Genomic DNA, 144,179 nt, shown 5'->3' on the forward strand with positions numbered 1-144,179 from the left:
AATGAGTTTGGGCAGACTGAGGGGAAAAATTCTGCAACTTGCAAGTGACTCCTGCTACACAGAACCTGATGCCTGGAAGTTACTAAAATGCATTTTAATATTTTATCAAAATGTACTGAATGAAGTAAACAATAAGACATAAAAATGTATGGATTTTAACTATATACAAACTGGGTGGGGGAAAGGTTTTTAACTATATTAAAATGGGTGTGTGTGTGCACCAGAGCAAAATTGGCCAAGGGTGCCACAACCCCTTGAGCCGGCACTGCCTCTCTCCACAGACAGGGTTGTCCAAGGCAGTGGAGGGAAGGGAAGGCAGGAAGGCAAGAGGCGCCCGTGCCGGAGAAGGATGGGGATATTTTATATGCCCTTTTGGATATTAATAACACTGAATTTTGATTATATATATTTTTAATGTGATGCATTGTTCATATTACTGTTCATTTTAAATGAACAAATGAAAAATGTTGTTGTTGTTATTTAAATCCCACCATACTACAGCCCTGACAAAAATAGTTAAGCTTGGGAAAGAAGCTTCCTTTGGAACCCCCAGAAAGGGAGGAGAGCTGGTCCTGTGGTAGCCAGCATGAATGGCCCCTTTGCATTTCACAAAACTGAGACTCTTGTATGATTTGGTTCTGCTGCTGTTTACACCTTGTAGCTGTAGTCTCCTGTCCTCTGTTAAGCTGCTGCACTAAATTACACATGTCCTTAAAGTTCTTCTGCAGCAGAGAGATGGGGCCAGGAGCAGGAGAGGAAGGCAGCGAGGGATCCTTTTTAAAATCTTGTCTCCAGGCCCACTCCAACCTTGGTACGCCCCTGTATATAAAATAAATGAATACGACACTAAGTTTGAGATTAATAGCAGCAATAAAGTGAAAAATACACTGAGCTTTTCAGTTCAGGCTGCAATCCTATACACACTTACTTGATTGAAAATCTGATTGAAACCCTAAGTAGGCATGCATAGAATGGATTGCACTATACATCCAAAAACCTTAAACATTACAATATACAGATAGCTAATCATCACTCAATCAGAGTCGATAAAAAGTGTATGCTACTTAAGGTACATATTAATACTAAAACTACTAAAAATAGTAGAAAGTACACCAGAAGTACCCTCTATAATAAAGAGCTTGAGTGTGATCCCGTGCCGCCCCTGTCCGCCGAGAAAGATACGGCCGCCCAGACACAGGCGGCCATGTCGGCCAAATCGGCCCAAACAATTGCTGCCGCCCGCCCTCCCAGCTGCCCGAGTCCTCCTCACCCGCCCCCCCCATGATTAAGGGCCAAATCGGCCCAAACAATTGCCGCCGACCGCCCGACCGCCCTCCCAGCTGCCAGAGTCCTCACCCCGTTAGGCCCGCGTCAGTCGGGCTATCAAAGACCATATTCTGAGAAGGCGAGAGGAGCTCGCAAACAGAGCTCCTCTCTCTGCAAAGCCTGTGCCCGAACTGGCACTGTGCCTGTTGCGTCCTTTGCGTCCATAGCGCCAGTTCGGGCACAGGCTTTGCAGAGAGAGGAGCTCTGTTTGCGAGCTCCTCTCTCCTTCTCAGAATATGGTCTTTGATCGCCCGACTGACGCGGGCCGGGGTTGAGGAGGACTCGGGCAGCTGGGAGGGTGGATGGGCGGTTGGCAGCCGCGGCAGCAATTGTTTGGCCCGAATTGGCCCGTAATCATGTGGGAGGGGGGCGGGTGAGGAGGACTCGGGCAGCTGGGAGGGCGGGCGGGCGGCGGCGGCAATTGTTTGGGCCGATTTGGCCCTTAATCAGGTGGGGGGGGGGCGGAGGAAGAAGGCATAAAGGGAGGAAAAAAAACCCTAGCGCCCATTATTATAACGGGCTGAAACAGACTAGTGAGGGTATAAAAGCCTGAAAATACCCTGAATACCCCTGCTGAATAAAAGCCTGAATACCCCTGCTAACTGGGCAAAGAGGCACCTTTTAATGTGGTGATTCTCTTTTATTTAGCAGGGAGAGAGTAACTGGCCCTATCCCCCCCCCACCCCGCACAGTACTTGCAGTGACTGTTGCTGCTGTCTATCTTATGTTTCTTTTTAGATTGTGAGCCCTTTGGGGGCAGGGATCCATCTTATTTTTGGAAGGGCGGTATAGAAATCGAATGAATGAATAAATGAAAAGTAATAAAAGGCATAAAAAGGGGGGGCATAAAATGGATGTAAATACATGAGAAGACAGAAATACATAAAAGCTTAAGTAATAAAACTGGTGTTCTATAACATTTGCATGGTATATGGTGCATGGTGTTCAACTGATTGATTGATTAAGTGCCGTCAAGTCAGTGTCGCCTCTTAGCAACCACATGATGTTCTATACCATTTTAGTGATAACCTCTGCACATTTAGTACTCTGACATCCAAAGATCATGATTTAAGATAGTATCAATTCCATCCCCCAGCCCAGCATTCTGATCCCCAAACACTTTTCCACTTTTCCCCACTTTTTCATGGAATTGTGGCCTTTTTGGTTCCATCTATGTATATTTGTTTTTAATAGAGAATAGATGTTGAGCCTTTCAAACAGAAAGTATTTTTTTAATCTAAGTTTTAACCATCTTTTGGTTTTCTACCCAATATCTTAGAACTTTTCAAATGTAATATTGAAAAGCTCAGTATTGTCTACACCAGGTCTGCTCAACTTTGGCATTGCAGCTGTTTTTGGACTTCAGCTCCCATTATCCAGCCACAGTGGACAGTAGTGAGGGATGATGGGAGTTGTAGGCCAACATCTTCAGAAGGACCGAAGTTGAGCAGTTCTGATCTACACTGATGGGCAGTAGCTCTCCAAGGTTTTAGGCAGGGCGATGGTGGGGGAGTGTATCTGGGGCCTTCTGCATGCAAGCCTGCAGATGCTCTTCCACTCAACTATGTCCCCATCTTCTAAGGGGAGTATCTTACAATGCTCACATGCAGTCACCCAAGATGGACCTGCGGAGCAAAGGGGACAATCCACGGTCACTACCACAATACCAGCTCTCCTCCTCAGGCCACCTCTCTATTACCTTTCCCCCAATGTGTCCTTAGGGACTATATTGACATTGATGATGTCAATGTCATCAATGTATTGATGACATTGATTATTATGAAATCTACGCAAGCAGTATAGTAGTAGTAGTAGTCTTTGAAATAAAACCATTTTGATCGGGACGTATATAATCAGCAATCAAGCCACTCATCCTCATTGCTAAAATACATGCCACTAATTTTGGATCTTGATTTAAGAGCGAAACTGTTCTATCAGATCCTCCAAAGGATTTGTATCTGTTATATGGATTACAACAATCCTAGCCTCAGACCAGGACTGAGAGAGGCTACCAGTTCTTAATATTCATTAATTAGTTGAACTAATTTTTTAAAAACAGTGGCTGCCCTGGGCCATGCCAGGCCTTGCAGAGGCCATTTGCGCATGCACGACGGCAGACAAAATGGCCCCCGCGCCAACATATGGAGGCCCGAACAGGCCAAAAAACGCAGTAGAACGGGCGGTGGGGGAGAGAGAATCTTTGTTGACACCACCCCTCCCCCGGTGGCCTAGAAGAAACCCCAGAAGGGGCTAAAGGTTTTTTGAAAAAATATTATTTTTTAAAAAACCGCGAACCCCCCCAAACTGTTGGTGGGGTTTGGTCCGAGGTCGGGGGGGAGGGTTCGGTTTGACCCTGGAACCATCAAACCGAACCCCCCTCGAACTGTTCGCACATCCCTAAACTAGATATGGACATAACACTTTCTGAAATTTTTTACAAAAATCTGATGGTAACTCATCCCTACTTGAATTTTTACATGTTTTTAACTGCTAAGCAGATTCAGAAAAACCACTAGAGGAATATAAATGTTCATGGTAAGTAGCAAACTGATTGGAAATATCATCTGACAGACAAAATATTTGATTTCATTCTTGCAATAAATCTTGAGCCATTTCTGTATTTAATCCTCTAGCTAATTGTGATTAATTTGTGGGATTGATGTACGAGGGCTCTTTTATATGTTCCATATGTTGTAGAACTATATATTTGTATATATATTTGTATATCTATTTTTGAAAAGTCAGTGATTTATAAAAATATATAAAAACCTTCATTAGGCTCTGTGCCTATTCACCATAACATGTCATGTGCTCACAAAAGTGATCGATCCTATTGATCTTCTTAAAGGGGTCACACTGTCATTGGGTGCTCAATGCCCTCTTCCTTCAGATATCTCACCATGTCACTTGCTGTGTTCTCCCCTCCATTGTCTGAGTGCAGAATCTGAGGTTTTCTCCTAAACATATTGTTCACCTTTGCAACATTACCACTTTGCAGGTGTTAATTTGCATGTGTTCACAGATATCAGTGTGAGTTGTTTCAAGGGCATGATTTCTCTCTTTTTCCTTGCATTTGCAAAAAGTTGATCCAATTCCCTTTGCTTTCACACCACATATGCATTTGGATTGTACAATGCAGGTGTCTGTTTTTTGGCCTCTGACTAAAGCCTCTTTCTTGATGACCTCATCTTCTGTGCAAAGCTTCGATAACTCTCTCTGTGTGAGCACAGTCTTGCAGCTTTGGCTTTTTCTTTCCCACAGTCTACTTCAAATAGGCCATTCACCCAAAGAGATTGTGAGGCACTCCAAAAGGCTCTCTCCAGACTCGGGGAGTGGGTGATAAAATGGCCAATGTGGTTCAGTGTAAGCAAGTGTAAAGTGATGCATATTGGGGCAAAAAAACCCAGCTTCACATATATGCGGACGGGGTCTGAGCAGTCGGTGTCTGACCAGATCTGGGGTTTTGGTGGACAGCTAATTGAAAGTGTTGACTTAGTGTGCGGCAGCTGTGAAAAAGGCCAATTCCATGCTAGGGATCATTAGGAAGGGGACTGAAAATAAAAATGCTAATATTATAATGCCCTTATACAAATCTATGGTGCATACAGTTCTGATCACTGTATCTTAAGAAGGACATTGTAGAACTGGGAATAAATGCAGAAAAGGGCAACCAAGATGATCAGGGGCCTGGAGCATCTTCTCTATGAGGCATGACTACAGTATCTGAGGCTTTTTAGTTTGGAAAAGAGGCGACTATGGGATGATATGGTAGAGGTTTATCAAATTATGCTATAGAAAGAGTGGAAATTTTATCCCTCTCACACACTAGGGGCCATCCTGTGGAACTGAGGGCCAGGAAAACAAAAGGATGTATTGTACACACATAGCACATAATTAACCTATGGAATTATCTGCCACTGGATGTAGTGATGGCCACCAGCTAGGATGGCTTTAAAAAGGGCTTAGAGAAATTCATGGAGGACATGTCCATCAATGACTACTAGTCTGGTGGCTGGTGGCCACCTCCAGCCTCAAAGGCAGGATGCCTCCAAATATCACTCTCAGGGGAGCAACAGCAAGAGATGGAGCATGCCCTCACCTCTTGCCTGTGGGCTTTTTGGAGGCATCTAGTGGGCCACTGTGTGGAACAGGATGCTGGAGTAGATAGGTCTTGGGCCTGATCCAGCAGGGCTGTTCTTATGGAGTCCATTCATAAGCAATTCCTTTCCAGTTATAACAAAACCATGCTTTCCCTTGAACATTTCACAGTCTTTCTCAGTAGCATACTTGACTGACATTAAACTGGCTTCGAGTATGGGACCATATAAGCGTTTTCAGCTCTTGGTTTAATGGTTTCTCCATTTCTTCCAGTTCCCAGTGCAACTTTGCAGGCCCTCTGCCTTCTGCAAATACTTGTTTTCCCTCTTCTAGACCAGGGGTTCCCAACCAGTGGTACTTCAGATGTTGCTGAACTACAGATCCCATCATCCCCAGCTGCAATTTATTGTGGCTAAGGATGATGGGAGTTGTAGTTCAGCAACATCTGGAGTATGTTGAGACACAATGGAACTCCACCTTTCTCATCCACACCCTGGCGAGGAACTGGGGCTTGGGAGCGTGCCAACAGTCCAATGCAGACAGGAAGCTCATTTCTGAGCTTGTCTTGACACTCAAGTCATTCCTCTTGCAACGAGCAGCTTGTGTGCCGAGGCAGCTGCTCTCCTCCTGGAGAAGATGATGAGTGTGCTCCAGCCCTCCCTGACCACTGGGGAAGCACATGCCCCCCTGGCAGGTCAGTTGAGGACTGGAGTGGTGGCATGGCTCAGCAGCAAATTGGGTCAATTGGCGGAGCATAGTTTGGCCTGCCGATGGGACCCAACTGTGAAGGGCAACACCCAGGTGGAGGGCCCTCCGGGTTCAAGAGGTTAGGCAGGCAGAGAGAGGAGGCTGGGTCTGAACCAGGACTTGTAGTGTGCAGTCCACACCCAGCAGCAGTGTCATCTCCACTTCCTAGTCCAGCAGCAGGGTGTCCCTAGCAATGCCAATGCAGCCGGCACATCAGTGTTAGTTGGGAGTGAAAAGGGACTCCTGTCTAAGGCACTGGCCTTCACTTCATCTTGTGGCAGCATACTCCAAAAACCCATCCCAAACATGATGCACGATGTGAAGAGAGGGTGCACCTCTGTCATTCCCCCCCTTCTTTTCTTCTTTCTAAATGAAAAGGTCCCTGTTGCCTCTACCTTTTCCCTTCCAGGAAGGAGCTACGCCCCTGAGCTCTTTCATGGTCCTTTTCTATACCTTTCCCAGCTCTAACATAAGCTTGGTGAGTTGGGTTGAGCAGAACTGCACACAGTGTTCCAAAGGTCTCTGCACCAATGCATTTTGGCAGCTGTCTCTACATAATTCCTCAGCCAGAAAGAAGATGGTGCAATACCTGGAAACCTAGTGGGCTACCTGTATTGCTGGCCCAGCTGTTCTGCAATCCTTCCATTGGCCCCCTCTCCTCCAAATGTCTGCCTAAGGGTCTCTTTCTCACCTTCTCCCTGCTCTCTTCTAGGCTGCGAAGGGTCTGCCAATGCTGCAGGCAGCTCTTTCAGACCTCCCCCACACGTGACTCCAAGGGGAAGCCCCACAGACGGAGGTTCTTCAAGAGGAGGAACCGTATTGAACAAACTTCAGCTCCTCCTCCAACTCTGGCTTCTCCTCCAACTCCAGAAGGGGGCTTCCAAACATCTTCTGGAGTCACAATTGGTGAGGAGGTGCCCTAGGCTCCTGGGGAATGGTTGGGACTGGGGGTGACTGTTTTGGGAGGGTGGGACAGCTAGTGCTTAGCAAACTGGCAGATTTGTGGGCCTTAATTTAAAATTTGTGGGCCTGAATTTCTTCTTCCTTTCCAGCCTTGAGCACCGTGTGGCAAAAAAAGGAAAGAGCTAAGGTAGGGTATCATTGAGTAGAGGGCCTTCCTCCACATAGCCCAGGTCATTTCTGTGAGAGGCATTTGCCCCATAGGGGATCTGGGAGCACCCACCCTCTGCTCTGATCCTTTCCCCAGTTCTGCAATCTCCCTGAGAAGCAGCAGAATAATCCATGAGGGGGTGGGGTCCCCAGAAAGGGCTTGAGAGCAACCCACAAAGTAAGGGTGTCTGGTCCATTTCCAGGAAGCCACAGAGAAGACCTTCCATCACTAACAGCTCAATGCTTCTAATTTTCAGATCATCCTCTGATGGACATCCGTCCTTAATTCCGTTTCACAGCAAGTGAAAGTCGCAGAGTCCAGGGGCCAGGAGGACACATTACAGTTTAGCAAGCTGAAGATTGTTGAAGCCATTTTGGTGAGTGAGATACAGCAGAGAATGGAAGAGAATGACCAAGCGCAGGCTCAGTCCAAACCTGACTGCCAAGACTGTGTGTTTGGGGCATCATCTTGATTGTTTGTTTGTTTGTTTGTTGTTCTATTTATTATTTCTCTATATAAGCAACTTTGGAAACCTTTGTTGAAAGACAGTGTGAAAATGTTGTTGTTGTTGGAGCTATCCCAATGAAGTCCATGGGTACTGATCAACTCTCTTCTGCTCTTTACCCAGGAGATAATGGAGCAAGTAACCTTGCATCGGGACCCTGGCTCCTTCTTAAGAAAAGCCATGGACACCGTCATGGAGCTGCGGTAGACTCATAGTCATCAGGGATTAAATAGGAGGGGGTTGTGTCAGGAAAGGGCAGTGGCAAACTAGACAAGATCTGTAACTGGAGCTCCCCTTTTTAAAAAAGGTGACAATTAATTCTAAGGGGGTTTGTAACATCTTGTTAAGTCCTCTAGCCTTAACTGCCTCAGGGCTTCCCCAGGCCTGGATTTGTCATTTTTGAAAAAAGAGGAGAAACCATCACAGACCAACCCTTTTTACGCCTGCTTAGTTGCCCGGTTCCTCTTCTCTCCATGAGCTTCCCTTGGCTGAATCACCAGCCCTGCTCACGCTACGAAATCTTATATTCTCCCCCCGCCTTCTGGCAAAATCAAGCCGCCGTTGCCCGAGGAGCTCCGGTCGGCAGTGCTGCACGTGGCGGTGTCCGGGGCCAGCTACCTGGAGCCAGGGACCCAGGTAAATTCTCATTGAGCTTTTTCCTCCTGCGGCACAGACTCCTGCTGCTTCTACTCCTGGGGTCCTTGCAATGGTTTGACTGCCTGCAGAGGTTCTTTCTTACATTTCTGAGATTTAATGTGTAAGCTCTTCTTCCGGGATAATTGTGAGGGGCCTTTCCTACTTCCAAATATCCTTTTTTTTCTCTCTTCTGTTTAATTTTTTATTGATTTTAACAATATCTTAACGTTCACAACACATTAAACAAATATTGACTTCCCGCTCACACCTCCTCGTGAATCACCAACTATAGAATTAACCTTTGCTATAATAATAATTCAAAACATATATCTAAACCTTACAAACTCCATTTTGATCTACCCAACCGGCTAGTATTACTAAATTCCAAACCCCGTTGTAAAATAAATATTAGGAAAGTAGTTCTTTAAGTATAATAAGAATGGTTTCCAATCTTCTTTAAAGCATTCCATATTTCGGTCTCTTATCAGTACTGGAAGTTTTGCCATCTCCGCATATTCCAAAATTTTTATCAGCCAATCTTCTTTTGATGGCAGTTCATTACTCTTCCATTTCTGCGCATATATTATTCTGGCCGCCGTGGTAGCATACATGAAGAATGTTAGGTTGGTTGTAGAAAACACTCCTTGCGTTATTCCCAGCAGGAAGGATTCTGGCTCCTTAGGAAATGTCATTTAAAAATTTTTCTTTAACTCATTATATATCATGTCCCAAAAGGCCTTAGCCTTCCTACAAGTCCACCACATATGAAAAAAAGTTCCTTCAGAGTGTCCACATTTCCAACATTTGTTTGAAACATTTTTATACATTAATGCCAGTTTTTTAGGTGTCAAATACCACCGATACATCATTTTGTAATAATTTTCTTTTAAAACATAACATGCAGTGAACTTTAAATCAGTTTTCCATAATTTTTCCCAGGCTGCCATTTCTATATTATACCCCACATCTTGAGCCCATTTTACCATAGTCATTTTAACCACTTCATCTCTTGTCTCCTCCAAAAGCAAGAGCTTATACATTTTAGAAACTACTTTTTCATCATTTTCACACAGCTCCTTCTCAAATCTCGACATCTGATCCTCAAATCCAACTTGAAGATCCTTCTTATAAACTTCATTTAGCTGATGGTACTGAAACCAATCATTAACCAAATTTTGTACTTCAATTAAACTTTTTAACTTACAGTCCTTTTCTTGAAAACATAACAAATCCCTATAGGTACCCCATTGCGATTGCATATTTACCTCTTTACGTGCTAGAGCTTCAATCGGGGATAACCATAATGGAGTTTTAGGTTCCAACCATTTTTTATATTTTACCCAAACTCTCGTTAAACTCCTTCTTATATAGTGGTTAAGAAAATCTTTATGTACTTTACTTTTGTCATACCACAAATAGGAGTGCCCTACTTCCAAATATCCTGGTTGTTTCTCGGCCCAACTGGAATCAAACACGATACTGCCATAAGCATGAGTGCTTTTTCAGTATTGTATTCTTAAGATGGGTTGTCTCTCATACTCATGCCTGATCTTCTCTTTCCCCCCTAGAATGAGACCTTTCAATCTCTTCAGAGAATGATTAGGGGGTTTCTGGAGGAGGCCCCCTCGGTCCATAACTTGACCAGCATCTTGACAGTAAGTCCAATTTAAAGTGTAATGTGCAACTTAATGTGTAATGTGCCCTATTCGGACATTAGGCAGTACGTGTGTACAGGTGTCTGAACACTTGGACGTGATTTTGTGTGCATGACTGTAGTTGCATTCCTTTTCAAAGTGAACCTGGGTAGAGGCCCCAACATGGCATGGTCCAGATGGGAAGTGTCTAGCAGTGCCTGTCTTCCACAGCCTGTCTGTATAGCTGTCCCTGTGTACACTTCTGCACCTGTGCACTGTCCACTCGTTGTCCGAGTGTTGAACATCACGTGTGAATGGAGCTTCTGTCTTCATCCTTTCAGACATCTGCACCTGGCCTGACAGAAAGAGGCAGCAGACCCCATTCTCTTTGTTGATGTAGACTATTTCTAGGCTGCTTCTCAGTTAGAGGCAAACTGGCTGAGAAGAAGGAGAAAAACATCAATCCAAGAAACAACCCTTCACAAATATTTAAGATCTTTAAAACTTAATTTTGGGGGGTGTTTGTACAGGAATAGATCCCCCTTAGACTTGATTGGGCCGTCAATCAAGGGATATTCCTGTAATGGGGCAAATTCCTTTCGGGCTTAGCTCTCGGGAACATGGCAAGGGATTAGTTAGGCCAGTGCAATGACTCTGAGCTGCTCTTTCAACCCACAGGAGCTCCACATATACGTCAGTGCAAAGGATCCCCAGCTGCAGGCTCTGGGCCAGGAAGCCTGCAGCTGTCTTCTGGAACATGCTGCCAGCCTGCCAGGTTTTGATGTAAGTAACCCTCTGTGGACATGGCTTGGCTCTTCTTCAGAATCCTCTGGGACCCCTGCCAGGTTCAGAAGACCACCTCCTATTGGTCTCTAGTCACACTGGGGCTGCCTGGCAGAAGGGCTGTTTCCACTGGGGCTCACCCAATGTCCCTTGGGACAGCAGCAGAGAGCTGGGTTCCCCCTCTGTCTCTTCTGGCTGCCCAGTGCCCCAAAGAGCCACGCTCCATATTTGGTAATCCTCAGCTTTGCACCCAACTGTATCATCTTTTTGGTACTCATAGACATGGAAAAAGAAGTCCACATATTTAATTAATAAAATGCATCTCTATCTCTGCAGCTGAAAACACTGGAGGATCCTTTCCCGGTAGCATCCAAGAGCAGCATCCAAGGTAACTTGGGCTATTTCCAGGGAAGTGGGGAGGGCGGAACTGTATCCCTGTAGACCCTCCTTCATTTATTCAATATGCACGAGTCCCTCTTTACCTCTTATCAAAGTCAATTCAAATAAGAGAATCAAGTCTTTTCTCTTCTCTTCAGATAACCTTGTGTTGGAAGAGTTTGACAAGGAGGAGGAGTTTGGTAAATGTATGTGCATCAGAAAGGAGAGAGTGGGAATGATTGAATAGCCATTTGAGCCAGAGACTTAATGTTTTGTTTTCTGTTTTGTGAGAGATATGCTGAGTGAGATATGTGAGAGATATGCTGAGTGAGAGATATGCTGTTCAAACCAGAAGCGCCCCCAGTAAATGCTATATGCTATCCTAGACACAAGGCGAGGTTTATCCAACACTTGCTTGGGCTGATGGCATCATCCACTGTGGCACTGCCCCAGGCCTGTCTTCGCCTAAGGACTTTACAGACCTGGTTTCTGCGCACGTTTCGCCCACAAATACACTCTCAACAGTGGCTCCTTGTAGCGCCTCGCGGGGGCAGTCTCCTGATAGACATGCACGTCCAACCTAACTCAAGGGACTCTATTCCACATGCAAACGCCCACCCTTATGATCACCATAGATGCCATCCCCAGTACGGGATGGGGAGCGCATTTCAAAGACCTAGTGGTCGCTGGGACTTGGACAAAGGAAGAACGATGCCATCACATCAGTTATCTCAAGCTCAGGGTGATGTTCTTGGTGCTCAAGGCTTTCTGTCATTGGATAGAAGGATCTGCTGTACTCCTCATAGACAACACTATGGCCAGATTTTACCTGAACAGACAGGGAGGGACAGCATCTCTTTCTCTGCTCAGTCTGGCAATGCGACGCTGGATGTGGTGCCTGGAGTGGAGAATTTGGCCTTTGGCAGTACACATCCAAGGGAATGTCAACACTTTTGTGGATGCCGTGAAACAACCTTTGAGTCGTGAAACATCCTTTCTCACAAATGGTGCCTGGATCCGGGCATGCTGTGCAAGATCTTCCACAAGTGGAGAGCTCTGCGTTTAGATGAATTTGCGTCAGCCCAGAATTCTCAGTGTGTGCAATTCTGCAGCAGGGTGGGAAGGGATCTGGAGTTGGAAGAGGACGCCTTCTTCCTGCATTGGGGCAACCAGCTCCTGTATATGTTTCCTCCATTCCCCTTGATACCAAGAGTCCTACAGAAAATTGTCGAGGTCAAGGCCATATGTATCCTAATTGCACCATGGTGGCCCATGCAACTCTGCTTCACCATTTAATATGCAGATCCATCAAAGGGACTACCTGTCTCATCGCAAAGGATTGCCACTTGGCTCAAGGAGGCTATCTCCTTGGCGTATCAATTGGCTTCAGAACCCCTGCCTGTCTGTTTTAGGGCACCCTCCATGTGGGCAATGGCTACCTCATTGGTTTTCTATAACTTTGTCTCTATGTCTGACATTTATAAGGCCACTACATGGTCACATCCAACTACCTTCATCCGACATTATGCTTTGGACGTTCACTCCAGGTCTCAAGCAATGTTTGATGCCTCTGTTCTCTGTTCTGCTTCCATTGAGAAATAAAGTTTGCTTGTTTGATTTCCTTTGTTACATTATTTCTCTCCTGGGTTTGGGCTGCACCCTCCATCCAGGTACGATAGCTTGCTATTATCCCATGTGTGGTGCACAGAGTCCATGAAGAAGAAAGGCAGGTTGCTCACCTGTAACTGTAGTTCTTCAAGTGGTCTTCTCAAAGACCACACAAGCCACCCATCCTCCCTGCTGCAACGTGTTCTTGTATGTGCTTAGGTTTGGAGCTGCGGAGGTCTCAGGACTGAAGGGAATCAGGCAAGCTGTCAGATAGGGGGAGCTGGTTTCCCCACTCTTTTTTCCTTATAAGGTAAAGCTTTAGAAGTTTCCAGACCGTGGATCTGTGCAGTTTCAAATCCCATGTGTGAATGCACAGAAGACCACTCAAAGAACTACAGTTACAGGTGAGCAACCTGCCTTTCTCCCCTGTCATTTCAGGCAGCGCTTGCTGCCTAAAAGCATCTATTTCTCTTTCTCTCCCTTGCTGGCAGCAAGCACTGCTCCCTTGCTGGCAGCAAGCACTGCCTGAAAAGAACATTGGAGTGCTTGGTCAGGGCCCGGGCATGGGCGGGGGGAGTTTGATAGGGGCTGTTCCGGAGCCCAAGCCACGCCCCCCCTTGCGTACTTCAGCAGTCCTTTCCATTGGTGGCCTGGGTTCTCTGAACCCGTTCGCACGATGGTGGCTCCGCCCCTGGTCGGCCTGTTGGATTAGGAATCCATAGGAGTCTCCAATTAGGAATCCATAGGCTCTGTTGATCCTTCGGCAGTTTTTAATATCATTGATCATGGTATCCTCCTGGAGCGCCTGAAGGGGTTGGGAGTGGGAGGCACTGCTTTGCAGTGGTTTTCTGCTCTTGTAGGTTCCAGATGGTGTCTCTTGGAGATTGTTGCTCTTCAAAACAAAAGCTATTGTATGGGGTTCCGCAGGGCTCCATTCTATCTCCAATGCTCTTTAACATCTACATGAAACTGCAGGGAGAGATCACCGGGGATTTGGTGCAGGGTGTTATCCATATGCGGATGACAACCAAATCTACTTCTCCATGTCAACTTCATTAGGCTAGCTTCCCTAAATGCTTACCTGGAGTCAGTAATGGGCTGGATGAGGGAAAACAAACTGCCAGCATTGTGTGGATGCACTTTGACATCTTTCAAAGTGCCCCAAACCATGCTGCTTGTGTCCACTGCAAGGCGCAAGTCAGCAGTGGGGAGGTCGTCAAGCATCTGGGGACATCCTCGACATGGCGACACATCTTGTGGCATCATGCTGGTGTCCTTTCTGCTACTGACAGTGCTAGCAATCTATTTGTGTGCCTTTGACTAGCTCTGCCAAGGCCTATGCCCCAGTTGCTCTGAAGCAAGGGACATTGCCTGCCAAGCAGTGGGCACAGACATTATCGGGCAAGTTTCCTGGTCATCCAGACCCATGTCTCATCACCCAGAACATTGAGGATTGTGGAGAATGCCAGCTTCTGCCAGCTACTCCAGGTGCTTGCCCCAGATTATCAGATCCCCTCAAGAACCATCTTCAGTCCCCTCCCTGTACCGGGCATGCAGGGAGCTTGTGTCGGGGCTACTGGAGGCAACAGGGCCCAACACCAGTGTGCATTTTACAACTGACTTGGACTAGTGTCAGTGGAATGCATACTGTTTTCCTGTTCCTCACTGCTCACTGGTGGGCACTGGGGACATCTGGTGGTGCTGCTGTGGCCAGCCCCTCCCATACAGTATGGCACAGGTGGGCTGTGCTGCATGTGCAGGCAATGGGCATGACACACAGAGCTGATAAGCTGGCACCCATCATCAGTCAACACACTAAGGAATGGCTAACCGGGCAGTCAAACCTTGGGCGGATCTTCATTGTCACTCACAATCGCTCCAAGGCAGTCTCCCAGCTGCAGTGTGTGTCCATACGCGGTATGGCCCACACTCTGCACTTGGTGGTGTCAGATGCCCATGCCCATGGAGGCCAAGGTGTCCAGGGAACAGGGCAGCAAGCCTAGTGATCCTTCTGCTTCCACGGCTGCGCTTGTGGAGAAGTGCTGCAAGATTGCAACCCATTTCCAATGGAGTGAGAAGGGCAGGCGCATGCTCTGTGAGCAGCAGCGTAAGCTTGACCTCCCTCGACACCTCATCCATGGGGATGTTGAGAACTGGTGGATCGCCACCCTTCTCTTGCTCCAGCACCTGCTAAAGCAACAGGTGACCACCCACAACTTGGCGAAGTATAGTGGTGTGTGTGTGTGAGTGTGACACCTTTCCAACTTGGAGTGGAAGCTCATGTCTGGGCCAGTCTTGGCACTCGAGCCCTTCCTGTTTGCCACAAAGAGTGTACCGAGGCAACGCCACTTAGCCAGGCTCTGCCCACCACACTTCTCCTTGAGAAGGTGATGAGAGAACCCCAGACCTCCCTGACCATTGGGGACGGCAAATCCCTGGCATGTTGGCTGAGGACTGGGTGGGTGGAGAAGCTATGCAACAAACTGAGTGACTCAGGAAACCATACTTTGGCCTGCCTCTTTTGACCCAACTATGAAGGGCAATGCCATCACCCCTGGTTGAGTGGGTTAGTGAAGCAAAGCAGAGGAGGCTCAATAACCAGGGGGAGGGTGCTGGCACACCTACTTCTAATGCATGTTCCACACCCAGCACCAGTATGGGTAGGTCCTCGCCCCCTCCTCTTCCCAGTCCAGCAGCTGCTGGTAGCTCCACACATTTGTTCCATCCAGCAGGGGTGCCTTGGCACAGGAGGAGAGAGGGGGCACCCTGCCCCCAAACCGGAGCCTGCCGAAACAAGGTGGGGTGTACGTCTACGAGCTGATTCATAGTCAGAAAAATTAACCACGTGTTCGGCAACCTCTGGTTTCGTGTTACGTGCGAATGTGGCCAGTGTGTATCATCATCCCTACATGAGTCTGAAATGCTGACCAGCCAGCATAAAGCAATGGGCACTTGACAGGGTTTCACACTTAGGAATGTACTACTGCTCCATTCCAAAGAAGGTTAGTTGCCTTTCAGTCTCATTGAAGTGAAAGGGGCCTTAAAGTCCAGGCTCAATGTTAAGCTCGGAGGAAACTATGTCCACATGAAAAATTCTGGGAAGCTCGAAAGCTTGGGTATACTCTCACCAACAGGAGTTGGTTCAATGGAAGAGATTGCGTCACTGACAATGATTCTTAGGAACATAGGAAACTGACATATACTGTGTCAGACCATAGATCCATCTAGCTCAGTATTGTCTTCACAGACTGGCAGTGGCTTCTCCAAGGTTGCAGGCAGGAATCTCTCTCAGCCCTATCTTGGAGATTCCAGGGAAGGAACTTGGAACCTAGATGCTCTTCCCAGAGCGGCTTCATCCACTAAGGGGAATATCTTACAGTGCTCACACATCAAGTCTCCCATTCATATGTAACCAGGGTGGACCCTGGTTAGATATGGGGACCAGGGCTGGACTGGGGGCACTGAGAGGGCGCCGGAATGTATGTGGGGAGGGCGCCAGGTTTTGAGCAGAATAGGTAATTAAGGGTGAGAGTTGGGGTGCAGGGGCACTACGTGGGTAGGGCACACCGGGAATATGCCCTGTTGACCTATGGGCCAATCAGAGCCTGATGGGGACAAGTCATGCTTGCTATCACAAGACCGGCTCTCCTCTCATTCTTGGAAGACAGCAAAATAATTTGTTTTAAAAATATGGATCTGTTTCTGGCAAACTGAAGTAACAGAGAAAAAAACAGGATTTCTGCTCTGTGCCTTGACTGGTTCCCTGGGAGAAACAACTAAATTCCTCTGTAGAAATAATAAATAAGAAGGTACATTTTGGGGGGAAAACAGCAGTTTAGCACTGAGGGTGACTTGGAACCGATAATTCCGAAAACATCCTATTAAAGGAAGAGGTATCATAATACAAAGAGACCAATCATGCACACAGAAGACCAGGCGACCTGCATTCAGATATTCAGAACCAAAGAAGAAGCAGAGATTCTGTCTGGAGTGAGTGGAGAATGGGGGAGCTTGAGGGGGCCTTGTCGGCCTGGGCCACCTAGGCCAATCTCCTGCATGATGCAGGGAATCCAGAGCTAGAGAATCTCCGGCACAGCTGACTGTCTAGTTTCTGATCAAAGACGCTCCGCAAGGGGGAGCCCCAGCCCAGGGTGAGGGCTCCATACTCAAACAGTGCTTCATGTGTACCGTATTTTACGGACTATAAGACGCTACGGACTATAAGACGCACCTTAATTTTAATCCACTTTTTCAGAGTTTTAACATATTAAACTGTTAAAACATATAAGACGCTCCTGAATTTTGGCGGATATTTTTCGAGGAAAAAAGTGAGTCTTATAGTCCATAAAATACGGTATGTTTGAGAGATGTATGTGATCACAGCAGCTTTCATATCTGTCTGTTTTTGAGCCACAGGTGAATCCTTAGCTTCCCAAGAGGAATGGAATGGTTTAGCACTAACTAAATTTTAAATATAATATGACTACATGCACACTCCTTTGACGCTATTCTGACGATCACTGAAAACCGGGCTAGGGGAGCCCAGCCCGATTTCCAGTGATCGTCTGGACAGTGGACTTGTCTCTTTATGTTTTCTGCTGCTGCTCTCAAGCAATTGCAGCGGGGGGGGGGAGGTGGGAGGTTCGCTGGATGTGGGGAAGTGGGAAGGCAAATGAGTTGGGACAGGGGGGCAGCTAAAGCAACTTAAGTGGACTCTTCTGTTTGCTGCTACTCAAAAGAAGGGGGGTGCCTTTTTGTAGGCCATCTTATTTATTTATATACCGATGCAAACCGCTTTGGGAACTTTTGTTGAAAAGCGGTAGATAAATAATATGTGTCATATTCATGTTGTGGGGAGTTGGAAGGGGTGGGGGTGGGGACAGGCAGCAACACCAGTGGACTGTTTTTTCTATTGTAGAGAGGTGGGAGGAAATGCAAAGCTGTGTTCAGCTGCAGAAACAACTAATTTCCCCCACATAGCTTTGCAGAATTGTGGCCTAAATCTTTAGTAATTTGTATTGTAAAAAACAAAGAGGATTGTGGTGCCTAAAGGGTGCACTATTGATTTATTAAGGCATAATGGAGATACGCACCTCCACAGGCCACTAAGCACTCCTCTCTCTCTCTCTCTCTCTCTCATACACATGCACACACCTGAACCTCTTCTCAAAAAACAACACAAGAGGCCACATCCCATACAAAAATGAAGCCTGGTGGTGCAGGTTATATGAAATTCGGTTGCACAAGTAGCTCTTGCCTGGATACAATTTGCAGAGCAAGAAGTTCCAGATGGCTCATGCAAGCAAGCAAATCCACTTTCTAGGGGCAGGTTTAGTATGCACTTATAAGTACAGTGGTCCCTCGACTTACGAAGTTAATCCGTTCCGAACGTAGGTCGGAATTTTCGTAAGTCGAAAAGCGCACCCACGGAGGTCTGGAAACATTCGTAAGTTGAGGAAACCGCATCTAAAAATTCGTAAGTCAAGGAAGCCGCATCTAAACCGGCAACGACTTCCGGTCATTTTTGTCGTTCGTAAGTCGAAAACTTCGGATGTCGAGTAGTTCGTAAATCGAGGGACCACTGTAATTTTGGGTTGCTAATCAGGTTGCTACCAGCTACTAATCAGGTTGCTACCAGCTACTAACCTAGAGTAGGTGGTGTATGATGAACTTGGCTGTCTGCATTCAGAGCACAGGGCAGGGCATGATTGTGGGACTATTTGGAAGAGAAACAGGATTCAGATTAAGACATCACAATGTTGATAATAGCTAAATTTTACCATTAGCATTTTTGATGAGTGTGTCATTCTTATAACCATTTTAACACTTATACAATTTTAACCTTTTAAAAATTGCAGCACTTGGTATATAGTTATAGCTATTTGCCTGTTATGTGGAATGCAGGTACACTTTAGTACACTTATTTGTGCATTTGAGGGACCTGTTAACTTTTAATTAGATTTGTATTTTTATATTCCATTTCAATATTTTTATTGTGTAATTTTTTCATACACTTATATTTTAAATGTCTGGTAAACTGCCTTGGGATTGTTGTAATGAAAGGCAGTAAAAAAAATGTAATAAATAAATAAAATAAGGAAAACCCTTCAAAGAACTGCTATTGGGAACATGAATTGGAAGTTTTTGGAGAAGTAAACTTTCCTCCTCCCCAAACACACACAGCCACCTTTTGGAGTGCAGAACACAAAGACAAGAGACTGACTTTGGAAGAGACTCCTTCCCCCCTCCAAAATTAAATATAGATATAGCAGCCAGTATGTAGAACACAGTACTGATATTAAGCTAGCTGGTAGTGGGTACCATAGCTTACCTTTTAAAAAGAAGAAGGAGGAGGAGGAGGAGGAGGAGGAAAAAATCTTCTCCCTCTGCTTCCAGGCTGGCTAAGTTGTCCTCCTCCAGGCCAGGCCATCCTTCACAGCAGCGATGTTGACTTGATTCCTGATTCTACTTCCTTACACAGCATGTGGTTAAACTAGGAATTTGCTGCCTCCCGATGTGGTGGTGGTTACTAATCTAGACAGTTTTAAAAAGAGATTAGAGACCAATCCACGATTAGAGGACAGGGTGGTTGCTGGCTATTAACCTGGATAGCTTGCTTACTCTATCTATCTATCTATCTATCTATCTATCTATCTATCTATCTATCTATCTATCTATTCAATTTTAATCTCGCCCTTCCAGAAAGGCTCAGGGTGGTTTACATTAAAACTATATAAGGAATGAATATTTGACTTTCTAGGCAGTGGGGTGGGGGGACCCTGGCACCCTGATTGTTTAAAGCTCCAAAAGTTTTGCTGGGTTTCCACCCCCCCTCTTTTTGCCACATCACAGGAAAGGATTGGGTTGCATAAAGCTCAGGAATGGGCAGAGGTGTAACTATAGGGGGGCAGGGGGGGCACGTGCCCCGGGCGCCATCTTTTCTGCTCACGTGGGGGGCGCCACCATGACCAAATTAAAAAAAAAAATTTAAAATTTTTTTTGTTAATACAAATGTTTCCTGCTCAGTGCAGCAGCGCTGCAGCAGTCAAAGGAGCGCGTTGGTGCCCCCTTCCCCACGAGTGGTCCCTTCCGCGTCGCCTGAGCCCCCCCCCATTGCTTTGCTGGCGCCTGGCGGCCAGTCAGTGGCCTGGCTTGGCGGCGGTGGCAGGCGCTTGTGAGGAAAAACCTAAGCATAATGTAGTATGTTGGGGGGGCGGCAGGGGGGCACGGTGGGGGGGCACCATTTCAGTGCTTGCCCCGGGCGCCATTTTCCCTAGTTACGCCTCTGGGAATGGGGCCAAAGTGCATTTGACAATGCAACTACATTAACTAACATTGTTCACAACAGGCAAACAATTGACCAGTCTATTGGTCACCTTTGGAATTCCTCCTTTATATAGCATAGAACAGTACTAATTTTGTCATTCATGATTCAGAGGAAACTGTGCTTTTTGCAGTTGGATAATCTCTTCTGTTTTTTGCAGAGATTCGCAACCTTAGGCTCAGGCTCAGGCACTTCTTAGAAAATGTCCATCTGATGGAAGTTTGCATGGAGTGTTTTCTATATATATAAATTAAATGAGTGTTTCATTGTCACAGTCTGCTGATCAACTCCCAGCAGTAAGCGGCAGGCGGGGGCAGACCTGCAGCGGTGGCGGAGAGTAGAGACTGGGGGTGCTTGAAGTGCCTGCTTTTGAAGTGGGGGGGGAGCGGCAGCAGTGGTGGCTCCTTGGGGGCAGTGGCTATGCCCTCTGCTACCCAGAAGGAAGAGTGCAAGTCCTTTCAAGTCCACGCCTTTGCATTCCAGGGGGTGTAAGCAACATTACCAAAATTTTCAGTCACAAGAAGTTAGACAGGTTTGCCTGGTCCAAGCAAAAGTTTCCTTTCGGGACAATGCCTCCCACAAGCCCCAGCACACCAGTTAGTCCAGCAAGCCTGGCCAAGAGAAACTCCAACCAATGACTCTCTTCAGGCCCAGTCTGCCGGCCCTATGCGGGTGGTGGTGGGGGGGGCAGGTTGCAGGCATTTGCACAAGTTTGGAGGTTGCCATGCAAGGATGCCTGGGTCTTCCAGACCAGCTCCCAAGGATACTTTTTGGAACTTACCTCCCAACCTCCATACTTATTTCTCCCTTTTTCAAGGTCGCAAAGGAGGAGCAAACACTCCCTGATGCTGAGTGCCATTCGCCACTTGTAACAGATTCATGCTGTCGAACCATGATGGAGGGAAACGGGTTGGGGGTTTATTCAATCCTTTTTCTGGTTCCCAAGAAAAAATGGGGAATGGAGGACCATCCTGGACCTCAAATTTGTGAACAAGTTCCTGAGGAAAAAAGGGTTCTGAATGGAGATCTTCCATTCTATTCTGATGGCCCTTCAAGAGGGGGATTTTCTGACATCGGTGGACGATGGAGGCTTACCTCCATGTGCCAATCCATCCCCAGGATGGGCGGTTCCTTTGCTTTTCCTACTGCAATGTTCATTACCAATATCAAGCACTCCCTTTCGGTCTGTCGACTTCACCACAAGTGTTCATGAAGATCATGGAGGTACTCGTGGCGCATTTGAGGACTGAGGGGATTCAACTTTACCCTTATCTAGATGATCTGTTGATCAGGTCTCAGTTGATCCAGAAGAGCCTAGGAGACATTCAGATCACTCTCTCGGTGCTCAGGTCCTACGGTTTCATTGTCAATATCCAAAAGAGCTTCCTGTAGCCCAGAACCAGGATCCTTCATCTGGGGTTTTTTAAAGACATGATTCAGGGGGTGGTTTCCCTTCCCTCCCAAGTGCCAAGCACTGACTCGCAGGCCCAAGGCCAACATCTTTTCTCTCAGCTAATTGCAGGGATGATTATTTCTACTATTAGGATAGTTCCATGGGGACAGTTCCATGCACGGCAACTCCAGTGGTTCCTCCTGCCATGGCAGGAGCAGGTCATGAAGTGCTCCAGGCTCCAGGTCACCCTGACAAGGCGGGTACTGTTTTCACTGGAGTGGTGGACATCAGCCCCTCTGAAGGGCATCAGGTTTCTCCTGGTCACTCAAATCCAGGTCACAACCGACAACAGCCTTGAGGGATGGGAGGCCCATTGTCATCATCTGCTAGCACAGGGGCTTTGGTCAGAAGCAGAAAAGGCAAGTTCCATAAACTGACTAGAACTACAGGCCATATGGTATGCCCTTCATACATTTTCACCAGTTCTCCAAGGTTATCGCATTCTGGTCAGAACAGACAATGCGACAGCAAAGGCCCATATAAATCGCTGGGGAGCACAAGGTCCAAAGCTCTAATGAGGGAGGTGGACAGGATACTCTTTTGGGCAGAGCTCCATTTGTTATCTCTGGAAGCAGATTATGTCAGAGGAATATTCAATACGATGGCAGACTGGCTATGCTGGTCACAGTTGGGCCAGGCGAAATGGGCTCTGAATGATCAGTCATTCGAAAAGACTGTCCAGAGGTTTGGTTACCCAATGATCAATTTGTTCGCCTCTCCAGTCAACGCCAAGTTGCCTTGGTTCCTGTCAAGGTACCTCTCCCTGGGGGCCGAGGGGACAGACACACTGACAGCACCTTGGCCAAAGGGCCTGGTTTATGCTTTCCCTCCAGTGGCTATACTTCCCCAGACAGTGCAAAAAATCCATCAGAAGGCAGACATACTTCTAGTGGCACCTCATTGGTCGCAGAGGCCTTGGTTTTCAGACCTGGTGGGGTTGTCCCTATGGGTTCCTTCTTCACCAGGGACCATCGTCACCATCTTCTTCACCAGGGACCAGTCTTTCACCTGGAGCCCAAATAGCTCAACCTATTCACTTGGAGGTTGAACAGGAGTCTCTAGTGGCTTGTGGCTACTCAGGGGCAGTCCAGAACACAATCTTGGCCTCCCGCCATCCTTCCAGTATTAAAATATATCAGTCAACATGGAAGGCTTTTACCAAGTGGTGTCGTACACAGGATGCTTTGCCTATGTCTGCTTTGATAAACCATGTTCTGGGATTTCTGCAAACAGGGTTAGATGAAGGACTTTGGCCAAATACCCTTAGGAGGCAGGTCTTTTGCTTTATCCTTGGTCTGGGAGGGGTAAGGGGTGTTTTCTTTATCCAGTCACTCTCATGTCCAGAGGTTTCTGAAAGGGGCAGCAGCTCTTAGACCACCTATGGTGCACAGATTCTTTACGTGAGACCTTAACTTGATGCTACAGACTCTTACCAAACATCCATTCAAGCCTCTAGAGCAGGGCTGCTCAAATTCAATCCTCCTACAGATGTTGGCCTACAGTTACCATAATCTCTGGCTATTGGCCACTGTAGCTGGGGTTTGTGGAAGCTGTAGTCCAAAAACAGCTGGGGGGCCCAAGTTGAGCAGGCCTGCTCTAGGGTCAGTGTCCCTCAAACTCCTATCCTTTAAGGTTTTATTTTTAGTTGCAATAACATCCAAAAGGAGGATATCTGATCTGGGGGCTCTTTCAGTGCGAGAGAAACTATGCTTAGTCTTCCCTGATTATGTAATCCTCCAAATTTATCCTACCTATTTACCAATGGTAAATTCTGCTTTTCATAGGTCCCAAGAGTCGATGTTACCTTTTTTTTGTCCAAGGCCCACATTTCCTAATGAAAAGGAATGGCATACCTGGGTTGAGTATAGGGCCCTAAAGTGTACTAAGACTTTCAGGGTCTTGGAGTCCCTTTTTGTTTCTTTCAGGGATTGTTTGCTGGGTATCCAAATCCACCGTCTCCAAGTGAATCTGCCAATATATACAGCTGGCTTACCTGGCAAAAGTGATGCCTTCTCTAGAAGGTGTCACTGCTCACTCTACCAGGAGTATAGTAGCTTTGGCCACTCTGTCCACCTTGGCACCATTGGTAGATATTTGTTAGGCCACCACCTGGTCATGTTTATCTACTTTCGTTAAACATTATAAAATACAAAACTGGGCCTCTGCCAATGGCTCTTTCAGTAGGAGGGTTCTGCAGCAGGTGGTTCCATCCTAGGGACCAGACTCTCCCAAGGCCCACCCTGTATGTTGCAAGGAGATCTAGTAGGTCCCATCCTATTGGCAGAGACAACCCTCTTCTGAGGGAGAATGAATAGTTGGCACTTACCTGAAATGTCATTTTCCTCAGAAGCATGGGTTGTATCTGCCCTGCCCAGGTTAGTCTGGGTGCTCTTTTTCCGTCCTTTTGTATGTGGCCAGCATTCCTTTCTGGGTGGACTATTCTATCTGGAGTGTGTTGTGCTAGTGATAAGCTTTATTCCGTGGGGTTTTTTCCTCCCCTCATGTTTGATTGGTCTGTTTGTAAATTTCTCTACAGTCCCCGTCCCCCCCACTGGATTACAGAACAAGAGCTGGCTAAATACTGAGGCTGAGGGGATTGCTCCTCCCTCCTGGCTCTGAGAAAAGCTTTTTGATTTGCTCTGTCTGGAGCAGGAGATTGAGACAACCCATTCTATTGGCAGATACAACCCATACTTCTGAGAATGACCTTTCAGGTAAGTGCCAACAATTCATTACCTTTCGCTCCCCACACCCAATAAGCATTTCCCTTGTCACTCCAAAGGATCTCCTCCCAATCCCCCTTAAAAAAAAAGTCCCCATTATTGATTGTGCAAGTCTGGAATGATGCAATACAGTTAGATTTTTGTTTTGGAATGGTGTCTCCCCCCCCACACTTGCAGATTAGCCCAAGGCAGCTGAGAAGTTACACACACAAAATTTAATGTCAACCCACTACCTGCAACTCCATTGGCCCATATGGAGCAGATAAATGCGTTTCAAGGAGAACATGGGCATTGCTGCCTTGAAAACACGTGCAAAGAACAGAAAATATGAATGGCCCCCAGCCTATAACGAAGCATTGAGTCACGCTTTACTCTCGGTTTAAACCATTGCACTATTCCGTCAACTTTGCAATGCTTTACCCTTTGCAAATCCTGTAGTCTAGAAAACACCCAGCAATCTAGCAGCCCCATAGAAAGATACAGCCTGCTGCTTTTTAGGTGTAAGAATTAAGATGTTACCCAAGAAACAACCAATCTACACTGCAGCAACCCTGGAAGCAAAAATATCATATTTTGTCAATGACAATTGACAAATTGATGACAATTGTTTTGGCAGCTTGAGGAAATCAATGCCATGAGGCCATTATGTAAGATAAAAATGCAGAAAAGGTTTTTCGGTTGCTCTTTTGCCAATTGAAATGCTAATATTTCATCTGCTTTTCTCACCCTCAAAATACTTTGCGTGTAGAAGTTATTGATCTGCATTTAAGTGTATCAAGTTAATTCATTAGTGCCAGATTTCCCCAACTATCTTGTAAAAAATAATATTTAAAGTTGTTGATATAAATGGCCCCCTAGTTACTGCTTCGAAAGCAAATGCTATGTTCTACTACATATAATTATTACATTACATAAAGTTGTGCCGTTGAGTCATTGTGAACTCCTGGTGACCACAGAGCCATGTGGTTGTCTTTGGTAGAATACAGGAGGGGTTTACCATTGCCTCTTCCCATGCAGTATGAGATGATGCCTTTCAGCATTTTCCTATATTCGCATGCCCAATATAGGTGTTTCCCAGTCTGGGAAACATACCAGCGGGGATTCAAACCGGCAACCTCTTGCTCCCTAGGCAAGTTACTTCCCCGCTGTGCCCTTAGGTGGTTCTTATTACATTACATACATGGAACCAATTTCCATTCAAGTGCAAATTTCTAGAAGTATCTTCAATATGAAAGAAGTGACCACACTTGATGTTACAAAGTTTTATTTTCTTTATTCAGTTTCTGGCTCTCGTTGTAGAGGCAGGTTTGAAAGCAGAGTGCAGTATTTTATTTTGTTTTTAAAAATAATCTAGTGTAGCTTTTAAAATATTTTAATATCTACTTTTACCTAATGATCCTATGCTGTTGATTTGCAAATCTGAGCAGCTACAATTAAGGTCCCTACATTCCTAAATAAATAATAATTCCTACAGGCTGAAATATCCAATTGTAGTTTCAAAAGCAGCACTTTTCAGCTGAATGAGTGGCAAACCCTACTTTAAGAATGTAAAGATCACTCCAGTCTGCTACTGACAAATTTTTTATTCCAAACTCTTATTTACAACACACAAAGGCAGTTTAACACAAAGTAGATATCAGCTATAGAGGTTACTTGAAATGTTTCAGCATTTTCCCTTTATTCAGGATTATTCCTGGTTTCAGAACCCAATTGGAGAAAAAGAGTGTTAAGAACAACCTAGGGACATTTGTAGTTGAAAACTGGCAGACAGTAGAAGGTTTAAGATCAAGAACCCTTTGTTTCTACCTGTTACATTAGCATTGTGAGGCACAGAAGCTATTCACACAATGTGAGACACCTGGGAGTGGAGGGCTCCCAGCTGCTCCAGAACGTGCTAGCCCTACTTTTTAACCCAGTGCTTAGCTGGGATTAAACAAAGCACAGGTTCGTTTCAGCTTAGCAGGCAATCATGTGCACGATCTTTACTGGGTTGAAAGGCTTCTGTCCAGCCTGCCACCATTTCCAGCAGTGAGCCTATGAGGAAGAAGCAACCACACCGAGCATGGAGGCTGCTCTCATTAGAGCACTCGTGCTGTGTGGCACTCTGGGATAAATTCTCCTGCTCCCAGTTCTCACCAATGCGTGTGTGGGCGCATGGTCAAAACCAGTGTTTGCCTTGTAACCTGTACTTCTGCTATCCATTTTTAAAACAAACAAGTGAAATCTAAAAGGAGTATAAACAAAAATGGCAATAACTGGGCTCGTTTTCAACCTCTGAGGGCTGTTTCAGACTACTGAAATTCCTCTAAGCAGAGAAGGTAATAAAGAATAACACAGGTTGCCTATGGTTACAGGTGCCATCCTAGTAGCAATCTATGTAAGCTCAGTAGCTGAAAAATGCACTTCTGTGCACATATGAATTACTACTGGGAGATGCACTCATCACTGTGTATACACTGCTCAACATTAATTGCTCCACATGGTTGTGTCCATGGGTTGCTCCCAGAGAAGAATCTGAAACACCTGAACCCAATCCGGAATCATTCCACAGAATCGTAACTGGCTCTTGGTGGATTCTATTTTATCCAGTTTGAGACATACCAATAGCTGGAGATGCCTCACTTTTTGTTTTTTTTTAAGTGGAAACTATTAATTTAGCATTTAATGTACAGCCACACAGCTTCACATGCCTACATTGGAAAGATATGGAAATTGTGCCCAAGGCTGACTTTCTGTGTACCATGATGGCTGCTGCTGATAGCTGTACAAAAAGGGCATTGCAGGACTGCAATAACCATGTATTGGGTAGGTCTGAGAAAAGCTAAACACCTGTGATTCCCCACCACCAAAATGACTAACAGTCTGTGAATAAAACACATTAGACTGGGTATTATACACTGTGCTTGTAGACATCCCAGGGACCAGGTGATGAGTTTCATAGGAATTTATACCCTGGTATGTTTGAGTTATTGAATGAGAACTGCTACCAGCTTGACAGAAGTACCAAGAGTAGTAAGGACAGACCATCCCATGACTAAAAGGACCTGGCATCTGAGGAGTTTCTTTGACATGTCCATTTTGACTGAAAGCAGAAAAATGATCAGGATTTCTGATATTTTCACTGGAAGATGGTTCTGAATGCAAGGACTCCAGTTTATTTAGCTCAGTTCTATCACATCCTGAACATAAACTGATGGCTGTGCTACACTGAGACATTAATCTTGAATAATTTCTTGGGACATCTGGTTTAAAGTCATGGTGCTCAATGAGTGTGGTCAGCACAGAACTACTGTCATGTAATTTTGCTGCTGAGCTGGAAAAATCCTCAGGAAATCTCTGTGGTAATTGAGTTTTTGTTGATGATGCAGAAGCATCTTTGCCTCTTTCATCACAGGATGCAAAATACTCCTGGTCATGTTGTTTTGCACTCTGCTGAATAGCTGATGTGTTTGAATTAATAAACTTTGGCTCTGAAGCATTTGGTGAAGACGGAATGCATTCCAAGGGATAAACAGTGTTCAGATCGTCTAAATGTGAAAATGAGATTGGTGACTTTTCTCCCAAATCCTCAGCTTTTTTACACCAGGCATTGTCTGTTGAACTGTTGAACTGCAGGTCTTTTCCATTTGAGCAATTATATTTTGCATTGTTTCTGCAAAACAAAAAAGAAATCAATCTATTACTCCAACTTCAGTAATTGTTAGAATATTGGAGTATCAATGGCCTACAAGTGTTTTGAACTGATATGAAGTATGTGCTTACTGGAAGATACTCAGAAATAAGTTTTGCATTTATAGCTAAAAATGAGCTCAAATCAATTTTAAAAATAATCTTGTGGTATATTATGCAGGGGTTCTCAACTTTTTTTATTTTTTAAAAAGTGCATTCTGCTTAGGTACCCAATTGAGAGTTTTAAAGTGAGTGCACACAAATTAAAATGTTATGGTTATGAGACAGGCTACTCCAGTCACTGGCTTACACCAAGACTAAGTCACTCACAAGCTGTCTTGTTGAAATAAATGGGACAAGTTTACTTGTCCCATTCATTTCAGTGGAAGTACTCAGTGCTAATTTTCTAAAGCTTGCAAGTCAGACTGAGGGGAGGGGTATGCTGAACTTCAGCACATAGCCAGCCAATGAGGAGCAGAGGAGGGTCTTCACCCTTATCCCTCCCCTTCTGCAGCGGACATATTGCTGAGGACATGTCGGCTTCAAGCTAGCAATCCTCAGACTGTGAACAACGTAGCTGCAGCATGGGGAAGTACCCCTTGAGAGCACTTCAAGTAATAGGGTACAACCTAGAGGTACAGGTAGCCCATTGGGAATGCCTGTATTATAGTAATATATATTTCATGGTGCAATGTCTGACCTCCAGCCATCTCAAGTATGCATGTTATGGTCTCTGTACACTACCTGTAAATCAAACAGGTTTTCTGGACCCACCTGAATCTGGATATCAGTCATCATGGTCAAACAGAAGCCTAACTGTATGGGCCCAATCTGTGCCATCTTTAGCCTTCTCTCTCTCTCTCTCTCTCTGTGTGCGCACGCACATACACACACACACATGCGCAAGAATGAGAGAGAGACTGATATAATGTAATGTATAACAATGTCAGGCCTGTTAATGTATAACAATGCAATTCACGCCTGAATATGCAGGAAGCTATGTCACTTCCAATGCCCAAATGTTCAGCAATCTTAATTTCCCATGCTGCACAGCATATATCTGAAAGAGAATAAGTAGTAATCCTATGCTACTATCTATTCTCATGAAAAAATATGAAAGAGGTCATTTCTGAAAAATATTTTGAACTACTGCAGTATTTAATTTTGGCAGCGAGATTGATTTATGCCGGATATTAGAAGGTGCACAAGAACCCTTAAGAGAGAGATTGGCCATATTAATAATAAACCAACAAAACATTATTTGTTAGCCACCGCATAACAAATTGTTTTCTGGGTGGCAATCAGAGATGGAAATGCCCTTATTTTGTCAGGGAGCATATTCCAAAGCCCCGGGGCAGCCACAGTGAAGGCCTGGTCCTGAGTCAGCACCAAACAAGCCAGTGGCAACCGTAACTGGACCTCCCCAGATGATCTTAATGATCACTCTCAAGAGAGTGCCTGTTCCTAGTACAGAGGAAGAGGAGGAGGAGGAGATGACAGAACTTAAATACAGTAAGATGGTGACCAAGGGGAACATTCAAATAATACTAAAAATACAGGAAACTCAAAAAGCACTGGATCAGTTCCAGATTCTACTCCCTCAAATAGAAAAACTTAATGAAACTGAAACTCAAATTAACAAAGTGGAAGATAACGCGTTTCTTGCAACAGAGCTGGGAATAACTATGCAAATAGAAATCCAGAGCCTACAAACAAATAAGCTAGACTTTGCTCTGAAACTTGAAAATCTTCAGGTTGCTTACCTGTAACTGGAGTCCTTCTGGTGGTCATCTGTCCAGTCACATAGATGGGCTTTACGCTGGCATGAAGTAGAGACCAGAAGCTTCCAAGTTTCTTTTCTCTCCATCTTTGTGATGAGGCTCCACCCCGTTTACTAGGTCATGTGCTCTGTATGTTCCTCCTCAGTTCCAATGTCCATTGCTAAACAACTCTGCAGCAGGGAAGGATGGGAGGTTGTGTGACTGGACAGATGACCACCAGCAGAACCCCATTTATAAGTAAGCAACCTGAAGTTCTTCTGAGTGGTCTCTGTTCACCACACAGATGGACACATTGCAAACTCCTTGTTATCCGAGGAGGAAAGCAGAGCCTAAAGACCCAGACAATCAGTTAAGCAGCTCATGCACTTCAGTGGAAGAGAGTGCAGAACTGATCTCTTGAAGGCTGGTTCCCTTCTTGCCCAAATATCAAGGGTGTAATGACTGATAAAGGATGTCGGCAATGCCCAGGTTACAGACAACCTGGCAAATTGTCCCCAAAGATAGGCCACGATCAAACACTGGATATAAAAATAGCCCTAGTGGAGTGGGCCTTGATCATAAGCGGGGGACCCAACCCAGCCACGTGGTACGCTAGTTTGATGGCCTCCACTATCCATGCTGAAATGTACAGTGCAGAGGCCCTGTGACTCAATGGGGCTCTCCATAAGTCACGAACAATGCAAGAGATTTCCTGAAAGACGCTGTACATTGAATGTAAAAGGCCGATGCCCGCCTGACACCAAGGGTGTGCCATCTGCGTTCCTCAGGTGAAGAAGGCTCAGGGGGGAAACACAGGTAAGGAAATTAACCGAGAGCTATGAAAAGAGGAAATTACTTGAGGCAAAAAGGAGATGTCTGGTCTAAGGGTAATCTCCTCCTGAAAAGTCAAATAAGGTGGGTCTGTGCACAATGCTCTTAACTCCCCCACTCTACGGGCAGATGTTATGACCACTAAAAATACTGTTTTGAGAGTCAAGAGCCACAGGTCACATATGGCCAGTGGTTCAAAGGGCTTGCCTGTCAGGGTAAGTAAAACCCTGGGAAGATCCCCATGGTGGAGCAATACTGCGGAAATAAGCCAAACCCCTCAGAAACTGCTTAACCTGTGGCACTGCATAGAGGGAGGTTGAAATGGGAGCGGTCCAAAATGCCACAATGGCCGACAGGTGAACCGTTATAGAGGACACCGACAGCCCCGACTTCTTCAACTGTAAGAGGTGAGATGAGAGTCAAGGAGGCACTAGAAGGATCAGGAGACCCCGACAGTTTGGCATATTCGGAAAAATATGCCCATTTTGCCTTGTAGGAAACCAAAGTAAAAGGCTTCCGACAAGCCGCCAGCACCTCTCACAGTTCAGGTGCCCAGAGAGATGTATTCTCCACACCATGAGACATAGAGTGATCATTTCTGGGTGCAAGACCCAGCCCTACTGCTGAGAGAGGACCGGTGGTGAGCTGGAAGGAGGTGGAAGCGGAGCAGAAGTGGAAACCAGTGACGACGAGGCCAACAAGGAGTTATGTGAATGCAGTTCACTATGTCCTGGCTGATCTTCTGGGGAACCCGAGGAATCAATGGGATCAGTGGGGACATATAAGTAAAGATTGTCAAGCAAGAAGTCATGGAGGCCCCCACAGAATTCTCTCCAAATACTGATCTGGTGTAGAAAATCGGGCATTGGTAGTTGCTTGGGCTGGAGAAGAGATCTATTTGGGGTCCCCAGGTCTGAAAAATATCCTGCAGCACTCTCCGGTGTAGTTTGCATCCGTGGGAGATACTGTGGGTCCTGCTCAAGTTGTCTGCAAGTGTGTTGTGAAGGCTTTTTATGTGCACGGCTGACAGATGAATGTGATTCCTCAATGCCTAATGCTAGAACTCTACGGCAAGGATCAGGAGTGAGTGAGACCCTGTGCTTCCCTGCTGGTTGATATATGCTGTACTATTGTCCATCACTATCTGTAAGCATTAGAAACATTAGGAAGAAGCTGACTTGGTATGTATCACAAGAGACCTGGCCAGGAAAGGCTCGTCGTTTGGTTTGGTCCCAGCTTCTCCCAGAGGGTTACTCCATGGTGGAGAAGGTGAGAGGATGTGGGCGGGGAGGTGGGGTGGTTGTGGTCTATAAGAATACCATCTCCCTTACCAGGATCCCTGACAGGGATTTGTCCTATATGGAATGTGTGTAACTAAGTCTAGGGACCAGGGATAAATTGGGAAGTCTGCTGGTGTACTGGTCATCCCACTGCCCAGTGGAGTCCCTAATTGAGCTGACGGACCTGGTTGCTGAGTTGGCATTGAAGGGGCCCAGGTTGTTGGTGCTGGGAGACTTCAATGTTCATTTTGGGAGTGGCTCAAGAGTTCATAGCAGCCATGATGACTGTGGGCCTATCCCAAATGGTCTCTGGACCAGCACGATGGTGGTCACACGCTCAATTTGGTCTTTTGCTCTTATCAGGATGTTGTTCCATGGGTGGGGACTCTGGTCATCACCATTTGGTTAAGGTAAAGCTTACAGCCACAACCCACCTCTCAGGGGTGAAGGACATATTAGATTGGTCCACCCAAGGTTATTGGATCCAATAGGATTGCAAGAAGCCTTGGAAGGGTTAAGGGTTGACTCTGCTAGTGATTCTGTTGATGCTCTGGTGCAAACATGGAATAATGAACTCACAAGAGCAGTAGACACAATCACTCCTAAGCATCCTCTCTGACTTGCTTTAAAGCCCCATGGTATTTGGATGAACTACGGGAGCTGAAGCAGCAAGGTAGATGACTAGAGCGCAAGTGGAGGAAGACTCGGCGCGAGTCTGATTGGGTACAACACAGAGCACATTTGAAGATCTATGCTCTGGCAGTGCAGGTGGCAAAGAAACAGCTCTTTTCTATCTGCATTGCTTCCACAAACTCACGTCCAGCCGAGGGTTGTGAGGGGACCAGTATGTACCCCTCCCCCTTGAATTTAAACTTGGAACCATTGGTAATTGGCTGTGACATTTTAAACTTTTTTGCAGATAAAATCTCTTGCATTCAGACCAAGCTGGATTTCACAGTTACTGCAGAGTCTATTGTGGAAGTGTCCAGCAACTCCTCTTATGGGGTTAGATTGGATCATTTTCAGTTTGTGACTCCTGAGGAAGTGGACAAACTGCTTCGGACTGTGCACCCTACAACCTGTTCACTTGACCCTTGCCCAACTTGGCTTATCTCATCTGATATTTATATTATCAGACAGGGTCTGGTAGATATTATAAATGCTTCTCTGAAGGAAGGCAGGATGCCTCCTTGTCTTAAGGAGACTATTAGACCGCTTTTGAAGAAAGCTGCACTAGATCCCTCAGATTTAGCTAATTACAGACCTGTTTCTAACCTTCCATGGTTGGGCAAGGTGACTGAGTGGGTGGTGGCCTCTCAGCTCCAGTTTTGGATGATGCAGATTATCTAGACCCATTTCAAACTGGCTTTCCTGTGGGCTATGGGGTTGAGACTGCCTTGGTTGGCCTGATGGTGATCTCCAACTGGCTATCAACAGAGGGAGTGTGACTCTGCTAATCCTTTTGGATCTCTCTGCAGCTTTCGATACCATCAACCATGGTATCCTTCTGGACCATCCAAAGGAGGTTGGATTGGTTGACACAGTTTTAAAGTGGTTCCGCTCCTACCTCTCTGGAAGATTCAAGATTGTGTCACGTGGAGACTGTTGCTCTGCAAAGCGAGAACTAAAGTATGGAGTTCCACAAGGCTCCATATAGTCTCCAATGCTCTTTAACATCTACATAAAACCACTGGGAGAGCTCATAAGGAGGTTTGGTGCTGGGTGTTATCAATATGCTGATGACACCCAAATCTACTTCTCCATGTCAACCTCATCAAGAAATGGCATATCTTCCCTATATGGCTGGCTGGAGGTGGTAATGGGCTGGATGAGGGATAACAAACTAAGGTTGAATCCAAATAAGACGGAGGTACTGACTGTGGGGGGTTGGGTCCCAAAATATGTTTTAGATCTGCCTGTTCTGGATGGGGTTACACACACACCCCGCCCTGAAAGATCAAGTACGTAGCTTGGGAGTGCTCCTGGACCCAAAGCTCTTCCTGGTTTCTCAGGTTCAAACGGTGGCCAGGAGCGCTTTTTATCAGCTTCAGCTGATACGTCAGCTACACCCATTTCTAGAGGTGAATGACCTTAAAACAGGGATACATATGCTGGTAACCTCCACACTTGACTACTGTAATGAACTCTACATAGGGCTGCCTTTGTACGTAGCCCGGAAACTACAACTGGTACGCAGCACCCAGACTGGTCTCTGGGACAACACAAAGGGGCCATATAACACTGGTTTTGAAAGAACTGCACTGGCTGCTGATGTTTCCGGGTGAAATACAAAGTGCCGGTTACCACCTATAAAACCCTTAACAGCTTGGGTCCAGGCTATTTAAGAGAATGCCTCCTTTGTCATGAACCCTGCCGCCTTCTTCTGGAGAAGTCTGGTTATGGTTGCCACCAGCTCATCTGGTGGTGACCCACAACCGGGCTTTCTCTGTGGCTGCCCCAGGGCTTTGGAATATGCTTTCTGCTGAAATAACAGTGTAATGATCAGGCAGTAACAGCCTTTCCTTTCCTGTAAAGAGTGGTCCGGAAGTGAGACCTGTCCTGACTGACAGGCAGTGATCTCAGGGAATCAGCCACTCAGCACACGGTGGCCAAGATCTAGAGTGTCTGGTGGGAGGAAGTGAAGGGGGTCTTTGTTCTCAGAAGGAGCCAGGAGAACAATGAGAGAAGATGGGGAGCAAACTTCATGAGCACCAGCCACTAAGTCTGGCTACCTCATGGCCAACAGCCAGCCTGGACACTCTCATGGAAGGACATCTGCAGATCCTTGAGAGAGAAGATTGCAGAAAACTTGAATTATCTCTTGGAGTTTGGGGTGAGTTCAAGGGAAAAGGAAGCCAAGGGCTTTGGCTTCAGGAAAAGGTTTAGCCAGGGAACTGTGTGTTAGCTAGCCTGCATTAGATTTCTTTTGATTTTGTGTTTTTATCTGTAATCTAACAAAGAAGATCTCAGCCTGAGCCCTTTTATACAGCCAGGGCTCTGTAGAAGTCTCTGTACCCTGTAAAGGTGCTTTTAAAGATTTCTTGCACCAGTGGGGGTGCTTTTTGAATTATCCTTGCAACTGGGTAACCACGATTTTAAAGTGTGCCAGTCCAAACACCAGCTGGAGTGATCTTTGGAAGTGATCTTGTAAAGTACTATTTCTTTTTACCTCTAACTAAAAGCTGAGAAAGCCTCCAACTGAAGCAGTCTAAAGTATTTTGGAAATATTTTTTCTCTTTTTGTTCTTTGTACTTTCACCTGCCTCTGAGTGGATTTTTGACTCAGGAAAAGGGGTTTTACTCTGGTGCAAACATGCCTCAATGTTAATTGTTCAGCAACCTACCAAGTTTTCTCATCATGTGGGAACTACACGTGGAGGGATTTTGGACCCATTCCCTCAGAAAAGGGAAGGAGGATCTCCCTGGACATTCACCCAAATCTCGGGGGGGGGACCCTGCAATAATTAGGGTATGGTGACAGCAAATCAGCTACTGAGAAAGCAGTTTAAGTTTTTAAAAGCAACAGCCTTTGTTGAGCAAACATGGAGTGAATGAATCAGCATTTTTCCCCCATGTGGGCTTGCTCTGAGACAAAAGCTGGGCTTAAATCCACTATTCATTACTAAGAGCATCTTCTTCTCTGTCTGTTTTCAGGAAGACCCTCAAGACTCTCCTGTTCTTGCAAGCTTTTAATTAGAATTAATTTTGATAATTTTAATAATTTGTTTTATATTGTTTTATTGTGTTTTATGTATTTTAATCTGTGATTTGTAATAGTAAAATTTGTACACTGTCCAGAGATGTACATATCAGGTGGTACAAAATATGATAAATAAACTTATAGGAACATAGGAAATTGCCACATATTGAGTCAGACCACTGTTCTATGTAGCTCAGTATTGTCTACACAGACTGGCAGCGGCTTCTCCAAGGTTGCAGGCAGAAATCTCTCTCAGCCAATCTTTGAGGTATACTTGGGAGGGAACTTGGAACCTTCTGCTTGCAAGCATGCAGATGCTCTTCCCAGAGCAGCTCCATCCCCTAAGGGGAATATCTTTCAGTGCTCACACATGTAGTCTCTCATTCATCTGCAACCAGGGCAGACCCTGCTTAGCAACGGGGGCAAGTTATACTTGCTACCACAAGACCAGCTCTCCTCCCATGTTGCTCTCCTTGCTGACCCACTAGGTGTCCTTGAAACCCCCCAAGGGCCTTGAATATCACTAACAGTTTGAGGAAGTTGATGTGATGATGAGCTTCCTCTTGGGACCAGGGCCAATTTAGATGTAGATTCCTGTAGTGGGCACCCAACCCTGCTTTGTCTGTTGTTAGTGTTGTCAGATAAGCTTCAGGACTAGGTCTGTTGAAAGAAGTTGATTGGTTGAGGTTCCTGGCAATGTTCCACCTCTGTAGTGCTGTGTGGACCGAAGAAGGCAAATTGATTGGTGACCTCTGGTGGGCTTGAAAGAATCCAGGAACTACTTCTGAATGGGATGCATGTGAAGTCGAGCAGTGGCAATAGTTGAAGCCATCAGACCCAACTTTTGTTGTATGAGGTCCATCCTTTGCAGGGTGGAATGCTGAGCGCCGTAAGGTCTGAGCAAGATTGGAGATTTCCTGAGTCCGTTCTTCTGATAAGTATACTGCAGCAGCAGAGGAGTCGAAAACAATGCTTAGGAACATAATTCTGTGTGTTGGTTGGTATAAGTGAGATTTCTTGTGGTTTACGTTTAGCCCGAGATAGCCTAAGAGAGACTGGTTACCTGTAGGCTCTTGAGTAGGACTTCTGGGTGACTTGCTGTCAGGAGCCAGTCATCCAGGAAAGGAAAGATCTGAATCCCCCTTTCCTACAGGTAATCCAGGCCATGCATTTTGCATAAACCCTTGGGGCAGAGGAAAGAACGAAGGGCATCGTCTTGAACTGAAACGTGTGTGTTTCTATCTGAAAGCATAGGTAATTTCTGTGCTCTGAACTGTTGGTGATATGGTAGTAGGCATCTTCCAAATCTATGGAGACAAACCACATGCCCCTTGACAGCAGAGGAATGATGTCTGACACGGTCAGCATTTAGAAACGCTTGTAGGTCACGAAACAATTCAGGAACCTTAAGTCTAGAATGGGGCAAAGGCCCCCCTCCTTCGGCACAGCACAGTATGGAGAGAACAGGCCATTCATTTGGAGTGCAGAGATGGGTTCAATAGCTCCTTTTAGTAGTAAGGCTTCAACTTCTTTGAGCAGAGTAGTATCAGGGTGAGCAACACATAGCCCAGAGTCTGGGGGGTGTTCCTTGAACTTTATGATGTAGCTGAGATGTATAATCGTAAAGACCCAAGCATCTGTAGTGACATCTTCCCAGGCTTTTAGATAAGGTCTCAGGTGCATCCCAATACAAGGGTAATCAGGTCTTCTTATGGTAAGATGAGGTTTTGCTATCGTTGGTGAAAGGCCTTCGTTTGTACCATGAGTAACACTGCAAACAAAAGGACTGGTCATAGCTAGACTGGGAGGAGGACCTTGAATAAGATGCTTTCTGTGCTTGAAATGGTTTGTTAAACTTCACTTGTTTGAGGAGGAAAGGATCATGGATTCTGCAGTGTTACACAACTTCTGAATCTGTTCCATCGTTTCATCTTGTTTAATTGCCAAACAGAGCTGATCCGTCAAAGGGCAGGTCCTCTATAAGCAATCTGGCCTTGGGTGTTAGGCCTGAAGAGCATAGCCAAGCGTGGCGGCATAGCATGATACATCCAGCCAGGGCCCTGACTGCACAGTCAATAGAAAGTCTGCAAGTATGCAAGAGGTATTTGTTGAATACCTCCTTGAATGCCTCCTTCAGAGTCTTAACTGCCTCCTTTTCTTGCAACAGTTTCTCCCAGAGCAGATGATTTTACCTGATCATGCAAGTAATCTTTAGTTGTAAAGTGGAAGTCGAATACATACACCCCAATAGCATCCAACATGCGGCCTTCCCTGTCCATGGGCACAGAGAGCAGCCACCTCGACCATGAAAGAATCAGACATCGGGTGTTTCTGTAGGAACATAGAGTCATCTGTTTGCACCATGTAAAATTTTTCCAGTTTTCTAGAAGTTGGGGCAACCGAGGAAAGCTTCTCCTGACAACTGTTTGTAATGTCCAAGAGGGCAGGGTTCATTGGCAAGGCCACCAAATCCTGTGTATCGCCCTCCACTGGATCAATAATCTCATTGGAAGACTGCTTAGTTTCTTCTTTCAGTTGAAGGCCCAGAGATGACACCATCTTTGCAAGCTGGTTTGAAAATGACTTGAGTTCCTCAGAACGCGATGGCGGCTTTGGATCTTCCACCCAATCTGGGGGTGCTGACCTAGAGGCTAGGTTGCGTGAAAAACGAGTCATCGGAGTACTCCTCGTAACTTGAATCAGAGTTTTAAAGACTTTTAAATTCTCTGCCGTAGATTCTGGAATCACCTAATCAATAGGGGCCGTTGGCAGGTCCACACATGGTAGGGCCTCATGCGGCAACATAGGAACTGTCCCTGAGGGTTACTGTGGGCGGGCAGGGACACTTGTTGGTTGAGACTCTGTGACATTCCTGGACCTGAGGGCATTGATTGCGAGAATGCTGGTCCTCATAATGATGGTGCAGGTCCCTATGAGGTGAGGATGACCCCCTGTAAGAACAGAAAGATCTTCACTGGTATCCATGGGATGGAGATCTGGAGAATGACCTAATGCCGCATTGCTGCTCACAAAACCACTGACTGGAAGCAAAATTATGCCCCCCCCCCCAACTGTATCTGTCGCATTCGTGGTCATCCTAAGCATGAGACATTTCCCTGCCATAACCCAAATAATCACTGTCGTCCTCATAATAATAGTCTCTGCTATGGCCAGGGGAAGAATAACGGGTCTGTTGTGCCTGGTTCGCCCTCTAGGACAGGAATAGCCATTTGAACCCGACCAGTCCAAATGGCAGGGTCCAGCGTCTGACCCTCCCCCATTTCCTCCTGTGGAATACTGCTGAGGCATGTGTGCAGAGCAGCGATGATCCACGGAGCAGGATGGAGGCTCCATCGGCTGGCCCAGGCTGCTCCCTTGATCCCATGTCTGTCAGGATGGAGCATTTGAAGCTTCGCTAGAAAGTTTTCCTTCACGACTTTTGGTACTGAGGGAGCGCTGTGCTGCTCATTTGCTGCCAGCCTTGATGCCTACATGGCAGCATCAGACTTCCTTGGCCCTGACCCAGAGTCCTGCGCACACACGCCAGCCTGAACTCCAAGCTCCTTCATCGCCTTCTTTTTCTTCTTTGGCTTTGCAATGTCGGAGGATGGCAGGGTGCACGGCTTTGCCTTCTTAGTCACCTCCATCGGTGCCTGGAGCCCACTCATGGGCTAGGATGTCTCCAAACTGGTGGGGAACAGCGAAGGCAATGGCACCTGCCCCCGAGGTGGGGCTGGGGCTGCACAAAGCGTAAGGTTACCAGCTGAGGGCATGGCAATGCAGATCAGGGGAGGTGTTGGAACCCCCAAGCCGCTTTGTGAGGCAGCACCCACCACATTGGTAGCAATGGGGGGATGAGTGCTCAGTGAATGATCCCGCAGCCTGATCCATGGTCAGGGAAGCAGAAAGAGCTCTCTCCCACAGTGAAAGACAGTGTCTGGAGGCCCTGCTGCGGTGTGCCTATTGCACAAATTTTTGATAGTGAAGACAGGTCCCCGCCAAATGAGATTCCCCAAGGCAGTAGAGGCAAAGGCTCTATGCCAATCCAGTGAGGGGAATTTCGCCTGGCAGCCTGTACAATCTTTAAATTTCCTCAGGCAGGCCATACACAACAGGCAGGTGTGAAGGGGTACAATTCCCCTGAGGAAAGTGAAGAAGGGTGGGGAAATGAGGGGAAAACATGAGTAACTCAAAATGAACAGGGAGAAGAATACTATAACCAAACAAAAAGAAAAGTCAGACAGAAAAAAAGAGTAATAAGATGATACAGATAAAAGATACACACACACACACACACACACACACACACACACACACACACACACACACACTTTTACAGAAGCACATAAGGTTCTCAGAGAGACAATTTTTTCCCACCGGATGAAAAAAGAACTCAGGAGGAAGATGTGGCGCATATGACCTAGTATACTGGGGGAAGAGCCTCAGCACAAAGCTGGAGAGAGAAAAAGCTTGGAAGGTTCCGGTCTCCACTTCATGCCAGCCTGAAGACCATATGTGTGATGGACAGAGCCCACTCAGAAGAACTAGGTAATAAACGAAGACCTGGCAGGCTTCGCTTTTGTGAATATGGAGGAATAGTAAGCTATTCTGAAAAGGAGGCAAGGCATGAAGCTGATTAGTGACACACTTCAACCAGCATGCATCAAATACAGATAAGGATTTCTATTCAGATTAATTGTAAAATATGAAAGGAACATTCTTTCAGCACGGAATACTGTTTTCTATGCTGCTCAAATTTTGAAGAGAGAAAGTTAAGTAGTACTGGGCTGGGTATATTATCACTTGGATAATAAGCAAGGAGGGAAGGACTAAGTAGGGAATAAAAGAACAGTCTCAAGATTTTACATTTTGTTAACTGCTAACTGAGCAAAGAGGCACCTTTTAAAAGTGATGATTCTCCTTTAAATTTCCTCAGGCAGGCCATACACAACAGGCAGGTGTGAAGGGGTACATTCCCCTGAGGAAAATGAAGAAGAGTGGGGAAATGAGGAGAAAACATGAGTAACTCAAAGGGGAAGAAAAACAGGTTGCTCACCTGTATCTGATGATCCTTGAGTGACCCTAGGTATTCACACCACTGGGATACACGTCTGTGCAGGAGGCCAATCAGGAAGATTCTAAAAGCTTTGTGCAGTGCTCCAGACTCCACCCTCGCGCATGCGTCTGTTGACATAGGTGATCAGACTGCCATTCTTCTTGGTTTCTGGACAGCCACCGGACGTCAACAACCACCGTAAGTGGAACTGGAGAGATAAGTGAGAGAATAGGTAAGTAAAAACATAGACACTGCCCAAAGCATGATCGGAGGCAGGGTGGGATGTGTGAATACCTCAAGGATCACTCAAGGATAATCAGTTACAGGTAAACAACCTGTTTATCCTTGGCGTGATCCCAGTCTATTCACACCACCGGGCGATTAGCAAGCTCCTACAAGAGGAGGGTTTCTTGGACTTACCTTGTGCAGTTACGATATAACTTGCTTCAAGATACCCCTCCCAAATTGCGTATCGAGGACCGGAGGTGCAGCGCATAATGTTTGATGAAGGGGGGTTGCAATCAAGGGAAGGGGAGTTAACATGTAATACAGGGTTTCATTCTATGGAACAAAAAAAGGCATCTGTTCGTGAGTGTCTGAGAGATGCAAGGTACTACTCAGCGAGCCCACTTCCACATTGTCGACCCCTTTGATGTGGATCGCCACAGGGTGAATTTTGTGTTGAATACACCAGTCCCAGATCTTCAGTGCCAAACTACACAGGAGGCGCTAAATAGAGCCTTGATTGTTCCCTTGATTGTTCACTTAAGTGATAGCAGTGGTATTGTCCATCACGTTGCACTACTTTGCCCTGTAATATAGACTGAAGGCCTTCAAGGGACACAAGTAGCTCCAGCATATTTATGTGAAAGTATTTCTGGGTGATCATCCACGACCCATTTACCCTGTAAGCTAGGCAATGAGCTCCCCAGCCTTCCCTGGAGGCATCCTCAGTCACAATCACTTGAAAGAAGCAAGACTGGAAGGGGATGCCTATGCTTAAGTTTTCCTGAAGGGACCACTACCAGAGGGAATTTTGGACCATTTACGGTAGCCACAATAGTTGTCTCGGAGACCCATAAAAGAGATAGAAGGTCCTCAAAAAACAAGTGTTGTAGAGGCTGCATGTGTAGTTTCTCATGGACTACTGCAGCGGTACAGGGGGCCACTAGGCCCAGCAAAATTTGTATCTGATGTGCGGTCCTGGTACAGGTCAAGAGAGCCAGGCTCACATGGTGCAGCAACTTCAGTATCCTGTCTTCTGGAAGGAAGACTTTTTGTTGGCTGGCTTCCAACCATGCCCTTATAAACAGAATGGTCCGTGTGGGGATCATTGTGGACTTCTTGTAATTCACACTGATGCCCAAACTGTCAAGAGTGAGTGAGCAGAAGAGTATTGAGATCTTGCTCCAGTCTGTCCCTCGACTGGGCTGTCAAAAGCCAGTTGTCCAAGTACAGGTTTAGCTCTAGACCAAGGCAACGGAGTTGAGCGATCACCACAGCCATCACCTTGGTAAACATACTCAGGGCAGTTGAGAGCCCAAAGGACAGGACTTTGTATTGGTAGGCTAGTGGGCTGACCGTGAAACACAGGTACTTTCTGTCTCTTGGACGGATCAGTACATGTAAGTAAGTGTCCTTCAAATCGATGGCAACGAACCATCTGTCTCCCACCAGAAGTTGAATCATGACCGCAATGGAGATCATGCAAAACTTGGTGGTCTGTACAGATTTGTTAAGTGTACAGAGGTCCAGGATCAGACAAATGCCTCTGTCCTTCTGCACTTGAAAATATCTGGAATAAAACCTGCTCCCTTGGAAGGCAGAGGGAACAGGCTCTATCGCATCTCTTTCCAAAAGGGATATGATTTCTGCCTGTAGAGTGGGGGTAGGTGTTGTGGATCTTATGCCCGTGAACCAAGGGAGAGTATGAAATCATATGGCGTAGCCCAATTGGACTATAGAAAGCACCCACTTGTCCATAGTTAAGCGTTTCCAGTTGTCCAGATGTTGGGAAATCATGGGAACTTGGGCAGGAACGTTCAAAGGTTCTGCTTTGAATTCACACCCTGTTTAGGGCATTGAACAGAGGGTTTTCCCCTATGCTGGTACCCTTAGGCCTCAGGGGTTTCTTAAAGTCTCTCTTATCGGTGGGCTTGTATTGAGATCTGTACTTCCCGTAGGGTACATTAGGTACAAAGGCAGCCTTTGGCCTAGATTTATAGCTAGACTGAGTGGTAAGGATTGCAAACGATTTTGCGGTCATTTTTGATTTCTTCAATTTTTCTAGTGTATCATCCATTTCACAGCTGAAAAGCCCTTCACCCTCAGAGGGGAGGTTCTCTATTTTCTCCCTAGTTTCATACTGCAACATAGAGGAGCGAAGCCAAGCATGAAGTCACAAGGCTATCAAACCTGTCATGTTCTTAGATTCACAGTCCATCAGATGGCGAGCAGTGTGGATTTGTTGCCTGGTAATATCAGGTGATCTGATTTGCAGCTCTTTAATTTTTGCCTGCACCATCTTCTGGCTTAGTATCAGCAAGCTCCTCCCACAGAGTGTTGGTAGCGTGACATACACTTCAATACGCATTGCCAGTGTACTAGTCGAGTACAAGCACCTACCAAGGGAGTCAAACTTACAACCCTCCTTATCAATCGGGGCTGCATATTGCTTATCCAAGCGGGAAGATGACGAAAAGTTAACCACCAAGGAATTAGATTATAGGTGTTTGAAAAGATATCCACACCCCTCTTCTTGGACCTTATACTTATTTTCCAGGTGCCTGGAAGTGGGGGCCTCAATAGAAGGCTTCTTCCATGCTTGCTTTGAAGCTTGTAGCAGCAGTGGAAGCATTGGTAATGCAGTAGGTTGGGACGTCTTTGCAGTTTGCAAAAACTTGTAAACAGGATCTTCAGTGTTCTCAGTAACTTGTTTAAGGCTAAGGCCCAAGGCTCTGGCCATATCAGTAATCATGATAGTTCTTATGTTCCTCTTTTGGTGAATCAGAGGCCTTCTTAAGGACCTCATCATCTGGGGACAGTTCTGATAGAGTTTCAGTGGCTTGAGTCTTTGTTTGAATCAGGTGCTAGATCATCCAGTACAGGAGAATGGCTGTCAGATGATGGGGTGTCCTGTGGTGAATGATCTGAGGGTACCAGAGTTGGACTTTGAGATTCAAGCGGTGAGGCCGGTTGCAATGGTGGGAGAATTGGTTGCACTGGACTAGACTGAGTGGTTGGTGCAAGAGGCGACCAAGGATAAGTTTGAGTCAACATGGTGGTTTGAGTCGTATGGAAGGAAATCGAACTCAAGGTGACAGTATGTGTAACTTCCCTGGGACGATGATAATCATGTGGGCATAAAAAGATGCCTTAATCCCTGACCAGGTCAGTGTAGCACACTATGCGTAAGGGTTGCACATAGCAATCTGTATGAGTAAACCCTTTGAAAGATGGACGAGTTGTTGATTGGAAAGTCTCATAGAGTTTGTTTTGATAAGCGCATTCACCGCTTCCTTGATGCCACTGAGAGGAAGCAGGGCGCATAGGACTGTAGGAGTGTGCAGTCCATGTAGGGATGAGCCCGGACCGGTCCGGAGGCCATTCTGAAGGCCTCCTGACCGGTCCGGACATGAGGGCGGTCTGGCACTGGTGTGGGGGGCTCTTTAAGGACGGGGAAGGGTGTACTTACCTCCCCCACCGCGTTTCCCCTGCTGGCGCATTTGTTTTGAAAAGCTTTTGGGGCAGCAGGATACCTCCCTGCCGCCTCTTCCCCCAGTCATCAGCAAAAGGCTTCAAAAAGCCGTTTGCGCGTGCGCACATTGCACACGCGCGTTGCAGAGACATGATGTGTGCGCAAGTCGTGCAAAAGGCTTTTTGAAGCCTTTTGCCGATGACTGGGGGAAGGGGCGGCAGGGAGGTATCCTGCCGCCCCAAAAGCTTTTCAAAACAAGCGCTCCAGCAGAGGAAACGCGGTGGGGGAAGTAAGTACACCCTCCCCCGCCCTTAAAGAGCCCCCCACACCAGTGCTCGACCGCAGCTCCGTGGTTCCGTGCACATCCCTAACTCCATGGTTTCTCAGTTTTCCATTTAATCAGATTCTGTCTCTCATCCTCCATTAAACGTACATGAGTGTCGGGGAAAAGGACTGAGTCCTTGGCACTTCAATCACATCATCACTATCACTAAGGTCAATAATACTTGGAGGAGAAGGTGAAAAGGGGTATGCATGGGGAACTTCCGTCATTACCAACATTGAATGAGTAGTTGTTAGAGACCAGTGTTACCACCGCCTCATTCCATGCCTCCTTCATAGGCACAATTTTCAAGTTCGGTATTGTAAATTTTTGTAACAAGGAAGATGATGTCGATTCATTTCCAGACACTGACTTGTTCATTATCAGTACTTCTTTCGGTTTAGATGGAGTTGACGGGTTTTTCTTCAGAGACTTCACCAACATCAACTGCTTCGATGTCATCAAATTCTCTGGCACCAAGCGTTTCAACACTGTGTCTGATGTCGATTGTTTTGACGTCGAGGGTTTTTCCAATGTTAGGTGCTTTGAAGCAGCAATTTTGCTTTTTTATGTGAAGTGGCTGTCATAGTTGTGGAGGAGGATGCTCCACATTTCAATTCTGTCTTAGCCTTTCCCGATTTTACCTCTTTCGAGTTTGGGGAAGAGGGCTCAGTTGCTCCTTCCTTCGAGACTTGAATCAGTTTCGATGGGCAAGCAAGTTTCGGGCTCAGAGTCGATGTCAGCTTATCCTTATTTAAGGACTTTGTAGAAGGGCACCCTTAGACGCCGAAGAATCGACTGATTTCGACACCAGGGCAACCGTCAACATAGTTAATGGAGGTTTTAACGCCAAATTGTAAAGAGCGTCCTTTAACCGCAAAAGCCTGATTTTCCAAGCCTGTTTGGAAAACTGACAGATTTTATATTGTTCGGTATTATGTTCTTCTCCCAAACACAGAAGACACAGCAAGTGTCGATCAGACGAGGGAAAAGCGGTGTTACATTTCCAACACCTCTTAAAGGTATTTTTCTTCTTGTCTGTCATGTGAACAGCCTCTTCTTGGAGTTAGCAATATATAAAGAACTTTTTCCTCACTTATCCGAGTGGTTGAGGCAACAAACCCCAACCAAGCAGAAGAAACTTCCGAGGCGTCTGTACTAGTTGGCGGTTGGAAAGGAACTGAGGAGAGCGGCACTCCAACCACCTATGTCAACCAACATATGCATGCCATGGGCGGAGTCTGGAGCACCACACGAACCTTTTCTAATCTTTCTGATTGGTCTCCTGCTGGCGTGTATCCCAGTGGTGTGAAGACACTGGGATCACATCAAGGATCTGGCCTTATCCATCCCCAGCACAGCATCCCTCCAGTGGCTGTTTCTGGTGGTTATATTATGTTTCTTTTTTAGATTGTGAACCCTGTGGAAACAGGGAGACATTTTATTTATTTATATTGATGTAAACTGCTTTGTTGGAAAGTGGTATATAAATATTCATCAAATCAAATTTGTATTAATACTCAATATTTTCTTCATGGTTAAAGACAGAATATGAAATTACTGATTATCCCATAATGTATGTTCTTCTTAAGGTCAATGATGTGTGCGACATTTGGCTTAACCCTTTCAAAAACTATGCGACACAATCATTGTATCAGGAGAATGTATTACAGATAATAAACCAGATCTAATTAAAAACTATGGACAATTCTACAAAATAAAATAAGACTTGCTTCAATGGAACCATCTAAAGCTTTCTTGAACTCTCAGATCTAATCTATTCTTATTTCAATCAATCCTAGTACTCATTCCCAAAAGCATGATGTGGCAACAGATTTTATAGAACTTTTATTTGGAAGTGGGAAAAGGTGAGGATAAACAGAGATAAAATGATTAGACCATCTAAAAAGGAGGCATGGGAGTATGCACTTAGAATAATACTGTGATGCCTTCCAACGCATTCATATACCTAAACTATTACAACAAAAAACAAGCCTGTGGATTTACTTGGAGTGCAATGATATGAACAGCTTCACCACAGAATAACTAATATATCAATCTAAAAAAGAGAGACCTACAGCTAACCAAGATAATATCTTTTTCTTGCCAACTTTATCAGTTTGAGACATACTGAGAGGTGTCTTAGCACCATCACTGACTACCTTTCTAGGACAAAAATACTTCTAACCTAGGATTCTTTTCCAACGTGTAAGGGATAACTTAACCATAGATTTGCCAATGTAATCAAAGATGGGAAACTAATCCCTAAAACAAAACTACAGGTTGCTTACCTGTAACTTTGTTTCTTCTAGTGGTCATCTGTCCTTTTACACCAATGGGCTATGCAGCTGCGAAGAGACCTCATCAGAACCTAACATGCTCAATTCTCCTGATATAGGCAGGAACTCTGCCCCCAGCCGCTATATGAGGCTGCGCCACTCCACATTCCCTCAGTCACAGAGTCTGCCTTCAAAAGACCCAGTGGGGAGGATGGGAGGGCGTGTAAAAGGACAGATGACCACTAAAAGAACCCAAGTTACAGGTAGGCAACCTATAGTTCTTTGACGTGGTCTATGACGTTTACACCAATGGATGCATAACAAGCTAGCACCCAAGGAGGAGGGAACAATAGGAAACAAGGTTGCACTCTGCAAGAAGAATGTCAAAGAAACGAGGTACATCAATTGAAAATAGACTACAGGACAGTCCTGCCAAACGAAGCATCATTCCATGCCCTGGCATCAATGGCATAATGATGCATAAAGGAATGGGGCAAAGCCCAAGCAGCTGCTTGACAGATAGTGTCCAAAGGGACTGCACGATCAAAGGCAACAGAGGCTGCCATGGACCGAACTGAGTGCCCCTTAATGGTCGCAGGCAATTGTTTATGTGCCAAATTGTAACAAAGTTCAATAGTAGAGACAATCCACCTAGACAGGGACTGAGCAGAAACTTGCAAGCCTTTGTGAGGCCCATCATACAGAACAAACAGAGAAGGAGTTTTCCTCCACTCTGCCAACCTCTGAACATAGGACAACACCCTTCAAACATCCAAGCCATGCAACCTGCGTTCTGCATCAGATGAAGGTTTTTGAAAAAACACAGGCAAGGTGAGTGGTAGGGAGCAACGAAAGGTAGAAACTACCTTTGGAAGGAATTGAACATCCGGACGGAGCACAACCTTATCTTTATTAAACTGCAGGTATGGTAGATCAACCTTCAGGGCCCGCAGTTTACTCACCCTTCTAGCGGAGGTGATCACCACTAAGAAGGCAAACTTCTACATCAGGAGACGTAGTTCAAGGACCCATCTGCGGTGGCAGATGGTATCAAGGCAGGTTGCAGCACCGAAGACTGAGCTGGAACTTCTGAAGGCGATCCGCGCCCCCTAGCACAATTGAGGAGAGCGAGGTCTCCCTTCCGAATGCAAAGAGGACTTATGCCAATCACGAATATTCCTGGCTTCTCCATGAGCAGAACCCTCTCGGTACTGAGATCCATACCAGGGCTTCCCATAGTCAGAACAGTCCAAACGATAATCGTAGGAATATTGTCTATAAACAACGGTGTCCCAGCGCCAATCTCCGTAGGAGGGTTCATCCTCTACATACGTGGAACCTCATGTAGAGACACAGTATCGATCAGCGTACGAAGGTCCACGTCGATCCCAATCTATCCCGTATCTGTACTGGAAGAAGTGCTCCCCCGAACCAACACACTGTCTGATCCCCAAGGGGGCTGATCCACATGGCACATAGGAGACTAATGACGTCGACGCAGCCACGTTGCATTTGCAGTGGGTTTCTCTGGCAAATAGGGTTCATAGTCCAATGTAGCACAGTCCCATTCGTCAGTCCCACAGTCATTGTGGGAGTTCCTGTCCCACAAAGGTACGGTCAGGTATCTGACTGGGAAACATCGAGGCCACTAGAGAACTTGTAAGAAGGCAAGGGTCAGTAGAACTCGGTATCCAAGGAGCTGGTACCATGGCCGGCCGACCTTCTGACGCCTGGTCCACAACTGGTTTGCCATGCCCCGAAGACACCAATTTTGGCTTCTTAATCAGCGGAGCCTCCAAAGAAGAGACTGGGGGGGATAGGCGGAAGGTGTTGCCCTGTTGGCAGATGCAGAACTAGCATCGGTTTCTTCTTTTTCTTCTTTAGCGGTACCGGAGGAACCAAAGGGAGGTCCGGCACCAGAGGTAAAGTTTGCTTAGGCACGTCTTCCAGCGGCACAGAAGAGGCCAAAACCACAGATAAGTCCAAGGCAGGCATCGACGATACCAGTACCAAGGCCAGGAGTTCTGGTGCCGAAGGAGCGGAGCCCGAGTGCTCCAACTGCGTCAAAGAAGCCATTTTAAACTATTGCTTCAACAACAAGGCCTCTGAAGAAAGGAGGACCAAGTCCCACAGGGCAGCACGGAAGCAAGAAACCCTATTCTTTCAAGCCTGCTTCGTAAACCTCTGGCAATGAATACAGGTCTCAACAATGTGGGATTCCCACAGGCAAAGAAGACACTCTGAGTATCGAGGGAAGGGATCTTAGATCCATAGTGAACACATTTCTTAAAGGTCTTTGTGCTCGGCACAGAAAACCTTCGGCCAGCCGGCCACAAAGCCCCGTCCCGACCAGGATCATATCCATTGGGGGGGGGGCAGGGACCGTAAAAATAAAAACGCCAAGAAAAAACCGCTACTGCACGAAATAAAGAAAAACAACAATAGGCATGAAAACAAGAGAAAAACAACAAGAGGATTCAAGAATAGTCCTACTCGTTGCCGAGCCAAAGATTCCATGATGTCTACTGAAGCACGTATGATGAAGACTGAGGGGATGTGGAGTGGCACAGCCTCATATAGCAGCTGGGGGCAGGGTTTCCGCCTAAATCAGGAGAACTGAGCTTGTTAGGTTCCGACGAGGTCTCTGCACAAGCGCATAGCCCATTGGTGTAAAAGACAGAGCTCACGTCGAAGAACCATCTTCATCTGCAACTATTCCATGGTCCGAATGCTTACAATTTCAACATTTACTAACTGCAAACCATTTACTTCATCTTTTATCAAGAAAGAGAACCAATTTTGAAAACATTCTATTACAAGAGAACCTCTCAAACAAGCAAGGGCTTAGTCTCCAAACTTTACAAACTGATAAATCAGCATAACTGGAATGAAAATACATCCTGCATGGACAAATGATCACATATTAATAAAAATATCGATTTAAAAAAAATCAATGGGATACAATATGGACATTAGGAATTCTAGACTCCATATATTTCTTGAATTATATCAATAAATCTGAAATAAAACACACTACACCAGACTACTTAACATCCATTTTGATTTATTAACATCTTAGAAAAACGTCTCATAAATATGCAAAACGTTATAACATACATCACTTGGTGTAAGAGATGACGATGATGACTGTTCTTGTCTGATAACTCTAGTCTTTTGTATTGTAACAAAACCAGGCCACCAGGCAGTAACTTTTTGCTAAAGTTTTTTGTGTGTGTTTAAATTAGTATTTGTACCTCAAAAATCTGCTGGTCTCTTTTTCGTGTATATTTTTGGTTGTCTTCAAAGAAGCAATAACCTAAGAGGATAAAAGCTGCAATTTAAAATTCTGATATATTATGCACAATGGCTAACATACTGCACAGGGAGTCACGGATCCAAGAGGTATCTGCGCTTGCTGCTTCTGACCATTCATCATTTCCAATGGCAGTAGATCACAGCCGTGACGATGCAATGTGTCAGTGGCATAGAGTAGTCCCCACCATGCTCAACAGCAGTGACAGGCTGGTGAGTGGGTCAAGAACTGTGAGCATGGATCCTTCTTGAATCTGTGGCTCCTTGTGCAGTCAGCCACTTTAAAAAACAAACAATGTTCTACATTTGTTTACTTAAGTTTCATACACATTTTGTACATTCCTTTTTAGTACTGTCATCATAATGCATCTTCATACAATTTAACAAGGCCTGTTATGCAAAAGCTGTAAAATAATTTGAAAACATTTTGTGCTTAAGAGGAAGATACTGAATTTAAGGAAATGGAGAAATTCCCTATTGATGAGTTTGAAATCAAATAATTTCTCAGTCTAGGAATACAAAAAAAAAAAAAAAAAAATCTTACCTGATGAACTTTGAGGAAAGGACGACATCTCTAGATGGGTTAGGTCCCCGCTCACAGCCAGGAAAAAAGGGCTGAAAAGTCATTTTCTGAGAAGCAAGAACTATCCACCAATCCCCAGGATAGTTAAGCAATTAGTCTGAATAGAAATTATGGCCAAATCTCGACTCTGTGTGTGTGTGTTCAGCCAAAGAAAACATGCAAGCAGTGGTAGCATCCTTGTTTCATATGAAAATATTTTCTAGAGAAGTGTGCAGCCTTTATGGACATACATCTGCACTACACAGAGTACTTTCAGAGAAGGGGATATTGAAGCTAATCACGTGCTTCAGAAGTGGGGATGCTAAAACTGTGTGCATGATTGCTTTGGCTGCACCTGCACAACTTTAGTCAGGATGCTGACTTGTGTAAAAATAAAAGGAGAGCATTCTCATCCTTTAGGAGCAGACAGATGAGGGCAAAAGGATGTTAAGAGAGGGCCTTCTTGAAGGTTGCCTCTAAGTGCCTTGATCAAGTTTTTCAATTGATATTTAGAAGGAAAAAGGCTAGAGTGGCATGCTAGTCAATTGACTATTATTAAACACTTGTCTATAGTTAAATAGTCAACAAAGTCAGGAGTACCGTATCTTTTTATTTGCTTGATTGTCCCACTTGAAAGCAAAGGCAAGAGTGAGAGCTCTTTGTTCCCAAGCTCTACAAGAATCTGGCATGATGTGTATGGACCTTCTGGTTTAGAAGCATTTATCAATCTCTTTCTGTGTGTGTGCATTTTAGAACTGGGGGAGGCAATTCAAATATTAGGTAACTAAACAAAATTAAATCCTGAAGTAATCCCTTTGGGATATTAGAGGATCTTTGGAAGATCTGAGAGGGAGAAAGAAGCTTGTGGATGACTAGGTCTTGCTCAGGTCTTACTCTAGAGAAGAGGCAAAATGTACGACATAGGTCACCCCATGAACATGAATTAAAGGAAAAAAGACTCTTTAATGCCAAAGTATCAGGCCCACTTAAGTACATTTAGTCTAAACTTGCTTTTACAGAAATATTATGCATTTTATTCCATATTTCATTTTGCATTTGCTTAGATGTATAAGTTTGCCTCTGATTTAAAAATGTATCTTTTTGTGTGATTTTATGGTCTCTGCTAACCTTAATATGCCTTCCTGAAGCCATGCAAAGTAGAAAGCTGAAAAAGGAAATGTTTTGTACTGTTTTCCTTTTTACATGTGCTAAGTTTGACTAGGCCCCAGAAATGTAATCTTGTCCTAGGTATTGTTGCCAGGCTCACTCCCTCCTCCATTTTAGCATACCTTAATGCAGCCCCAGACCAGAGACACCATCACTAGTCTACATGGAAATAGGAACATAGGAAGCTGCCATATACTGAGTCAGACCATTGGTCCATTTAGCTAAGTATTGTTTTCACAGACTGGCAGCGTGGCTTTTCCAAGGCTGCAGGCAGGAATCTCTCTCAGCCCTGTCTTGGAGATGCCAGGGAGGGAACTTGAAACCTTCTGCTCTTCCCAGAGTGGCTCCATCCCCCAAGGGGAATACCTTACAGTGCTCACACTTCTAGTCTCCCATTCATATGCAAACAGGGTGGACCCTGCTTAGCTAAGGGGACAAGTCATGCTTGCTACCACAAGACCAGCTCTGCTCTCAGTTTCAACTTGTTGCATTCCTGAAATTACAGGTTCTGATTAGGCGTTTCATGGTGCCCCAGGTCATTAACATAATGGGACTGGGAGATGCCACTATGACTGCATTTAAACATGCAGAGAGTCATAGCAGACCATAGCAGTCAAAAGATAATGGAATACAGGCTTCCTTCCCTCTTAACAAGCCTTCACAGATAAGACAATTCCCAAGGCCGTTTCCTCCCTTTCCCGTTAGTAGTTTTAGGTGAGTAACGCTAGAAAGAGATGTCCTCCTCCCATTTCTTCTCAGACTACTATTTGTAGTAAACACCTATTGAAAAACTCTTTTGTTTAAGGTAATAGCTCACAGGATGTATGATCAATACAGAGTCACACCTTATATGGAACAAGTATTCAAAATACTTTGTTAGTCTATCAAAATCATGCCTCCAGACCAGTTTTGCACTCTAAGATCCTTCCCCATGAGGGACACATAGATCAGAGAAGGCTCCTTCACCACACACACACACCCATCAACTAGCTTTCAGGTAGCTATGAAAGCATTCTTGTTCATAAGAACAAGAAACTCTTTCCCTAAAACTTTCACCCCAAACTGCTATCCCCTCTCCCTTAGTGCTATGTCATGGTAGATGAGTATTGTGAGCAACCTAAGCCATTACCAGAGTTCGCTAACCCCTTATGAGAAAACCGTTGTCAACTAATCTGCTGGGCGTTAATCTCACTTAATTATCTCTTTCTCATTCTGTACCCTTACTACCCCTTAGTAAAACAACTTTCTCTTTTGAAGGCAGGTGTCTGTGTTCCTTTTCTCTTGCCTACTCTAAATTCCAGTGTATCCATATTGCCATCAACTTCCCCTGGTATTTTAAGATTACTATATAGCTGTATGCTGGTTTGCGCCCATTAGAGCTAATTTCCCTCCCCTTGAGCAAAGTATAATTATGAAGCACAGTTATTGCCACACTTCAGAGCAAACATGGTAACAGTATATAGGGCATAAAATGCAGAGGGTGTCCTAAGGACTACTGAGAAGGCCTGAGAAGGCCTACAAGGAGATCTTAATCAAAATGTTCCCTTCTAGCAGTGGTGGCAGGAAACTGCAAGTTAAGTTTATTTATTTTTAAGTGAAAAGTAGGGCAGGATAGGGAAAAATCTCCTCTTAGTTTTGTAACGAGACAGCTACCTGTCTGGAATTTCCCTCACTAGGTTCAAAGGCAATAGGGATACATCCTGTTTCAACACAAAGACCTTCCCAAGCAACTTATATTTACAAGTCACTCATTTATGTAATTTTTTCTTCTTCAGGTGCATACTTTACCTTTTTGAAGGTAAAAACTGACAAGTGGTAAATCTTATGTACGATAGAACACTTATACTTGTCTCTCAATCACTTCCAAGAAACCAAGACTAATCATATTCTATCATTAGTCACCAACTGCAATCACTTCCTGTAGTGAAGATGAAATTTGGCAGTAACAGGACTAATAAAAAATAGCTTAACCTGTGCAGAGCATCTGCGTGCAAGTAGTCACCCCCGCCACAGCCTCCTCACCTCAGAGACCTCTCCACCCTCACCTGAGCCACGCTCCTCCCCCTCCATAACGTTGCTTCCCTCACCCCTCTTGGTTGCAGTTGCAGTGTTGCCAGTGCCAATTATCCAAGCCATAGCCCCCTAATCACAGAGACCTCCCCACCCTCACCAGAGCCCCGCTCCTTCCTGCAGCAGTGGTTGACTGGGCCCTTCCTCACTGCCACCGCCATGGCCACTCCTTCCCCTCAGATCACTGACAGGCCCAGGCCCGTGCCGCTCTTTTCCCTTCTCCTCCACTCGCTCATCCCCCCCCTTCTTTTTTTCTTCCTTCCTTCCCGAGTTAACAGATCTTGTTCATCTTGTTTCTTCCTCTAATTTGCACAGTGGCAGCCTCCTTCTGAAGGGGTTCTTTCCTTCCTCACAACCCCTTTCTTCACAGACCCCTGCTCACTATCCTTTTATATATATTCTTCTCTCTACAATCAAACACATCTTCCGACCAGTAACAGTTGCATTCCAACTGACCTTAACCATCACAGGCTCCTCCTCCCTATCTGCATAAGGAATCCTCACTGCCCAATCATCACGGTGCTTCTGTTCCATTACCTCCGATTGGTAAAGCACTGTGTGGGCAGGGCTTGCCATGTACGTCCTTAGCCTTTTATATACCAGCCGACCCCCGCACAGAGCATCTGTGTGCTCTTTGGGGCCAGCAGTTACCTCTCCCCCCCACTTCTGCCCCAGTCTCTGCTTCCGGGCCCAGCCACCTCTCCTCCCCACTGCCACTTCTGCCCCTCCCACTTTCTTTCCCCGGTCCTGGGCCTTGCCTCTGTGGCCGGGCTGCTGCCAAGGCAGCAGTGCCAATTAGCACTGCCACCTGCCACCTCTGGCCTCCATGGCCGGGCTGCTGCCAAGGCAACCAATCCTCCCAGGTGCTCCTCAGCCAATCAGGCGTGTCTGCCGCCCAGCCAATCATCTGGGCTCTGGGATGCACATTCCAAGGCACACCCAGGAGAATTAATATAATAGATAGATAGAAGATAGTTAGGGTGCCAGATTACAGATTTCTATTCAACCTGTTATAACTGCTAATCTTAACTTTGGCTAAATCTGACAGATTGCTGCTCTTATATAATTTACAACTGATAAATAAAAGGATGAACTGCTATACAGGTTTTTAAAAGAGAAGTAGTTAGCGGCCTTACCTTTTTCTTCTTTCTATGGGAATAATTCTCCTCTTCATACAAATAGGGACAGTCTTCTGAAATTACACTGGCTGGCCTTTTGCGTTGTGTCTGGGAATCAACTTCTGTAGTACTGTTTGAAACTGGGAAGCCACTGACATACATATGTTTGGTACTCTGTTGTTCATCGGTATCCATATAAGTTTTCATTGCCTCTCTTTTCAACAGACCAGATTTTCTCCAGTTTTTCAGCATCTGATATATAACCAGAGGAAGAGGAGACTTTCCCTGTTTAGTACAGATAAACTTCATGTGCTCAATGGTTTTCATTATTTTCATGGTGTGAGCCATTTTTCCTAAATCCTTCCTGTCAGCCAACATCAGTTTTTTAAGAAGCAAAGATAACTGGCTGTAATTCCATTCTAGTTCAGACACAGTACTCCCATAGTTTAGAGCTATGGTATATGGTACCAAATCAACACACATGGAGATGGAAGACTTAGATGTTCGTAGTAGGTTTCTAGTTTCCGAAAGCTCTGAAACCTCTCTTGTAAGAAGACGGCATGCATATGAGTAATTTACATTTTCGGCAAAGTCACCAATCACACTCAATTCTTCCTCAAGTTCAGAGACAGAAGATCGTATTGTTTTCCAAAGACTGCCTTCCCGGTAAGAAAAAGGCGCCATTTTTTTTTGACATTGAAAAAGCTCAGATAGTAATGATACATCAAACCACAACAAACTTCGAAATCTTGGTTTATCTACTTTTCTTGCTATTGAGTTTTTAAGAAAATAAACTGCTTCATACATCATTGCCATTTCAATGTAAACCTCTACAGCTTCTGGTTTCAATATGACAACATTTATGCCACCACTTTTCATGAAATCCAGCACATTTTCTTTTGTGATCAAAATATTACTGACATTTTCTTCCTGTAAAATCTGAAAATACTTTTTCATGATTTCAAGATGTTCTGTACATTTGCACATGAGTTGCTGCAACTTGTTAAGATTAGCAGATTGCGCTTCATCCAGTATTTTACTAATATATCCAACATCTAGATGGAACACAAGAGAATTCTGAATATAATAATTGGCTTCTCGTTGCTTATCTATCTTTTCACAATTAAAATATTCATCTGGAGATTTCCTTGTGACATGTTCTTCAGGAGTGCTGTTGAAGTGTTCATTTCTAAACTTCTCCATTATATGTTCATAAGTCCCATAAAGCTTAGAAAGAGCAGTTTCATTTATTCTGGGATTTTGTCCTTTTCCACCATTCAAGTCTTCATTTATAAACTTATCTTGTTCTCTCCTAGTAAGAATTTTAGCAGCATCAAAAAATATGTGCTCAAGACCAAACAGTGATGCTTTTATATTCACTTCTTCACAGGTCTTTATAAATTTAATCTTTGTAGTAATAATGTCCATTATAATCCAAAGATGATCTATTTTTTCAGTACTCCTGTCTGGAAGACTATTAGACATAATTATTAAATCTATTGTCCTTTTTCTTGCATTTTCTAAGTCTTCTTGAGTATCTCCAAAGTTAGCTCCACAAACATATGGTACAGAAAGAAAAAAATCAGAGAAACATGAATTACTTTTCATTGCTGCTTCACATTCTTTAATTTCTCGTCTCAATTTCAAGAATGTATAGTAAGAATGATTTTCCCATCTTGTGTTCTTCAAGATCTCTATTAGTTTTTCATGATTATTTTTTAACTCACTGAGAGGACTGTAATTTAATCTTCCATGAAAAGTAGGATATACATTTGATTGCTGTTGATGCCCTGACGGCCCACCAAACAACTCGCTACACAGTGAATCATCATACCAAAGCAAGCTTCGGAAAGTTGGCTCACCTTCTACAAGTCTCTTCTTATTTTCAATGAACTCAAGTGTTTCCATTATAATTTGTAGTTCTATTAGTGATTCTATAGCACAGAGTTTTACTTTACGACTAGTCCATATATATTTTTCAGCATTTGCAAGTATCTCCTTAGACACTAAGACATGCTCAAAAGAGCAATCCTGCTTTTTCTCAAAAGCTCTGATAAATGAAAAAAGAATCTTTTTGCATACTATAGCCTGTTCATTTAATATATTCAAAGTTGAGCTTTGATCAGCCTTTTTCAAAATCGCTGATATTTTAACTATAAATTCAAGAGATTTTAGTTCAATTCCCACATTTGTAAATCTGATATCAGTACAGAGATCTTTGCAGCTGGTAGGATGTCCAACTGAAATACATCTTTCATTTAGTCTACTCCTAGGGGTGATAACATTTGGCAAAACATCATATGAAGCATGAGATAAAGTGTCAGTTGCAGCAATATCTCCAATGCTCTGTTCATTAACAGTTCTTAATGGTGACTGAAACCTAGCTCCTTTATTACGGCTGCTTGAGGAAATCTGTCTGCAGGGAGATTCCTTAATAGATGCAAGGTGATTTGTGTCTTTCTGCTCTGAAGCCAACTTTTCGAACAGTTTCACAGGAATGTCTCTTATCACATATGGCTTTTTATTTGAAAAATCTTCCTTGCTTTCCAATATCTCCGTTTTCTCTTTTTTCTTTTTAGCTTCTTGAGATATATAATTGTTTGATAATGGAAGCAAGTTATTATCTACAGAAAGTGGAGACAGTAGATAATCACTGGATGAAAATCTCTCAGAATAACTTTCTGGTTCTTTCACAGATTTGGTCAATGATTTAGATTTCCTGCTCTCAGAAGTGTACCATTCCCGTTCTGCTATTTGACTAAATTTGTTGGAGCAACACTGTTCTGTTCTTAACATTGTGTTTTCACCATTAAAATCTGCCTTTTGCTTTTGTTCACTGAAATAATCTGGTAGGTTGTCACAGCAGTTTTCCTCTAAATTTATCTTTGATGAATTCTTTGACTTTGTTTCCAAAGACAATGATTCAGGACCATAAACTTGTGGAATTAACTGAACACTTACACTGGCATCATATTTACCTTCTGCTGGAGGTAAAAATGCATCTGATGAAGCATCACACCTTCCAACACTAACACTCATATTTATATTTTCTTGCAGTGCTGGGGATATTTCTAGGGCTTCTTTTTCATTAGAAAAAACATTTCCCATCCTCTTGAAAGTGGAAAATAACTTGGAAATATCATCTGGTTTAGAAATGTTTTTCTCTGCAGAAGATTCTAGTGCTGTTTGAACAGGTTTTGCAAGTTCAACTATACTCATTTCTACATCAGACTTATAAGGGCCTTCATCTTCTCTTTTGTCTGCTTGACAGACAACTAATTCCATTCCTTCACTAACTGAATTCAAACGTTTTGCTATATTTTTGCTCGCACATTTACTAGTTTCAGAATCTTGTTTTGTGATGATAGTTACATTTTCTTGGGTATTTTCAGATGGGACAGTTATATAGATCTTCTGCTCATTACTCATAATGTGTTCATGGCTGGTTGGCTTCAAGTCTTTGAGTTCTGTGGTATCCAAAGTAAGGGTTTTTTCAGAGACTGTCTCAAGTTCTGTTATTCTTGTATTTCTCACATTATCATTGGTATATGCTATATCTGAGATGCTACCAAATGTTACAGAGGAATCCAAAGGAAAAGAACCATAGTGGCTTTTAGTATCAATCAGTGAGAGGGTTGGAGTATGCTTCACATATTCTTTACTTTTAAAGAACCTTTCTGATTTGCATTTTAACTTTTCATTTGCTTCCTTTTCTTCTGTAGCAATTTTACTTTCCCTAACGTTAGACCTTTCCTTCTCAGAAAAAGAATTTTCTTTGGCTGACACTAGATTGTAATCTATGGAGTCACAACTTTCCAGTATATATGATTTTGGTAATGAGACACGTCTTTTCTTTCCAGCCTTTGCAAGCATTTTTAAAGATTTCTGAACACTCCTCTGAGCTTTTCTTAAGTGAAACATTACTCCATCTATTTTTTGAGACAGATGTTTGTTTTTACATAACAATGCTTCAGTGTTAAGAGAATTCAAAACATTCTTAATATGCTTTTCAGACTGTGCAAATGTTTTAAATCGTCCCTTGGACAATGATGAAACCATTTTAGATGAACAGTGTCTATTAAGCTCTTTCTTTTTGTGATAAAATTTGAAATGTTTCTGATTTTGTGTGCATTTCCCCATTTTTTCCTCTTGTGACCATATAATACTCTTTTTCTGCCCTGAATATTTAGCAGTACATTTCCCCATTTTGGTTTTCATTCTGAAAGAGTTATGAATGCGATTCAATTTTGGCTGAAGTATGTTGGCGATTGTAATTTGTAAGTCAGGACATACAGATGTATTCAATTCAGTTTCTAATTCTTTCACACCTGATTTTAAGCTCTCATTTTCATTCTCCTTCACAGAGAAACTTCCTGAAACCTGTGTATTCAGATTAGATTTTCCAAACAGACTCTCCCAATCCATACGCTCCTTTAAATACCAGAATTTTGCCTCTTCACTGGACATATGTTCATGTACTTTCTGTGGTAATGAGAACCATTGTTTACACAATTCTGATGTAATTTCAATCTCACTAGTACTTTCTAGGTCTTGGATATTAATGTCTTCACATATAACCTCTAAATCCTGTTCAGATGTTTCTGGAACACCATCTTTAAAATATAAATTATTGCTCAACAGTCTAAAATTTGAAGAACCTGTGTTTTCAGGTTGAGGCTTTTTAATTTCTATTCGTTTCACATTCCCCAAAGGCACAGGAACAGAATTATCTGACATAAAGGCAGTATGATTTGTTTTCTGATGCACTATCAGGCCTATACATTTATTAGTCGATGCTTGATCATGTAGGGCTTTCAGCTTCTCTTTACCACTTTCTATTTTCATCAACTCTGTTTCAGTTAATGAATCTTTTCTTTGAAAATTCATCTTGAAATCAGAAACTGAACTATTTGAATTCAAATTATCAGCATTCTCAGAAATGTCCATCCAATCTTTTATACCATCTACATTTTTTCTCAAGTCATTATTGAAAGAATGTTCTTGTTCTTTTCCTGTTGCTTTGTCAGCATTTTCTGTTACAGAAGTTATCTGTATTTCAGAGATACATTTGCTTTTTTCTTTACTGTAAGAGCCCTCTTCAAATTGGTGTGTGCATGCTTGGTCAGAACCATGGGCAACGATGACGTTATCCATTTTATTAGTGCTTTGTCCACCAAGTGAAGAGGACATTTTGTGCTCTCCAAAAATATTTTTGTCTAATGGCTCTGGCTCAGAAACACACACACACTTTTCACTAAAGTCCCTCATTAATGTACCAATTCTATAGGCACTATGAGATGGATATATGATGCTATTTATATCACTAATTTTCTCTTTGACTGAACTATCTTTTTCTTTCTTTACAGTATATTCTTCACATTTATGTATGGAGTTGTTTGCTTCTTCAGGTAGTGAACGTACTTGTTTATTAGACTTTCTAGGGATTTCAGTAGCACAGGATTTTTCAGACTGCATTATTGCTTGAAGCTTATTTTGCTCAAAATTCTCTGCATCCATTTGATCATCTGGAGACCATTCACAGTTCTCTTCAGTCCAAACTTCTTTCACCATCTTTCCAGAAAGATAACTTTGTCTATTGAACTCCAAGGTATGGTCCTGGACACTGTCAATCTCACCATTACCATTATGTTCTTTGCCTGATGAAGTACATTTATTTCTAGCACATCTTGTATCATTATCAGTTGAGCACTGTAGTTGAGAAGTGTAACTATCCTCTTGTAATTGGCTTTTTCTTCTATTATCCATCTCATCTTTGCCAGATGCCACATTTTCAGGATTTTGGATGCTTATATTTATGATGCTAACATTACACAAAGGAGGTTCAATACCAAGTTCTTGTTTCTTGTTATGCATTGTTATGCTAACAGGCTGGGATTCCTGAGATTTCCATTCATTATCCACTGTGTTAGAAGGGTTCAGTAATAATAAAGGCAGCTTTGAATGTTTCATTCCTTTGTCTTTTTTAAAGTCTGCTGGAAGGACTCCGTTTTCATTGTTCTTAGACTGTAAAGAACTATGACTTAAGTTGGTTTTCAAAGTATGAGTGCTCTGAGATGCCAAAATTTCTTCATTAACTTTGTTTACATTACCGAGTCCCTCCTTACCATTCACTAAATAATTTGCATCGCTATGAGATGTTACAGACAGAGATGGTGTTATGCGCTTGCCTAAAGTAATTTCTTGCCATGATGTTTTTTCCATATACTGCCTTTGGCTACATGCATGCTTAGAGTTGAGGAGAAAAAAATCTTTAGGTAAAGGACATGGTATGCCTAAAGTTGTAGGTATTTTTATTTTTGAGTTATATTCCAGCTCATTCTCATACTGCAAAATTCCATGGAAGGTTTCTTCTCCGTTCTCCTTCTCTAAATTTTGTTCTCTTTTTGTTAACCTTGGATCCTTAATCAGCCTTGAAGTAATTACAGTACTTGAGCGACTATTGCAATCAGAAAAAACTCCAGGATGTACTTTCAAAGGATTTTGATTAGAGTTTCCTGTATGGTCACTTCTAACATCTCTGGAGACATCCACACCAGGTGTACACTGAAGATTTGGATTATTTATTTCGATCTGTGCTGAATCCCATCTTCTATTTAATTTGTGTTTTATTTTTCTGCACTGGGTTTCAGCTGAGGAGCCATTCCAATTCTGTATGTTTAGAGAGAAAGAACTAACTTCTGCACATGCATTATTCTCTGGATTTACTGCACAGCCTTCATTTTTAAAATGCTCATAGATGAGCTGATTTTTCCCAATCCTTGTGACTCGTGTAACTTGGGAGCAGTTTTCTAAAGGAAGTCCTCTTCCTTTTCCTGTGAATAAAGGCAAGATATGAAAATACATCTTTATAGATGTTATAAGACCTCATCATTACAGTTATTTTGGCCTATTTGTATGTGTAATATCCTTGTCAAAATGTGATGGTAGTGATTATGCTTCCCTGACTATTGGCTGAACTTCTGTGATGTCAAAAACATTTTGACTGCTGAAGTGCCAATCATGGAGAAACATTTCCCAGTAGCTTCCAGGCAGCTATTGTCCGGGCCCTTAAGACAGCTTTTGGTTAGGCTTTAAAGGCTGATGACAGGTGCATATGGAGAGAGTGACATGCTAGCACTGAGGCTTGGGATTGTCTCTTCTTGTAGCTGCAGAATGGCCAATATGGGCTGCCCTTTAAATGTTTTGATGCAAGACAAAACTTTATGCCTAAGTAATCAACAAGCCAATCTAAGTAATCAACAAGCCAATCTTAATAAGTAACTAACAAGTTTGAGTTGCACGTCAAATTGTTGTTAGGATGGGGAATACTAATCACTGCAGCCAGACTACATATGATGGTGGCCTCTAAACTGATATCATGATTAATAAAGCCCACACATTAACAGGATCAATAAGAACAAAGCAAGATCCCTTGCACAACTCCCCTAGTATTTTTGTGCTTATGCTGTTGTGCATAAATGCCAAAACCTCTGAGCCCTGCCCATGCTCTGGAAGCACTCCATAGTATTATTTATTTTTTACATTTATAATCTGCTCCTCCTCCAAGGAGCCCAGAACAGTGTACATTTTGTTTATTTTATTTATATCTATGTATACTGCTTGGGGACTTTGGCTGAAAAGTGGTATATAAAAATTCTTCATATTTGTACATGGTTATGTTTATCTGCACAACTTGTGAAGTAGTTAGGCTGAGAGATAAGTGACTGGTCCAGAGTCACCCAATGAGTTTCATAGCTGAATAGGAATTTGAACCTGGGTCTCATCTGTCCTTGTCCAATACTCTAACCACTACACTATGCTGGCTCTTGCACCACAGTGTGAGCGCAAGAAGACTAGAGGAGTTGCATGAGGGCTCCCATGGTGTCACCAAAGATCCTAAGATGCACATTTCGTTAATCAGGATGTCAGCCCCAGTCTCCTGCATTCTCATGTAACTTGGTCCACAACTTTGCCAGATGACCATCAGAAACCATAGTACGGAATTTGCTGCAGGGAGCTCCCATGGATATTAACTTATTAGGACCGAGTTCGCAACAAATGTTCAGGATATGGATGTGCACAAAACATTTTAGCGCCTCTTATTCGAGGTGCCGAAACGCTTCAAGCTGCCCCAGCCAAATTGTTTCGGCAGGCGTTTTAAAAGGAAGAAGGCAGGTGTTACCTGCCCCTCTGCTGCCAGCCCACTATGGAGCTGTTGATATTCAATGCCGCATGGAGTGGCTGCAGTACTGCTCCCAGCAGTCCGTGGGCGGTGTTGCTGCCCACAGGCTGCTGGGAGCAGCACTGCAGTCGCACAGCATAGCATTTAATACTGACAGCAAAATGGTGGGCCAGCGGAGGAGCAGGTAACACCTGCCTTCCTCCTTTTAAAGCGCCCGCTCTCCACCCCCCGGATGTGCATGAAACGCTTCGTGTACATCCGTAGTTCAGGATTGGGGTTTCATTATTACATTGTCTAGACTGTGAGACATATTAATATACAGGAGCAAGAAATACCCATTTGTAAAGATCAACTTACCTTGATGCTTAGACAATCTTTTAAGCGTACTGTTACGAGATGTTACAGGGGTTTCAACTGCTACTTTCTGATTAACACATTTAACTTTTACTACTGCATATGGAAGACATTGCCTAGGTCTATCCACAGGTTTTGAAAGTTCATTGTATTCATAAAAATATATCTGTAAATATGAAAAATATTACATAATTGTATATATGTCAAAATTCATATTTAAAAAATACAAATAACTTCAGGTTCTAATATTTTGCAAGTTTGTTATGGTGTAATAGCCATTACTTTAGACAATCTTTAATCTATCTATACAATCATACAAAACCTAGTCCAAAATCAAATAGCACGTTCATGTGAAAGCAACTACAGCATTCAAGTATTTAATATGCTAGCTTGAGTTCACTGTCAGTGGCTGTTGTATTTCAATTTTAATACTTCATTGTAAACCATCTTGAGTTTAAGAAAGACAACTGTTGAAACGTTCAAATGAACGAATGAATGCATAGCTAACAATAACACCACAGAATCAAAAAGCCACTTTCAAATTCCAAGGACACAATCTGGTCACTCATCTTCTCCTGCATGTACTGCTGCATACAATGGAGTTTCTTGCTGCCCACCTCTATTCCTATTGGCAGCACTTTCACGAGCAAAAAACTGTGCTCAAAGGAAGGCTGTGTGCATCAGGTGGAGCATGTAATGAACCAGCTACAAAAATCTCTCTAGCCCAGTGGTTCCCACTCTGTGGTACTCCAGATATTTCTGAACAACAACTTCCATCAACCCCAGCTACAATTTATTGTAGCTGGAGATGATGCGAGTTGGAGTTCAGCAACAGCTGCAGTACCATAGGGTGGGAGCCCCTGCTCTAGACCTATGCAGATATTCAAATGCCATGAGTTATAGGAGACAAGAGATTACGCTGGCCTGGTCCAGCCTCACTCTCTTGCCCTGTCTGCATATTGGACTTCACATTTATAAACAAACTTGTACATGCAGGCTCCATCCACACAGCCTGATACTGGGATTCTATCATGTGAGGCTGGTCTTTAAGGGCAAGAGGGGCAACACCCCCCTTCTTGCCAGCCCCCACATTTCCCCAAACTTACTATCTAATTTTCTTGCTTGCTCGCATCTTGCCTTCTTTCTCTCATACTGCTGCTGCAATATTTACCACTAGAGGCACTTGCTCTGACTCTGTGTCTTTTAAAAATACTTTCTAAATACATTTCCTCCTTCTCAGGGTGTTCGGTGGGCTTCAGCGCTCCCAAAAGGAAGTAATTACCTTTAGTCACTCCCAAACTGCATATTTAGTTCTTAAGTCAGAACCATCTTAAGTCAGAACCAATCTCGATCTGCTTTCCCCCCCCTCTGAGGGGCACTGGCTTCTCATTCTATCACTGAGAAGTCAGAATAGCTGACAGAGATGTATTCTGACAAATCACCAGCAAGCTAGGCAGAATCCAATAATCTGATTTCCCAGGATCCCTTGGGAGCCTAAGTTTTGAGCATTCAACATAGTTTATCCCTGCATTACTGCAAGGTACATCAGTGTTTATAATGCAGATAGAGGAGAAAGGCTGAGACAGAGAATATTACTTAGCTAAATCTAGTGAGTGAGAGCAGAAATGAGATTTCAGTCAGGGACTTATGAGCTCCAGGCTCTCACTCCTGGCTGGTAGACCATTATATAATAATTTTTAAGCCTTTCCGCACAGGATTTGTCTTCCAGATTTGTCATCGGGTTTTTTTGGCTCTCCTTTGAATACTTTCCAATTTCAGTTTTCATTTCATCCTACTCCTTAAGTCTACTTCCTTCATGAAAAAAATGTCTACTGCATGTTAAGATTGTTATTACTAACTACTAACTGATACAGAGCAAAAAATCTGTGTTTATATGCAATTACATAGATAGAATATGTGCACATGCATGCACACACATACATGTATCTCTCTAGAAAGAGCGTCAGTTTAACTGTGTAAGTCAAAATGAATTAACAAGACTTAACATTTACTGTTTTTTAATTTGCATACTAGCTGGTGAGAGTAAATGGAAGAACGTGAACAATCTGGTGAATAGTTACACATGAGCATAAATTCCACTGAAATCAGTGAGACTTGAGTGCTTAGAGCTCTGCAATGGAATACAGCCAATAACTTTAAACACATAAGGTCTGTAACTTCAGTTTATCATTAATTAAATAATCATGTACTAACAATGGGGGATTGCTATTCTGTAGCTCTAAAAAGTGCACAAGAATTCTAGGCTCTAGACATTGGGACTAAACTGAAAACTCTCAGGTCTCCCCTGTCCAAGTCTAACACCACTATACAGTGTTAACACATGGCTCAATCCAAGTTTGCATTCACCTTGCCCCAGTGTGGCTTCTTCTTTTTAAAAAAATCTAAGACACTTCCCGTTGATTTCCCGTGTTTAGCCTTTTGCTAGATGATGGGCTATATATAATTCTGTCCTCAGGCTGTTATCCTATTTCTGTTAGGAATATGATTAATTGAACATAGTGGGACTTACTTCTGAGTAAACATGCATAGGCTTGAGCTTCAAGTAGGTAAGGGGCTATAATGTACCTTGCTGCATTGCTCCTGCTAGTATGAGAATATGTAGTCTTCAGAGCTACAAAGAATGTTTCAATCTGATGAAGGGTTATAAGTAAAACAGGTTGCTTACCTGTAACAGGTGATCTTTGGGTGATCCAGGATCATTAACAACATGGGTAATGTGCCTGTGAAATAGCCTCCATGGAAGGATTTCACAGCTCCCCAAAACGCTCTGTAGCCCCACCCTTCATACACAAGGGGCGCTCAGTGTTTTTGGCATCAGAGCATCATTTGCTCAGTTCCTGAAAAACCACTGAGAAGCTGAGATCTTCCACTGGAAATACTGAGGTAAGGACCTGAATAGTAACATCCAAGCAGTGGGGAGGTCGGGTGGGTGTTGTGAATGATCCTGGATCACCCAAAGATCACATTACAGGTAAAGCAACCTGTTTATCTTTGAGGTGATTCAGGATCATTCCCAACATGGATGTTCAGCAAGCTCACCAATAAAATGGTGAAGGGTGAAAAGATGTTACTTAAAACACCTTCTTTAGAAATGCCTGCCTAAAGGTAGCCTCAGCTACTAACCAGATATCTATAATGTAATGTTTTATTAATGGCAGGTTCAAGGACCAGGTGGCTGCTTTGCAAATGTCACCAATACTAATTCCAGACACACTTGCTGTGCAGGCTGCCATGGCCCTAGAGGAATGGACTTTGATGGCAGTTGGTGGTTTGACTCCCTGTCACTTATAGCAAAGGGAGATCAGTTCCACCAGACAATTTGAGAGTCTTCGCCTGGAGATAGGTCTTCCAGTGTTCCTGCCTTTAAAAGCAACAAAAAGTCTACAAGACTCCCAAAAGATCTTAGTTCTGTCCACGTAAAATAAAGGAGTCCTTCTGAAACCCATGGAGTGGAAAGAACGTTCCAAAAAAGTGGGTAGGTTCATGAAGAAAGAAGGGAGAACAATATCTTGGTTGTTTTGAAAATCAGTCACTACTTTTAGAATAAAGGAAGAGTGTGTTCTCAAGAGCACCTTACCTGTGAAAAATCTCACGTAAGGTGAATCTATTGGCAGGGGCATGAGTTCACGGACTCTTCTAGCTGAAGTGATGGCTACTAAAAAGGCGGGTTTTAGGGTAAGCAATTTCAGCAGTGTGGATGCTAAGGGTTCAAACACAGCCTTTGAGTCCCAACCAAGGTGCATTGCCAAGAGGGCAGCCATATGAACCTTAACAGAAGAGTTAGATAGGCCAGATTGTTTTAGTGAAGAGAGGTTACAACAGAACCTTGTTATGAGAACAGGTTCTGATACAACAGAACGTGTCTAGTGGAGGATTTGAAAGATTCAAAGCCCTTGCTTTTAACATAACTGGCAAAGCATTTCCACTTGCAGTTGTAAGTGCTCCTGAAGGACGCTTTCCTCTCATTTAACAATATCCTATTCAAAAGTTCATTTTCCAGGCAGTCAGGTTCAGAGTCCATAGACTGTGGTGGAAAATGTGACCCACTGCCTGGGACAGAAGATCATGACGCTGAGGGAAGCGAAGATGGTTGTACCAGGACAGACGGAGAAGAAGGAACCACAGTTGCCTTGGCCACCTTGCCTTGAGTATGATGCAGCTCATTTTGCCATGCAGTATCTTGCTCAGGGCTCAAGAGAGCAGAAATTAGGGGAAGGTAGAATATTTGGTCCTTCCATGGAATCTGGAATGTGTCTCCTAGAGATGTGTGTCCCACTCTCATCTGAGAGCAATAGAGTTCACATTTCTTGTTGGTTGGGGTCACAAAGAGATCCACTCATGGTGATCCCCATTGATGGAACAGGTTGGAGAGAACTTCCGAACTGATCTCTCACTTGTGATGTTGTAGAGTGTAGGTCCGGAGTCTGGTAAGGTGTTGTCTGCCCCTTTTATGTGGAGTTCTAAAGGGAGGACTTTGTAGTGGATTGTCGTAAATCTGTTGGCACGGCTGACCCGACAGGATTTACAATCCCTTCAGCTCTACTTCTGTGAGTCAAATAGAAATTCTGGAGATAAGAGCAGCAGCTTAGCTGCATGAACGAAAGCGAAGAATGACTCACCAAGATAAAGTAGTATAAACAAAATAAAGTACCTTGAAACTAAACTAGGTACCCTCCTCTACGATAACTGAGTAATAACTGAAATGAAGGAGCAAGGAATGAACAGAACAAGGACAGGCTGAAACAAGAAAGGTTGAATGATTCTAAGTACAAGGAACACTATCTGCGGAAGGCAACGCTGCTGACAGTACTGTCCCAGGAACAGTGTCTGCTTAATAATAGGGCTCAAGATAACCAGCAGCCCATCAGGCTTTCCTGACTCAGCATTTCTATTTCCTCTCCTGTGAGATCTTGCGCCTGCGTGTCTCCCACTGAGCTTTTCTCTTGAGACGTCTTCTTAACACAGGTGAAATTCCAGCTTCCTCCTGATCAGTCTCCTCAGCCCTCATCTCTGCCAGCTGTTCTGTCTGCTGCCATTCCAGCCCAGCTTCAGAGTCTGTTCTCACAGCCAAGTCCTCCTGCTGTGCTTCTTAACCTGCTCTCCCAACCAAGTCTTCCCGCTCCTCCTCTGACTCAGAGGTCTAGGCCATCACATATATGCACCAGTCCCATAGTTGGATTGCTAAATGGTAAAAGGATCTGGATACTATGACTCCTTGATGACTGATAGAAGCAATTGCCATAGCGTTGTCCAGGAGAAGTTGAATGGTCTGATTCATTATTAGTAGCAGAAAAGATTTGAGAGCCAAGAAGACCACAAGAACCTCCAAGAAGTTGATATGGAGGGCAGACTGATGAGGATTCCACAATCCCTGTGCATGGAAACCTGCACAATGTGCTCCCCAATCCCTGAGAGATGCATCCATCATATTTATCATGGGCAAGGGAGGTTGAAAAGGAAGTCCTTCTAGGAGGTTCTTCAGGGGAGTCCACCAGTGGAGTGATTTCAGCACTGATTGTGGGAGAACTAACCACATGGACTGGTTGTCTATATTCAGTTTGAACACCACCAGAAACCGTGTTTGGAGGCACCTCATCCAGAGACCGGCACGCCTTGCTGTGGAGCTGCAGGATGCCATCAAACCTAAGAGTCTTTGAACTATTCTTGACCTCTGTTTTGGGTTGGCTACAGACATGGAGATCAAACATACAATAAACTGCTGCCTTTCTTCTGGAAGGTCAGCTCTTTTCAGTTGTGTGTCTGTATTCTATGTAGAGTATCCATTGTTGTGGTTGAAGATTTGACTTTTTCCAGTTGATCTGGAGGCCTAGGTTTTGAAGTAAACTCTAGGATGTAATGACTGTCGGTAGACAAGGAGCTTTTGTTTGTGGAAGTCATAATCCAATTATCCAAGTAAAAGAAGATGGAGATTTCCTGAGACTTTAGATGGGCTATGATTGCACTCATGCACTCAGTGAAGACCCAAGGTACAACTGAGAGACCAAATGGTAGAACTGTGTATTGATAAGTCTGATTTCATGGGTGAAGCAGAGTAACTTCCTGTGTTTTGATTTCGTTTCGCTATGAAAGTAAGCATCCTTGCGGTCTAAGGTTGCTAGCCATCCCTCCTCTGCCCAGAGAGAGAGAGAGAGAGAGAGAGAGAGAGAGAGAGAGAGAGAGAGAATGTCTTGAAAGTAATCATCCGAAACTTCTTTGGATGAATGAATTGGTTTAGATGACACAAGTCTAGAATGGGGCAAAGGGCCCCATACCTTTTGGGGATCTGGAAGTATCTGGAATAGAACCATTCCTTAGGCATTTCAAAGGGAAAGGTTCGAGCGCTACTTTCTCCAAGAGATCTTTCACTTCTGTTTTTAGTATAGGAGTTAGGTGGAGGTATTTGACCTTTTAAAATATAGGGCCGGTGGTAAATCTGTTGGGCTTGTAATGTTTATCCCCCAGTTAATTAGCAGAGCACTAAAGAAGCTACCCATTCCAGTTACAGAGCAGAATGAAGAGTTTAGTTGTTGCAGCTATTTAGAAAACACACATGGAGATTCTTGTAGAATACTAAGTAGATTTATTGGTGAAGTACATTTTGGATAGGAAATACCTAATCCTAATCTATAGAACTACACAGTGTCACCAAAAACAGCAAGCATGCCTTGCAAGTGAAAAGTGGGGCTATAGAGTGCCTTGGGAACCTGTGAAATCCTTCCGCAGAGGCTACTGTGCAGGCACATTACCCACGCTGGGAATGATCTTGGATCACCTCAAAGATCTCATACTGTATTTCTCTGTTCTGAAGAATCAGAACAGAGAAACCTGTTTTTAAAAGTTTAAACACAATGATGAAGCTATTCCCGCGATCAGTCGAAAGCGGGCTAAGGGATCCTAGCCTGCTTCCTACTGATGGTGGGAACCACCAGGCTTGAGGGCAAGCCCAGTGGTTCCAAGGCAGCTAATTCCCCCTGCCCTTAAAATGAGGTCAACAGAGCAAGCACTCTGTTAACCTCATTTTTTTGCTCATGCCACCACGATGTGCCTCCCGGCTTTGAGGGTCTCTCCAGAATGCCCCCGTGCTTGCGCAGGGCATTCTGGAACTTCTGGGGGGCGCATGACCCCTGATCCCCACTGGCTCTGTGACGGAGCTGGTAGTCGTGTGGGCGGCTGATCTGGCTGCCCAGGGCTGCAGGCATGATCATATGCGGGAAGAGTGGGCTTACCGCTCTCCCTAGAGACCCGCTAAGGCACGTCACATGAATCATGTGAAGAGCCTCCCTGTTTTTAAAACCAGGGCTCCAACTTGGAAGTCTAGGCAATAAAGAGAGAGGGACCCTTGGGAATGTGAAGAATTCATTTCTCTCCCTACACCCTGCCCCAGTGACCCCCAGCCACCTCTGGACTCTATGCATGTACATCTTAATTTTTTTGTTCTCAATTCTCAGGAAGGATTCTAGACTTGATTCTAGACTCCCTCTCTTAATTTAAAATCCCAACTTGGATTCACTGGTAACATTGTATTTTGCCATGATCATTTCAACAAACTTTTGACCTTTTATTGGTCTTAAGGAACAAGGTCTGATTCGATGTTGTTTGTACCAGCACACACAGAGGAGAAGGAAACAAGCATATGACGCATAATTTGGTAGATTATCTATTCAATAAATAAATATTTTACAAAAAATGTTGCTAAAATAAACATCCTTGCCAAAGCAATATAAAAAAGGTGAGAAACAACTCTGAAGTGGGGGCAGTGGGAAGACAGACTGTTGCCTGTCTTCTGTGAACCTCTCCCCACTGGCTGAGCATCTGTGATATCCTGGGGATGTTTATATGAAAATTTGAACTTCTGAAAAGTAAGCAAACAGTGCACCTTCCCAAAGTGCAGTTCAGGAGTGTGAGCTGTTAGAAAGAAAAAGTAAACAGAAGCAAAGACATTGGACAGGTAGGAATGCTGAAGGTGGGAGAGCTGAATGTTAGAAGCTGAGAATTATGGGACACAGGGCCAAAAGCAGCTGAAGAAAAAGGAACAAAGTGAACAGTGAGTTGAGAAGCAAAAATCTGACAGAAATGTGGGTGGAATCGGCAGAAGACTGTGAAGGCAGGAAGTTAAGGAAAAGTGTAAAAGTGCCAAGTGTGTTTAAAAAAAAGTGACTCACTCAGGCTGACAGAGATGTGTAGGTCCACAGAGAAACAAACAATTCTCTAATAGGCAAATCATAGCTGTTTGTGCTAGCTAGACTGTTTGACTAACATAAAAGAAGGCCAAACTGCACGGAAACAGAATTAAGAGCCGGGGGTGCTAATACGAGAAGCCAGACAAAGTGTGAAGACCTGCTGGTCTCCATTTAAGCCCAGCCTCTGTACAGACCAGTTCCTGGTTCACTAGCTTTTTATGCTGTTCATGTGCAGAGATCGTGTTCTTTATAGGCCAGTTTCCAGAAGATCTGACTAGCCAATTACCTGCAACCTCAGACCCTGGCAGAGGTACCAGCTTGCATACTAGTCCTTGCCAGAACCCACACGAGCTCTACAACCTCACCACAGAGGGAGATCTCCTGGTGAGTCACAATGCAGCTGATTGCCTGACCCAGTGGGAACAGTACAATTGGGAGTGTTACTGTTACAGTTGGGCATCCTTTTGCTTCATGGATTCAGTGTTAATCAGGATGTTGGCCAATAATGATTATGTTTAAGGGCATGGCAAGAGGATTTTTGTGGCCCTTCCCTCAACAAAACTTAGCCTCTATTAACAGGCCAGGGTCAGACTATTTCTAACTTTTCAAAATTTCAAAACCTATTACAACTAGATAGCAACCATATCAGTACATTTTATTTTAAGAGTACAAGTATTAACACACTGTCTCTCTCTTTTACAGATACCTAATAAAACGTAAGGATTACCTACCAAAGAACCAATGGCTTGATCCTCCACTGAATCTTTAAGTGACGGATGAATTCTGGATATATGGCAATCAAAGTTTGGAGATGGATCCAAAGCAACTTTCTTTTTGCCCTTTGGAGGTTGAATTTTTTTCACTCTTCCTAAGAGGACCTGTTCAAATAAAGCAAGTGAAGTAGTGTTACTGTCATGTCCTAAACCGCCAGCCACCACAGACCTTGTTGACCTCAGAACCATGGCCCCTGGTTGGTGGCGTCACATCCCATGAGCAGCTGTTAATTTCACAGGCTGCCCTTCCAAGCTGCTGTCCCAGGTTGTCAAGGGAAGTCACGGGGTTCCTGCGCTCGGCAGCCCTCCTCCAGGGCTGGCCCCTCATCATCAGCCAGTCTGGGTTTAAATAGTCCCTGGCGCTTGGGGCCACTCTCACGAGACTCCCGCATCTCACGAGATTTCGGCCCAAGATCTTGTGAGAGTTGTCCACGGCCTCAGAAGACCATGTCATGCCTGAGCGGCATTGTCTGGGCTCTCACCAGGGGCCAGTCAAACATTCCCAGAGCAGGGGAGATGGCCACATGGGGGAGGGGGCTATGCCACCGCTCTGGGAAGAGCGAGTTTACGAACATCACCCTCCTCCCCCATGCCGCCCTGCAGACCGGCAGTTATATAGCTTTATATTAAAAGATAGGCACTAAAAGAATGGTAGGATTCAATTTCTTAGTTGGTCACTCCCCCCACCCCCAAAGTAACTACAGGGAACAAATTGCTTCCTACCAGTTAAATGTAGCCTCCAGGTTATAATACTGACATCTTATACCAAGAATTATTTCAAGACCAGGACTAGGGCCTCAATCTATAGACAGCCACGCCCATGTTACATATGGTACAATTAGTACAATATATGCCATGTCCCTGCTAACTGGGAAAAGAGGTGCCTCTAAGAGATGGTTCTGTTATTTAGTAGTAAGAGAATGGTTTTTATTTATCCCAGCAGTGTCTTTTTCCAGTGGTCGTTTGCTGGTATCTCCTTGTTTGTAGATTGTGAGCCCTTCTGGTATAGGAACCAGTTTTATTTCTCTTACTGTGTAAACCATTTTAAAAACTTTTTTGTTAGTAAGTGATATATAAATGTTCTTAATAACAAGTGGGAAAACTTATTAACAATGGCACTTACATAGGAACCTAGGAAGCTGGCATATACTGCGTCAGACCATAAGTCCGTCTAGCTCAGTATTGTCTTCACAGACTGGCAGAGGCTTCTCAAGGTTGCAGGTAGGAATCTCTCAGCCCTATCTTGGAGACGCCTGGGAGGGACTTTGAAACCTTCTGCTCTTCCCAGACAAGCTCCATCCCCTGAGAGGAATCTCTTACAGTACTCACACTTCTAGTCTCCCTTTCAAATGCAACCAGGGTGGACCCTACTTAGCTAAGGGGGTAAGTCATGCTTGCTACCACATGACCAATTCTTAGTCATAGACTTAATCAACTATGTAGTGTATTCCCATCTACATCAAGAAACAGATGGTGAGGCTGTTCACAGGCGCAGCCAAGACCGGGCTAAGAAAACCAAGCCTGGGCTTGGATGCACATGAGAAACCGCTGGTATCTGCATGACTGCCAGCGGTGCTTCAGCAGCAAACCTACCTGTGGAGCCAGTGGAAGTGAAGTGAGGGACCACTCCCTTAGCCTCATTTTTTTGTAATCATTTGCAGTGTCAGCTGCTTTCACAACCAATGCTGCAATACTGATGAGTGTCCGCCCATTGCTGGAGATATATCCACAATGGGATACCCCCTGTGGGAGTTCCAGGGGCTGAGGTGTCAAATCCCGACCCCCACACCTCTGCGCTGCTGGGGGAAACAGTGGACCATCTAGACATGCGGGATCGTACACCTTGACCCTCTCAGACCCAACAGCAAGATTGTCTGCAGGGAAGGCAAGCTTCTGCGGCCTTTCCCCCAGCCACCCTGCAATCCTCTCAAGCAATCCTGAGAAAGGGCTTGGTAAGTAATGTGCACCTCATGTTGCACAGGGGCACAGACGACTGCCATTCACTGGTCAGATGTGCATGTAAATCATAGTGTGCATATGCACTTCAGTGGATCCACACCTGCACGCTGGCCAGCTTCATTGTTTAAAATGGCATCCTGTGACAAGCTATATGGCTGTGTTCTGTCTGACCGCTTGTAGTGGCATCCAAAGTGAGTTTGCATGTGCAGAGCATCTCTTCGGTGAACCTACACAATCTATAACATGGGCAAACTGGATCCAGCACCCGAGTACACCAATTAATGGCTAATGCCTTTAGTCCACTAATGAATGCCTTTAAGATGCAGATCAGAAGAAAGTTTCTATTTTACTAGGCAAACAATTTTGGGATAAAATTCACTTGGAATAATCATAGGCTTTACATCTCATATTTGAAAATTCTGCCTTCATATTTTGTTCAGCTTTCAAATGGCCCTTTATGTGCCCAGTTCATATTCATATAGTCTTAAACCAATTTGAAAAATTAAGACTCAACTAGGCATACAAATATTCACAATTTCTTACAAAGCACTTACCCTGAAAATAATAATGTTTTCTATTTGGACAGAGTGTTTGGATGCATAATTCAAAGCAACATCAACATATCTGAACAAATACACTCCAAGTTGAGGGTTTCCCAGTTCCTTCACGATGTTTAATTCTTTCTTGGTAGAGTGGTTAATATGCAGACCATGCTGACAAATCTTTGAGACTTCATCTTTAGACACAACTAAAAAACTAGATACTTCTTTATCCTGCTTTACTTCTTCACGCATCTTAGTCCTAGCAATTTAAAAAAAAAAAAGGTGATGTATATTTCCAAACAACTTTATACACTTTATACCATATTCACAGCAGTTAATTATTGTGCTCTAACAATTGTTTACCAATTTGCTTGTGTTATAATCATGTGAAACGAAATATTAAAAACAGGTTACTCACCTGTAACTGATAATCTGGTAGCAATCCGTTGACATCCATTAGAATGGGGTTCTGTGCCTGCGCGGAAGCCTCTCAGTGTGGAGTACCACAGCTCCTCTCTGTGCTTGTGCCCCATCCATGACCACATGACTATTTAAGGCGGGAGAAAGTGCCAGCACTTGACTTGGAGACCACCAGAGCATTCAAACATCTTTGGAGCAAACTCATTTTTAGGTGAGTCTTGCTACGTAGACTTGAGCACTACTGCAGAGGGGAGGTTTGGGTGAGTCTAATGGATATCAACGGATCACTACCAGATCATCAGTTACAGGTAAGCAACCTGTTTATCTGGAGTGTGATCCGTTGAATCCATTAGAATGGATATTCAGTTAGCTCCTTTAGGAGGAGCAAGCAGCAGTAGTGTTACCCTTTTGAGAACACCTGTCCCAAAATTTGCCCCCGCTGCAGAACACATAATGTTTCACATAATGTCTCACAAAGGGCTGTTCAGAGGACCAGGTGGCAGCCCTACAAATGTCCCGACAAGATATGCCAGACAGATGAGCCGCAGAGGCACCAAAAGCTCTAGTTGAATATGCCCTGATGGACTTAGGCAGCTATACCTTTTGCAGGTTATATGTCATTAAGATTGACTCTATGAGCCAGTGAGATAGCCTCTGTCTTGACAAGGCTTGTCCCATAGTCTTTTCTTTTAAGATATGAATAATTTTTTGATTGTTGGATTGCTTTTGTCTTTAATAGGTAGAACAAAATGGCCCTCTAGACATCCAAGAAGTGCAGGGCCTTTTCCAGAGGTGTGCTCGGGGAGTTGAAGAAGGTGGGTAGCACGATATCCTGTTTTATGTGAAGATCTGTCACAACTTTTGGAAGGAAAGTCATGTCGGGACATAGCAGCACCTTATCCGGGTAGAAGCGAGTATAAGGCACATCCATCCTTAGGGCCGTAAGTTCACTCATCCTGCAGGCAGTGGTAATAGCCACCAAGGAGGCCATTTTCAGAGAAGTCAGCTTTAGACTAGCAGTCTTCATGGGTTCAAAAGGCGCTTCTGTTAGTGCTGATAGAACTAGAGAAATACTCCACTGTTCCAGTGGCTGTCATGCTGGAGAATACTGGTTGGTGAGACCCTTCAGAAAACTGTTGCAGCTGGGGTGGGAAAATATTGTCTTTCCATCCCATCCTGAATGTTTCGCAGAGAAAGCTGCTAAGTGGACTTTTATGGATACATTCGAAAGCTGTGAGGACTTCAATGTGGCAAGAAACAGGACCACCTGCCAGACAGTAGCCTTAAGAGATCAGAAGCCCTTCTCGACAGCGTAGCAAGTGAATCTTTTCCATTTGCTTGCATAGTTCTTTCTAGTGGAAGGCTTTCTCTGATTCAGCAGTATTTTATTCAGAAGCCGATCCTCCATGCTGTTAGCTGTAGAGTGGGTACCTCTGGGTGCAGTACTTGTCTGTTTCCCTGAGTCAGAAAGTCCTGGTTCTGTGGAAGCCTTTTGTATGTGTGTCCTGATAGTCTGAGTAGATGCGGAAACCATGGTTGCTGAGGCCACCATGGAGTGATCAGGATACATTTTACTTGGAATGTCAGAATATGTCCCACCACCCTCCCCACTAGAGGTAGTGGGGAGTACATGTACATCAGGTGTTGTGACCAGTCCATCTGGAATGCATCTCCTAATGACTGAGGGTCATGGCTGGCTCCTGAGCAGTACCGTTTGCATTTGGCATTGTGCGCAGTTGCGAATAAGTCTATTTTGGGGAAGCCCCAGAGTCTGAATATAGGCAGCAGGTAAGTGTCGTTCAATTCCCATTCGTGCAATTCTTCTGTGGTAAACAAGCAACTCAGAACATCTGCTAGGACATTCTCTGTCCCTTTGACGTGAATGGCTAACAGAGTGATGCTGTTCTTGATGCACCAATGCCCAATTTGTATGCTCAATGCATACAGAGATCTGGACACCGCCCCCCTTGCCTGTTCAGGTAGGCAACTGCAGTAGTGTTGTCCAAATGCAGCTGTACTACTCTCCCTCTGAGCATTGGAAGAAAAGCCTTCATGGCCTTAAAAACTGATAGTAGTTCCAGGAAGCTTATATGGTATTGACTCTGACTCCAGGTCCACTGATCCTGAGTCACTTTGGCATTGCAATGGCCACCCCAGCCCTTGAGTGAAGCATCTGTGGTCACCCATGTAGATGGGGTCTGCAGCTGAAAATGGAATCCCCTTAAAACGCTGTCTATACGAATCCACCAACTAAAAGACTGAAGGATCTGTGGAACAATCGTCAGCTTCTTTGGGGGCTGTCTATGTTCAGACGGAAGGTGGATATGAACCATAATTGCAACTTTCTCATTTTTAGACGAGTATAGCACACTGTGGTTTTGCAGGAGGCCATAAGGCCTAGTACGCGTTGTACTTGCCTCGCCCGCTGAATTGGACTGACCTGAAATTGGTGCACTAGTTCCATAATAGCTTGGTATCTCTCTTTTTGGCAAGAATGCCCTTCCTTTCTGGGTATCCAGTATAGCCCCTATACAGAATATGGTAGTTACTGGGCTTAGATGAGATTTTTTCCAGTTGACCTGTATTCCAAGGTCTTGGAGAAGGCCCAACAAGTATTGTATCTGAGAAAGTAACTCTTCTCTGTCCCCTGATGTCAGGAGCCAATCGTCTAGGTACAGATATATCTTAAAACCTTTTGTTTGTAGGTGCGCCATCACTACTGCCATGCACTTGGTGAATACATGCGGGGCAGTGCAGAGGCCGAATGGCAGAACTTGATACTGGTAGATTGGTTCCCACTGTGAACATCAGTAATGTTTGGTATGATGGTCTGTTCCCTATATGGAAGTAGGCATCTATCTCTTAAGTCTAACGTTGCAAGCCACCACTCGGTGTAGAAGTGGTAAGATGTCCTGCAATGTTGTCATCTGATACTACTTCACATGGATGTATTTATTTAGATGTCTCAGGTCCATTATAGGTCAAATTCCCCCATCCTTTTTGGGGATCTGAAAGTAGCGGGAGTAAAACCCTCCCGCCTCTGAGCCCATTGCACCTGGACTATTGCTTTTTTGTGTAGAGGTTCTTGGACTTCTTGCTGAAGAGCAGGAGTCGTTCTGGTGAAGTGCAGGCCTCTGAAAGGTGGGCGAGCCTTGAACTCTTATTGCGTAGCCTGATGTGACAATTTTCAACACCCATCGGTCCAATGTTATGTTGTGCCATGCTTGGGCATGGCTTGCCAATCTGATAGTGTTGTTAGTTAATGGAGCCTGATAGATGATGTTGTTGGCTGCCATGTTGCCCTTCGGTGTTCTGGAAAGGTGACAAAAGCATGTTGTCCCTCGATGTTAGAGAGTGTGATGGGTTGTCTATGTTCTCAAAGACACTGTTTTGGAGCCTCTCCCTGTTTGTTACGTTGGTCTTATTCTTCTGTGGGTAATGCTGCTTGGTGAAGGGCTGATACGTCCTCCTATAATCTCTGCGGTCTTGTAGTCTATAATTTGACCGCGGGCGGTTGGATGGTTTTGACTTCAATGCATATGCAGCTGATGAAGAGGAAGAGGTAAAAGTCTTGGCCGTAAATTTTGATTTTTTAAGTTTTTCTATAGTTGCATCTATCTGTTCAAATAACAGGCCTTTACCATCAAATGGTAATCCCTCTATCTTCTCTTCCACGTCTACTTGTAGAGCTGCAGTTCGTAACCAAGCAGGGCATCTTAGGGTGATAGATGCACTCATGGCTCTGGACTGGGATTCCGCTAGGTGTTCCATGGTACTAAGCTGTTGACATGTTAAGTCACCTGCCTTTTGCAGCGTCTTTTTAAAGCGAGCTTTAAATTCTGCCGGAGAAAGTGTGTCCAGCTCTTGTTCCAAACTTCCCCACAGGCAGTAATTGTATTTAGCCATGCATGTTCAATAATTGGCTATTTAGACTGAAAGGCATCCAGTTGAATATACTTTTCTTCCTAATACATCTAACTTCCTCCCTTCTTTGTCAGCAGGGGTCATGTGATGTCTACCGGACCTCAGGGCATTTGCGCAATCTATAACCAGAGAGTTGGGTACAGGATGCTTAATTAGGTAAGTATTGTCCTGTTCTTGCACCCTATAAAGACCCTCTAGCCTTTTGGAGGTCGGAGTGGAGGTATGCGGAACCTCCCAAGCACATTGTGCGGCCTTCAAAATAATTGGCAAGAGCAGCAAGGCCACTGGTTGTGCTTTAAGAAATCTGGCCATGAAGTTATATACTGGGTCGTCGATCATGGCGAGCTGTGACTTCAAGTCTAAACCCAACGCTGCAGCCATTTCTTTTAGTTGAGAGTGATACACCTTCAATTCTTCCATGGGGGGTGCAGGTGAAGGTGTGGCTACATCAAGTGAAGAATCCAGGTCAGTAGTTTCAGTGTCAGACTCAAAATCCAAAGATCCATGGTGACTTCCCTCAGATGGTACTGGGGAAGAGTGTGGAGGAAAAACTCTACTTGGAGATGTCAAAGACTGCTTGACTGTTTGGACTGCTAATTTGGACTGCTAATGACACCACTTGTTTTTCTCTAGTTTGTGTGTGTTTAGTAAGCAGTAGGTGTAGCGTCTGTGTAGATGCTGCCACTTGTCTTCACCATCTGGACAGGCAACAGATGAGGTGCATCTCCTCCAGCCAAAGTACAGATTGGTAAGATGTAATGACTAGCTTGAGGAATGCCGACATCTAATCCCCTTGGCCACCAAACTCTGTCTTCCCCGTAGTTATACGCCAAACCCGGAGAGGTTTGGCCCATCATAGCAGTTTGCCTTTATGACGTTATGATATGGGTGAACCTGCAAGTGTGCCACGGAGACGCAGTAGATGGTTGTGCCGCAGTTAAGGCCTGAGGTGTTTGACGCTCAGAATGCCAATAAGTCAGTCCTATGGGTAAAGTCGAAGTCTCTCCATCCTCTGAATGGGAAAACCCTTTATAAGTAGACAGGGTGGTTGTATTCAAGTCCAGCATTGTCAAGAGAGACTGGGCAGTGCCAGAGTCTAAAGCTGCTCCTTCAATTCCTGAAGGGTCATCCTCTTCTATCTCAATAGTCAGCACAGCTTGAAATCGAGCCATCACCGAAGTCAGAAAGACAGGAGTATTTAAACTTGAAGCCAGCTCCTTATCCCTCAGTGTAAAGTGTGATCTTATTGGAGTTGCTGCCGGTGACAAAGACCACGTCCTCAAGGTCAACCCCTTCGGTATCGAGGGGCTCTGTAGGCTAGGCATCATTGATTTTGATGTTGTTGCTTGCTCCCTTGACGTCAATGCCTGCATCGACATCGAGGGTAGAGTGTGTTTGGCTGCCCTTGATGTCAATGGCTGTCCTCTTGATGCCGTAGTCAGCACCGGCACATCATGTTTTGTCGGTACTGACCTCAGTATCGACATTGCCAGCGTCAACACAGATACAGTTCATGTCGAGGTCTGGATACTGACACGAAAACATCCTGAGCCGACATCAGTGACGGAGTTGATCTCGATGTTGACGTTTTAAGTTTCTTCTTGGTGTGCCCCGAGGCCTCCACCATTTTGTCTCCCCACCTCTTCAAGGCCTTTGGAGTTTTGAAAGTCGGCAGCGAGGGTTTAGACTGGGTTGAAGCCTCAGCCCTCGAGCCATCCTTCCTAGGAGAAGGATTTGTCCCCTCCTTTGACGGACCGGGGCAGCCAGTACTTAGCAGATCTTAGACGAAGTTCACGATTGTGAAGCGTTTGCTTCAAAAACGAATGGCAAATTTTACACGACAAAGTGTTATGGGTCTCACCCAAACACATAAGGCATAAATTGTGACCATCTTGGGAGGGCAACTTTGCCTTGCATCTTGAACATCGTTTAAACTTTTTTCTCTCAATCCGTTTAGAGGTATCCATTCCCTTTCCGAATTCGTAACCAACTACCCATCCAATTTTTCAGCCAGAATCATCCACTACTAACAAATGCAGTCCAATAAACCAGTCAGAGGTCAGTTTGCCAAAGTATCCGTCCAATTTTTTGTCACAATTAGTCCGTTAAAGCTCAAATCTTAGTCAACAGGCTATCCGAAGGTCAGGTATAGCAAAAATAAGCAATGTCTTTCCGTAGAACTCACTAATAACACAAGGAACCAAAATGAGGAGCTGCAGAAACCGAGGAACCAATTTCTATGGCGGTCACAAAGGAACTCAAGTGCTGGCGCTTCCTCCCATCTTAAATAGCCACATGGTCATGTGGGGCGGGGCGCAAGCACCAAGAGGAGCTGTGGTACTTCACACCAAGAGACTTCCACGCAGGTACAGAACCCCATTCTAATGGATTTAACAGATCATGCTCCAGATCTACAAGTTATCAGTACACACCTTGACTTGGAGTGGTTCAAGACATCTTCTAATATAACCCATAATCCCATTTGGTCTTAGGATCCTGCCATTTCAGTCCTCAGATAATTCAGAGTCAGAAAGCAGCTATCTCTATCTCACAAGCTCTTTATCTCATCCCCGTTCACTCCAAATAATTCATTCATTTCCTGTTTAATTTAATTTACTAATTTACTGTTACACCAAAACCAGCAAATTGTAGTTTGTGCTTGCCCTCCAAACCAAAAGTGGAAAACATGTTTTGAAGATGATTTCCAATTCTGATTTGGAGGGAAAGTGCAAACCATACATAGGAACATAGGAAGCTGCCATATACTGAGTCAGACCATTGGTCCATCTAGCTCAGTATTGTCTTCACAGACCAGCAGCGGCTTCTCCAAGGTTGCAGGCAGGAATCTCTCCCAGCCCTATCTTGGAGATGCCAGGGAGGGATCTTGGAGCCTAGATGCTCTTCCCAGAGCAGCTCCATCCCCCAAAGGGAATATCTTATAGTGCTCACACATCAAGTCTCCCATTCATATGCAACCAGGGTGGACCCTGCTTAGCTAAGGGGACAAGTCATGCTTGCTACCACAAGACCAGCTCTCCTCCCTTAAAGAAAGGAGTATTCCAGCAGGTGCAGATTTGCTTCTTACTGCAGCATTGTAATAGGGAAAAACAGTTATCTGTGGAAAGTTTCCTTTATATTAAACCCTTCCCTTCCCTCCCACTTATTCCCATCGGCTTTGGAAGAGTCACATTAATCTCAGTTGAATATACTTCCAAGAAAAAGTGGGTTTGGAGTTTGTTTATTTATTACTACTACTACATTTTATATCCTGCTCTTCCTCCAAGGAGCCCAGAGTGGTGTATTACATACTTAGGTTTATCTTCACAACAACTCTGTGAAGTAGGCTAGGCTGAGAGAGAAGTGACTGGCCCAGAGTCACCCAGCAAGTCTCATGGCTGAATGGGGATTTGAACTCGGGTCTCCCCGGTCCTAGTCCAACACTTTAGCCACTACACCACGCTGGCTCTATTTAACATAATAACAGCAAACAATGGTTTGCAGTAAGCAGAGTAAGCAAGCATGGGGGGTGGGGGGAAAGAGGGAGTGTACAAGTCTGAGGTTTGGCATTACAAGTTAACCCTGTGATTCCAACACACAAGAGAGACCTCTACAGATGAGGGTCAGCAGGAGTTTGCCTCCGGGATTTCAGAGGCTTTGTCAGAACAAGTGAGAGTACTCAGAAGTGAAAACAGATGCCTGACTCACTTGCACCTCAGTCCAGGGGTCCTCAAGCAAGCAACAAGAACTCATAGTTCCACCACCTCACTAACCACCTAAGCCACTTGCATCTTCGTAAGTTTCTGGCAGAAAAAACAAAAGGTACACCTGCAAGTCACCCAAGGATGCTGGTGGAGATTAAAGATTGCAAACCCTCTCGGGGCGTAGCTATAATTGGGTGAACGGGTTCAAAGAACCCGAGCCGTGCTCAATCAGGAGCCGCCATTCGCGGCCCTGACATGCCCCCCGCGTCTGACGTCGGTAGTTTAGCTCCCAAGCGGGGGCCGCGCGGCCCCTTCGGGAGCTAAACAAAGGCTGGCGCTGCGTTCGCAGTGCCAGCCAGGAACTGGTGCTGCAAACGCAGTGCCAGCCTAACTAGCTCCTGAAGGGGCCGTGCGGCCCCTTCAGGAGCTAAGACTGGTGCTGCATTCACAACACAGCCCAGAAGCAGCTCTTCCCCACAGGAAAGAGCAACTCCTGGGCTGCGCTGCGAACGCAGCACCAGCCTTTGTCTAACTGCCGAAGGGGCTGCACGTCCCTTTCAGCAGTTAAGTTGCTTCTCCCGAACGAAGCCTCGAGGCTCCGTTCGGGAGCCAGACCACGCCCCCCGCGTCTGACGTCAGACATGGGGGGCGTGGCTATCCCCTGCATCTGATGTCAGATGCAGAGGGCGGGGCTATCGGGGCGCCCGCCGCGGCCACACATGGGCCGCCACCGGGCTAGCTACGCCCCTGAGCCCTCTTACTGCTGCAATCTTTAAACTGAAGAGCAGATTTTGGGAACTCAGCAGGACTGTTTTCTACTGAGGAGATCAGATTCCTGCTGGAAGCCTGTAGAGGTTGGCTTCTCCCTGCTTTCTGGATTCAGCTCCCTGGTACACAGTTTTTAAAGACTTCTATTCCATCTTTAAAATGAAGGCACTTAAGGCAGCTTGCAAAAAAGATCCAATAAAAACCATGACTGACATCCCAATGAACAAAGTTCCAATGGTGCAAGATCACATAGCTGTGCAAAGTCACAGAGATTTTCAAAACTGATTGTGCAAAAGTCTCCTGCAATACATATGGCTAACTGTCATATTTGGCCATTTCCTTGTAACACTGATTCTAAAAAAAAATTGCTGACAGAGCGCTAAAGATCAGATACTGCCTGTTTCCTTCGTAGCACAATAATCATGGCCTGAACGCTGGATTAGCATCTAATGGTGCTGGAGTAGCAACACAGCTCTGGTGAAAATGAGGAAGGTATAAGACTATTGATAAACTTGCTAAAGGCAATTGATTAGTCAAAAACGAGATCACACAAAAACCTGGGATATCCTTGTACGTGACTTTTCTTAGATCAGCCACTTCCCAGGAACATGATGGAACTATCTTTAACTATGGCTGACATTCTGACTAAGTGCCAGTGCCGCAATGCTGTGTTCCAGACTGCATCAGAGTGGATGAGACAACCATCTCCCCTTCCTTTCACAGCAGCCTACTCTACCCAAAAATATGTCCTTGAGCCTTTCTAGTACAGGCAGCTATGAAATGAAGTGGAGATCACTGCCCCTCCTGCAGCCTTAGCCTGGAATGCAACAGAGCTGCACCAACTCTTTCTTGGGATGTGGGCCTACATTTATAACCTGCATTTCTTCCATCACAGTATTCAAGGCAGCGAGCAGATGGAAGACCTGCATAGCTTCAGCAAACCTGGTGCATTGTGTACCTTCTGATCACACGATGGAAACATATAACCAAAGAGGCACATGCCATTGCTTGTACCACCATAGCTAAATCAGATTTCAGGTTTGTGAAATAACTTATTTAGAACATTATTAAGTTATTAATTAATTAATTAATTAATTTTAGAGTTGTAAGGGATCTTGGAGGCAGGTCTTCTAAACCACCCCCCTGCTCAGTACAGGAATCTTCTGCAGCTTCCCTATAGAATCACAGTATTATTGTTAACTCTCATTTATTCAAGTTATATTTTCGGAATTAGATTCTACATTCCTAGGTACATCAGACAGAAGCTCTCAGATCTCAGAAGACTGACTTTCTTCCTGCCTTTTTGACTGTCAAACTCTATGTCCTTAATTTCAAGTTAACTTTACTGTGAAGGGTTCCCATCTACATCTTGACATTCTCTCCTCTACATGTGTTGTGGGCTGGATTGAGGTGAAATCACAAAGATCAGATGAGTGCTACAGGATGCTTTAGGTTCAAATCTCCTTCGGGATGGAGTGCGCAATTCCACATATCAGCTGCCTTTACTTCGAAGTCCCTTATCAGGGGCCAGTACAGAGAGAACTCTGTCACACACACACACCCGAATCAAGTCTGCACATTGTGGCTTAGCCCAATTTATGTCGGACTTAAAATAATCCTCTATTCCAGTGGCTTTTGAAAAAAGCATGTTATGCCCCACCACTTTCCCTTGATGTGGGGAGTGGCGTTTTTCAAAACTCATTGAAGGGGAATTTGGCAGCTGTTGAGTATGTTCTACTCTTGAGTATTTGCAATGGCAAGCGCTGGGGGTGGGTTTTAGCAGATTGGTGAAATTCTGTGGAGGAATTTGGGAGGGGGAGAAATTCCTAAGTTAAATGCAAGCACAAACTGCATAATATGGGTCTTAACATAGGCTTTAGATATGCAGACTGGAAACCACAGCTTGATGTAACCTGAGCCCTCCCCCCTCCTTTTTTTTTTAAAGCTGATTCACCTGCATTTTTCTTAGTGACAAAGAAAGCAATATCTACTTTAAACTTCCCAACCTCTGAGGGTGTGTGTGGGGAGACTTGAGGTGATGAAGGCATTCACTCACAAAGGCAAGTTCATTCTAAAAATCAGCAAAGATTTGGGTCTGATTCGGCAGGCTAGGGTTAAGCATTCTGGTCTGATCCCTTGGTAACTCATCATGCTGTTCTTCCACAATGCTGTCACACTAACAAAATAAAAGAAAAGCTCTCTCACCTCCTCTTCTGTGAGGATTGGTTGGAAGAAAAACCCAGAACCAGTTGGTGAGAACACACAGGAAAAAGATCTGTCAGGGATAGCAGAGAAGAGCCGACACTATGTGACATGTCCATTTAATGCCCCGAATTAAACATCTTGTGAATCTGCTGCGAAGCAGATTAGGTCTTCAGATACCCTGAGGCATAAAGCCATGTGTGAATAACCTCCAGGGAAGATATTGTTTGAAAACTTGAGCGCATTTATGAAGATGCAGAAGATTACAATGATGTTGTGGATCGACACATCATGTGTTTTTTTCTTGTCCCTTTCTTTGTTTATTTGCAAATTACTTCCAAATTGAATCTGAACATCATACTATTATAGTTGGTAAGTCTCTTGAGTTTACTACAGACACACGAATGGATGTTCCAGCTTTTCTGTGATTCAGATTTTTGACTGATAGGTTGGTCAACTGACCAGGATCCACAGACGCATACACAAAGTCCCGGCCCTAGTGACGGAAGAAGGCATCTCCCAGAGACTGCTGGCCCACACCTGCCCTGCTGCAGTAGCGATTGCACTTCCGGTTGGCTGCTGATGCAAATAGGTCCAGAGAGGGCGTTCCCCATCTCAGGAACACAACTGAAAGCACCCTCCAATCCAGGGACCATTTGTGAGGGCTCTCCATCTGCCGACTGAGGGTGTCTGGCAGTGAGTTGGAGACATCCTCTATATGCACAGCCGTGGGCCAGATCCTCCTGCGGGTGCACCAGGTCCAAGTGTCTGGAGCTAAGTACATTAAACTCCAAGAAACCGTCCCGCCTTGCCGGTTCAGGTACGAGCGGGCGTTTGTATTGTCCGTCAATACGAGCACCGGTTGTCCCTCTATCCACTGACGAAAGGCTCTCAATGCGAAGAAAATGGCCATTAACTCGAGATAGTTTATGTTCTGGCCCTTGAGTGGAGGAGCCCAAAGGCCAGCCACCATAAGATCCTCGAAATGGGCCCCACAACCTGAGGTGGACCTGTTGTAATAACCAACCTCGGGGAAGGTTGCTGAAATGGCACCCCCTCTGTCAGGTGAGCCAAACTCATCCACCACAGTACCGATGCACGACTCTCCCGTGGGGGCCACAGACACTTGTCCAGATGATGGTAGTGCAGGTTGAAATTGTCTAGAAACCAGGCCTGAAGGCGACGCATTTGGAAGCGGGCCAGCGGCAGCACAGCTGTAGTGGAAGCCATGTGGCCGAGAAGTCTTTGAACTGACCTGGCTGTGTGGGATCTCAGATGACAAAACTTCTGTGCTGAGTTCCTGAGGCTGACCACCCTGTGACAGGCCAGGTACGCTCTTTCCCTCTCTGAATCCAAAAGAGTGCCTAGAAATTCTATCCTTCGTGACAGTTTGAGCTTTGACTTCGCAAAGTTCCCTTCCAAACCCAGAGACTGCAGCAGATGAAGGGTGAAGTGCACATGACCCCTAAGACACTCACGGAAGCAGGCCACCAGCAGCCAATCGTCGATGTACACAAAGACCATCACCCCCTGCAGTCTGAGGTGTGCCGCCACCACCACCATACACTTTGTGAAGACGCGTGGGACGGACACCAACCCAAACGGGAGGACTCTGTATTGGTAAGTATGACCATCCACACGAAACCGCAGGTACTGACGATGATAGTGCACAATGGACAGGTGGAAGTATGCTCTTTGAGATTGATGGAAGCGAACCACACCTTCCTCAACAGAAGGCGGAGGATAGTTTGGATCGTGAACATCTGAAATCTCCGATATTGTATAAACGAATTGACCCCTCGTAGGTCCAGGATAGGCCTTAGACCTCCATCCCGTTTGGGGATGGTAAAGTACCTTGAGTAAAAGCCCCTTCCTTGGCCCTGATAGACCTCCTCGATGGCCCCTTTTGATAACAAGGTTTTGATCTCCTCCAATAAATGAGGGGAAGGCCTGGTCATCTTTATCCCGGAAAAAGGCGGTAAGAAAAGGAATTCTATATGGTAGCAATTTTGAATACTGGCCAAGACCCAAGTGTCCGAGGTAATGGCTGCCCATGCGTTGTAGTGGCCCAACAGCCTGTTCACCCCAGAGTCACTGCTCTTAGAGTACGAGGACTTGGGCTTAGGAAACCGTGACTTGTAGGTGCCTGTTCCCCCGCCTCTACGCTGCTGATACTTGCTCTGGTTTCGAAAGGAGTCGTTAGACTGGTAGCCCAACTGATAACCCGAGGGCTTGTATTGACCTTGGCGCTACCAATAACGCCACTTGGGTGGCATTGACGAAGAGGATGAGGCAGAATACAATATACCCATAGACTGCGCCGTAGATTAGAGCTTTTGCACTCTTTCTAGGGTATCATCAGTTTGCTGGCCAAAGAGGGCTTCCCCATCAAACGGCAGGTCCTCAATACAGGAGTGGGCCTCCTGAGAAAGTGACGTGGCACGGAGCCAAGCATACCTCCTGAGGGCTACCGCCGTAGCCAAGACTCTAGCCCCACCATGTGCAAGTTGCTGCTTTGCCACCCGAGAGCCTTCTTGCAACAGGGTTGTGGCAGCCTCTCTCTGGTCCCTCTGGAGCTGGCCAAGGAAAGTGACAAGCTTCTCTAAGATGAAGTGCTGATATCTCGCCCAAAAGGCCCGATGATTCGTCACCCTAAGCAGAGGGCTGGAGGTAGAATACAGCCGTCGCCCCACCGCATCTATCTTTCTGCTCTCCCTATCCGAGGGCGCTGACAGTAGATGCTGCTTGGACCTCTACTGGGCTGATTCCACCACCACTGAATTAGGGATAGGATGCTTGTTAAGGTATTGTGTGTCCTGCTGCTTCACTTTATACATGCCCTCTAGTTTCTTAGAGGTCGCAGAAACCGACACTGGCTTCTCCCAAGCGGCTTTGATAATTTGGGCGACAGTCGGGATCAAAGGAAGAGCTACCACTTACGCCGTCTGCAGCTGAATTAACTCAAAGAGTCCAGCGCCTGCGGGCCAGAGTCCGTAAGGTCCAGACCCAAAGAGTTAGCCATGCAGAGCAACTGCTCCGTATAGTTCTTCAGCTCAGCGGAGGAAGAGCCTTCCGGCTGTTCTGGTCCCGGGAGTTCTGTGTCACCATTCCCTCCATCCCCATCCGGGGTACCTGGAGGTTCCATAGGTTGCAAGGTTACTGCCTCCACTACCACCTCAAGTGGGGTGATGGGCGCAGCCGGTGGCAGTGGTGGAGGCACGGTCACCACAACTGCTGGTACAGACGGGGCACCCCCAGGGGCTACGGGCACAGGAATGGGCTTCGCCGGGTGCCTCTTCTTCTGCTTCCGGCGGCGATCGCTAGGGCTGTGCGAAGACCCAGATCTCGACCCTGAGCACGATCTTTTCTTACTCCTCCGTCCCTCATAGACTGGACAGACACCCAGTGGTTCAGCGTAAGGACGGTAGCGAAGTGGCTGCACACAATAATTGTCCGGTTCCACGTCTGCGTAATAAACAGCCAGTGAGGGGGGCGCTCATGCCTGCCAAACTGTAACCCACAGTCCCAGCGAGGCAGCATTGCTCCATATGGCTGGTGGTAACGCCTGTCCGGCACATCAGGACAGGGAGGAGACTCATCAGAGGAGGGATCAGAGGACCCTGGTAGGTACGGGTCAGCCTGCTCCTCCGACGAGGAGTCCGGGTCTAGTGGGGGCTCCAAGTCCAAGGAGACCACACAATCTGAGTCAATAGGCGACAAGCGTATCGGGTCGGGAGATGGGGACCGAGGAATGTGCTTCTCCTTTCACTTGTGCTTCCTGGGTTTGTGCTCCTCCCCTTGTTCGTTAGTGCCTCCTTTGCCTTCAGAACCAACAGGCTGCTTCGACTTTTTCTTTCTCTTTTTTTGCAAACGCTCCTGAGAACTAGAAGCAGCCCCATCCATCCCCAGCACTAGAGCACCGATCCCACGCCCCTCCTTCGGAATCGCACTCGGTAGCTTTGGGGTCAAGGGTGGGGCCGACAGACCCATCAGAGTTGTTGCTGGCCCCGACATCGAGTCCATTGGTGGCCCTTTACTCGGCAGCACCATACTCGAGCTTACTGCTGAGGCTGCCCCCGTGCTTGGTACCGACAGCGGGGCCCTCTCTCTCTCTCCCTGAGGCACGGCTTGTAAGCCCGAAGGCGGCGATGGCTGCAAGGGTGCAGGTACAGTTTCCAGCGTGACAGTCGTCGGAGCTGCCAGTTGTTGTGCCGGTTCCATCACAGCACCAGGAGAGAGAGCCAGCAAAGACCTTGTCCCCGCCGATGAGGGTTGCTGCCCAGTCTTTGGGCTACCCCCAGCAGCAAGCGAACTTGCCTGGAGAGCCCGCTCCCACATCAGGGCTCCTAATCGGGACGCCCTATTACGACAGGCTTGCTTTGTAAAGCCCCAACAGTTCGGGCAAGTATCCACCCTGTGGGTTTCCCCCAAGCACGGAAGATACTTCGAGTGGCCGTCTGTAGTGCAGATCGTTGCCACACAGGCCTCACAACGCTTGAAAGATGTTTTAATAGCTGCGGCCATAAGAAGCAGCGACCACCAGGCCCACCACAAGGTAGGAGGGAAGGGCGGAGCGGGGGGCGTGTACCGCAAGAAACAAAAATGCGAAACGAATGGCTAGAAGTATAAAGAGGGAGGAAAAAGAGTAGAATAAACAATGGGAAATCAAAACAGGAAAAGAATTTAAGTTTATATTCACTAGGTGAAGGCAGATGAAAGCTCGTAGAACTCGCTCTGGAGGCGGTCGACGAAAGACTGAGGTAGAAGGTGGATAATCCTACAGAGGGAGTATGTCTTCCCGCTCTTTTTTCCGTATTTGGTGAGGCTATGGAAGGTTCTGAAATCTGGCTCTGCGCAGGCGCATAACCCAAGTGTGAATGCACAGAAGACCACGAAGAAGAAGATAGATCGATAGATCGATAGATATAGTGCAAAAGTCCATTAATTTCAGTAATGCAAATTAAAAGGTGAAACTGATATATGAGAAAGACGCATTACATGCAAAGTGAGATAAGTCAAGCCTTAATTTGTTATAATTGTGATGATCATGGCGTACAGCTCATGAAAACCCCAAATCCACAATCCCAGAAAATTAGAATATTACATGGAACCAAGAAGACAAGGATTGTAGAATAGAACAATATCGGACCTCTGAAAAGTATACAGTGTACTGTGCTTGATTGGCCAGCAAACTCGCCTGACCTGACCCCATAGAGAATCTATGGGACATTGCCAAGAGAAGGATGAGAGACATGAGACCAAACAATGCAGAAGAGCTGAAGGCTGCTAATGAAGCATCCTGGTCTTCCATAATACCTCATCAGTGCCACAGGCTGATAGCATCCATGCCACACCGCATTGAGAGAGTAATTGCTGCAAAAGGGGCCCAAACCAAGTACTGAATACATATGCATGCTTATACTTTTCAGAGGTCCGATATTGTTCTATTCTTCAATCCTTGTCTTCTTGGTTCCATGTAATATTCTAATTTTCTGAGATTGTGGATTTGGGGTTTTCATGAGCTGTACGCCATGATCATCACAATTATAACAAATTAAGGCTTGACTTATCTCGCTTTGCATGTAATGCGTCTGTCTCATATATCAGTTTCACCTTTTAATTTGCATTACTGAAATTAATGGACTTTTGCATGATATTCTAATTTTCCGAGTTTCACCTGTATACACACACACACACACACACTCTCTCTCTCTCTCATTAAATGTTCAAGTTGCAGAATGCCAGATGAAAATCTAGCATAGATTCTACAGCTAGCTCTCTAAGAAAGTGTTATAATACTTTCTACTTTTCAGCACAGAATGGAGGGATAGTGTAGCATAAAACAATTCAGTCCCTAATGCCACTGAATTTCATGGGCCAGCAATCCTGGCTGCTACTTGAATCCTGCAGCATCAGCACACAACCAATAGGACGACTGCACCTCAGCTGTAGAATTTTTTTTTGTTTCCAAGATCAAACACGTAAAATATTTTTTGTCTATGCATTTTTTAAAAATTTGGATTTTTTTCCCTAGCTGTTGGGGTGGTGATGGCATGTGGATGGTGTTTTAATAGTTGCCAAGTTTCACCAATTTTATTTGAACTGGTTGTTTTTTGTATAACGTTACATGCTGTGAATTGTCTGGGTGTGATTTAAAAATCCAAAGAAATGAACATTACTGATACTGAACAAAGCTCTGTTGCATAATATGGCTCATTAAGAACAGCTCTATGAAACTTGAGAGTTTGTGTACAATAACAGACTAATCTGACCAAAGTGATTGCTTATCTGTATTATTAAACAAGGAAAACAAAAACTAACTATGTCACTGACCCAGGAGTGTGTGTGTGTACATGTCTGCCTTCCCTTGCAGAAAAGACTTGAGCACATATTACCTAAAAAAACCTCTTCAGGCCCCAAGCCTTAAGAATAGCGGTGTAACTGCACATACTATCTGGGCAAATGGCATGCCACCTCAAAGCAAATATGGCATTCTTATACCCCAAAAGTAAAGGCCTGGGCTCATAAATTGAGCTGTTATCTGCTTCTAAAATAGAAAAATAATGCAATACACATTTATCTGGCAAACTACTAAATGTTCCAATATCAAAGAGGCAGATGGACAGATATTTGTTAATGTGTTACTTTCATGGTGAATAGGAGAGGAGCATGTGCAATTCAGAATTGGAGAAGGGGTCTGGAATAATGAGGAAAGTGAATAGGAACTGACTGGATCCGGGTAGGTGTAGTTTAGGATTAAGAGAACAATTACATAAATGGAGCAGACCAGGGCTAAACCAGGGTCTGTGCTCAACTCTGACCAGGATTGCTAGTTTTGTGTGCTTTTAATTTTTGATGCAAAGTTCCTATAGTTTTAATATGTATACTAAGTAAGAGTGATTGAGTAGGAGACACACACGTTCAAGTCCCCACTCAAACACTGAGTTCCATCTGACTTGCCCAAAGCTGCAATTTCTCCACTTAACCTACCTCACAGGGCTATAGCAAGGATGTGAGAGAACCCCCAATACCACCATGAGCTCCTAGAAGGAAAGGCAGGATACAAATGTGGATTTGTTAAAAGAATTAATCACTCTTTATGTAAAAATAATTCACCTCTTTGTAATAAATTCCTCTTCCAGATCTTTATTGTGAACCATTTCTATTTTATCAAAATGCCACAAAGACTCCAAATCACATTCTGTGTCAAGGCAACTTTGACTCAGTCGTTGTCTAATCTCATTGTAGTCCCTCTGATTAGTGGAACACTTCATTAGAAAATCTAAACACAAATAGAAAAAAGCAAGCAAGTGTAATAACATTCTATTAGAATTCTGATCATGGCAAATAACCAATTATAGCCAATACAACTATTGGAAAGCACAAAACTCTATGATACAGTCAGTTGATTTTTTCAAAGAATAATCTTATCAAGGTAGACATATAAGGAGAAAAAACATGACTCAAAGCAGAAAACCTTTAATTAATTAGGACTTCTTGGAAATTAGTTCATTGCTAGCTGAAATAATATGCACATTGTATTACGCTTGTGTCTGTGAAGCCCCTGATGCAGAGCTGATGTGGTGGAATGCAATAATCAATTCTATGAGGGAAGGGAATATTATCTGTCTATCTATCTATCTATCCGTTCTATCCTGTAACTAATAGGATCAGAGCTAAAGAGTCTCATGTAGTGTACTGGTTGGCCTGGCAGTGCCTGTAAGTCCCTGCGGCTCTCCACTCACTCAGGCTTTAGTCTGTGAGGGACAGTTTTGCACAGGGGTGCATGCTCTGTGCTAGTATGCAAACAAGTTAACTGAGCCAACTAGACAGTGAAGACAAGAATAGATGTTCATCTTCTATATGGGCAATCATAGTCAAGTGTTCCAAATCCCGCCTCTCCTCTTTCTCTTCCTTTCAGAAGCACCACAGGAAATCCTCTTCCTTTCCCTCATCTAAAACCCTCTGCTCCAAGAAAAGCTTTTCTGTATCCATCTTTCCCCGCTCACCAGTGTAACTCTTTTCCACAGTACAGATAACCTGTTCTGGCCAGACACAAGCACTCCCCTCTTTCCAAGTTCCCTCTTTTGCCTATTCACTCCTGCCAGCCTAGCCTCAATTTATAGTATTAGAAGTCTTGCTGCTCTTCTCTCTTTCCTATATTTCTCTCTGGTCTCTCCCTCTTCACTTGTTCAGTCAACTCTGGCATTTCCTCTTGCTGCATCATCTCTGGGTTCCCCAGCCTCCTCAGAATACAGTGTTGCTACTTCCTGACAATCTTAATAGTTCCATTCCCCAGAACTCTATGGTTTCAAGTGTACAATTGCCCTATCTGGTTTGATTGATTGATATTAATTCCCTATTGATTAATATTATTAACTTCCTTTTGCTTTGTGTGAATATTTATCAATAAACAGTATCATTGATTAAAGCCTGTCTGGATTCTCTTTGTAGTATTACCCTGTTTTGACACAAAGATTAGCCCTTTGGCTCAAAGATCCCTTGAAGCATGTCAGTAAACACACTTCTAACAAGCCACAGCTGGCAGAATGCCCGTCAGGATCCAGGCTTAGCAAATGCTTTCTTTAGCCGCTGTTTCTCTCTCCATTCTCTCTCCTAACTCTCTCCATAACCTAGCCACTCCTGACTCTATGTTGTGATGTTTCTTCAGATACTCCTCTTTGATTAGCCGCTTTTTGCCTAAATGCCCTATCTCCTGTCTTGTTTTAAATGACCTACTTTTCCTTCAGGTACTTGGTATCAGCCCATTTTCTACCCTGCACCCTTATTTCATTTCAACCTTCTTGCCTCTGGGCTTCTTTAGCTTCATTATATTCCCAGGACCTCACTTTACTCCTATACCGCCCTGAGCCATTTTTGGAAGGGATAGAAATTGTGAGTGAATGAATGAATACTTCTGGGTAAAGAAGCTCAGTGCAGCTTGCAGCAGCTTTATTGTTGCAATGGCAACAGGCTGCACCTGTGTTTCCGTTCTTGTGATGAGAAGAGGCTTGGGACTGGAAAAAATATAGGCAGAGAAAAGAAATAGGCAGCAGTTCAAAAAAGAGAGTGTTGCCAGATTGGTGCTTAGATATAGCTTTTCCTATTTGAAGAAATTCTTGGGTACAGTTTTTCCGGACACAGTCTCTGGTTTGTTGCTGTCAGGAAGACTGACTGACTGGCGTACTGCCATGTTTAGGGCTCCTGTTCTTATACCCTAAACGAAGGCTGGTTGAACAAAGGAATTTGTAAGAAACCCTTTGTCCTATAAAGGCAGATCTATTAAGATGGACATGTCTGAGGAAGGGGCAATAAAAGGTCTTCTCAGGACTGATTGGGTTAGGCCCTTTCTGTGAGGTGAGGCTTGCTTTGTTTGGAGTCTATTGTTCAGATTAGGGAATTCAAGTTCCAAATTATAAGAACAGGACCTTTGATTAAGCTATTGGGGTGTGTGGGGTGGTGTCATTTGTTCTAGTATTTGGAACTTCTGTGGTCTTCATCTGGCCTGAGAGGTCAAAAGCTTCATTAATTTAATGGTTGATGGGAACACCCTGATCAGGTTTAACACTTTTGATTAGAGTTTAGAATTCCATTAAGGAAGTAGTTTTTCTTCATTATTATGGGCACTGAAGGTAGCTTCTCCAGAATGAATCTCACACATCCTCCCTGTTCTGCTATACCAGAAGTCTCTAACTTTTTCTTAGCAGCATTACAGAGAGGCAGTAAAATGCCTTTGCTTCACCCTTGGAAAAGCTGCTTTTTAAGATCTCTGGCTGCTGTAACAAAGGTGAACCTAGGGTCTTTTATTTATTTATTTATTTATTAAATGTATGCCCCGCCCAAACTTATGTCTCTGGGCAGCTTTTTAGGAAAGAGATAACAAGAATAGGGGGCAGTGTTCCCTCTAACAGGGAGTCCAAGGTGTTGTTGACTATAACTCCCAGAATCCCCAGCTGCAATGGCTTTTGTTTGGGGATTATGGGAGTTGTCGTCAACAACATCTGGGAATACCTGTTAGAGGGAACACTGATAGGGGATGCATGAATATGGGGGTCACTTTCAACGGGCTACTTGTCACTGTGTCATGACAACCCTCTGAGGGCAACGAAGGCCTAAAGGGAGGGAGAAGACCAAGTTTTACTTACTGATTTAAACTAATTTGGCTGTTGGCTTCTCATCAATGCTTATTTACAAAACAGATAAGCATTAGCTAACAGAACTCATGTATTCCTTAACGATCAAGGAGACAAAAAATGAATCACACACAGCAACTTCTAAATTGTAATTCCTAAATAACTATTCATTTTTATTTTTGTTTTTATCTACACAGCTTTCTAAGGTATAGGATCCACTTGCTATCCATGTGTTTTAGAGACTCATGGCACATTCTTTAGGATAGAAAAAGCCCCAAGGTCCCAGAGATTAAGAGAGGTTCCCAAGTGGATGAAAATACAAACCATGAGTGTAGGAAAACCTTCATGAGGTATCACACAGGAAAATCTAGTTATATTTACATCCCAGGTGGTAAACTGAGTGATGAGCTTGAGAAGGCTTAAGCCTCCAGTTTGGAAGCAAGACCTTCCCACCAGTTACAGATAAGCACAATCCTTTGTAGTTGCTGTGCTATCCCACAGATGAGATAAGTAAGTTATCCTGCCTCGAAGTGGACGCAGGACTAAGACATGTCTGAATATGCACCCATTCAATTCCATTTTTAGGCAATAGCCACTGATTGTGGAGATGGTACAAGGTACCATCCCCACAACTTTAAGGTATTTGTCAGGGTTCTCAACTCCTGATTGTACAACCAAGTCCCTCCCCAGACACTAGCTTTGCTGGCTCACCCCCAGAGCTGCCTCTGTTAACCATCATGTCAGTGTCTGCTATGGATGCAGACAGAAGCTGGGGATTGTTCCTTGAAGAAGCACTAGCCCAATAACAGCATCCAGATGAGTGTGCAAGTTTGCTAGGACAATCCAAATAGGTATTAAGGGGTAGAGCCTTGGGAAGCTCACAAGGCATGGGGAACCTTTTGTGAGAGTACAAGGTAACAGGAGAGCATCAGTGGGGGCTCTTCACTTAGGGCAAAGTGGGCAGCACCCACCCAAATTTCAATGCCACCATCTTTTTTTATAACTCACTGCCTCCTGTGTGTGGCTGCCCTCTACACTTCCCTGCCTGCAGCTTGCCTGCCCAGCAATGTTTACATAGAGTGCATGCTATAGCAAGCTCCTATTGAAAAGACTGAACAGTATTCCCCCTTCATTTAAACATTAATGAGGCAGCAGCCAACGAAAAGGCCTGCCTTTGTTTTCATAAAGTGGGCAGAAATTGAAATGACCTTGAAATGACCTGATAGGAGGCATCATGTGGATTGACTACCCTATCAGCCAATCAAGAGTGGCCAGAGGGGAGGGCTGTCTATTTTGAGAGAGGCAAGACAAAAAGAGCAGGAATCGCCATTTTGTTTAGCATTGCAGTGCTTGTAGGAACAGTTTCTCCTGCATTGTGTGAGGAATGGACTTGAAAATAAGATGTTCAGTTCAGCAAAGAAACAAACTCCATTGTTAATATAAGACTGGAAAACATTTGAGTGGTGGTGATGAGTATATTTCTTGTACCCTTGAAATTTGTCTCCCTGTCTGCCCTGAATGTATGTGCTTCAACTTGTTTGTATTTGAGAGTTTTTCTTATGTTCAGAACCCAAGCTACCCCTCAAGGCAGTTGCTGTGTTTGCGATATGTTCCTTAAGTAAATATCAATTGCACAAATCCTTTTCAAAAGCTCCTTCTATCCCTATGAATAAATATACCAGCTTTGCTCCCCCACCCCCACTAAAAATGAATCATTTCCATTGACTTAAAATGGTAGATCGCTAGCTTTGCTTTGTAGTTTTTATAACTGCAAATACATATTTAACATTTAGCAACTGTTGGTCTTAAGGATTCCTACTTTTCCTAATTAATTTGTAGTAAATCTTTCAACCTGTTAAACCAAATTTGATAGTTCCCTTCTGAAGACTAGAGGAATGTTTCCCCCCTTTGAGTTGCGTATTGTTCTCTCCTGCCTCCTTAACAGTTCTGTTCTGTTTATTCAGACATCATTAAGGTCTTCTGCATTTGCATTAAAAAAGGGATCACTCACCTATTTTGTCTACCTTCCACAGTATATCTTGAATTGATGGAGGCTTGTTAAAGAGAGATGGAGAGTAATTTGGCTAGTGAATGAGAAGGGTTATGTGGTGGGCTGTGCTATGGTGATCATATTCAAAAAGAGAATGGACCACACATTTAAACTAGTTTGAAACAGCTTTCATCATTTAAGGCCTCCTGATCCTCAAAAAAAACAATGGGAACTGCAATTTTGTGCAAATGCTGAGAGGCCTTTATTAGAACCCTTTCATCAAAGAACTGCAGCTCCCAATGCCTGAGTGGTCAAGGAGCATGATGATTAAGCAGGTTTGAATCTGGCTTAAAATGTGTAGTGTAGACATGCCCTTAAGAGTTAGGGAAACTGCACCTGTGGAACAATGGTTTTTATCAAAGACCTTAAAGGAAGTGGCATTCCTCTTCTTTTTGGAACAGCACTCCTCCAATTTGTGCAAATAATGTATTTGTGTGTTTTGTCTTTAAGACTTATTTTATTGCAGGAGCTGGTTTTTATTGTGAAGGGCATGTTGCCAATACACAGTATGTTGGAAATAAACATACCTAATAAGGTCTTCCTGTGTCCCATCATCTTCCCCTGTCCCATCCCAACTTGTTCCCAAGGTGCCTACAACCCCCAAAAGCAACCTTTCAGGGAGCTGTTGGGAAGAGAGGTGAGGGAGTTTTTTGCATCTATTTCTATATGCCCAAGCCACCTAATGGTACAGCGAGGAAGTAACTTGCCTAGGAAGCAAGAGGTTGCTGGTTCGAATCCCTGCTGGTATGTTTCCCAGATTAGGGGTGCATGATTTGGATTTTCTGTGTTTCGATTTGTATCTGAATCGAAACAGCCCCGATTAGGATCCAAATCTAACCCATCCAAATCAACCCAGATCCGATTCGGATCTGAATTGTGGCTGATTCAATTTGAATCAATTTGGGTTTTGGATCTGTTCTATTAATTCCCCCAGATTCCCAGCTTTCATTTAAAAATAAAAAGCTAAGCTCTAGCCCTTATAGAAGTGGAGTTATTGAGCAAAATGTGTGGTCACTATTTTTCGAGTGTTCGGATTCTTTTTAGTATAATAACTTTCACTCAATTATGAATCCTTATGAGGATTCATTACACACCTTCATTTCTTCTATTCATGTTGACTGTCTTTTCGACAGCGCCAACTGTCAACTGCTATGTGCTAACTACACCCCACTCCCACCCGCAAGGCAGTGGGGTACTACTCCGTTTAAGTTAAGTGCCTAATGGGTAGAGGCTACCACCCAAATTGCAGAGGAATTGGGCAAAGGGCTGATTTTTGGTGAATTGTTGACGTTTATGCATCTTTAAGGTTTTTCCCCATAAGGTATAATGAAGGTTTCAGCAGCCCCTTAAGTGCACTTGGGGGGTGCTGGGGTGGCGTAGTGCACATAGGGTGCCAGCCACTCCCATGGGATGCTAACCCATGGGGTACAGGGTTCTGTTGTTTCTGAGGTGTTCTGAGTGTAGATTCTCTGGTAGCAAATGAGAGTAGATTCATGGTTTGTATTGAAAATCTCATTTTCTACCAGAGAATCTACTCTCAGAACACCTTAGAAACAACAGGTGACCGGCGCCCTCTGTTCACTACACCACCACTCACCCTGGGCCACCCCAGCACCCCCCAAGTGCAGTTATGGGGCTGCTGAAACCGACATGATTCCCTACAGAGAAAAACCTCAAAGATGTGTAAACTTCAACAAATCACCAAAAAAAGCCCTCTAACCAAATCCTTTGAAAAAATTCTGGTAGCTTCCTTGCCCCCCTTGGGCACTACCACCAACCCCACACCACTCTAGGCCATCCCTTTCCCCACAACGTGAAGCGATACACCTCCATTATACCTTATGGGGGGGAACCTTAAAGACGTGTAAACGTCAACAATTAACCAAAAACCAGCCCTTTGCCCAATTCCTCTGCAATTTGGGTGGTAGCCTCTACCCATTAGGCATTTAAACTGAGTAGTACTCCACTGCCTTGCGGGTGGGAGTGGGGTGTAGATGGCACATGGCAGCTGACGCTGTCGAAAAGACAGTCAAAATGAATAGAAGAAATGAAGGTGTGTAATGAATCCTCATAAGGAACGCTGGGAATCTGGGGGAATTAATAGGACAGATCCAAAACCTGAATCGATTCGAATCAAATCAGCCACGATTCGATTTGTACTGGAATCTAGCCAATGGACCACAGGGGTGATTCGTTTTGTCTCCAAATCACCCTAATCAGCTAGATGTGGGTACAAATCAATTTGTATCCGAATCAATTTGCACATCCCTACCCCAGACTATGGGAGACTCCTATATCGGGCAGCAGCAATATAGGAAGATGCTGAAAGGCATCATCTCATACTGTGCGGGAGGAGGCAATGGTAATCCCCTCCTGTATTCTATCAAAGAAAACCACAGAGCTCTGTGGTCGCCAGGAGTCGACACCAACTCAATGGCACAACTTTACCTTTACTTTCTATATGCAAACAGGAGTTAATTGTTTTGTGGGGTTTTTTGCTCCACCCCTGCGCCACCCACTTTGGCTCTGGCCACCATGTGCCCTGCCTGGCACCCACCCAGTCCCAGGAGTTACCAGCCAACACTGGAGAGCATATAAGTGTAAACACATTTGGGCAGGGGATGGCTGGACCTGGAGCCAGAAGGACAGCTACAGGAAGTGAGCCCACATGGAGGAGAACAACAAGGGTGAAATGCTCAGCAGCCCCTCAAGGACTTGGGAAGCAACCAAAACAAAGAAAGGGAGACTGGTACATGTCCAAAGCCTTGACATTATTCATAGCTAAGGTCTCTGTCAGGTTCTCTGTAGAGGAACTTCCTGTGCTCGGCCAAAATAAATGGAGGCCGGGGGCAGAGCGGAGGCCATGTAACTTTAAAAAAAAAATTGCTCCCACGGCCGACGTCGCCGACCGCCCACCCTCCCTCCCAGCTGCCGAGTCCCCCTTACCCTGGCCGACTGCTGTCGGCCGAAGACAGCCCTTAATTTAAGAGGCAGAGAGGAGCTCGCAAGCAGAGCTCCTCTCTGTGCAAAGCCTCTTGCTGAACTGCCGCTTTGGGTGCTTGCGTCCCTTGCGCCCAAAGCGGCAGTTCGGCAAGAGGCTTTGCACAGAGAGGAGCTCTGCTCTGTGAAGGAGGAGGCAATCCAGCATTGTATTGTGAAATGGGCACTCACAGAAACACAAGGGCTAGGCCTGAGCTAATCAATATGCTAAAATGTAACTCACTATCAGATAATGTCTGTGGAAGAGGCCAGGGGCTGATCTCCCCTTTCCTGTTGCAAGAAATCTATGTTAATATTTGTCAATGATTGCTCTGCTATGCCCAAAGGGGATTACTCAGTTGCTGCCTATAGAAATTCCACCCTAGGAGAACACCTGTAGATTTCGTCCTTTTACTAACACCTTCTGGGACCAGGCCCAAATCTGGGGACAAGAGAAGATGTCCATTTGCAGCTTAGAGAGGCAGATTTGCCTTGGGCAATGTCCCCTCCTCAAGATAGCAGCTAACAAAAGATGGGATTAAGATCTCCCTGGACTGGGCTAATATCCTGAATAATTAAAAGACATTATCCAGAAGGTAACAGCAAGTTGTCACCTTTTGGGACCCAGGAAAGATGATGGGAGATCAAAGGAAGATACAACTATAAAGAATAGCTTACTGGACAGAGAAGTGGCAGTCTCTTGCCTACAAGCAGTCTTGTGCCTAAACGTAATCTTCTGCCTACAAGCAAGACTTGCTCATGAGTAATCCAAGAGTTTGCTGCCCAAGCCGCGGGGCTAGAGGCAGGAACTCTGTCCATGGACAAGAACTGTCTGTGACTTTCACTGCGCAGTGAGAAGTCAAGACTTCCCCAGCCATGGTGCTCTGACTCTCAGCCATGCTCTGAGCAAACTGCATGATTGATCCAAGAGTTCCTGTCTCCAGCCAAAAGCTTCTCTCCTTCAGCTGAAAGATCCACCGTTCTCAAGCCTCTGATCCTGGTAATATGCTACCTTCACAAGCCTTGGATCCCTACTTTCCTCCTCCTTACTAATCACTGCTATCCCCCTTCCTAAGCCCCCCCCCTCCTTCTTTCTCTGCTTCTCTCTAAATGTTTTATTTAGGATTTGTAAGATAGCTGTAATTACTGACTGCACACACATATGTTAGTTAGGCACATTACACTACACCTTGAACCGGAAACATGTTTTTCTTTTATCCTGATAAGCAACTTTTTATAATAAAGCCCACTGAATTTTCCGAGTGTGTCTCTCTCCATCTCTGTTTGCGCGCCCAGATCCTACATGGTCACCATCTCCAAGAACCAATTCAGTTTGTGTATGATGTGACTTTCCCTCTTTCCCTCTGAGCATGTACAGAGTGCGAAACCAGGTATAGTTCACAACAAAGGGAAGAATGGGCAGGAGGAGGAACGCACCTTGGCTGCAGGTAGATGTCTCTGCTGGCAGCCGCCACTGAGTAACACTAGCCTTTGGAGAGCCTCCAAAGGGGGGGGCAATGCCACTCTTCCTCCCTCCATCCTCCACTTGTTGGAGCAGGCGGCCAAGGCCCGTCTGGGTGGGAGGGAGGAGGCAGAGGGGTGTCGGGCAGTTGGAGGGCCACGAGAAATGGCTATGCGGGGAGCCAGGGGTAGTGCATGCCCGTGCACCTTAAAGGGAAGCCTGGCTGGCAGTCCTCAGAGGGATGTATTTTCAGATGCCACAGGGTAGTTCCGAGGGGAGCAGAAAGACAAAAATTATCCTGCCAACCTGCATGCTCCACACTACAGCTGGAAGTCTCCCACAGTGTGGGTGCACAGCAAGCTGCTGCCACCTTAGACTATCAACCAGAGTCTAGTGTATTAAGAGTATATCTTGCCATTTTTCACCATGTGAATTCATGATTGTTTACAATTAAAATCACAATAGTTTAGATGTGCTGAAGAAGCACCCCAACATCTAAAAACAGCTTCTGTGCCAAAAAAGAAGAAGAAGAATTTATTCTTAAGTTACTATGCACCTTTCCAACTCAGATTACACAAACTGGATTAGAGCAATAAAGACTATTAACAACAATGAAAGCAACACACACAGGAACGTATTCAACAGTTGGAACAGCGAATGCCTCCATGGGCATTATCATCAACATTCAAATAAAAAGGCTGAAGGTGTGAGAACATACACAAGGCCAAGACCAGAAGGTTTTGACTTGGTACCTAAAGATGTAGAAAAACAATGCCAATCTGTGACTGTGGTGCTACCATAAATAAAATGGTTCTGTGAAGCCAAAGACTTCACCTCCCACAGATTATGGCAGGCTACCATACCCATACACCTGCTAAGAGTTTTGCTTAATGAAGAGGCTAAAGGGCATGCCAATACGCTGTTCCTATTATAAACCTCAGAAACTGCCCCTGTGTGTGGATATACAAATGAAACGTGAAAGTATGCATCTATTAAGTCCAATGCCTCTAAAAGTGGCATGATTTCTGATAAAGACGGGTCTTTGTTTAGTTGTCTCAGGTCCGTAATACACCAAGAAGAATTATCAGTTGTCTTGTACTTACTGTACCGTACCTTTATCGGGGGCTCTTTTAGGAATGGTAAAATTTTTCAAACAATTTTGTTTTGGCAAAAATGATCCCTTTGTATTTGATGTTATGCTTTTCCATATTGCTCGCACCTTTGGTTCCATTTCTTTTTTGTCTTCAACCTAAAGCAGGAAGGAAAGCCAGAAACTGTTATATCTCCTTTTTGCTCAATTGCATGGTTTGTTTTAATTGTTCCTCATTTGCCAGTTCTGATTGCTTGTTTTCTCCACTTACTATATTACTGTATAGTCCACTTCCACTATTTCACTCTAAGACAAGAATATCCTTTTTTACTGCAGGTTTTTATGTTGCTGAACAGACTGGAGAACCAATTGAAACTGTTGTTTACTGACATTTTTAGAAGATGTGAACATCAAGATTTTCACCTCTTTTAATAAGAACTTGAAAAACGGCATTGAATTTCAAAATACAGTATTTTCTTCAGACATTTTAATTAACGTATACACAAACTTATTTATCTTTTTCACTTTCGGTTCATATGCTTCTGTTGATTTGTTAATTCTCAAATGATTGTTCTTAGTTCTCAAACTATTTTCAATGGAAAGTTTTTAATCTTTCAGAAAATACCATGCGTTTTACAAGTCTGTCAATGGAGTGAATCCTGGAGTCTTCCAAGTTATAGATTTTGAAAACTAGTTTTATGATTTGCATGTTTCTGAAGAATGGAAGGCTATATTTCTTTGGAACAGCAGATTCAAAGTAACAATACTAAATATCCAGGCCTTTACATGATCTTTTTTTGCTGCTTCTGTGTGTTTTTATCTGTGTATGGTTTTTGTTTGTATTTTGTATATTTTAAATCAGATTTGTTGTCATTTTTAGCTTAATACTTTTAGCGGTTTTTATTATATTTTTTAAACTTTTGTAAACCACCTTGGATTGTTTAATGAAAGGCGGTATACAAATTTAACAATAAATAAATGAGATGCCAAACAATCCAACCAAAGTTGTCCAACTGATTTCAGTGGGCAAGTTAATGTTCTACTCTCCAAGTCAACAGGGTGTGAAAGTGCCTAACATTTCTCTTTTGCATTGAAGACCTTGCAATAGCATTTTAGAAAAAGGTCAATAAAGATTAACAATGTATGGATGCATATTCCGTGTGTATACAAACAATTACATATACGATTACACACACAGTAAAAAATTAGCAAAACTGCAAAAACTAATCTTTTGACAAAAATGCAAAATGCCATATCTTTCAACTGTAGCTTCAAATAGATAGGCCTATTCTTGGACTGCATTACAGTATTTCCATTGCAACTATTATGTTAAGGTCCAAGTTTGAGCTTAAGTAGTATCTTAAACTTTGAGAGCTCAGAAAATTATTTGTGGCAGGCTGTTATCTATGAACCAGACACTAGAGGGTGATACAATACAATTTTCCCATTGATAACACAATTCTTGTTAAAAGTAACAGCATGGAGATACTCAGAATTATGGGTTCCACTCAACAGCAACATATTAGACCACTAAAGATTGCAAACATTTCTATATCAAAAACTTCATACATATGCATAAAATTTTGCATAGCAAGAAAACTGCAGACTTTAGAACAAATGTTACCAGTACTTGTCACAGAGTTTTGAAATCTACTACAGAACTTTCAAGCTCTCAAAAAATGCATGCTGGAAAGAGAGATTAAAACAGAAATGGGCATGGTAGTTAGCATAACAGTTGATACAATCCATCAACTCAATATACCCAATATGTCAAGCACACAGACTCTGCTTTGAGAAAGGTCATTCTAACCAAACTAGTACTATTGATCCCTTTTCTAGAGTTAGTTTTCAAACGGAATTAAACAGTTCTAGCTTTGTGGTACTCTGAGTTTTTATATTAAAGCATTACCTCAATAATTAATAGAATCCCTGGAAAAAAATCTGTCATCTTATTTCCTCTGTAATCCTGATTTTAACACAAGTTCCACAAATTTCCCCCAATTACTTTATTATATTTTCCACCTTTACACTATCTTCAAGCCACCTAATGGCACAGTGGAGAAATGACCTGACTACCAAGTCAGAGGTTGCCAGTTCGAATCCCCACTGGTATGTTTCCAAGACTATAGGCAACGTCTATATCAGGCAGCAGCGATATAGGAAGATGCTGAAAGGCACCATTTCATACTGCACAGGAGATGGCAATGGTAAACCCCTCCTGTATTCTACCAAAGACAACCACAGGGCTCTGTGGTCACCAGGAGTCAACACCAACTCAACGGCACACTTTACCTTTACACTGCCTTCAACATACCATCTTCCCATCTGAAGCTACAACCTCTGTTAAGTCCAGATAAAACTTATTAACGGGAGTATGCAGGTCACAACTACTTGTGAGCATGTTGATTTTTGATACTTAAAAGCCAGAAGTTAATACACCTTGTTGAGGAATTCCTAATAAAATATTTCATTTAAAGAAACCAGTACAGTATAGTTAATTTGACAAACATATGCTAAACCTTACTCTTAGTATTTCACCACACACTGCAGAATATTTTTAAAGGTTTTCCATACAACTACTTTTTAAGAAAGCAAGCTTAGAAGTTGGTGTGCACAGTACTAAGTTACTTCAGTTATTAGGATTGTATTACCAATTAGGAATTTAGGAAATTGCCTTATACCAAGTCAGACCACTGACTCGGTATAAGGCAGCTTAGACTAGTCTTACTCAGACCAATCTAGCTCAGTGTCTTCTACACAGCCTGGAAGAGGCTTCTCCAAGGTTACATGCAAGAGTCTCTCTCAACCCTATCTGAAGATGTCAGGAAGGGAACTTCCTCAAGTTCTGCCACATTCCTTTGGAAAACAGCTTTCCCAATCGTTTTTTGCTCATAAGAATGACTAATTATATTTCCTAATGAACTATTTCAAAAATAGACATATATAAATGTAGACTTCTTAAAGGAACCTCATTGATATAGGCTTACCTTCTAGTTTGCTAGGAAGTAGATGTAAAAGCAATTTCTATACTTACTGTTTGCAGCAAAAATGAGGTATTTTCAGTTTGGGTGAACTATATAACAACTTCTAAATAAAAGTTAGAAGAGTATGCTCAAGTCAGTGCTGCCAACTACACCTCTTTCTTTTGCTACATTAATTATTTTTCCTCACCTCATTTTCATTAATAGCTGAACATAAAATAATCACAAGGAAAATATTTTAATAATTAAAGCTATAACCAAAGAAACATTTTAATGCACAACCATTTGTAGATTTTCCTTTGTCAACAAAAACCTGGTTTTGGAAACCACTTCAGCTGCACTGCATATGCAAGACTACATCACCAATGAGCCAACACACCTGATTGTCAGAGGACAACAGAAAAACGCTTTGTCCACTGCTATAAAATAAATGTCAACCACAGCATGAGGTGAGATTAAAGCAGAATTATTGCCAATTGTCATCTTTTTCCTAAACTCACGTTACAAGTAAATCCCACATTCAACAGTATTCATATATAACTATAATAGCAGTGTTCAGGGCTTTAGCCTTAATTTAAGTAGCTTCTAGCTATTAGGAACAAACTTTTGAAAATAAAGATCAATGCTTTAGTTAGGTACAGAAAGTTGTTCTGTTTGTGTCATACTGAATAAAATAGCAAAGATGGTCTGACAAATGGATCTCTGGATATTTATTTATTTATCTATCTATCAAATTTATACCCAGCCCAAACTTACCTCTCTGGGTGGTCAAATGCATTTCTCCCAAATGCACACTTTACCACAGAGCACCAATTTCAATGACTGGTCTGGGACACAAGATTTCTTATGAACATACACTCTCATCCCAACTAGCGATGTGCATGAATCAAAAAATTGCTTCAAGTTTGAATTAAAAATGCATTTCAATTCAAACACGAATAGAATCAGCCCTAAACAGGTAGATTTAATTCAAACTTGATTCTATTTGAAACAAATCTGAATTTATTTGACCTGTATGAAGGGACGAGGGGATGTAGGAGACTTTTTTTTTTAAAGAAGCAGCGCTCAAGAGTTACCTTTACTGTGTGGAGCGGGTGGGGGGAGAGGCAGCAACCCACGCTATCCCCCTGCAGCCCAATGGCCACTGCTTCTAAACACAAGAGGCACCTTTGAACCGCGGCAGGAAGGTGGCAACCCTACCCACCACCACTCACGGCAGCCCACCTGCTCACACTGGGCCATGTGGAGGGATGGCAGGTCAGGTTGCCGCCTTCCCGCTACTGTAAGCTCTGCAGTTACCACTCTTGAGCAATTCAAAGGTGCCTCGTGTTTTAAAGCAGCAGCTGACGGGATGCAGTGAAAGGGGATGGTGGGGTAGGTTGCCGCCTCCTGCCGGTGTGGGCTCTGCACACTACAGGTAATTCTCTAGCACCCCCTTTTTTTAAAAAAAGGAGGCTCTCCTCCCCCTCACTATGCTCCCCCTATACAGATCAAATCAATTTGAATTTGAATCACTCAAACAAACAAACCAGGTTAAGAGTCGAATCAGTTTGCACATCCCTAATCCCATCAGCAACAGTTCAGTAACAGAGCGTGGAACAAAGATTGGGCATACACTATTATGCCACCAATTAGTTACCCTTAAACATCTTTTAACCCCATTCACCCCCCAAAATTTGCCCCAATCAATTCCAGACCAGTGGCTGACATCTGACTAAACTTACTAGAAGTACTCCCATTGAAATCTAACAGTGTTTAGACTACTTCTCAAGTAGTACTACTGATAAATTTAAGATATGGCGGTGAACATTTACATACTGCTTTTCAGCAAAAGTTCCCAAAATGGTTTACACAGATATAAATAAATCCAGGAATAGCCATTGGAAGATATCAACTAGTATCTCTAATTTCTAAAGAAAGATGCCGGGACAAGAGTCTGTAACGATCACCTTGGGAGACCTTCCCGGTAATAATCCTTGATGTGTGGAACTCTCTGCAGTTACACCGGCTCAGAAACACCTTTCTGTGACATCACACAGCTTACGTTACTTGGCATTTCATCTGGCGTTCCAGGGCCGAATTCAAACCACGCGCATTAACCCCTCCCCGCGTAAGCCAATGCAGTGAGAGAGCATAAGCAGATCCAAACATACAGACAAGATAAGCATCCCAAACCCGTTACTCCCAATACTAGTGACATCGCGAAGGAAGAAGCAAGAGATGGAGACTGGGAGGAAAGTGAGGGGGCGAGAACAGGGGGCAAGAAAGAACAGAGTCTCCTGTAATATGTGGGGAAAGCGACGGCCGGCTGTTTCACCGCCGGCTTGTTTATTCCCCTCAACCTCTATCCCAACTAACGCACAATAAAGTTGCTACCGAAAGACGTTAAGCCCGCTTTGAAACGGAATTAGACAAGTTAACGGAAGACTAGCGACTAGCAACGACAGCTAAACTGAACCTCCAAATCCAGCAGCAGTTTATCTCCGCCGACCAATTGCGGAGCAACAGGCGAGGCAAGCCGTTGGTTTCAGCCCTTCCTGGGAATGCCCAGAGAGGCATCTCCCCACCACCCGCTGTTCTACCTACACACGGGTGTGTGTGTGTGTGTGTGTGTGTGTGTGTGCCCGAGTCAGCGGACCGCTGCTAGATCCGAGACCCAATACGGAGCCCCACCACCACAGCTCTTGACGGGGCTCCGTGTGTGGCGGGCAGAGGTCGCTGGGGAGGGGAGCGCAGACCGGGAGAAAGAAGAAGGCAGGGGGCGACCGACTTCCGTAGCTCGGTCGCCAAAGTCAAGGCTACTGACTCCCGCGAGGCGACGGCGGAGGAAAGCTACCTCCTCGACTCCCACCCCGAGGGGAGAGGGGTTGGGGGGCTGTCAGTCACTCACTATCCATCTGCGGCCGCTCCCGTCCTCCTGTCCGATCAAACCGTCGTCTTCTTCAGCATACCCCGCTCCTCCTCTTCGCTTCCTCGGGTGCTCCTCTTGCTTCTGACCCGGACTCTTCCGAGTCCCTGCCCGAGGAGGGGGTCCGACGCCTTGCTTGGTCGACTCTCGCCGCCGGCCAGGCAGCTGCGGGCGGTAACGCGACACCGCCACCATCCCGGCAGCAACTGCCGACAGCAACCGCCTCGCGCTCTAGTCGCGCGGCCCCTCCCCCTAGCCGCGCGCCTCGTGCTGTGCCGTGGTGTGAGGAAGGGGCGGGGCAAGGACGCCAAGGGAGGAGCCGCGCGCTCTCCGCCTCCGTCCTTCTTCCAGGGCAGTGGGGGGCAGCAGGGAGCCCTGCTGGGCTGTTTCCTTTTTTTCAGCAGTAGGCACCACCATCTCCAAAGAAATAATAATTTTAAAAGATGCTAGTCCAGTAAGGTCAAATCCACGGTGTGCGTATGTATATAACACACTCACACACCCGCCCCTGTCAGAAATAATTTGATGAACTTATTCGAATTTTAATTGAACGTTTCAGTTTAGGCCTTAATCAGTAGTGGATGGACATTTTTTCTTCTCCCCCTCCCACCCCGGCCAGGTTGTGTGAGTGAGCACATACAGGTTACAAGGTGGCAGTTAAATGCTGTGTTAGCAGAGTTCCAGGGCAGTTGACCAGTGTTCACCAACCTTGATTTGAGGAGGAATCGTTATATTGGACCTGCTATATTTGCTGGTTCTGTTTTGACCATCTTATACTAACAAGGAACTTTTGTGGGGAGGACACATTCGACTCCAGCTCTAAAGAGCTCTGTGGCCGAGGCTGGCTGTCAAAAGCAGCCCCATCTTGTGGGCATTTGGTGTTACTCCTGTAAAACAGTTTGTAAAAGATGGGAAGCTTCCAACCAAAAAACAAAAGGAGCCGAAATATCAAGAGATGCTATAAACCATTTATTGGAACCCAACACATTTTAATCACAAAAGGCCTTCTTCAAGGGCAGCACTAAAATTACATTTAAAAATACATTTAGACTACTTAATAAAAACACATTTAAAACTAATTAAAAATGGAGCACCAATAACATATATTATTACAGCAACTTACATTTAGAGTGTTCCAAAAAGAAATTCTACAACTAATCCTTAACTTTCTCACAAGCCTATAACACTACCATCTGGAGAAACAAATTTATACTATTGCCAACCAATCCGGCTGTATATCATTACATCTACAAACTGAAAAGGAATATCACACCCTTCATTTAAGCATTGCAAACAAAATCAAGTTTCTCATTTAATTCCTGTATTCAATTCCAAAATCCACCATGCTTCTCTTTTGAGTAGCATCGTTTCCATAAGATTTTTTTTTCCAATTGCCCAAAACTGTACATCCCTAAAGGAATTATTTTTCTTCAAAAAATGAGCTACCAAAGGGGCACCCATTTTCTTACATTCACATTATTTATTTGTTAATTTATTTATTCAGTTTCTATACCACCATTCCAAACATGGCTCAGGGCGGTTTACACAGAGAAATAACAAATAAATAAGATGGATCCCTGTCCCCAAAGGGCTCACAATCTAAAAAGAAACATAAGATAGACACCAGCAACCGGCACTGGAGGAACATTACTCAAACGTTCACCAATATGTCTTTTCAATTGTCTAGATGTCTTACCAACATACATTTTCTTGCAAGGGCATCGGATAAGATATATCACACTGGGTGTAATACATGTGGTAAAAGATTTTGAGGTATAATATTTATGATTAAAATGATTCTTAACCAGGGGCGTATCTAGGGTGGGGCAGGCAGGGCATGTGCCCTGGGTGCCACTTGAAGGGGGGCACCATTTTTTAAAATTAAAAAAAAAATTAAAAAATGGCCACCAAAAACAAAATGGTCACCGTGCATGCTCAAATGGCCTCTGTGAGTCCCTAGGCCATGCCAGGCCTCGCAGAGGCCATTTGAGCATGCATGGTGGCCATTTTGTTTTCAGTCATTAAAAAATTTTTTTTTTTAAATGGCCACCGCACATGCTCAAATGGTCCCTGCGAGGCCCTAGAGGCCAGAGGGGGGAGGGGAACCTTTGCAGACCCCCTCATGGCCTTTAGGAAGCCCCTCGAAGGGGCTACAGGTGAATTGTTTTTTTAAAAAAAATTAATATAATATAAGTCACTGTACACATTCAGATTGGCACTATGTACAGAGAATCAGGGCTTGTGAATACTCAGCTGAAGCTTATGAGCTAGGATTGTATTCATTTGCTCTTACTTTGCTTCTTGTGATAAGTGAGTTAAATATGATGTCTTAATAATATGGCTATTAATGGTGAGTTTGTCTTTGAATCAGTGTGAAATCCTTGGTTTTAAGGCCCACTGGGAGTTTCTTGCTCTCTTTCTCTCATTTTAACTGTCTGAAATACTAGAATATATTCCAAGCAGTGACGCAGTTTACTCTGTATATCCTTTAATTATTTTCAGAGTATCTGGGAAAAGTCAAATTCTCCATTTATTTTTAAAACTTATGTAATAGTGATGCTACAGTGCATAGTAGAGAATTAGATAGGCACTTCTGTTTAGTTTTCCAAGTATACCTCCACATAGTATTTGGGTATTTCATGAGCCCCAGCATACTGAAATCTGTAGTTTTCCAGCATTTTTTGGTCTGGCATATAGTTTTTGAAATATTAAAAGATTAACAAGCTTGACTTGTATTTTTCAGATGATATTATGGTAAAGTTATCTGAAAGATGGGTGTCAGATGTTTGGACAGGGGGCCCTTGTGCATCAGAAAAATATGTTCCAAAGGGCTGTGAAATCCTCAGGGACATCTTTTGGGGACACACAGTGGGCTTCAGAGGGAAGGGGAAGTCAAAATGTTCATTTTGACTGTCATTGGACAGTCTCTCATGAGTGCAATGGAGCAGCAGCAGTCTGGATGCTGACATGGATTCACATGTGCCTTGTCAGCGTTGGTATCAACCAGTGTCTTTATGCCACCTTTACGCATTATATATTTTGTAAACATTCCTATGGCAAAATACATGTGTTGCTACATTGTATTAATGACAGAATCGTGCCATCTACTCCATAACTGGCCATTGATAGCCCCTGATATAGTTTGATTGATTGTTCGGTCAATAAAAGATATTACAAAAACAGCATAAAATGCTAGTGCTGTTTCCTTTTAAGGGAATTGAAGTGTGCTCCTTGGACTGCCATGTAAGCATACTTGGAATCAGTGTCCTTGAAAGCATATTATGTGTACAAATAAGCCCTATTCACAAGTTACGTTCAATGCACAAACAATGGTACACTTCATATCTGTAGCCTGTGTTTGAGGGGGCTGTACCCAGGTCCAGCTTTTAAATGAATCCAAGCATTCACAGAAAAATGTGTACATGTGTAGCATCTGTAACATATGAACATAATCTAATATATGAACATAATCTAACATCTAAATAGGGCTATAGATATAAAGAAAATCAGAATTTATCTGATGGCATTTTCAGCTCAGTACAGAAAGGAGTGCTTACGCATGCATTGTAGAATGTGGAGCTGGTTTTATCACCTTTTTGAGACAGAGGAAGCTACTTATGGATGTGGATTTTAAAACATCAGCACATGTGGTACAAGAAGTCCATATAGAGTTTTGTGACCCCCTTCTTTGCATTTGTGCACGTTTTGGAAGTTTGGAACTCATGAAGCTATAAAACGAAGGGATTATTAAAAGAATAGTTGGGTGCTTTTAGATTTTATGTATTAGCCCATATGAAATATTAACATAATGGGTATTATTGGTTATTTTAATGTGTATGCATATGTGAATTTTGATGATTTTAAGGATTTATGTATTGATTTGAGTATATATGTGGGTAATTCTAAAACAGTATATATTAAATATCCAGCAACTTTCATCCTTTGGTATGTTTTGAGAAAAATCCTTACAATATTAGGTTGCAGTTGAATGTGTCCCCTTAATGTCTTTTTACAGATTTATTTAATATTGCATACAGCAAAGGTTTTGTGTGGGTAGGTTCTTGTGGTGCAATATAGAGTTTCTATTGGACTCACCTAGGTCCTTCTTCTTTTTGTTGCCATTCTTTCACCTGAAACATGTCCTTTATTTTTATTTATTGTGGGGGGGACTCTTTAAAAAGTTGAAAAACTTCTGTGGAGAGGGGTGGGAAAGTTGGCCTCATGACTGTAAACTATGAGAGCAGGTCCGCCCTTCCCCATGCCAGGGATGCACCTAGGCAATTGGGGTGCCTCCAGCAGCCACCCTGCGCCCGCCATGCCATGCCTCTGTTGTTTTTGTTTGTTTGTTTGTTTTGCATAATTCAAGCCACCATGGCATGTGTGTGGCTGAGGGGTGGGCCGGGTGTGTGTGAGCTGAGCAGGACTTGCCTCCCACCCCCCCGGTGGTGGTGACCAGAATGACCACTCGGCCTGTCCATTCGGCCCAGAGGCTCTTGTTTACTGCGAGGTGCTACAGCACACCGGTACAATTAAAATAGATTGCCACAAGCCCATGATGCCACGCGCTGGAGCGCCTCGCAGTTATCAAGAGCCACTGGGCTGAATAGACAAGCCCAGCGGTCACTTCGGACAACACCGGGGGAGCAGGTAGGCAAGTCTTGCTAAGCTCCCTCCCCAGCTGCCACTCCTCGCTTAAATTATACAAAACAAAAACACCGGACGTACGGTGTGGTGAGGCGGGCACAGGTGGTTGCAGGAGGGGTCCCCCCCTGACCATTTGGAGTCTGCCCCTGGAGGCCATGGACCAGGGGTAAGAGCGCCACTGCCCCCTCCCAACCAGTCAATCCTCAAGGAAAAACATTCAGAGCAAAAAACACTCTGAGCAAAGTTACTTTCAACAGCAACTGAGTGCTTCCGTATTTCTATGTGACACCTTTTTGCTTCCTGATAAAATAATATACTGGAGAGTAATTGCAGTCGGTGGCAGCGGCAGCCAGAGGGGCAGAAAGTGAGGGATACATACCAGCTGACAGAAAGTCAACAAAACATTAAGCAAAAGCACTTCCAACAACAAAATATGGTTTAACTATAGTGGCAGAAATAATAGCTGTAAGGAGGCAATCACTAGAATGCCTAAAAATGTAAGAGTAGCATCTTTAGCAGGATTCATCCATCCCCTGTGGGGCCATGAGCTACCATGATGGGTCTTTTGAGAGGACAGAGAGGAGGTCCCTTTGTCCAATGTTCATTTTAATGTGCAGTACATCAAACTATATGCAGCAGAAACTAAGATTTTGTACAGTTGGGCCTATTGAGTTTAATAAGGATGTGGGTTGTTTCCTAAGAAGAAACAGAGGGGGCGGGGATAATTGTTTGCTTTCCATTGCCATAACCTTATACTAAAAGTACATTACAGCCTTCTGTTGTGCCCTCTCATTCTTTGTGGGCCATCTTCATTTTTTGTGTTTCCCCTCTTTCTTTGTCTTTCTTATTTCCCCTCCCTCCCTCTCAGTCACTTTCGATTCATTTGCCTTTTTCCTTCTGTAAGCAAATTCTGAAGGAAGGGGATGCTTGTGGGTAGGGGTGGGCTGCAGCCGCTGCTTGTGCAGTTGGACACAAAGTTTATAGTAAACCTGCATGCTTCCTCTGTAACATGTAAGAATGCAAAGGCAACAGCCGCACCCACTGCATGTCCCCAGCATCTGGGATTCTGCCTGTGCACCTGGAGGTTCTCTATAGCCATCATGACTAATAGCCACAGAGGGATCTCTCCTCCTCCGTGAATGTTTCTAACCCCCTTTCAAGCCCATCTAAGCCAGTGGTCATCACCGCATCTAGAGGTGGTGAGTTCCACAAGTTAATTGGCTTTCTTTTTGTGTATTCTGAACAGAGACGGGCCTCAGTGCTGAATGTGATTTAGAGGAATTTCCTAGCTAAAGGACTTCAGCAAGTGATTAGGTGGAAATCTAATCTAAGTGATTAGGTGGGAAATTAGCTGGGGACATGCAATGGATGTGGCTGTTGCCTTTGCCCTCTTACATGTTACAGAGGACTCATGCAAGGCTTATTATAAACTTTGTGTCCAACTGTACAAGCAGCAGCTGCAGCCCACCCCTATCCACAAGCATCCCCTTCCTTCAGAATTTGTTAACAGAAGGGGAAAGTCAAATGAATAGAAAGTGACATGTGGGGTGCAGGGAGGGCAGGACTGGGATGACTCGCCCCTGGTGCTCTGACACTTTGAGCTGCACCCCCAAGACAGTGTTTGGATTCAAACCAGAGCCAGCATGACCAGTAACAGTAACTTGTGACTTCACAGTCAGCCACAGAATTCTGCCATCATGGTTCCCCTTGGAAACCTGCAAAGATTCTGCAGCAGGCTCACTTGGCAGCGTTTTAGATTAGCTGAAGCATCTTTGATAAATTGGCTGTCTTCGGCTGTCAGTTTATTAGCAGCTTATCAGCTTAGTTGTCAAGATGGGTGGCTGTTGGTCATGTGTGGCCTGCAGGTAAGTCTCTGGCATGGTGGGTGAAGCAAAATCTAATGGCGGTGTGGAGTTGGTTTTTAAAGATGCCCTTCCGTTGTTTTAGCCTGTCTGGGCAGAGAACTGAAGCCCAGCCTGCTGTGTTCACACGTGTTTGTGCTCCCTGTGGGAACTTCAGTGGTCACAAGTTCACCACCACTATTCACACCACACAGCTTCTCCCTGAAATGCAGGCGGCCCTCGAAGGTCACCTACTTGGCTGATTTCCACTGTGTTTCTTAAGCTTGGAGGTCCTAGACCGGTGAAGCTGTATCACTCAGGAGCTACTGGCTGGCTCCTGTGGGCCCACTTGGGGGGTTGTGGGGAAATCCTGCCCACCAGTTGAAGCTGACTTCAAAAGCTGCCCCCCAGCACCCCCATGTTAATTCCAAGAACATACCTAACCTTTTCTTCTTTCATGTTCCCATAGGTCTCACCCAGAGGCAGAACCAAAGTGAGTTGCTCTCTTCTCTACCCTTGACTCCTCTTAATGCTTTTGGCTCTGGTGTGGCCAGATGAAGGGGGGGGGAGTGATGAGGGGGAGGTGTTCAGACATAGCCCAAACCCAGGTGTGGCATATATTGCCTCATCAACGTAAGCCCATCTCCTTTCCATGTTCAGAATGCCAGTAATTGGCTGCTGAATCAAATGCCAATTTCCAGCATATATATGTCCCTTTGGGGGGGAGACTTTTTAAAAAGTGGGGAAACTACACTGGAGAGGGGTGGGAAAGCTGGCCTCATGACTGTGAACTACGAGAGCAGGCCCACCCCCCGCCCCGCCACAACCAGTCAATGCTCAATGAAAAATACTCTGAGCAAAATGCAGTGAGTGACATTCAACGGCAATTACATTCACTGCTCCCAACTATGGAATTATCCAAAATTAGCAGGGCCAGCTAGAAGGATTAGGGGAGAGGACATACTTGGCTACATGTGAATTAAAATTAGAGGGAGGGCACATACTAGTAATACCCCTAGTAATACTAGTAATACCCCTAGTATTACTGGGGGAGGAGACCCTCTCTTTCCTGTGATTTGCTACTAAGAATATTTCTCCTTATCTCTGCAGGGATGAAGATGAAGAGGGGGCACTGACAGGTAAATGGATGATGAGAGTGCCTGCTTCTCCTCAGGGCTCCCCAGCCCCCCAGGGAAAGCCTCCTTGGAGAACTGTTTCTCTTAGACAATGGAGAGAGATGGGCAGACATCCATCTGATGGATGGATAGCAGGAGGGCAGGTTCAGCCACCTCTATCCTTTGCTGTTGATGCAGCTGAAAGTGTTAGAGGAGACTGGGGGGGGGCTGCTCTGTGAGTCACATCTAGCTATCCTCCATTCGAGGAGGACATTGGGAAAGGGCTGTGGCAGCAGGCAGGTAGGTTTGGTCATTCTCATTTAGAGGTTGTGCAGTTTTGAAAAAGTCCTGCGATAACCCTTTGCCCACATCCAGCCCCAAAATATCCTCTGGGTCTTTTTCTCCCTGCCTTCAAGAAGAGGAAGCTAATTATTTCCAAAGTATCTCATTTTTTGACAATTACATGGGTCAAGATGGAACTGGAGGATCACCTGAAAACAAGGGCAACATTTCCTGGCCAATGTGCTCTGAGCTTGGTCCAAAGAGACTCTTTCTTTCTCCGACCACAGTTTTCTACCTCTAGGAGCCAGGCCCGCATTCCTGAGATCACAACTATGCTTCCTGCTTATGGCATCCAGGCAGATTTTCAAGACCCCCCACCCCACTAGGCCAAGAGGCTGTAACTGGGGGTTGGTTTGTGAACCAGAGATAGTCCATGTCAACCATCAGCTCCCATTCTGCTCAAAGGAGAAGCTTCTTTCCTCACACAGAAGGGAGAGCCCATAGCCCAGTAGTGGAACAATTGCTTTGCATGCACAAGGTCTCCTGTTGAGACTTCATCATCTTCTGTTAAAGGATCTTAGCTAGCTAGGAAAAGGCCTCTGCCCAAGAGTGGCTCCCAGCCAGAATAGGGCAAAGACAGCCAAGAGTATGACTTGGTAGAAGGCAGCTGCACTTGTACGTACAGCAGACAGAGCCTGACCATTGCACTCCCTTCTGAAGTGTACTTGGTGAGGGCTGTCTTGCCAGTCAGTGCTATGCAATGTACTCCTCTTCATTCCTTGCTTGTTTCCTTGGGTGGCCCACCTCACTCACAATCCCATGCTACTTCCCAGCTGGCTAACCTAGGCAGAAAAGGGAGGCCATTTCTATCAAGCCTACAAGCCACGATCATTTCCTGATTCCTGCTTTATTTCCTCTCTTTCAGGTCATCCCAGAAACCCAACCCATGTTGCACCATTTTCTGGGGGACTCCCCATTGTTTTGGGGGACACTCTGGGGAAAGAGCTCATTGAGGAACCCTCCATGCCAGAACCCCTTCCAGCACCTCGCATCACCAACAACATCCTGGGCGAAGTGCTCATTGAGGAACCCTCCGTGCCAGAACCCCTTCCAGCACCTTGCATAACCAATGACATCCTGGGCGAAGTGCTCATTGAGGAACCCTCCTTGCCAGAACCCCTTCCAGCACCTCACATCACCAACGACATCCTGGAGGAAGAGCTCACTGAGGAACCCTCCATGCCAGAACCTCTTCCAGCACCTGGCATGACCAATGGCATCCTGGAGGAAGAGCTCACTGAGGAACCCCCCGTGCCAGAACCTCTTCCAGCACCTCGCATCACCAACGACATCCTGGAGGAAGAGCTCATTGAGGAAACCTCAATGCCAAAACCCCTTCCAACACCTTGCATCACCAATGACCTACTGGGGAAAGTGCTCATTGAGGATACCTCAGTGCCAGGTCCTTCCATCCTCACAGACACTCCAAAGGAAGTAGCTTCTGTGCCAGAGCCCTTACTAGAGCCTTCCATTGCTGATAATTATCTTCAGCAAGAAGTAGAACTCCTCAAAGGGTTACAGCATGACTATGTCCAGCAGCGTAAGTATTGCAACACCTCAGAAACCTTTTGCATATACACCCAGCACAAAGATCAGCTGCAGTTTTGATACCCAGCCCAGATGATGGACTAAGCCCTAACACTGCCCTTTTTGCAAGTCACCAGTACTCAGCCTGGTCAGCACATACAACATTTGTTCCTTTTTGTTCTCTTTGTTGCCGAACTGAGGGTTCGCCGCATTTCCCAACAGTTCCCTCGTTCTCTCTGGGCCATCAACCTGCAAATTGGACACATGCGGACAAGGCTCATCCGCAGTGAAGTTCGGCTGCAGCGGTGGGAAAAGGAAGGGATGTTCACAGCATGCCCCTGAAATTGCTGCTGGGCTAAGAACGGCTCTTTTGTTTATTTCATGTTGAAATGCTTGATTTGAGTCTGCATCTAAGGTTTTGGGGGGAGGCCTGTGAGTGGGTTGTCAGTGCTTGCTGAAGTGTTCCTTTGTTTTCTGTCTTTCATGTGTCCAAGCTCCAGTGCCTGTAATCCAAGCAGCTTCTCAGAGTGAGCAGTGAGGGCAAGTGATGGTGGGTGTGGTAGGATGTCAGCCTTTGCAGCTGACCTCCTGCTTCTTCTCTCTTGCAGATGTTCCTGCAGGCCCTGCTGCACTTCTTCAGCCCTCTGGGTCTGATTCATCGTTGTCCTCTGCCTACCTTGAGGTTGCCTCCATCCCACCCTCCACCTCCACCTCTTCCCTCCTCCTGCATCCCTCTCCACCTCCTCCTCCTTCCCCACCTCCTCTGGAGCCGGACCTCAGCAATGTGAAAGAAACTCTGCAGAGTTTGGTAGAGATGCAGGTCCATCAGCTGCGTGACCGTCTCACAGAGGCAGCACTCCATAACCTCTACCTTTTCCATCCTCATTGTGAATTTACAATCTAAAAAACTTATAGTCTAAAAACAGAGGCAGGGATACGATAGAAGAAGTAGAGGGAAGCTGAAGTGGGGGAAAGATGTGTTTGTATTTCAGCTGTACCTCCTTAGGACCAGGGAGACCCAGGTTTGAATTCTCATCCAGTCATGAAACTCTCTGGGTGACTTTGGGCCAGTCACTTGTCCCACAACCTAACTTACCTCTTAGGGTTATTGTGAGGAAAAAATAACCATGTATAAACCTCCCTGAGCTGCTTGAGGAAGAGCAGAATATGAATGCTAAAAGGAAAACAAATATCAGCCCTTTTGAGTTTAAGCTGAGATGAAACAGGAAACCAAGGAGGATGGTATACAATTGTGCATATTGCAAATCCTCCTTATAGTGTCATCAATGTACATGGGCAAAAGTTCCCTGCCACCAGGAGCATTACAGTCTAAAGTTTGGCTTTGGAGAGAGAAGTGAGGAAGAGGAGGAATGGGAGAGAAAAGCATAAGGGGCATTCAATTAAAGCTGATGGAGCTGCCTCTACTGAGGCATTACGCCAAAGGCTGCGCAGTGGAGGTGGGTTTTCAGGTATCATTGGAGGGATAGGAGAGAGATGAGGGGCCACATCTGAGTGGCTGTTCCAGACCCAAGGGTCAGCAAGAGGGAAGAGAAAGAGTTGTTTTAGAGAGCAGGAGATCTTCAGGTGGCTCCTGAAGACAGAGAAGCTGGAAGAGCAAAAATCAACCTGACGAGGTGCAAGTTCACCGGGGGGGTGGGGGTGGAGGGTTATAGCCATGGAGGGTTTTCAAGACAGAGAGGAGGAGTCTGTGCTGGGCATGGAAGGGGACTAGAAGTCCATGCAGGGACTGACATGGTGGAGGACAGGCTCCTTCACCCTGTTTGTTTTCTCTCCTTCAAGGCCAAAGAGACCTCCACAGCTGCCAGGAATGCTTACAAAGCTTCAAGGCACTGAGGGGACAATTGAGGCGGCTAAGGAGCAGACTGGCCAGGGTGGAAGCCACAATGGGGATCGTGGTTCCTCCAAGGGAGCTGGACGTTGCTGAGGAAGAAGGGGAAGGCAAATTAAAAGAGACAACTGTGCTACTATTTACATAAGTAGCAATAAAATGCTGTGTATATATTTTTAAAAAATTAAATATTTGTTTTAATAGGATGTAGAGATAGAACAGCAATAAAACTTGCATATTTATTGTTTAAAAAAATAAAATGTTTTATTTTAAAGAAAATACATTTGTCTTGCTTTGAATATTCTTTGGGTAGAGTTGGGTAAAAAGGTCTTTGGGTCAAACTCAGCTACAGAAAAGACTCTCTTGGCCAGTCCACTCAGGGCCAAGAGATGTTTGAGAGGTTCAAGATGTAGCTCAAGATAGACAGTTCCTTGCCAGGAGGCTCATACAGAGCTTGTCTGCCCCAACATGTATGGCTAGGAGGCTGGATTTTGGCCCTGAAGAGGGATCTGCCCCGTGTGGAAGAGGATGGAATGGTGATGCAGAAGAGGAAGCTTGATTTAGGGCAGGGCTGCACAACTCCAGCCCTCCAGCTGCTGTTTGGCTACAGTTTCCATCAACCCTGACTATTGGCTACTGCGACTACTGGGGACTATGGGAACTGTAATCAAACAACAGCTGGAAGGCCAAAGTTCAAGGCCAAATGTTATTCTCCAGCCCTCTTATTTTCCACCAAGAGCCAAAGCAGCAGCTGGCGGCTTAGATCCAGGTAGAGTCAAACTGAGTGACTGATTTGGCCCTGGGGGAACAGCTAGGAGGTGGCACCTCCATTTCCTTTGCAGGAAGAAAAGCCGTGGGGGTGGCTCTCTGTAGAGCATGACAGGAAAGAACCAAAAAAGGCAGCCTCCATATCAGGCCACCTCCCAGGACCTTCCAGCCTTGCTTGTACTCTGGCAGAAGAACCCAAGGAGACCACCTTTATATCATGAGAGCTCTGTATCAGACCTCCACCCAGGGCAATCCATCCCTGCTGATACTTCAGGGAAACAGAATGAAGAGGCACCCTACATAGCAGGCCTCCTCCCAAATGCAGGATCAGCAATGAGATTAGACCTTTAGCTTCCAGGCTGTTTTTCTGCCGGAGAAGAGAGAAGAAGGAAAGCCTGAAAGACAGCACTTGTCACTGCAGATGTTAGATTTGATATGACAATGAAATAAGACAGCAATGCAGGGACCACTGCATTAGCTACACAACTCAGTGGTCGAATGCCTGTCTTTGACCATCTCTAACAGCCCTTAAAGATGGTCAAGTGTAAGGACAAGAATATGTTTGCTCTTGAGGCTCATTGTGCATGCACTGAGAAGAATCATTAGAATCAACAGAAGATGCCTTCTTAATGGGATACATTGGGCTGAGTGTTTGCACCTAGAACAACACATCACCATGGGAGTGCTGTGCCCATGAATGCAGTAATGCAAAGAGGTGATGTTTCAGACAAATGGTGCGCCTGATTCAGACAGCTCTAGGCAACAAGCTTGATACTCTGGCAATGATTCAGGAATATCATCCAATCTTCAATGTAAGTTTCCTTTTAAAAGTGAAGAGAGAGTTTCTGTAATCCTGACACCATTATTACATTTTATTAACATTATGCTAACTGGATGGTCATACATTGATTTTCTTAAAAGGATTCAATTTCCTGGCCAGAGTGACCAACATTTAGTCTTGTAATTGTTTTAACTTAAGAGAAATAAACAGCTCCAGGAGATATGACTGTTTTGGATGCCCCTTAATAAAAATGGAACTACTTTTATAGAATTTCCTTATTTTGCCAAGACCAGATGGCTGAATTTTGAAAGCACATTTAGCAAATAGTTTCTCTCTGTGTCTCTCTCTTTTCTTCTGATAAAGAATAATTCATATCTGTATCAATATATGCCAGCCCAGGGCCAACTCCAAAAGTAAATGGGATATTTGGCCCAGGGGTCGGGGAGCCAACAAAACAGCAGCTGAAAGTCCCTTGCTGTTGCCTAGCAACTAATACACATCCCTTTGCCTTGGCTCAGCAAAATTGCCAAATCAGATCTCAACATGGATATCACAAGCCACTGCACACCTAACCATGACAGTGCCTGCAACGAGGCAAGAAAGGATGCATCTTGTCAAGAGAAAGGCACACCACCTGCATTCAAGGGTGGAACTTGGGGGGGCAGCCAGGGCACGTGCCCTAGGCGCCACTGAGGAGGGGGCACCACACCAGTTCCTGCCACCCCCACCCCATTGCCCACCTGCCCAGCCCCAGGACCCCTCAGCCACTTGCCATCCTGCTTGCCTTGTCCTCCGGCTCTGGCCTAGGATCCAAGTGGCCTGCAAACTGCAGAGAGCTCTTCTTCTCTCCCCGCCTCTCGGCTGATTGGCAGGTGGGCGGGGCTTCCAGAGAGGCCTCTGTGTAGGCCTCCCTGAAGCCTGAACTTGGCATTCCCCCACAAGCCAGGAAGGAGGCAGGATGGAAGAGTTCTCTGCAGCAGACTCTCTGCCCAGACCATCCAGCACAGCCTTTGCAAGGTAGACTGTGAATTCCTTTTTGTGGTTACCCTTCCCCCACCCCAGGTATATAGGGATCTGCTTGCCATAGGGCTTTGATATGCCGGGGGGGACGGGACTGAGAAGTCTCTGAATATTTAATTTAAAACAGATTGAAAAATTTCTGGCTTTAAATTTCTGGCTTTTTACTATCTAAAAAGGCCTGTTGCTTGTTTCATGGCAGAAAATTACAAACACTTCTGGAACAAACAATATTATATTGATTCATTCATGTATAAATGCACTTATGTTCAAGTTGTTTTGCAACCCAGAATGTCTGAGTGAGAACTGTGAAGCATGTGTTGTGCTTTTATTTTATTTTATTTTATTTTTCTTGTGTGTGAACTGCTCTCCAATAACTCACAGGACTTCAGGGTATATCTGGCCAACATGTGAATGCAGAATCTCCATTCCAGAGGAGATGTGTGTTAAAGGGCTTTAAAAGCCTCATGTGAAAAACCTCCTGGAATCAAACTTTAGCCTATGTTTGTTTTCTCAGAATTCTGAACAAATTCAGTAAAGTTTGATTCCAGGAGGTTTTTCATATGAGGCTTTTAAAGCCCTTTAACACACATCTCCTCTGGAATGGAGGAGCTGCATTCACATGTTGGCCAGATTTACCCTGAAGTCCCTCCGAGTTATTGGGGAGCAGTTCACACATAAGAAAATGAATAAATGAATGAATAAATGAATGAATGAATATAATATTGTTCCAGAAGTTTTTGTAATTTTCTTCCATGAAACAAGCCACTTATAGGGCTTTTAAGATAGTTTTTGTTTTTAAAGCCAGCAAAGTTTCCACTCTGTTTTAAATTAAATATTCAGACTTCTCAGTCTCCCCCACCCCCCATATCAAAGCCCTATGGCAAGCAGATCCCTATATGTGGGGGGGGGGGTAAACCACAAAAAGGAATTCACAGTCTACCTGGCAAAAGCTGTGCTGGATGGTCTGGGTAGAGGGTCTGCTGCTGCAGAGAACTCTGCCCGCCTTCTTCTTCCTGGCTTCTTTGGGGCCTGCCGAGTTCAGGCTTCAGGGAGGCCTACACAGAGGCCTCTCTGTAAGCCCCACCCACCCGCCAATCAGCTGAGAGGTGGGGAGAGAAGAGCTGCTCTGCAGTTTGCAAGCGATCCTAGGCCTCGCAGAAGGCAAGCAGGATGGCAAGTGCCTGAGGGGCCCTGGGGCTGGGCATGGGCAATGGAGTGGGGGTGGCAGGAACTGGTGTGGTGCCCCTCCCTCAGTGGCGCCTAGGGCATGTTCCCTGGCTGCCCCACCCCAGTTCCGCCCATGCTGATTGAGCAGAGATATTGCCCCTGTAATTCAGAAAAGATCAAGTAATTTGCCCATGTGCTTTTGCAGTGTGTTTTTCATATGGATATTAGGTGGAGACTAATTGAATCTGTTTTTGTTTTGTTTTTAATTTCTGGGACAATTGGACAAATTTTATGTCAAATATTTGTTAATAGACAAGGATTCGTCAATTACACACCTAGTTGGGAAATTTTGCTGCTCTGTGATATGAGCTTGTTGCATTCTCAGGAGCCAGTATAGTGTAGTGGCTAGAGTGCTGGACTAGGACCAGGGAGACCCGAGTTCAAATCCCCATTCAGCCATGAGACTTTCTGGGTGACTCTGGGCCAGTCACTTCTCTCTCAGCCTAACCTACTTCACAGGGTTGTTGTGAGGAGAAAACCTAAGTATTTAGTACACCACTCTGGGCTCCTTAGAGGAAGAGTGGGATATAAGTTCACGTCCAAGCGGAGTTGTCCAGGGTCGTGAGAAGGCTAGTGAGTGTCCCTCCTTCCTTGAATCAGAATTTTGAACCATCTATTACTCTCTGTGACATGTTTAATGATTTCTTTGTAGACAAAATCTCTCATATTTGGGCCAACTTGGATTTAGACCCCACAATTACTGCAGTGTCTGAATCGGAGGTGTCCAGCAACTCCTCTTACGTGGTTAGGCTGGATCAGTTTCAGTTTGTGACTCATGAGGATGTGGACAAGCTGCTTGGAGCAATGCGGCCTACCACCTGTTCTCTTGACTCTTGCCCAACATTGCTGATACTGTCTGGCAGGGAGGTTGTTGTAGAAGGCCTAGTAGAGATCATAAATGCTTCCCTGAGGGAGGGCAGGACGCCTCTTTGTCTTAAGGAGGCAATTATTAGACAATTTCTGAAGAAGCCTGCCATGGATTCCTTAGAGTTGAGCAACTAAAGGCCTGTCTCCAACCTTCCGTGGCTGGGCAAGGTAGTTGAGAGGGTGGTGGCCTCCCAGCTCCAGACTTGGATGAAACTGATTATCTAGACCTGTTTCAGACTGGTTTTCTGGTGGGCTAGGGGGTGGAGACTGCCTTGGTTGGCCTGATGGATCATCTCCAGTTGGGAATTGACAGAGGAAGTGTGACTCTGTTGGTCCTTTTGAACCTCTCGGCGACTTTCAGTACTATTGGTCATAGTATCCTTCTGGAGCGCCTGAGAGCGTTGGGGGTGAAAGGCACTGCTTTGCAGTGGTTCCACTCTTACCTCTTGGGCAGATTCCAGATGGTGTATCTCGGGGACTGTTGTTCTTCAAAAGCTGAACTTCAGTATGGTGTCCCTCAGGGCTCCATATTGTCTCCGATGTTATTTAACATCAACATGAAACCTCTGGAAGAGATCATCAGGAGATTTGGTGCAGGGTGTTATCAGTATGCTGATGATACCCAAATCTATTTATCCATGTCAACATCATCGGGAGAAGGCATAACCTCCCTAAATGCCTGCCTGGAGGCAATGATGGGCTGGATGAGAGGTAACAACTAGGTGAGACTGAATCCAGATAAGACGGAGGTACTTATTGTGTGGGGTTGGAACTCAGAAGATGAGTTTGATCTGCCTGTTCTGGATGGGGTCACACTTCCCCAGAAGGAACAAGTAAGCAGTCTGGGGGTGTTTCTGGACACAAAACTCTATCTGGTGTCCCTGGTTGAGGCAGTGGCCAGAGGTGCCTTTTATCAGCTTTGACTGATATGCCAGCTGCATCCATTTATTGAGTTAAATGACCTCAAAACAGTGGTACATCTGCTGGTCACCTCCAGACTTGACTACTGCAATGCGCTCTATGTGGGGCTGCCTTTGTACGTAGTCCAGAAATTGCAGTTAGTCCTAAATGCGGCAGCCAGGTTGGTCTCTGGGTCATCTCGGAGAGACCATATCACTCCTATCTGAAAAGATCTACACTGGCTGCTGATAAGTTTCAAGCAAAGTACAAGGTTTTGGCTATGACCTATAAAGTCCTAAACAGCTTGGGCCCTGGGTATTTAAGAGAACGTCTTCTTTGCTATGAACCACACTGCCCATTGAGATCATCTGGAGAGGTTCATCTGCAGTTGCCACTGGCTCGTCTGGTGGCTACTCAGGGATGGGCTTTCTTCATTGGTGCCCCGAGGCTTTGGAAGACACGTCCTGCTGAAATAAGCCTCCCCATCTCTGACCACTTTTAAAAGGGCTGTCAAGACACATTTGTTCACCTAGGCTTTTAATTAGATACTGTTTTAAGTGTGTTTTAATAGTTTTTTTAAATAGTTTTAACTTTTTACATTTTAATTGTTGAAATGTTTTAATCTTTTATTGGTAGTTTTTATTTTATTGTAAACCGCCCAGAAAACTTGCATTTTGGGCGGTATAAAAATACGTATGTATGTATGTATGTATGAATGAATGAATGAATAAATAAATAAATAAATAAATAAATAAATAAATGCTAGAAAATAATAAAACATCAGTCACATACAGTACCAATCAAAGACTTAACTAGCAATTGCTAACAATAAATATAAACATAAACTAAAAATTCAGGAAGAACATACAAATGAAATAAAAAACTGACATAACCGCATAGCATTAGAGCAAAACTTCGCCACCTTATATGTAATAGTTGGAGATTGATCTGCCAAAAGATAAGAGACACAAAAATCTTCTGAGCATCCTGGAAAGGGTGCCAGACAAGGAAATATCAGGAGGCGTCTTATCTTTCTGTAAAACAGACAATGGAGCAATACATGTTGGATGGTTTCTATCTCCTTATAACCACAGGGGCAGATTATATCATCCCTCCCTTTATTCTCCCCGCCAGCACAGCCGAAGGGAGCAGGTCATACCTTGCTCCATAGAAAGCCCTCAGATAGTGTGGGTTATAAGGTATACAGATAGGTAGTGGGACCCCTCACAGCAGTGCATAAACCCAGTCGACTTCTTCTCGAACATTCTGGGATCATGGGAAGCTCTTGTTGATATTAGGTATCCAAGATTCTTTGCTTCAGAGCCTGTAGAGCTTGATTATGGCTCAACAAAACCAGATAATCCATGGAGAATCTCAATAACAGAATTTTAGCATGGATTGCCTGGGCCCAATAAGATTGAGAACTATCGGCCAAAATCGCCGTAATCCATCCTTGGGGAGAGAAGTTTATCCTAAGCCAAAATGCTAGGATCAACATCCAAGCTCTAGCCTCAATTCTCAGAACACCCAGATCATACCTCAACATCTCAGAATGAGCACATCTTGGTGCTCTTAGTATTGCCCGAAGAAATTTATTTTGTACAGCTTCCAGGTGTTTATAGGAAGGATAGGGGCCCAACTGCGCGCCATACAGTAACTGACTCCTGGCTTTGGCCGCAAACAGCTTGAGAGCTGTGTTTGGCTCCAATAAATGCTTTATAGCATCTTGATATTTTGTCTCTCATTTTACTCCTGTAAAGCACTCATTTCTTTTTCTGTATCGAAGGTGATGTATTGGGGGCTGGTTCCCCAGGGCGTGGGTGTACCTGAGCACACTTTTGTCACTTCTCTCATTGCTCTTTACATTTTTTCTTAAAGCCATGGCTAATTTTATTGCTATTAAAATAATCTGCCCCCTTTATTTTATATAATAAAATCTTGCTACCATTAATGTTTACTCAGAAGTAAGTCTCACTGGCATTAATGGGACTTCCTCTCAAGAAGTGGGGGAAAGCAAAAATATGAGTTTTGGGGGAATAAGCTGTGCATTGATTCCGATGGAGCATTTTAGAAAATATATAAACAGACATTGTTTCTGTCTCAACTGCTCAGTGTGGCAATTTAAATGCAAATAAGTAAAGTCTCAAAAGGTTAGTGTGCCTGCACATAAATCACTGGAGCTATTTCTCTGAAATGTATGGGGCATCATAGCCTCTGTCTGGCTGCCAATGACAAAGGCAGAACTTGCCATAATGCAGTCCAAGGTGACCACAGAAGGGAGAGAGATGTGGACATCTGAAGCCAGGGCTCATCAGCTGTGATCAACCTGATAAGGGCAAGAAGAACCACAAATATTGAGGTCCATTCTACTTCCCAGTAAGTGCCACTCCTTTGAAGCTTCCATGTTGCTGCTTCCTCCAACCGGTGGTGTCTTTGTTGATGGATGGACAGGTTGCAGCTATGCCACAAGTCAGTGGGGGTGCTTCTGGCGGCAGAGGCTGCTTACTGGTAGGTGCTCTCACTGTTGTTGGCCACCTCCAGCTAGGGATGTGCATGGAACCATTTGGCACTCCATTCTAGGAGTGCCAAACTGGTTTCATGGAACGGTGTTCGAGTTGTTTAGAAGGTGGGAAGGTGGATAACTTTAAGGGCAGGTGCGGGTGCTCTAACCCCTAATACTGCATTTCTCCCACTAGCGCTGTGTATTCAAATGGTCCAGAGGGGTGGCAGCATACCTCCCTGCTACCACGTTGCTTCCTTGGACCGGAAGTGACCAGAAGTTCACATCATGCATGCACACATACAGTGTGTTCACACGCACCAGGAACTTCCAATCACTTCTGGTCTGAGGAAGCAACAGGGTGGCAGGGAGGTATGCTGCTACCCCTCTGGACTATTTGAATACACAGCGCCAGTGGGGGAAATGCGGTGGGAGTGACAAGAGCACCCTCCCCCACCCTTAAGGTAATCTTCCCCACCTCCTTCAGACCGGCAGGCGTCGGTTCTGGGCACATCCCTACCTCCAGCCTCAGAGGCATGATGCCTCTCAATACCAGTTGCAAGGTGGGCTCCCCGGAGGAATCTGGTGGGCCACTGTGTGAAACAGAATGCTGGACCAAATAGGCCTTGGGCCTGATTGAGAGGGCTGTTCTTAGTTCTTAACTCTCAGCATGTGCTGCGTGCAGAGGTGCACCTAGATAATTTTGAAGCCTGGACCTAAAGGCCTTTGGATGCCCCCACTCCCATGCAAATTAGCATCATCATACTCCGCTGGGCAACCACACCACCCGGGAGAGACTAAAGAGAATTTGGGGGCCCCCGGGGGCTATGGAGGCCCTGGACTTCAGCCCCGAAGTCCAGGGGTAAGAGCGCCTCTGGCTGTGTGCAGTGTGCTCACTGACTGACACAATAGTGGATCAAGACTGTGGGCAAAGTGGGCAGTGCTCACCCTACATTTTTTTAATTCAGCCATTTTGTCTATTCTCCCCCAGTTGCTGCCATTTTGTGTCCTGTATGGTTGGTCTGGCTCCCTCTGCAGCCTGTAACTAAAGGTTCTAAGGTGGGTGCCGGTAGCAACTTCCTGAACGGAAACATGAAAACATGCTAAGCTTTTAAAATGTTGATATTAATATGGTAGGAGCCAATGGCAATGTTTCCCTTTGTTTTTGAAAAGTGGGTGGTGCTTGAACCGCCCTGAACCAATTGAACAGAAGTCTAGGCTGATAGACTCATCAGGCATCCAATCAGAGCACTTGAAAGGGGGAAGTCATTTTTTGTAAAGTGCACTGGAAGGAAGGAGTTCTTCACCATGTTGGTTAGGCAGCACAAGCAAATAGAGAGGTGGTGTTTATGGATGTGTGCACTAACAGTTGCCTGGACAACCATTTAAGTTCCAAATTAATTAAAAGTAAGAAGAAAGGCTTTAATGTTTTTAATATAATTTTCAATCCATGATTATGTTTTAACAAGAAAAAAAAAGGAGGAAGCTGCATTCTCGAGAGGCAGTTGCTTGCTGGTCTTGAGGAGAGAGAAAGCAACAAGCTTGTAGCAACATTACCACAGAAAGGATATAAAATAATAAATAAATTACCAAGAAAACAAGAGGGGAAGGAGAAGCTAGGTCTGGGAATCTCCTAGAATCTCCTAGGGTTGAATGGCTGGCTGGCTGGTAGTGTTTGTGTCTTTGCCAGAGGAGAAGCCTGAGGTGGGGATTAATTCATTCCAAGCTGTGGTGAGACACACAAGGCAAGAAGAAGGCGAGTACTACCCAACCTTTGTAATTTTCTTGGAGGACAAAACTAAAAACCATTAATTAGCTGACAACTGTACCCAGTACCTGGCTTCAAACCCCATACACTTTAAATACCCAATAAAACTAGTTATGAAGGTAGAATGCCAGCAGGGGAGGGGCTGCTTCCCAGTGTCTTGCACAGAATGTTGCATGTATGACTATCTACCTGAAGGGCAGAACTCGTGGGTGTGCACTCGGTGCAAAGAGCTCTTGGCTCTCAGGGAACAAGTTCGTTCCCTTGAAGCCAAGGTGGCTGTCCTGGAGAAGCTCAGGGAGGCAGAGAGGTGTGTGCATGAGACCCTCAGGGATGTGGTAGAGACATCTGACTCCCACGCTGACAGCGCTTCTGCTGTCATGGAGAATGAGGGTCTCAGGGAAGGAGGACATCGGTCTGAGGAAGAGGGAAACACTCCCTTAGCAGGGACCCCTTCCTTGGGTGATGCGACCATATCCTCTCGCACAGAGGATACTCCTCCAGGGGGTGGGGGCCTCTTAGTAGTGGGTGATTCGATCATGAGGGGCATAGAGAGATGGGTCTGTGACCTGTGTGTAGACTGCACGGTTACTTGCCTGCCTGGTGCAAAGGTTGCGGACGTTACACTGCATCTAGGTAGGCTTTTGGTCAGTGCTGGGGATGAGTCAGCTGTCGTGGTGCACATTGGCATCAACTATGTTGGGAAATGCAGTCAGGAGGTCCTGGAAGCCAATTTTAGGCTGTTGGTAGCATACTGAAGTCCAGGACCCCCAGGGTAGCATTATCTGAAGTGCTACCCGTTCCACATGCAGGGACAGCGAGACAGGCGGAGCTGAGGGGTCACAATGCATGGATGAGACAGTGGTGCCAGGAGGAGGGGTTTAGATTCATTAGGCATGGGGATGCATTTTGGGGAAAGTGAAGCCTGTACAAAAGGGGATGGGCTCCACTGGAACCAAAATGGAACCAGACTGCTGGCTCTAAAAATCAAGAAGTTCGCAGGGCAGCTTTTAAAATGACGCCTGGGTTATTGCTGGCAGGAACAGGGTGGCATCTGCTTCGGCAGGCAAAATCCCCTAAGGTGTGAAGGTGAGCATGTTTTGGATAAACCAGAAGGGGACAGAGTAGAACCAGGAGTTGAGCAGAAGGAAACACAGGACAGCTTGCCAAATAGATCAAATGATGGTAAGGGGGATAGCACATTCCAACACCAGGTGAGAGACCTGCCATATAGGTGTCTGTATACCAATGCCAGAAGCCTCCGAGCCAAGATGGGTGAGCTGGAGTACTTGGTTACTAATGAAAACACAGATATAGTGGGTGTAACAGAAACCTGATGGAATGGTGAGAACCAGTGGGACATGATTATTCTTGAATATAAACTCTATAGAAGGGAGAGGGAGGGGAGGGCTGGGGGAGGAGTGGAGTTGTATATCAAAGAAAGGATAGATTCCAATAAGCTAGAAAACCTAGGTGGACCACAGTCCTCTACAGAATAATTATGGGCAACATTATGAGAACTGAAAGGAAATGTGTTACTAGGTACGTGCTAGCGCCTTCCAGATCAAAGCGCTGAAAGTGACCTGGAGTTGAAGAAACAAGTAAGAGAGGCGTCAAAGAGAGAGACAGGGCAGTAATAATGGGTGACTTCAACTACCCACACATAGACTGGGTACATTAACATTCAGGTAATGAGAGAGAGTCAACATTTCTAGATGTGCTAAATGACTGTGCCTTAGAACAGTTAGTCGTGGAACCAACCAGAGAGATGTTGACTTTGGATTTAATTCTGTGAGGTGCCCAGGACCTGGTGCGAGATGTCAGAGTTGCAGAATCACTGGGTAGCAGTGACCATAGTGTGATCCAGTTCAGCATATATGCAAGTGGAGAATTGTCAAGGAAGTCCAACATAAATGCGATGGACTTCAGAAGAGGAAACATCTCAAAAATGAGGGGACTGGTAAGAAAGAAGTTGAAAGGGAAAGTCAGGAGGGTCAAATCAGAAAGCATGGAATGTATTTAAAACCATAGTACTAGAAGCACAGTTGGAATGTATACCAAGAAGGAAGAAAGGTACCACCAAGTTCAGGAGGATGCCAGCGTGGCTATAAAAGGGAAGAAGACTTCCTTCAGAAAATGGAAGTCCTGCCCAAATGAAGAGTACAGGAAGGAACACAAACTCTGGCAAAAGAAATGCAAAGACACAATAAGGGATGCAAAGAGAGGGTTTGAGGAGCATATAGCTAGAAGTGTCAAGGGGAATAACAAAAACTTCTTTAAATATATCAGAAATAGAAAACCTGCCAGGGAGGTGGTTGGACCCTTAAATGATGAGGGTGTGAAAAGGATTATTAAGTAGGATAAGGAGATTGCAGAGAAGCTGAGGTAGTTCTTTGAGTTAGTTCAGCAGAGGATACTGACCATATACCATCTCCAGAATTGAGTTTTGTAGGTTTAGCGGCTGAGGAACTGGGTGAATTTGAGGTGACAAGGGAAGATGTTCTAAACTGTCTTGAAAAGCTAAAAATGAACAAATTGCCAGGGCCAGATGGCATCCACCCAAGAGTTCTGAAGGAACTCAAATGTGAAATTGCCGATCTCCTAGCAAAAATATATAACTTGTCCCTACAATCAGGCTAAGCATACTTAAGGACAAAATTGTTAAACATATAGAAGGTTGTTGAAGAAGAACCAGCATGGCTTCTGCAAGGGCAAGTCTTGCCTCACTAACCTTTTGGAGTTCTTTGAGAGTGTCAACAGGCATGTGGATCAAGGTGATCCAGTTGACATAGTATACTTGGACTTCCAAAAAGCTTTTGATAAAGTTCCCCACCAAAGGCTCTTGAGTAAACTTCGCAGTCATGGAATAAGGGGACAGATTCATGTGTAGATCGGTAACTGGTTCAAGGACAGGAAACCGAGAGTAGGAATAAATGGATAGTTTTCACAAAGAAGGGAGGTAGGAAGTGGGGTCCCCCAGGGATTGGTACTGGGACCAGTGCTCTTTAACTTGTTCATAAATGATCTAGAAGTTGGGGTGACCAGTGAAGTGGCCAAATTTGCAGATGACACTAAACTATTTAGGGAAGTGAAATCCACAATGGATTTTGAGGAACTCCAAAAAGATCTCTCCAAACTGGGGAACTGGGTGATAAAATGGCAAATGCAGTTCAATGTAAGCAAGTGTAAAGTGATGCACATTGGGGCAAAAAACCACCAACTTTACATATACGCTGATGGTATCTGAGCTGTCAGTGACTGACCAGGAGAAAAATCTTGGGGTCATGGTGGACAGCTCATTGCACGACAGCTGTGAAAAAAGCTAATTCCATGCTAGGAATCATTAGGAGGGGGACTGAAGATTAAAATGCTAATATTATAATGCCCTTATACAAATCTATGGTGCGGCCACATCTAGAGTACTACGTACAGCTTTGGTCACTGTATCTTAAGAAGGATATTGTAGAACTGGAAAAGGTTCAGAAGAGGGCAACCAAAATGATCGGGGGCCTGGAACACCTTCCTTATGAGGCTAGGCTACAGCATCTGGGGCTCTTTACCTTGGAAAAGAGGCGACTAAGAGGAGACATGATCGAAGTGTATAAAACTATGCATGGAGTGGAGATGGTAGACAGAGAGAATTTTTCCTCCCTCTCCCACAACTCTAGAACCAGAAACTGAAGGCTGGGAAATTGAGGACTGACAAGCGGAAGTACTTTTTCACACAGCGCATAATTAATCAATGGAATTCCTTGCCCTGGGATGTGGTGATGTCCACCAGCTTGGATGGCTTTTAAAAGGGGTTTAGACAGATTCATGGAGGACAGGTCTATCAGTGGCTACTAGTCTGATGGCTGTGTGCCATCTCCAGCCTCAGAGGCACGATGCCTCTCAATACCAGTTGCAGGGGAGCAATAGCAGGAGAGAGGGCATGCACATACCTCTTGCCTGTGGGCTCCTCAGAAGCATCTGGTGGGCCACTATGTGAAACAGGATGCTGGACTAGATGGGCCTTGGGCCTGATCCAACAGGGCTGTTCTTATGTTCTTATGAGTTGCATCAAGGTTGGCTTGCTGTTTCCCCAGGAGGCAGCCCCACTAACTGTGCTCCTTCCCCTGCCGCCAGTCCGGCCAACCAGACTACTTGAATGAGGCATGCTCAGCTTTCCAAGGCAGCAGCCCTTCTGTGCTCTTTCCATCAGCCAGCCTAGCCAACCACTTGGAAGACATGTACCCTTCCCGCTTCTGAACCGAGTTCTCTGCCCAGAAGGGGGAAGGGTGCATGTATTCCAACCTGTGGGGGCTTCTACTTCCTCATAGAGTCTCTATGATGAAGCAGAAGCCCCCCACCCCACTCCTGCAGCTCAAAAGATGTGCACCCTTCCTGCTTCTGGGCAGAGAACTCAGTCTCTGACCAGAAGTGGGTATAACATGTGGCTCTTCAGAGCTGTGGCAGCTCATGCTTCCTCATAGAGTCTCTATCAGAAAGCAGAAGCCCCGTGCACCCTTTCTGTTTCTGGGCAAAAGTGGGAAGCACGTGCCTCTTCAGAGCAGTCAGCCAGGCTCAGGGTGACCGTCACCTAAGAATTCTGGGTAGAAGTCTGGTCCCCAACACTGCCTGCCCCCTCCCCTAATTCCCTTAAAAATGTCCCAACCTCCAGAGGTGGCCACGCCATAGCCTACTGCCAGACTGCACTGCCCTGCTTGGAAGGTCAAGTCACCAGCTCCGCCCCCGACTGGGCTCTGTCTTTAAGCTCCACCCCAGAAGCGTCTAGTGAAGCCAATTAATAGTCAGAGGTCCATTTAGTTAGTTTTGGAGCCTGGACCTAAAGGCCTTTAGAAGCCCTCCCCAGAAGTGCACCCAGATAATTTTGGAGCCTGGACCTAAAGGCCTTTGGAGGCTCCCCTCCTTGCAAATTAAGCATCATCATGCTCTGCCAGGCGACCACATCCCCTGGGACAAACTAAAGAGGATTTGGGGGGGGCCCAGGGGCTGAGGAGGCCCTAGTCTTTGGCCTCTGGCCCTCCACCCCCGACACACTCACACACACTGTGACACACACAGTATTTTCTGAGGGCACAAACAGCAACTGAACTCATAAGAATGTAAGAATATAAATCAGGTATATTTATACAAGTATGCAGCAGAAACATTTCAACATGCAACTTAACATATTCCTATCCCACATATTTCTTTCCCCACTCCCCCCTCTGTCTCTAATGTGCCTGGTGCAAGTCACAATCACACTCAGCTGCCCGGAGCAGTGCAGGCTGGCAGCATGGCAACCACACCACCCTGGACAGACTAAAGAGGATTTGGGGGGCTCCAGAGGGTGTGGAGGCCCTGGACTTTGGTCTGGAAATCCAGGGATAAGAGCTCCGCTGTTCGTAGTAGCTGACATCGGACGTCAGTAGTGTGAGCCCCCCTGTGCTATGCTCACACTCCTTCCCCCTCCTAGAGGCATACGCTTCCTTCATGATGCATGCTGTCCGCCATGTTTCACCCCCAATGGCTCCCTCAGCAACATGTCCAGGCTGTCCTCTCTATGAAGTGGTGGGCGCGATGGTGATGCCTCCTCTTTGTTTGAGGCTGGGCAGGGCTATCACTGGGAGAGCGCAGCCCTGATGAACAGCTTCGGCATCTTCCTACAGGGGCTCCTGGGGGATTGTGGCCTTCAGCACCCTTATGTGTGAGTCACTGACCCAGCGTCCCTCTCTGCTGGCAGTCCAACAACACCCTCTTGACACACAGCCTGCCCCGCCCCACCCTTCCCTGCTATCTTTCCCTCGGGCTCCCCAGGACCCTTTTCTCCCTGACTGGCTGACTAGTGGGCCAGTCACCTTCATTTGCTTTATCCTTCTCTATCAACTTGGTGCAAGTTTGCCTTTTCCTAGCCCACTGGTGTAAGAAATAGTGTATTCACCTAATTTAAGTGGCAGCCCTGTCCATGCAAAATGTGGGATCTTATTCAGATTTTCTTCTTTAAAAATACCAAAAAAAGTTCTGTCCTTTTGCTACGCATATTGTAGCATGACCTAATTTAAGTGGCAGGATTGAATCTGTGTTCTGTGTAATATTTGCAGAAAATGATAGTAAATGCCACTGTTTTTGCAAAAACTTGGGGATTGCAATATTCATGGTGCCTGTGGTATGATGCAATGGTATCATACAATGATATGATATGGTATATGATATGATATATGTTCCAAGGCCACTGTTAAGTTTGGATAACAGCATAACAAAGGGCTAACTAACTAACTAACTAACTAACTAACTAACTAACTATATATTTCCCCAGGCTCCAAAATTATCTAGGTGCACTTCTGTTTGTACTTGGTACCTTTTACTCATCTTGAATTCTTGAGGAGAAAAGGCTAAGAGGGGTTCGTGGTAGCAGTAGAACTGATGATAGTGATAAGTCCAATCAAAATTTCGGGGGAAATATAAAATGAATTATTGATAATGAAATGTTTAATCCAGGCCTACAAATAAGTATATAAAAATATATAAAAGTATGTATTAAAGTGTAACTCAAAAGTTTGGTTCACATCCCTAATGGAATATGAAGCTAACAGGAGGCCAGAGTTAAGAGCAAAAGGCCCCCTCCCAAGAATGTGGGTTGAGGGGCCCACCGAGACAACAGGTACCAGGAGTGGTCAAGCACAGGCCATTAGTTGAATTCCTTCGCCAGCTGAAAGAGGGTCTGGCTGGTATGAAAAGATACCATAGGGATTAAAGTTGTCAGAAGCCAGGTAGTTAATCATCTTCTCAGGCTCTAGATGACACCTCTGGAATATGTAAGTTTGATAACTAATGACGTGTATTAATCGCTTTATTGATATGCATGTATGTTTGAAACCTATAAAAACCTATAAAAACTTACCTGCTGTATAACTCGGCGCGCAGTATCATCCAGATGCGCTCTGATGATACTCGTGCCTTTCATGACATGAAATAAAGCCTTTCATGACATGAAATAAAGCGCTTTCTTTGAGCACGTACCCTTGTTGTTTGACTTCATTCAGTTAAGACAACAAGTATATTGGCGAGAATTGAGTCTAATCCTCTTTGGTTCTGGCAAGACGCCCCATTCTCTATCCAAGTGATAGACAAAGTGAAAGCAAAGTGGCTGAATCAAACAGGAAGGCTGGATTCTAGAGGGATCTTTTCCCCGCAACATTATTAGCAGGGTTCAGGTCACATTGATCAAAGGGAATCTTAGATAACAAGTAGAAACAAATCAGAACCTTAGATGACATAAAACAGAGAGTTGCTTTCTGGAGTATAAAGTGGACAGGTAAGAAGGAAAGGGGCAGGTTTAGCTTTTGCCACTTTCTATTCAATTTACCCCACTTCTTGAACCTCTCGTTGCTTAGAATTCAGAATGGCTTTCTTCTCAGAAACTGTTATCTCTTTCTTTCTCCTATTATCTCCTTTCTTTCTCCTCTTTCTTTCTCCTATTATAAAGATCACCACTATTAGAGATCTTATGTAAATAATAATAATAATAATAATAATAATAAATTATGTATTAGTTAGAATTAGTTAGTATAATTCTTTTTTATTCTGTGTCTTTCTAACGGTATGTGTTGCATCTTTATAGCCAATTGTGAAGGAATGACTCCTTCCAATTATGTTTTATGGTTTGTTTTTCTTCAGTTTGTTCTGTATCCCCTCCAGGCTCTGCAGGGTTTAAAAGGTAGCAACTTCTTACAGCCAAGTCTGAGGTAAAAGTTGTCTGCTGCAGAGTTTTGGAGGGCTAGTTACAAAGTGTTATGATTGGTTGTCTCCAGGCAGAGACAGAAGGTTCTGGCTGCCTGAGAGAAGAAACTCCCTGACTGGTTCATGGATTGATTGATTAAGTGCTGTCAAGTTGATGTCGACTTTTAGCGACCACATAGATAGATGCTCTCCAGGATGATCAGTCTTCAGCTTGGCCTTTAAGGTCTCTCAGTGGTGCATTCATTGCTGTCATAATCAAGTCCATCCACCTTGCTGCTGGTCGTCCTTCTTCTCCTGATTGGTTCATAGCTACCATTTAGTTCATAGCTACAACTGATTGGCTTGGCTAGACACTTCTGGGGTGGAGCTTAATGGGAGAGCCAGGTCAGGGTCAGAGCTGAGTGTCTTGTCCTTCCAAGTACAAAGTTTGACAAGATGCAAATGGAGCTAACCTTCCAGTTTACTCCTTCCACATATTCCATGAAATCTCAAGATCATTAGCAAGCGACGTGCACACGTGTGGGGTACTTCCAGCCACGTCCGGACCAAGAAGGAACGGGGCAGCAGGTAGGTATGCTGCTGCCCCGCCAGACCGGTTTATAAGAGAGTGCCAGCAGGGGAAATGCGGGAGAGGGGGAGGAGTTCACCCTCCCCTGCCCTTTAAAAGTGCCCCCACTTCAAACCAGCCTCTGCTGGTTCCGTGCACATCCCTATTGCAAGGCAGATCTTAAGGCTCAGGCAAATTCAAATGGGTGTGAGTCATCCTTCAGCTACCCTGGTAAGGAATTTCACAGGGCAGGAGCCACCACTTAGAAGGCCCTCTCCAACAGATGCAGCACATGCAAGAGGGATTCCCTGAATGATCTAGGGTGGGCAGAGAGTTATTGTATATGTGGAAGTATCCTAAAATTGACATTTCTGTTGACACCAGGGAAAGGACTGTAGCTCAGTGGAAGAGCATCTGCTTGGCATGCAGAAGGTCCCAGGATCAGTTCCTGGCATCTCCAGGTAGGACTGGGAAATATCCATCAGAAACCCTAGAGGGCCACTGATAGTCAGTGTAGACCAGTGGTTCCCAAACTGGGAGCCTCCAGATGTTGCTGAACTACAGCTCCCACCATCCCCAGCCACAATACATTATAGCTGGGGCTGATGGGAGTTGCAATTCAGCAACATCTGGAGGCTCCCAATTTGGAAACCACTGGTGTAGACCAGGGTTTCTCAACGTATGGGTCCCCAGATGTTATTGGACTTCAACTCCCATAATCCCCAGCCCCGGTGGCCCTTGTTTGGGGATTATGGGAGTTGAAGTCCAATTACATCTGGGGACTCACGTGTTGAAAATCCCTGGTGTAGACAGTCCTGAGCTAGATGGACCAATGGTCTGACTCAGTGTAAGGCAGCTTCCTATGTAACCATTCACAAGTGACTCAATCCAGTCAACTCCCTGGAGCCATGGCTGGCTGAAGGAACCGAGGAGACCAGCCTGGCCCAGGGATTTCAGTGACGGCTCTCAGCCAGGGGCAAAGGCAAGAAAACTTGGGGCGGGCATGGGGCAGCGGGGGGTGGGGGGAGAGCTGCTGAGGCAGCAGAAGCAGCAGCAAATTGAGCAAGAGCAAGAGCCATCCCATCTCATCTCTTAGTGCAGCCATTGGAAAGGAAGGCGAAAGAAGGCGCTCAGTAGCTAGCAAAGAAGCAGCAGCGGCTCTCCAGGCAGCAGCCCTGCTGACTGTGCTCCTTCCTCTGCCACCAGTCCAGCCAACCCAATCACTTGAAAGAGGGAGGGCACTTCCTCGGATAGCAGGCTCCCGCTATCTTGCGCGCACCAAGATCTGGTAATTTCTTCTCTGAAGCTGCACGTGGATATGCACATTGAGACATTATGAAAGCACCTGTAGAACAAACACAGTGTAGCAAACAAGATTTCAGCAGACATTTGTGTACTACTTTTCCACCAGGGACAGAGTCTTTAGGGCACCTTTCAATAGATCCTTAAATAAGCTCGGCAGATAACAATAAAAATCAATGGAGTATACAGCCATGCTAGCTGGGGATAAGCAAGAATGTTTGATTCCCTTTTGTCTTTAACTCCTTTTGCTGTTATCCAAACTCCGTTGTGGCCTTGAAACATATATCATATGATACCATTGAATCATATGACAGGCACCATGAATATTGCAATCCCCATTTTTTGTGTGAAAACAGTGGCATTAACAGTGGCACTGAATCTGCCCCGTGCATCTTTCCAGCCAGTCTGGGCCCAGTGGGTAGACTCCTGCTGACAGGAATCTCTCTGAAGGCACTCAAACAGTGACAACCGTGGCTGGTAGCAGGATCACTGGAAAAATAAAGAAGATACTGTCAAGAGCCAGAAGCTGCAGACTACCTAGCTGCCTAGGGAATTATTCGCACATGGCTTCATGCTGTAGGGTAAATGTTGAGCGAAGCTACTTCGAATCACACTCATGGCATTGAGGGAAGCAGCCCTTCCCCTCTGCTCTTGGATTTTGTTTTGATGCAACAAGTTCACATGTTTTCCTCCGTGTTTTCATTCTAGCCAATGGGGGCCGGGGTGGAGAGGTACTAAAGAGCTACATCTGCACTTCTTAAGAAAGTATTCCTCTTATCATGCTAATTATTCTACATCAGTGCTTCTCCCTATTTGCTCCAGTCTTTTCCAAAAAAGTAGCTTAAAACCAGCATTTAAAAAACCCAGAAATACCTCGAGAACCTAGAATTTGCAAGACAAAGCCCAGTTTGTGTGTGGAGTGGGTCCAAGGATCTCAAAGGGACTTTGGGGTAAGTTTGGCTGGTGTGTGAATACACACACTCTCTTCTGAAGGAGCTTTGGGGTAGAAGCCCTGTCTGTAATGCTTCCAGGTGAGAAGAAGCTCTGCCTCCCAGGGACAAAGGCATCTGGTACTTTGGTTGCTGGGGGCCAGACTATTTCTTCCTGATGGTCACTATGGAACAACTAAAGAACAGCAACTGCACAGCAGCAGCAGAAGGAACACCAGAAAGAGAAAAGCTGCTTTATATCTGGAACAGTTGGATGTAGTTTGCTCCGTTGGGTCGTAGAAATAGGAACATCAGCTAAGATGTCGTGCTAGCTAATTCCTTGCATGTGTAGCTGGACCAATACCACACGCACCTCCATGTGTGAAGCTTCATCAAAGGTCCCCAGAAATTGAAACCACCAACTCTAAATTCAAATTGAATTATAGCCATTGTGCTTATGTTACATGCAGGCCTCATGCAGTTGTTATATCTGCTAAAGTAAGAAGTTCTGACAACTACTTTAGAATTTGTTTTGCTCTGTAGAAGCAAAGTAATTGTTTTGAGAACATGGAGGACATGATAAGGCAGTGTGCTACAGCAACTAGTTTGGTAAATAACAGCTGTGGAACAAAGACAATATTACTCATAAGCATCACCCGTATACTCAAGTGGGGGCATGTTTGTGGCCCTGCTGACCTTCAAGGTGGCACAGGTACTCTCATGGACGCTACATCTTGGTTGTGTGTCACCTATATTGGTCTGGCTCTGTGGTCAGGCTAGCACCATATGACTCTAGTGAGAAAAGAGAGGTGGGCTACAGAGAAGACTGTCCTACCGACAGCTCTTCCAAGTTAATGGGTTGAAGCTTCTTGCTGACCCCAGTCTTTTGGCACCAGCTTTCCCTTCCACACTCATTTTTTGTGCTGTATTTGCTGGGGTCATATTTCTGCTTGGCTCACCATAGACAATAATTGGTAGCTTGTTGTAAAGTAGGAAGATTTTTTGTTGTTTTTGAATCATGAGCCTGTTGGAGCTAGGACCCTGGCAGCATCAGCTCTCAGCTGCAATGTCTCATAGGGACCACTGCGGGGGATTTTGTTAGTCTCCATTTTGTCTCTTCAGAGATGGCTGTTTGTTTCAGTCTCTCTCTTCAGCCATGAGCTACAGCTGAAATTAAGCTGCAGGTGATTTTACATTTGTTTGTAACCCTTTATTTAAATAAATCCTTGTAGTTCTTCAATGTCACGCCCTCGATCTCAGACAGCGAGGAGGAAGGGGAAGCTGTCAACTTTTCAGCCGATGCAGGGGTGACTGAGGGGCAGAGCTCGGCTGTCAGTTTCCAAGAAACGGCTGAGGCAGATCCGGCTGATGATTTAGAGCAGGCACAACAACCTGAGACAGCAGAAAACGTGACGGACCAATCCGAAGAGGAGCTATGCAAGCAACCTCCACTGACTCCACAAGAGAGGCGTATTACAAGACAAAGAACACAGCTAGAAACGATCAGGAGGAGTAAACGCCTCTTGCAGAGGGCTGATAAGCCTTGAATTCCTGCCAGCTGGGAGCTCTCGGCTTGTGCTATAAATTACATCACCAGCTTTCTATTCACTGCTGGAAAGCAACGTTTGTCAACTTTTGTTTCGACAGCTTGCAGCCAAGCCCGATAAAGAAGAACTGTTCCGAGCTGTATCTTGTTCCTGCAGCTCCGTTTGGTACTGTGAACTTCCCTGCCAGGTGGCCAGATACTGACATTCAATACTAAAGAACTGTCTCAAGATGTCTTGCTTTGCTGCTTTCTCACCAAACTGGTTTTGCTTGGCTATTTGACACAAGTTTTGGGTGGTATAGAAATACGTTAAATACAATATCTCCTTAAGGACTTTCATTTATTGCATAAAAAGAAAAACAGATAAAAACAAGCAAACGTTTCAACATCAAATACGTTGGCTTCAGTGTTCTTCCAATTCTTTCTGTGGATCACATTTTTAATATTATTCTAGCTCCCATTCTAATTACACACAACCAAGTAGCAATTTCTTAATCAACAAATAAGGCAGAGGGAAAGATGGAGGGAAGGGTGGAGCGAGAGGAAAGTAAAATGCCAGCCAAGGACATGCAGCTGTGTTATCTTCATTCTGTTACACACCCTTCAATAACCAATATACTTAACCGTCTCTCTTAACTCTTCCTTACAATTTACACTGGGTTTTAATTTATCTCTCTATATATATCGCCTCCCTGATTTTTCTTTGCACCAGACATTGTTCCACCTTCAACACATTCACTTTAATAGGCATTGTTATCCCATCCTGTTGTTTTGCCATGTGCACTGACCATGGTATCTCTCTGTTAATATATTTCATGTCTGGCAGGTGTTATTTGAATCTGATGACTAACTCTCTTCCAGTTTCTCCTATATAAAAATCTCCCCATACTCTTTGCATGTTATTTTATACGCTACTCCTTTCCGTTTACGACTCCCCTCTCCTGCTTCACATACTGGGTAGTCTGTCCTTTTGCATTTCCTATCATATAACCTCATTCTCACCAGTTGTTGTTTCAGTGCCTTAGCTGAATGAGCTACTACAATAGCTTTGATGTCATATTTTTTGTAAAGTTCTCTGACATTGTCTAATAAAGTTTATCTTCAAGACAGGAAAACCAGGTACGTATTTAATTCCTCTCATTCTCTTTAGGGAAAATCTATAACCATTACTTTGTCCCAAATCTATGGCCCTTTCTTTAGATTGTCCCAC

The 144,179-nt window shown here is 44.8% G+C and overlaps 2 protein-coding genes and 1 long non-coding RNA gene across 6 annotated transcripts; 2 read left to right on the forward strand and 1 right to left on the reverse strand.

Moving 5' to 3' along the window:
• Positions 1 to 10,791: 10,791 nt before the first annotated feature.
• LOC128343305 (uncharacterized) lies at positions 10,792 to 12,835 on the forward strand. The gene is made up of 3 exons (XR_008315450.1): positions 10,792 to 10,840; positions 11,177 to 11,228; positions 11,377 to 12,835. It is a non-coding gene; the product is annotated as an uncharacterized LOC128343305 (long non-coding RNA).
• A 13,056-nt stretch (positions 12,836 to 25,891) lies between these two features.
• On the reverse strand, positions 25,892 to 110,041 carry TEX15 (testis expressed 15, meiosis and synapsis associated). Of its 2 annotated transcripts, XM_053292159.1 has the most exons (9): positions 109,760 to 110,041; positions 103,912 to 104,047; positions 93,291 to 93,456; positions 75,172 to 75,418; positions 72,617 to 72,763; positions 63,688 to 63,850; positions 55,167 to 61,981; positions 50,174 to 50,235; positions 25,892 to 27,978 (listed from the first exon to the last, which is right to left on the reverse strand). In XM_053292159.1, the coding sequence occupies exons 1-9, from the start codon at positions 109,970 to 109,972 to the stop codon at positions 27,009 to 27,011; spliced, it is 8,919 nt and encodes a 2,972-aa protein (XP_053148134.1). In that variant the 5' UTR covers positions 109,973 to 110,041; the 3' UTR covers positions 25,892 to 27,008. The 2 variants fall into 2 exon arrangements, with proteins under 2 accessions (XP_053148134.1, XP_053148135.1); XM_053292160.1 differs by lacking the exon at positions 50,174 to 50,235 and having other exon boundaries at positions 27,825 to 27,978.
• Positions 110,042 to 115,984: 5,943 nt separating this feature from the next.
• Positions 115,985 to 121,355, forward strand: LOC128342068 (drebrin-like). Of its 3 annotated transcripts, none has more exons than XR_008314753.1 (5): positions 115,985 to 116,286; positions 116,732 to 116,755; positions 117,373 to 117,401; positions 118,585 to 120,085; positions 121,047 to 121,355. XR_008314753.1 is itself a non-coding variant. In XM_053288897.1 (4 exons), exons 1-4 carry the CDS (start codon positions 116,255 to 116,257, stop codon positions 119,325 to 119,327), a joined length of 828 nt encoding a protein of 275 aa, XP_053144872.1. In that variant the 5' UTR covers positions 115,985 to 116,254; the 3' UTR covers positions 119,328 to 121,355. The 3 variants fall into 3 exon arrangements, 1 of the variants encoding a protein (XP_053144872.1); XR_008314754.1 differs by having other exon boundaries at positions 118,585 to 119,773; positions 119,855 to 121,355; XM_053288897.1 differs by having other exon boundaries at positions 118,585 to 121,355.
• Positions 121,356 to 144,179: the final 22,824 nt, after the last annotated feature.

The sequence above is a fragment of the Hemicordylus capensis genome, chromosome 2 (assembly GCF_027244095.1).
Source record: "Hemicordylus capensis ecotype Gifberg chromosome 2, rHemCap1.1.pri, whole genome shotgun sequence".
NCBI lineage: Eukaryota > Metazoa > Chordata > Lepidosauria > Squamata > Cordylidae > Hemicordylus > Hemicordylus capensis.

Bases quoted from the DNA above. Each gene is read 5' to 3' on its own strand.
- TEX15 (XM_053292159.1), bottom strand. From the start codon at position 109,972: ATGGTGGCGGTGTCGCGTTACCGCCCGCAGCTGCCTGGCCGGCGGCGA. The intron at 75,419-93,290 runs GTGAATTATTTT...TTAAATTGCTAG, and splicing joins GAGGAATTTATTACAAAGAG to GACTAAGATGCGTGAAGAAG. The intron at 63,851-72,616 runs GTAGGTAATCCT...TCATATTTACAG, and splicing joins ATCAAGCCATTGGTTCTTTG to ATATATTTTTATGAATACAA.
- LOC128342068 (XM_053288897.1), top strand. From the start codon at position 116,255: ATGGGTGGCTGTTGGTCATGTGTGGCCTGCAG. The intron at 116,756-117,372 runs GTGAGTTGCTCT...TTATCTCTGCAG, and splicing joins CACCCAGAGGCAGAACCAAA to GGATGAAGATGAAGAGGGGG. The intron at 117,402-118,584 runs GTAAATGGATGA...CCTCTCTTTCAG, and splicing joins TGAAGAGGGGGCACTGACAG to GTCATCCCAGAAACCCAACC.